At 38.9% G+C, this 104,934-nt stretch overlaps 2 protein-coding genes across 4 annotated transcripts; both read left to right on the top strand.

Moving 5' to 3' along the window:
• The first annotated feature begins 9,298 nt into the window (after positions 1-9,298).
• FNDC7 (fibronectin type III domain containing 7) lies at positions 9,299-36,476 on the top strand. The gene is made up of 12 exons (XM_032881265.1): positions 9,299-9,471; positions 9,983-10,001; positions 15,656-15,910; positions 16,648-16,908; positions 19,144-19,401; positions 21,391-21,645; positions 23,616-23,873; positions 25,029-25,283; positions 26,453-26,707; positions 28,592-28,852; positions 32,141-32,170; positions 36,445-36,476. Exons 1-12 carry the CDS (start codon positions 9,397-9,399, stop codon positions 36,474-36,476), a joined length of 2,214 nt encoding a protein of 737 aa, XP_032737156.1. The 5' UTR covers positions 9,299-9,396.
• A 6,266-nt stretch (positions 36,477-42,742) lies between these two features.
• STXBP3 (syntaxin binding protein 3) lies at positions 42,743-101,824 on the top strand. 3 transcript variants are annotated; one of them, XM_032881586.1, is made up of 19 exons: positions 42,743-42,860; positions 60,081-60,130; positions 60,741-60,822; positions 64,973-65,049; positions 67,581-67,659; positions 68,978-69,078; positions 75,213-75,367; positions 78,849-78,939; positions 81,565-81,689; positions 84,851-84,946; positions 85,082-85,139; positions 89,698-89,763; positions 90,518-90,598; positions 92,472-92,610; positions 92,899-93,005; positions 93,767-93,859; positions 95,536-95,621; positions 99,955-100,103; positions 100,889-101,824. In XM_032881586.1, the coding sequence occupies exons 1-19, from the start codon at positions 42,812-42,814 to the stop codon at positions 100,981-100,983; spliced, it is 1,779 nt and encodes a 592-aa protein (XP_032737477.1). In that variant the 5' UTR covers positions 42,743-42,811; the 3' UTR covers positions 100,984-101,824. The 3 variants fall into 3 exon arrangements, with proteins under 3 accessions (XP_032737477.1, XP_032737479.1, XP_032737478.1); XM_032881588.1 differs by lacking the exons at positions 99,955-100,103; positions 100,889-101,824 and adding an exon at positions 96,059-96,157; XM_032881587.1 differs by lacking the exons at positions 95,536-95,621; positions 99,955-100,103; positions 100,889-101,824 and adding an exon at positions 95,119-95,394.
• The last annotated feature ends 3,110 nt before the right edge of the window (positions 101,825-104,934 follow it).

The following is a 104,934-nucleotide window of genomic DNA, read 5'->3' as shown; positions in this document are numbered from 1 at the left end:
GAAAGTCTGTCTTCCTGGCATTTCCTTGATATTTAATTCTTTTCTGTGCTAAGCACCAGCAAGAAAATGTCATCTACTTAACTGGACCTGGCAAAGAAGTCAACAAAGAAGTTCTAAGTGCAACTGCTTTTCCTTGGCAGAAATGGTCTGCCCAAGGGCAGAAGGGGGATGTGCAGGTATGAAGAAAAATGGAGTATGAATTAGGGCCACTATCAATCTCACAGTGTCTAATTTTCTCCTGGACGATCAGTGTTATTCCATGTTCCTTCTATGACACTAAACAACTTTTTTATTTCCCCTGTAATGACTGTTTGAAATCCTCACTAGATTCTTAAGTCTCTTACTCCACCTCCATACTCATGCTCCCTTCATATACAGAGAATATCAGGTTAAAAAAAAAAAAAATCCCTCAAGTCGGTGTCATCTCTCCCCCAAACCACATTAGCTACATTCACGTGTATCCTGTTTTCCTCCTCACCTCTCATTTTTTATCCTTCATTAAATGTTGTAAATTCTGCCCTACACTTTTACTTGTACATTTGTGTGGCCGAGATGGCCAACGGTCCAATATCCATTCTTCCCTTCTTCCATAGCAATACAATGTTTTGACTGTGTATGCCTCTTTTTTCTTGCAGCTTGACAGCCATGAGACCAACTTCTGCCTAATGGGATATCACAGGCAGCAGGAAACTTCCTTAAGAGTTTCTTGGCATAAAGTTCATCTCCCCCTCCCCACCCCCACCCTCACCTACCTGAATTCTGCTGCTTAGAACTTTGATATAACTGGAGCTTTATTTTTGGACCTTAGAAAAGAGAGCTTCATACTCACAATGACAGACTACAAAATTGAAAGGAGCCTGGGTCTCTGCAGACTCCCATGAAATAGGACTGCCATCCTAGCCTTGGATCCTCTGCCTCCACTATTTTATATCAGAAAGAAACTTATGTTAAACCACCTTTTTTATAGGTGGGGGCTTTGTTTTGTTTTTTGGTCACTCCCAGAAAAGCATAATCCTAACATTACAGTTTTGATATCTGTATTTATATACCAGTGACAAAGCCTAAAATATTCAACATTAGCTTAGTAAAGGAGGTTGGATGTCAGGAAGCATAGACACAGGCATTGTGAGCTAGAAAGCTTATGCCCCTTGATATGCAGCAGCCTAACATTTTTCTCTCTCTCATTAAGGTTTTTGTCTTTATCATTTATTTTCAACTCTTCTCCAGGCCTTTGGATTCTTGAGGAATTTTCCTACCAGCACACTAAAACTGTTTAAACAAACTCGAACCCCTCTAAGCGCCTTAGCTCCGTACTCCTTAGGACCTAAACTCCAGTGTTTACTGCTTTGCAGAATTCTGGTCCTGAAAGAATTACAGACAGCTGGCAAATTTAGAAATGCAAAGTTTTAAAGTAAATTTATGTTAAAAAAAAAAAAACAATTGCTTTATTTGTACCATTTACCCATGGAACTGCTCAGCAGTACCACTCATAATGATTTTGACAGCCACGAAGTTGACATTAGCCAGAACCCAATTCATAGCATAAAATCATTGTACCTTCAGACACTGCTTCTCTGTCTTCTCTGAACCTCCTACCTCCTCTAAAGCTCTTGTCATCCACTCTCCCACAGCTCATGTCATCCACAGACCTTGAGAGATACTCCCTTAGAATTTTAACACTTAGTCTAACACGTCTCCAGACCTCTTTTCTCATGCCTCCTGCCATGATTCTTAGTGATTCCAATATCCACTGAACAATCTTTCCAATACTCAGAACTCTCAATTTCATGATCTCCTGACCCCCCAGTGATCTTCTTCCTCCACCTGACCTTACCTGCCAATTCTGATCGTTACATCCAAGAACTGGCCACTATCAAGAACTGAAACTTGACCGCAGTCTCCATTTCAAACATCCCATTCTCTCATCACCGACTCCCACATTTTCTGTTTGCTTTCTTCTAATACCATTTCCACCACTTCTTTAACTCTGCTGGGCCCTCCAGTGTGTTGTCCCTGCCAGCCCTTCCCCCTGCATTGCAGTCCCCTTAGCTTCACTTCCTTGTCCACCAGCCTAGTTCCCCTGTCCTATATCACACATCACTTCCTTGTAAACACCTTGTATCCCTTGCTGCAGCCTCTCTCCATTGTACTTGTCTGGCAATTCCCTAATCCTAGTTAAATCAACCCGTAGCCTTCTTTGTGTCTGAGCACAAGCAGCTGAACATGACTGGAGAACATTTACAATTGTGCTGACTTAAACTCATGACCATAAACTTCTGGGACTCTGGGCTGCTGTGAACCTGAGCAGGAGTGCCTCTCTAACCTCACCATCACACAGTGCTGGTGGGTGCCAAAGTGTTCCATTCCCCTCTCTCCTCCAGACTTGTCCTGAATTCAGGCCACAGGCACTTCTCTTCCTTCCTCTCCCCGTTCACTGGGTGTGGAAGAGGGTGCGACTTTGAGCCAGGCAGTTTTTAGCCAAGGGCAAGTCTGAGAGACTCAGGGGGAGCCGTCTAACCACCGACACTCCCTACAGCTCAGAGGATGAGTGCCACCTTTGCTCTACCAAGCCCTCCTGCTCCTCAGGCCCTTTGTCTTCCCTCTTCCCTCTGTTCGGCAAACTCTTTCCCGAGGTTTCCAAGGGCCCTTCCTCAATTCCTTGAGGCCTCTGCTCAAGCACCTCATTGCTAGAGAAAACTTCCCTGACCACAGTAAATAAACTCTGCCCCTCAATATTCTTTCCTGTTGCCCTACTTTTTCTTCAAAACATTTAACAACACCTGAAATAGTAAATACTTATGACTTTAGCTGCTTATTTTGGCCTTTTTCTACTAGAGTGTATGCTCCATGAGTGCAGGGCTTTGGTTCGGTTCTGTTTGTGTCCCCGGTACCCAGAATAGATCTGGCTCTACAGTAAGTACTCAATATATACTTGTTGAATGCACAAAAATGCCTTGAATTCATAGTAGTTCATTTCCAGAACGCAGAGTGGTCTGTTTTTTTATTATATTTTTAAAAAGATTTTATTCATTTGAGAGAGAGAACATGAGCAGGGTGAGGTAAGGGCAAAGCAAGAGGGAAAAGCAGACTCCCCACTGAGCAGGGATCCCAGCGATGACAAGGGCTCAATCCCAGGCCCCTGAGATCATGACCTGAGCCAAAGGCAGACACTTAACCTACTGAGCCACCCAGGTGCCCCCAGAGTGGTTTAGGGGAAGGATATCAGTGTTAGACTGCTTTTTTTTTTTTTTAACAACTTATTGAAAAAAAAACAACTTATTGAATGTATCTGGCATACATATGTATTTGTGGTCCCGTAAATATGTGTGTAGACTTCTATATAAAACAGCACTCCGATCTCACCAGGACATGCATAATTTTCTACATGTCTTTCCTAAGAAAGACATGTAAAAGATCATATTTAGGTTAATGGTTTTCTCTCTTCCTAATCAGAGAAGTTTCTGCTTGACTGACCCACTTCTTATGAATGATGTAAGGCAAAGTCCTCCCCTCTTCCACATTATTGAGCTTAACCCTATTTTATTGGGCAAATGGGGAAATGGACTTTGTAAATCTCTACATAGCTCAGCCCAGAATTCTGTTAGAAATATGGTAAATACCTCCATCCCTAACCAAGAAATCATTTTGTAGCTACTTTGTAGCTTACTTTTTAAAAATGTTCATGGGGCGGGCACCTGGGTGATTCAGTCAGTTAAGGGTCCAACTGTTGGTTTCGGCTCAGCTCGTGATCTCAGAGTCATGGAACTGAGCCCCAAGTCGGGCCCTGTGCTGGGCATGAAACCTGCTTGGGATTCTCTCTCTCCCTTTCCCTATGCACCAACCACCTCCATCTCCTCTCCCTCTCAAATAAATAAATAAATAAATGGTAATAGGAATTGCCATATAATTAGAGAATCTCTTGGCTTCTAATTCTAATGGTACCTTTCTTTCGGAGGCTCCTGATAACTATTCTTTTTTCTTTTTTTTTTTTTTTAAGATTTTATTTATTTATTTGAAAGCGAGACAGTGAGAGAGAGCATGAGCGAGAAGAAGGTCAGAGGGAGAAGAGACTCCCCATGGAGCTGGGAGCCTGATGTGGGACTCGATCCCGGGACCCCGGGATCATGACCTGAGCTGAAGGCAGTCGTCCAACCAACTGAGCCACCCAGGCGTCCCTCTTTTCTTTTTTCTTAACTTGCTTCTTCAGAGTATTGAGCTTACCTAGATCAGGAGTGCAGTCAAGCAATTTTCTTTCTGAAAAGTCCTCCCTCCACTGTGTAGTCTTTCTTCTTTGTCCTTCTTAGTCCACTAGGGAAAAGTTTGTTTTTCTTTTTCAAATGTTTCATTTTGAAGTAATTATAAATGCACAGGAGGTTGCAAAGAAATGTACAGAGAAGTACCATAAACTTCCTCCAGTTTCTGTCAATAGCAGTAATATCTCATGCACAATGGTACAGCCGCAAAGCCAAACAAGTGACGTGGCTACAATCCATAATTCTCATTCAGATGTCACCAGTTATTGCATCACGTGCACGCCTGCGTGTGTGAGTGGCTCTAGGCGATTTTATCACATTTATAGCCTTGTGTAACCACCACCACAATCAAGATGCTCAACAGGGGGCACCTGGGTGGCTTGGTTGGTTGAGTGCCCTCTCTTGATTTTGGCTCAGGTTGTGGTCACATGGTCCTGGGATTGGGCCCCACGTCAAGCTCCCTGCTCAGTGGAGAGTCTGCTTGTCTCTCCCTCCCTTTGTCCCTCCCCCTGCTCACTCTCTATCTCTCTCTCAAATAAATAAATCTTTAAAAAAATGATACTCAACTATATAATCACCATGAGACTCCCTTTATATCCAGACCCACCTCCTCCTCCCCCATCCCTAACTCCTGACAACTGTTAATCTGTTCCCTATCTCTATCATTACATTATTCCACAAATGTTACATCAATAGAATCACGAGGTGTGTATCTTTTTGAGATTGGCTCCTCATTCAGCATAATTTTGTTGAGGTTCATCCAAGTTGCTGTGTGTATCAATAGTTTGTTATTCCTTCTTATTGATGGGTAGTAGTCCATGTTTAACCACTCACAGGAAAAGGCTTTTTATGTTTCAATATGAGGCAATACTCATGGTCTTTTTTTTAAGACTTCATTTATTATTTGCAGAGAGATCACAAGCAGGCAGAGAGGCAGGCAGGGAGAGAGGGGGAAGCAAGCTCCTCACTGAGCAGAGAGCCTGATGTGGGGCTCGATCCCAGGACCCTGAGGCAATGACTTGAGCAGAGGGCAGAGGCTTAACCCACTGAACCATCCAGGAGCTCCAATATTCATGGTCTTAGTCATATTCAGGGAATACCTGTATCTTGGTAGCTACTCATGGTATGCATCAAATAAATACCAAGGGATATATTTTTCCTAACTTATTTCTGAACATCAGAAACTTTTTCAAACATCAAATTTTCATGGTGCAAAAACATGAGTTCAATTATACCACAGCCAGATTCATTTAAAAAAAACAACTGAAAATTTTTAAAATTAAGATTCCTATTAACCTTAAACAGTTCACTGGCCTCTTTAAGAAAGAAAAAAGTTGATGTCTGTGAAATTAAGTTTACGAAAAGAGAAGCAAAAATTTCTGGTAACTCCAGAAGAACTTATACCTGCTGGAAAATTATGAGCCATCTTGTAATAAAAGCTTTCTGCTTGATTCATAAGCTCAGTTAAATAGAAATTAGAATAATCCCATGTTTCTGGTAAAACGGGCCACATATAAAAAGATCCACTCCCAGATTAATAGAACTGGATGGCAATTTTTGCAAAAACAAAAGCAAAATGAAAACAAAAAAACACACAAGGAACCTTTGCAATAGTCATGCATCATTGTTAGAGGAGCAATCATTTCATAAATAAAAAAGAATCATGCTATATCCCCTCATGAAATTCTTTTCCTTTACTTTCAAACAAAACAAACCCCAGCTATCTCCTAGGCTTAGTTCCAGACCCTTCTCTACAATTCTTCCAAACACACAGCCCTCTTCTTCCTCCAACTCATGACTTCAGTGAGGAGGCCCTTCTCAGGTACTGCCATGTAAATATTCTGCTTGAAATTCTTATAATTGAACATCTCACTGGGTTCTGAGTTTCTCTCTGTTGTTTACTGCCATCTTGTTTTTAACAGCAAAATAACCTGGAAACATCCCAAAATACCACATCCAATGCAGTACTGATTACATAAGTTATAATTAGCCCTAAAGAATGATAAATATAGGCATATATTTAATGTTGTGGAAAGATGTTCATAGAACATACTAATGTCTATTATCGTACTATCATTGTCAAAGAGAAAACTAGCATTTCCTGTGTATGTAACTATGATAATAACAACAAATTACACATAAAGAAGGAGAGAGATTTAAAAATTAATAATGCAGGGTTATGTATTTTCCTTTTCATTTTCTGTGGTTTTTTTTCAAAAATTTAATGATAAACATGAGCAATAAAAACAGTAAAAAATTAATGTTACTATGGATACCTGTATATAAGTTTTTTGGTTTTTTATTTTTATTTAAATTCAATTAACATCTAGTTCAGTATTAGTTTCAGAGGTAGAGGCCAGTGATTCACTAGTCTTATATGTGCCCTCCTTAATGCCCATCACCCAGTTAACCCATTCCGCCCCTTCCCTTTCCAGCCACCCTCAGTTTGTTTCCTATGATTAAGAGTCTTTTAATGTTTTATCTCCCTCTCTGATTTCATCTTGTTTTATTTTTCCCTCCCTCCCCCTATGATCCTCTGTTTTGTTTCTTATGTTCTACATATGAGTTGAGATCATATGGTAATTGTCTTTCTCTGTGTACATACATTTTTGTATGGACATATGTTTTCACTTCTCTTGGGTAAATACTTAGGGGTGAAATGATTGGGTCATATACTAGGTGTATGTTGTACATACAAGTATGTCCAGGTATATATGTTATGTGAAGTGTTTATGCAAATCTTTTGCTTATTTTTAATGAGTTGTTTGTTTTCTAATTAGGTTCTGAGAGTATATACATATATATATAGTTTAAAAATTTTTAATTAAAAATTAAGGATGTGATTTGCAAATATTTCCCCCATCTGTGGTTTGTCTTTTCATTCCCTTAATAGTACAAAAATTCTTGATTTTGATGAAGTCCAATTTATTAATTTTTTAAATGGATCATGCTCTCAGTGTGGTATCTAACAAATCTGCCTAATCTAAGACACAGAGATTTTTTTTCTATTTTTTTTCTGGAAGTTTTATAGTTTTAGGTTATATTTAGGTCTATAATCCATCCTGAGTGAATTTTTTATATAGTGTAAGATATGGATCAAAGCTCATGTTCTTTGCATCTCATTATTTAATCATTCCAGTACCATTTGTTGAAAACAAATCTCTATTAGATTGCCTTTGATGAAAATCAATTGTCTGTATATGTATGAGTCTATTTCTTTACTCTCTATTCTGTTCCATTGATCTATTTAGTTCCATTGATTTATCCATCTTGATGCCAATCCTTATAATTAGTTAATCCTGTCTTAATTACTGTAGCTTTATAATAAGTTGAAGTCATGGGTGATAAATCCACTCCCTTTTACCCTATTTTGGTTGGAAACAGGTCAGACTGATGAATTTTAATCCCAGCTCCACCATGTCATACTTGTGTGATTTCATACAAACCAGTTAGTAATAATTACTCATTTACATACTTGTTTATCACTAGAATTAAATATTAGAATGTTTGGGGCACCTGGGTGGCTCAGTGGGTTAAAGCCTCTGCCTTCTGCCAGGTCATGATCCCAGGGTCCTGGGGTCTAGCTCTGCATTGGGAGCCTGCTTCCCCTCCTTCTCTCTCTGCCTGCCTCCTGGGGTCTAGCTCTGCATTGGGAGCCTGCTTCCCCTCCTTCTCTCTCTGCCTGCCTCTCTGCCTGCTTGTGATCTCTGTCTGTCAAATAAATAAATAAAATTATTTTTAAAATAATAAAAAAAATTAGAGTGTTTGGATTAAATGCTTATAAAGAGCTTGAACTAGGATGATGCCTCTGGAAATAAAAAGTACTGGAACTACAGGGTGACATGTGGGATGGACTCTGCTATCTTTCTCTGCACAGGGATAGCCTCTTGCCCTTTCATCTTTTTTTTTTTTTAAGATTTTATTTATTTATTTATTTGACAGACATAGATCACAAGTAGGCAGAGAGAGAGGGGAAGCAGGCTCCCTGCAGAGCAGAGAGCCCGATGTGGGGCTCGATCCCAGGACCCTGGGATCATGACCTGAGCCGAAGGCAGAGGCTTTAACCTACTGAGCCACCCAGGCGCCCCCCATCTTTTTTTTAATAGATATAATTGACAGATAACCTTGTGTAAGTCTGAGGTATACTAAGTGTTGGTCTGATACATGTATTGCAATATGATTACTCCAAAAGCATTAGTTAATACCTCTATCACATCACATACTCATCATTTTTTTGTGTGTTAAGAATGGTTAAGATTTAGTCACTTAGCAACTTTGAAGTTCATAATACAATACCATTGACTATAATCACTATGTTGTCCATTAGGGCCCCAGGACTTATTTATCTACTCATTATAAGTTTATATCCTTAAACAACATCTCTCCAATTCTCCTGCCCCCCGCCAGGCCCTGATCTTTCATCTTAGATATTGAAGTTTTGCACCAAATTGCCCCAACCGCAGACTGATCACATTGTACTGCAACAACAACAATGAGAATGACAAAATAAAGGTGAAAAAGAATTTTAAAAACTGGTCAGGACCTCCCAGTTTAGGATGGTCATTCCATTATATCAACAGTTTTCTATGCAGCTCTGTAAAATTTTACTTCAAAAAAATTTTTTAAAAGAAGAGAGTGAGGCACCTGTATGGCTCAGTGGGTTAAGTGTCTGCCTTTGGCTTAGGTCATGATCCCAGGGTCCTGGGATGGAGCCCCTTGTCCAGCCCCTCAGGCTGCCTGCTCAGGGAGGAGTCTGCTTGCTCTTCTTCCTCTGCCCCTCCCCTGTCTGAGCTCTCTCTCTTTCTCTCTCTCAAATAAATAAATAAATAAAACCTTTAAAAAAATGACTATAAAAAAATGAAGAGAGCATTCTACATATTACCTTGAAACCCAGGTTACAGTAGCTTTTCGCCAGTTTGGTGGTGTTTTCTTCAGCTCTTCTTTTTTTCAGTCTTTGCAATACCAGTCCCTGCCAGTCTCCAAGGCTCCCCCCCACCCCGCCCCCCGTAACGGGTCAGCAGCACACTAAAGGGGAGGAGCTACTTCCCAGGATCGCTGCCCTGGCAGCCCAGAGACCAACAGTGCTGCTCTCCTGGGGACCAGAGAGGACCCTGATCACTCTGTTGTGTGCCATGTGAGCGCTATGTCCAACAGGATGGCTGGTGGACCCAAGAAATGTTGGCCTTTGATTGGATTCAGTCTTATCTGTCTTAAAATGGTGAGTTCACATTTCAACCTACCTGCAACTATTTACGGAAAAAAAAAAAAAGACATTTATTACCTTTTTCTTTTTCTTGAGAGACTGCGAGTGGGCAGATAGAAAACAAAATACTTTTGGACCATAGGAAGATTTTACATGTTTTCATGTTTGAAATTTAATGCAGTTTACTAAAGAAAGAAAGCAAGATTATCCTTATATTTTAAGAACAAAGATTTCTGTAAAATCTGTCAGCAGCTGCTCACTCAGTTCAATAGGCAGATCCAGGGAGAAAAATGAAATAGTAATGTGATCTGCCTCCAGCTTCTAAATTCTATTTAGGATTCTTTTGTGGTAGATTTGAGTTCGGGAAATTATTTGTACAAATAAATACTCTGTATGGATTCAAATATTGCTCACATTTTGTATTAAAATGTTGTGATAAATTTATTACTGCTCTGATTTATGTTTTATGTTTCCCCAAATGGTATTTTTCTTCATGGTTCTAATTTTTATAAACTTTCCTTTTCAGGTTGCTTCAGCGAAAACAGGTAAGATTTTTTGAAACGCAAGCTTTCCCTCCCCATATTTGATGTTAATTTCCATTGTTAATTCTTGAGCTACCCTGAAATAGAAAAGCTACACCAGCAAAAATATTCAAACATCTTCGGAGCACCCACACTGTGAGTCTCGCTCATAAGACAAATACATGAATCAAACCTGCAAGTTCTCATAAGATATTCCTACTGAGTACTGAGATGGATGGAAAGTCATATAGTCATGGATTTTCTCAAATACGTGTAGCCACCAGTAAAATACTATGATGATTATCAAACTAGTCAAAGAAATAGTTTTAAGCATAAATAGTATAGAATCTAATTTATATAATTTTTCCTATTTGTCTTCTGAAAAATTAGAGGAGAAAATTAGAAATTTTTTGAGGAGAAGTTCAAGACTCTCTACTTTAAAAAGAAAGGATTTTACACTTCTAATAGTGCATCCTTAAAACACAGAAAATGATAACTCAGAGCTAGAAAAAAAGGCTTTCTTTTAAAAAGATTGTATCATTTTTCCTGAATAAAAGACTGAAGGCAAAGAAAGTATCTCTAGAGAACTTACCTAGCTCCTCCATTCTAGAAATCTAAGTCCCCTGAAAGGAAATGTATATTCAATGAGATTTTGATTATCTGGAGGTCCCATGTAATATTGATTATATCACCAAAAAAGTTTCATGGCAATTCAACTAAAATGAGAACAATTATTATTTTGTCTGTATCATAGGAAAGGAAATACAAATAAGGCAGCTTAAAATTTGGGTGTGTGTTTTTTTTTTTTTTTAAGAGAAAAAAATTTTAGGCACACCTGGGTGGCTCAGTGGGTTAGGCCTCTGCCTTTAGCTCAGTCATGATCTTGGGGTCCTGGGATCAAGACCTACATTGGGGTCTTTGCTCAGCGGAGAGCCTGCTTCCCCCTCTCTCTCTGCCTGCCTCTGCCTACTTGTGATCTTTCTCTCTGTGTCAAATAAATAAATAAATAAAATCTTAAAAAATAAAAACCCATTTATTTTGGACATCTGAGTGGCTTAGTGGGTTAAGCCTCTGCCTTCAGCTCAGGTCATGATTTCGGGGTCCTGGGATTGAGCCCCACATTAAGCTCTCTGCTTCCCCCTCTCTCTCTGCCTGCTTCTCTGCCTGCTTGTGATCTCTCTCTCTGTCAAATAAATAAAATCTTTAAAAATTTTTTTTTTAATTTTAAAGTAATCTCTACACCTAATGTGAACCTTGAACTCACAACCCCAAGGTCAGGTGCCCCCAAAAATCAGGCACATTAAAAAAAAAATATTAAAATTTGGCATAGTTATGTCTGACTGACCCATAACATCTATGCATGTGTAGTGAGTTCTCAAAATCATTTCATGCTTTATTTTTATTTACTTACCTTATACTAGAGAAACCTTCAGGAAGGACTGTGAAGAAATGAAAAGGACTGGTTGGCCAGATACAAAGTAACTTTTTTAAGAAGTGGCCTTTAGGGGGACAAAATCTAGTTCTCTGCCTCTTAGAATGTCCCAGGACACAAGGGACACACTGAGCTCTCCAAGCAGGTCCCTTTTTAGTCCCACACTCTCCGCACCATTTGAGAGAAAGAATGGGGGAGGCTGAGATGATGCTGTTAATTGATTCAACCTGGCTTTCCAATAAATGGAATGTGTTTTATTGACCTTGTAAAGGAGGTTTCCTTCTGGGTATGTGCATTATGGTTCTCTTTGGGCTCTGGAATAGGCTCTGTATCTTTGGCCGAAAGGGCTACCAAACTAATTTAGACCTCCTTGAGTTGGTAGAATGTACAGATGCTGAGAAGCAAAGGGTTTCACTCTTCACTGATCGGAGTGATTGCTTGCAAATCTGGAGAATAAAGTTATCTCTTTCATCAAAGCAGTTAAGTGGGCCAAACACAGAAGTCAGAAAGAGGGAAGAATTGCTGCTAACTTTCAGAGCCTTACCCACCCCGCTCGGGCTTCTCATCTCTTTAATGGAAACATAGTACAGAGGTCTTGACTTCTCACTGCTGCTACTGCTCAGATCCTGCCTAGAACCACAGGCAATCTGTCTCTCCTGTGCTTACCCGAGACCCTCCCCAGAATTTCACCTTCCCTGGCACTTGTCCATGGCTGTACCATGTGGTCCGCTCTTCCAAACCCAAAACTTACTTGTCTTGGTACACACACACACATGCACTAACCCTCCCCACCTTTCAAAGTGCGCTTGCACACACTATTTTACTTAATCATTACAATAATCCTAAGATGTAGATATTTCCCTTTTTTTTAATATATTTTGCATTTCAAAGTAAATCCTAAGATGTAGATAGTATTAATATTCTGCATGGTCAAGGGAGAAAACAGAGGCTAGAGGTTAAATGACTTGTACATGTTCCCATGCAAAAGTAAATGGCAGAGGGGTGCCTGGGTGGCTCAGTCCTTAAGCATCTGCCTTTGGCTTTGGCTCAGGTCCTGGGATCAAGCCCTGCATGTGACTCCCTGCTCTATGGGAAGGTTGCTTCTCCCTCTCCCTCTGCCCCTGCTTGTGTTACCTAGTTTGCTGTGTCTCTCTGTCAAATTAAAAAAGAGAGAGAGAGAAGTAAATGATAGAGCCAGGGCTCCAAGCCAGAGTTCCTGGATCCAAATCCTGGGCTGCTTCCTCTTGTGTTTCATCCTGCTGACACTGGCTTCCTGCATTACGGCTCTTGAGCAAAGGTGCCTCTCCCAGCTCACTTCAAACGGGCAAGTTTTGTGGCATCTTCAGGCCCCTTGGTGGGCCCGTGAGGAGACAATCTGTGTCGTGCTATCCTTTCAGAGGCCTCTCAAACCCTCTGTGAATCCAGTCAGGCCTTGTCTCTCCATGGCTTCTTTGGTTGTCATTTTTCCAGGAAGTTAGTCCATTCCAGCATGAAGCACTAACTAACACAGGAGATAAGATAAACCACGAGGACAAAGGAAAAAGGAGTTGAGGGATCTCACAAAGTTAGTTAAAGGAAAGAAGGCAGATAACACAGGACAAGTAAGTGGGAGCAGAAAAGGGATGAATGTGTGGGAGAGATAGAAGTGGGGGCCCTTGCTGGGGCCTTTTTTAAAATTTTAATGTATTTTTAAATATTTATTTATTTACTTTGGGGAGAGAGAGAGAGAGAGCGCACGCGGCAGGGAGGGGAAAAGGAAGAGATCATTTTAAGCAGACTCAGCGTGGAACTGGACACGCAGTTGGATCCCCTGACCCTGAGATCATGACCTGAGCTAAAACCAAGAGTCCAATGCTTAACTGACTATGCCACCCAGGCAGCCCCACCCTTGCTGGGGCTTTCTATCCTGCAGTGAGGGAGAGGGGACATGGATGCTTTCTGCAGAGTCACCTTCTGTTGGCAAATGCCTAAGATGCACAGGTCTGCAACTTTTCCCCAGCATATATAACTTTCATAGTTCTCTTTTGATGGCAAAGGAGTCCTGGGTGATGTTCAAGGAATGTCTGGCCAGTGCACAGTGGAGACTTTGTTCGATCTTGCAGCCTGGTTATTTCTGAGTTGCTGCCAAAACCAACTCTCTGGGCTATTGGTGCAAAAAGAGAAGGTTGTCTGTGTCATGCCCATAGGGATTCAGCTGGTAGGGTCTGCTGGGGGGAGGGAGTTGATACTGGTAAATCACACATGTGGTCTGTATTTACTTTTTCTTCTCTTTGCCCTATAGTTTAGTTTGGAATTTGGTATGTAGGGATTTTACCCAGCAGATGCAACATCATTGAAGAGAAAAGGCTAAGTGCCAGTTCCAGACTTAAAACCAGCTATTTTTTATATGACCTTTCCTTCTGCTTGGACCTCCTATACATGGGGCATGTTCTGTGTCTGTGGACTTTTGCAATTTAGTAAATCTTGTCACCACTCTGTATCTCCTACCCCTTCCCCAAAGTGTAGGAATGCCTTATATACACTCCTAACATAAGCATTCGTATCCTCAGACAGACCATGGCCTGGCCCTGATGAGGAGGGACAACAGCATCTCATTCTTAAGCCAGAGCAGATGTTTTGATGTAGAAGGGGAGAATAAAGTTTATTTTTATTTTGTATGGAAGAATTTAAAAATGGTTCTATTTTGATATCATGGAAGTATAATCGAGCTATCCTAAAGCAGCTCAATTCTTCCTCTTCTATTTAGTTTAAAAACCCTGTGGGAAATGTGCAAGTACATGAGATGGAGACAGAGGCCCAGCAGAGGTGGGACCCTCACCATCAGGCCAAGGCAGTGGAGCATAGGTGAGGGGAAGGGAGGGGAGACCAGTGGTGGCAGAGCAGGCCCAGGAATTCACAGAGTGCCAAACCAGAATAGAAGCCTCTAGAATAAAGCCCCTCAGTGACTCTCTCCTTCCTCTCGGAGTTCTTTCCCACAATCATGCCCCACTCTTTTTTTTTTTTTTTTCCAATAGGCTCTGTGCCCAATGTGGGGCTCGAACTCACAACCCCAAGATCAAGGGTCATGTGCTCCACCAACTGAGCCAGCCAGGAGCCCCACTCTTTTAGCCTGACTCTGATTTAACTCTTTTAGACGTACAAAAAGTACAAAATATCCTAGAGGCAACTGGGAAAAATCTGTTTGAAATCCTGTTCCTGAATGACAGGTTTGAGATTTCTGTCTCTCTTCTGGAGAACAGCTCTGCCTTTCTTTTTTTTTTTTTTTTTTTTAAGATTTTATTTATTTATTTGACAGAGAGAGATCACAAGTAGACAGAGAAGCAGGCAGAGAGAGAGAGGGAAGCAGGCTCCCTGCTGAGCAGAGAGCCCGATGCGGAACTCGATCCCAGGACCCCGAGATCATGACCTGAGCCGAAGGCAGCGGCTCAACCCACTGAGCCACCCAGGCACCCAGCTCTGCCTTTCTTTTTCTCTGTTTTGTCTTGATCCTGAAGGGCAGGGGTGTCTGGCTGACTCAGTCAGTAGACCATGGGCCTCTTGATCTCAGGGTTGTGAGTTCGAACCCCACATTGGGTGTAGAGATTATTTAAAAATAAAATCTAAAAATAAATAAAAATTTAAAAACCAATCTTTTTTTAAAAAAGGATTTATTTATTTACTCATTTAGAGGGAGAGATAGAGAGAGTGCAAGCAGAGGGAGGGGCAGAGGGAAAGAGAGAGAGAGAGAATCTCAAGCAAACTCCTGGCTGAGTGCAGAGCCTGATGTGGGGCTCAATCCCAGGACCCTGAGATCATGACCTGAGCCAGAACCAAGAGTCGGTCACTTAACTGACTGTGCCACCTAGGCGCCCCTAAAAATAATATCTTAAAAAAAAAAAAAAAAAAGGAAAATGAGGGCAAAGTTTATGTCTAAAGGATGACATGAAAATGACTTAGTCTGAGAAGTAAAATGATGAAAGAAGTCATCTTCATAGGTATCCTAGCTAATATACAACTTCAAAATCTCTTCCAACAGGAGCCTGGGTGGCTCAGTTTGTTAGGCGTCTGACTCTTGATTTCCACTCAGGTCACGATCTCAGGGTTGTGAGATGGAGCCCTGTGTAGGACTCAGCTGAGTGTGGAGTCTGCTTGAGATTCTCTCCCTCCCTCTACTTCCCACTCTCACCCACTCATGCGTGCTCTCTCTCCCCCTTTCTCTAAAATAAATAAATACATAAATACATAAAATCTTCAAAATCTTTTTCAGCTCCTGAAATACCCACTATCGATCAGGCCTATTCAAAAATCAGCAACAGTATCACTGTGGAATGGACCACAGTGCCGGGGGCCACCAGTTACCTCCTCACAGCTGAAGATGGAGACACTGTCATTGAAACCATGGTAGCCAATTCCCCAGGCACTGTGAGAGGCCTGAAGGCTGCAACCTTGTACCAAATCACCATCAGATCCATCAGTGCCACTGGGAGAAGCCAACCATCACCTCCGAAGCAGGCAAGGACAGGTAGCTGGATGCTTCTTCCCTGTTGAGCTATTGTGACCTAATCACTTATATGGAAGCTTCAAGTACATGATATAATTTTGTGTCATGTGAGTGCCTACGCTTTGGGGCCCACAGGTGAAAGCCACCAGATGGTGTTTTTGGCAATTCAGATATCTGTGGGGGAGGTGGTATTTAAATTCCAGATGCTTTGGAAAAGAAAACCCATTTCTGGGCATCTTTAAGAACATCCCTGCTTTTAAATCTCTCAAAAAGGGATTTCTGTTTTTAATCTTGGTTATCTGTAAAGACCATGCTAAATAAAGAACACATAAAAGGGATTTTGCTACATTTTGACTTACTTAAAATAAAAACACTTAAGAGTTTGTCGTCAGCATGACTTAAATTGAGTTGATAAAGTTGTACCTAGGCATATTTCTAAAAGGTTGTGTGCACATTATAATATTATAAACCATCATTTTCCCCATTGAGTTATACTGTAATTACAAGGATGTTTTCTATAATTTCTTACAAAACTCCATTTGAAACTAATGCCTAATACTAGAGTTTTTCTGTTCCCCATTCCTCTGCCAAGTCATTTATGATTAATACACATATAGATAACCATTATTGAATGGAACTGTGCTGTAAATCCTTCAAAGCAAATAATTATTTCATAATATGGAAGACCAACTTCAAATTACTTATTCCTAAATTTGAATTATCCTCCACTGCAAATGCATGTGTTTTTGTCTTTGTAGTGCTGGCTGCACCCATTCTAGAAGTAAGCTCTCCAAGTCCAGACTCCATCCTTGTGCAGTGGGAAGCTGTATATATGGCAATTGCATTCTCTGTGTCCATCATGCGAGCGAATGGTTTGGGGAGAATATGGAAAGAGAATACCACAAACACCTCCTTGACATTCACCAGTTTAGAAGCTGGGACTCTCTACACCATAAAGGCCTATGCATGGAATGCCAATGGCACCCCTGGAGATGACTCCACCTGCAATCAGAGAACAAGTAAGGACTTTCAGCTCAGCCCCCAGCAATCCGCCTTTCGGTGAATGAGAGGGGCTCTGCATTGCAGCCATCAGGAGTGGTGTTAAATGATAAATTCAGAGCAGCTGGCAGCAGATATTTAAGTTTATTATGAGTTTATTTATAGTGCCTTGCCTGTTCCTCCCTGGTAGTTTAAATGCTGACTGCGTGTATGAAGACATGCCGCTCCGAATACACAGTGTGGCTTCTCCCTCCCTGAGAGCTAGCTTACTTTCAAGCGTGCACAGTCGGTCTCCCACAGCAAGAGATGACCGTGGATAGGTTTACCAGTCTCCCATACCCTTTCTAGGTTCAGACCAACAGCATACACAAAAAGAATTGGAACAAACAGGAATTCATTTATTCAGTACACACTTAGTGAGTGTGTTGTAACTTTGAGTGGGCATTGTTCTAGGGACCCAGCAGCAACCTAAACAAAGTTCCTGTTGTTACGGTACTTAATGCTGTGCTGGGAATCAGAGTTTCAGATATATTCCCCAAAATCTCACCCTTCACAGTCAATGGCAGTCTCCCTGGAAGTGTACGCCTGTGCCCAGACGTCCTCTTTTTATTATTTTATTTTTTTAGGAAGCCCTTCATGATTTCGTGTGTCATCCTTGTGCAGGGATCATGCTAATCCACAACATGCCCGTTCTGGTATGTGTGCTGCTGAAATGAGCACGAAAGTAACCGTCTTTATAAGAACACCACTTATATTGGACGGGGCCCACCCTCCTGACCTCATCTTAACTGATTGCATCTACTATGACCCTGTTTTCAATTACGATGACAGTTGGAGGCCCTAGGGGTTAGGACTTCAACATATGAGTTTTGAGGGGACTCAAGTCAGCCCCTGACAGCTCCCCAGTACTCTACTCATTTTTCCTGGCTCTCTCATGCCCCATAAGGGAAGGGCTTGTTGTCCTAAAGCACTGTAGGCAACCCTTACTATGTTCAGGCCCAGAATTATCCCAGAGCAGATCTGTGACTTCAGCTAAGCTGACTATGAAACAGGGCAAGGGTCCTGTGAAGATGGCCTATAGGCAGAACATGGCAGGTGCCTGCCTTGCAGAGCAAGAGTTGAGTCTGTTTCCTCAAATGGGTCCTTCCCTGGGTCCAGAAGGTGCTGCATATGCTATGCAAGGAGGTCTCTGATGCCTGCCAGGTGGCCCTCATTATAGCACAGATTCTTGACAACTGAGACCAATTTCTCTCCTCCCAGCCAAAGACAATACTCCTCAAGTTTTTTCAAGAGGCTAACCCTGAAAAAAGAGAAGGCATATTTCTGAGAATGTAGAGGGAAGTGTTTTGGGAGACACTAAAATGACTGCCTTAATGTGTGACCATCACACTTGATACGTTCCTTCCTTCCCTTTGATTTAGAATGGAACGAAAGTCTTGTCTTCTAAAAACAGTTATAATCTAAAAGCTCTTACAGAAAAAGTCTTAGCAGGTGTCAAAAGTAAAGAAGGGAGGGGTTGGCTCAGTCGGTAGAGCATATGACTCTTGATCTTGAGATTATAAATTCAAACTGCAAGTTGGATGTAGAGACTAATCTATAATCAATTAACCGGCCGACTCTTGATTTCTGCTCAGGTCGTGATCTCAGGGTCATGGGATGGAACTTGCATCAGGCTCCATTCTCAGCGGGGATCTCCCTTTGCCCCTCCCTGCACTTGTGCTCTTTCTCTCTCTCTCTGGAAGAAATAAATAAACCTTTAAAAAATAAATAAATAATGACAAGTAAAGAAGGGATGTTGTTCAAGCCCAATCCGTTCACCCACATCAACCAATAATAGAATATTTGACCTACCACTTAATAATAATATGCCTACATGGCCCTTTTGGCCTTCACATTTATAATTTCATTTAATTATCCAGTCACTTATTGTGCCATGCATTCACTGATTCATTCATTCAAAATATGCTTCTTTACCACCTATTTGTGCTAGGGTCTGATCTTATTAGATCCATTTTACAGATGATAAAAAAATTAAATAACAGACTAAATACCATGGCTAAGGTCACATAGCTAGTCATGAGTTTGCACAGTCAATGCAGATGTATTACCCTAAATCCCAATGTCATGCTCTAAACATTAGCAATTCTCCTACTGTCATGGTGCCTCATCCTCCGAGCTCTGCAATGCTGTTAGGCCAAATCTTATTTGGGTTCTTGAGGCTACTGCACAATCGTAATTGTTTCTCAAACATCTAGGTCCTCGGGCTCCTGCCAACATTCAAGTCTCTTTTGACAGTGGGGCTCTGAGAGCCTCTGTTTCATGGGTCCCGACGGAAGGAGCTTTCAACTACACTGTGATGGCTTTGAGTGACTCTTCGGAGCTGAGCTGTCATACAAGTCTCAGCGCCTGTACCATCTCCTCACTCCAGTGCGGCACTGAGTACCTCATTTCAGTCTTAGCGAGTAATGATGCTGGTTCTAGCAAATCAACTTCTGCGGAGGTCCTAAAAACTGGTACGTAAACAACAGTAAGATCACTGTGGGGCTGGCAACCCAGGGTGACTGCCAGAAGGGAAACAAAGAATCACCTGATGATGTTCCAGAACACTCTGGAAGCAGTGAACATGAAAGCCTGGTCTAAATGAAAGCATTGAATTGGACATTCTAATGAGTTTTAATAATGTGATAGGGACACCAGATAGCAGGCACTGGAAACAGCACTTCTTTGAAAATTGGTAGGAGTCCTGACTCCTATTCTAGTCTATCACTAATTAATTTCCTTTATCCTTCGTAACGTTGTACAAATTCTAAGATCCAGTTGGAGTGATCCATAGCTCTAACTGTGTGGTACGGATAACAGCCTCTTCCTTACCTTATGCTTCACAGACCTAGACCTTGTGAGACCTATTTTGTGGGGGGGGAGCTATTTTTTTAAGATAAAGATGGGTGGTCTATAATTCTTAGTATGTGTTTCCCATTTTCATCTTACCAGCGAATAAAGATTTACCTATGTGGAGGTTTACTCCTCAATTTAGAAACATCTGTATGTTTTGGTGATGGGAACTAGCATTTAGTGAAGACCTATTATGTACCAGGCACTACCAATAAATTATATTATTTAATTTTCATGACATCTTGATGAGGTGGGCTCTATTAGCTCCTTTTCCAGGCAGAACAATTTTAGGTCTGAAAAATGAAGTAATTTTTCCAAAGGCATACCAGTAATAAGTGCTAGAGCTAGGGTTCAAGCCCAGGATTATGGGATGTTAGTCCTCTAAGCCAAAGAAAATGTAGATAATCACAGTAATGTTCACTTTACCCAACAGTCAGAGCTGTATCGCTCTGAGTGTAAAAGGCTTCTGAACAGAGAGGAAAAGAGCCATCCCCAAGCTGATGCAATGAATTTCGCAGGGAAAAAGTACAGCCAAGTCCTCAGATCCAGTTTCTGATGGTTCTGTTAAATTATAGTCACGGGTAGCATACCTGGTGACTTGACTTTTCTTTTGACAGCTCTAATTTACTCTGGATGGCACATTAGAAATGGTTATGAGGTCAGGAGAGCTGAGCGTGAAGGAAGTGATAAGAATATGCTTTCTTTTATTTTTTTATTTTTTTAAAGGTTTTTATTTATTTGACAGAGACACAGCGAGAAAGAGAGAACACGAGTAGCGGGGAGTGCTAGAGAAAGAAGCAGGCTTCCCGCTGAGCAGAGACCCTGATGCGGGGCTCAATTCCAGGACCCTGGGAAGACAACTGGCTTAACAACTTAACAACTGAGCCATCCCAGGCACCCCTAAGAATACACTTTCAAAAGCACAGCAGATCAAGTCAGTCATTTCATGAGGCAAAGAACCATGTAGTGTTTCCCAATCTTGGATGCACATTAAGAGAATCTGGGGAGTTTTTAAAAAAAAATCCACCCAAGACCAGTGAAATTGGAGCTGCTGGGAATGGAGTCTGGGTATGACTAGTTTGTAAATCTCCTAAGTTAATTCTAATGCACGGCTGGGGTAAAGCACCGTGGAAGGAATCCTGCACATTGACGGTGGGGAGACACCACCGCACCTTGGGTACAAAACAGTCAGTCGGGATCGTGGGAATGGCCCACACTGATCAATAGAACTATATTTAGAAAGTGCTATGTGTTTCCTGGGTTCCCGAATTATGAAGTATATTTTAGGAAGATTGCCACTAGAGATGGCCAAGATTTTAAAAGCATAGAACTCGAAAGAATAAGCTTCATTTGAATTCCTTCCTTCACGCTGTGCTGATCCTGGCATTGCCTTCACACGCCAACGGGGAAAGTATTAACCAAGGGGATCCGTGTCTGCTTCTGACATGGTCTAGCATGTACTGTGTGAGATAGGTTTTATAACATGTGAGAACGTCTCGTTGCTGTGCTCATGTTATTTGATTTATTCCTTGTATTCCAGACAGTTGCAAAGATGCAAAGAAAATCTCCTGCAGGACTCTAATAGCTGTTCATTATGTACCATTTCCTAGTTGCTTGTGCCCCCGGAAGAGTGACCATCCGAGAAGATCCTCCAGGCCACCTGTCTGTGGCTTGGTCCAATGTAGATCTGGGAGATTACTACGTGGTCTTTGTGAAGAGCGATGATGGCTTGGAAGTTCACTGCAACACCTCCCTCACCCAGTGCAATTTCTTATCTGAATGTGGCTTCACTTACTTTATCAGTGTTTTTGCCTATAACAAGGCAGGGCAGAGTCCTCTGGGCGATGTGTTCAATTACACCACAGGTAAGTTGCCCTTGATGCTTGTAAAGGGAGTGCTGAGGTCACTAAAGTCAGCAGCTGCATAGATCACCTTTTGCACTAATTGACCTACATAGACCACCCGGGAGTCATTCGAGGGCCAAGAATAGAAAGAGAATCTCTCCTCTCACATTCTTTCTAGATCAGGAAATTTTGGCTTCCGGACTCAAGCTTGACTAGAATGAAAGACTTAGAAGTGAAAAGAGGGCAAAGAAAATAGTCATTCCCAATTGCTTTGAAAAATTAAAACCTCCACCAAGATCTACTCAGTGTTCAGCACCCTGTGCAGGGTGCTGAAGGGGAGGCAGTCCTCCCATCTCAGGAGTTCATTCTTTCCCCAAGACCCAAAACCAGAGACGCAATTGCAAAGGCATGGTGTGGAAGGCTCTACAGCACGGCTCCTGTGTTTAAGGTCTAACTTGACCACTAACTCACTTGCAAAATGAAGATAATGACATATACCTTGTTAGCTTCTTAGTATCCTCCACTGCAAAATGGGACACACAGTGAGAGCATGAATATGAAAAGGTCTTTGTATATGCTGAAGCACAATGCGAAGTATTTTTATTAGCATCCTTATTACTGCTATTCTCCTCTACTAGGCTTGGATCTCCTTCCTTTATTTACCTCTTGATCCTTAATGCTTACCATAGTGTGATTAGCCTAAAGAGAGGCTTGATTTTTGAAGAATGAATGGAGTGAGTGACTTGAAATCAATTAACCATGCTGACAAATAAGAACACTATAATATAATTATGTAAATAACACTATTAGCAGGATTACAATAAATTTTACCAAGATGAAGGAATCAAATAATTGGTACTTTTGGAATATGGAGTAGTAAAGGGCTAGTCCCTAGAGCATAAGAGGGTCTTCCAGCAGGAGTGAGCTTAACCTGGATATTGAAGGGTGGATGGAATGTAGGTGTGGCAAGGTCATCCCCGAGAAAGTCCAAGCTAAATTAGACATCTGTCAGAATTCGTCCATGACATAATGTAGGGTCTCTTCTAAGATCTGCTAATACAATGGTGCTCCCCCCTCCTTCAGCCCTCAGTTTCATCTGGTTAGTGTCAGAAGACTGATAGGATCAGTCTTTAGACTAGCTGTGATTTTTCTCATGCAGAAGAGGGAAACAGCATTCCAGTATAGGGTTAGCAGTCTTTGAGGCATAGGGAAATGAGAGCATATGTGGGGTGGGGAATTGAGAAAACTGGTGTGAGGGCGCCTGGGTGGCTCAGGTCATGAACCCGGGGTCCTAGGATAGAGTCTAACATCTCACTCCCCACTCAGCAGTGAATCTGCTTCTCCTTCTCCCTCTACTCTCCTCCCTGCTCATGCTGTCTCTCTCTCTCTCTCTTAAATAAATAAAACCTTTTTTTAAAATTTTAAGGTCTTTAATTTCAACTATAATCTATAAATGGAGATTAGTTTGGATTGTATGACAGAGGAGACAAAAAAAATCAAATAAAATCATTAAAAAAAAAAAAGAAAGAAAAGGGAGAAGACTGGTGTGGCAGGTGATGGGGAGGCATAGTTCATGTGGACTGGATGCAGCTTGCAATGACCTTGGACATCACATGCATAGGGGAATTATCCTCTCTATAGTGGGTGTTAGGCCAAGATCAGAGCTGGACAGACCTGTAAGAGATTCTCTCTCTCTCCACTCTTTTTTTTTTTTTTTTGAGACAGGGAGGGGAGGGACAGAGGAGGGAGAGGGAGAGAGAGAATCTTAAGCAGGCTCCATACGCAGCCAGGACACTAGCGCCGGCTCGGCCATGACCTGAGCTGAAATCAAAAGTCAGAAGTGTAACTGACTGAGCCCCCAGGCGCCCCATGGAGATTCTTGCAGCAGTTTAGGAGAGCGGTGGCAAAGCCTCTGGGCACAGGGAGGTCAGGTCCCTTTGACATCATTGCTCCTTTACTGACCTCCATTCTCTCTCTGCTCCTACTTTCAGCTCCCTGTTGTCCTACTGACATCAACCCTGTGTTGGTGTCCAGTGACAGAGTAGAGATCGTCTGGTCTCCTGTCCGCGGTGCTGAACTTTACGAAACCAAGGCTGTAGACGGGTTCACTGTGGTTGAGTGCAATGACACTGCTCCTGCTTGCACCCTCTCAGCTCTAGAGTGTGACACCAAGTACAACATCACAGTGTACTCCTTCAGTGAAGCCCGGGGCAGCAATATGTCCTGTACTTCCCGATTTATAACCACAGGTATTGTGCAGCTATGACTTCCTTCACTGACCTTGGAACAGTTCACCCCAGCTATGCCCCTTGGGATGGGCATTCAGTAAGAACCATAAAACAACTCTGTGGGGACCAGTAGAGGCCCTGTCTGACTACAGAGAGGCTGAAGAGAAGGTAGAACAGTGGAAGTGGGAAGAAAAAGAACACAAAAAAGAAGGTCATGGGAAGAGTGAAAGGTTTCCCCAGTGATGACTTCAGCCATTCGGTTCCGCTGACTTTTGGGGGGCTTGCCTGTATTCACACCATGAAGGTTAAGCCCACAAATATTTGTCTTTCTTTCTCTATCTCTCTCTTTTGAGAAAGAGAGATAGAGAGAGAGAGAGAGTTGCAGTGAGGAGGAGCAGAAGGAAAGGGAGAGAGAGTCTTAAGTAGGCTCTGCACCTAGCTCGGAGCTTGAGGTGGGGCTGAATCTCAGAACCCTGAGATCATGACCTGAGCCGAAATCAAGAGTTGGATGCCGGGCACCTGGGTGGCTCAGTAAGTTAAGGATCTTCCTTCAGCCCAGGTTGTGATCTCAGGGTCCTGGGATCAGGAACCCCACTCATCCAGGGGTCTGCTTCTCCCTCTCCCTCTCCCTTTCTCCTTCGCCCCCCAACCTGCTTGTGCTCTCTCTCTCAAATAAATAAATAAATAAATACTTTTTTAAAAAGAGCTGGATGCTTAACCGACTGAGCCACCCAGGTGCCCCCAAGACCCCAAATGTTTGTCTTAATAGTTTTTGCTTACAGAGTTCAAAATGCCTCTTGGGCACCTGGGTGGCTCAGTCGGTTGAACATGTATCTTCCACCTAGGTCATCATCCTAGGTTCCTGGGACCAGGACCAAGTCCACTGGGCTCCCTGCTTCTTCCTCTGCCCCGCCCCCCAACTCGTGTGCTCGCACACGCTCTCTCTCTCAAAAATAAATAAAGAAAATATTTTTAAGAAATATTTTCCAGTGAACCCAACACTATAGGAACCTAAGACTATGCTTCCCTACAAAGCCTCTATGAATCTGGCCTACGTGCTTGGTCTGGTTGAAAGTACTGATGATCTCACTTGGGGGAAAGATCAGTTTTAGACCAAATGGCACACCTGCTATTTTTGACTCACACTGTTTCAGTGAATAATCTAAACTCTCTTAGCTCCTTGCAGTCCTGAGATAAAAAATGTTTCAAAGGATGCATTCTCCACAATTAACGTGCACTGGCGATCCACTAACAACGATGCCACGTACACAGTGACCGCCCAGGGGGAGACAGGGTTGTTCTGGTGCAGCAGCACAGGACAGTCCTGCGCCATGGCGGGCTTGCCCTGTGGCTCGGTGTTCTCCATCACTGCGGTGGCCGAAACCCAGGCCGGGCGGAGCCTGCCCAGCTACAGTGTGCCCCTTGAAACAGGTAGGCAGCAATCACCAGCCTGAACGCTGACTTTGGTGTGATCCTTAGATATGGTTCTGAGTTGTGAACATTCTATCACATGTGGGGTAGATCAGATGAGAAACACATTAAACTCATAACTAGCCCGAGTCTTAGAAAATAAACCTTGCAATCCTGGGATGCGGTTTCTGTAAAAATAGCATTGGAAGACTCTAATATAGTCCCACGCTAACATCCAAGGAGGAATAGACAGGCTTTGCAAAACATGGATTTGAATTTCTATTCCTCTGTGACATCATCTCCCAAAACAACTAGCAAGTGGCCAAATGAGCTGGTTTATTTTTTATTTCTTTGGCTCAGCCCTTTCAAGTTTTCCTGTATATAATACTTTTCTGAGTTTCAGTTTTCTAATTGGTAAGAGGGAGATCTTGAATTCCTTTGGAGGGGCAGCGGGGTGTGAGTGTTAATGCTGCAAGCACTTAGCATGGGGCCTGATACATAGTCAGGACTTGATAAGAGAATGCTTCATAGCACGGGGTGTGAGGCAAATTCAGCAAATTACTTAAAGCCTTTGGACATTATTTTCTCTCTTTTACAATGGATAGCACTCTAGACTGTAAAAGTTGAAATGTAAAAGGCAGCAGAACAGAGATGATGTCCAATACTCAGGAAGATTCTAGATATCTTAGATCCTGAATCATGGGCCCCTAAGAATTGAGAATTCGCTGTGCTCTTCTTCGGTGGCTAAAAATATTACAAGTTTTTATATCAATTACGCACTATGAAATGCATAAAAAAGGCAAAATACATTTAATTGTAGAGGCTATGAAATGTTATATTGAGAGAAGAGATGAATGAAGCCATTGCTTTGAAATTTGCAACCGACATTGCTAAGGTTGTGCAACAACAAAGGATTTCTTCCTTGTTCTGGAAAAAATTGGAGCTCACGTTACCTACAGCTAGTTAGTGCTCCATGTTCTTGAGGAAAACACCCCCTATGTACACTTGATGTTAAATAACATATCAGAGAAATGAGATTTTGCTTAACAAAAGAAGATTTTGATTAACAATGGAAGATTTTGATTAACAATTTGAGAAATTTAGGATATCGAATGAAATACAGACAAAATACCATTCTTGGTCATTTCCCACAATAAATACCCAATTCTTTCTCTTTTTCCCCACCTAAGTGCCGTGCTGTCCAGCTGGTCTGACAGTAACTCAGGTCACACAGTCAGTCATCAATGTGAGCTGGGCTATTGGGACGGGGGCCCAAACCTATGTGACACTCCTAGAGTCACACACCGGACAGTCGAAGTGTCTCACCCATCAAACCCAGTGCCTCCTGGGATGCATCTCCTGTGGCGTCAATTACACGGTGGCGTTACAAGCGATTAGTGCCACGGGGCTGACGGCGGACTGCACCTACCAAAGTTATTCCTCCAGTGAGTGACTTCTAAACTCCAGCTCTGTGGTGATTATGAATCCAGGCACACACCCCTCCTTCTCATCTAAAAAGATGCTGCCCCTCCATCTAGCTAGCATTATCAGTTCAGATTACTTTCTAAAATGTTTACAGTTTTCCTCTTGACTTAGAGCCTCAGTGCTTCAGAGGCTCCTGTTGGTGGCTGGTGAATTGATGCCCTTGGTAACGCCGTGCAGGTATCCTTTTCCCGAAGGGAGGACAGACAGCACAGAGAAACTCAGTCTGGCAGAGTTTTCAGAAAGCATCGAGGACACACACTCTGGCTTGAATTCTTTCTTCCCATTATATTACGCTATTAACTCTCTCTTCTAAACCATGCCAACCCCCTCTCTGGCTTCTTATTTCAACAGGCTGAAAGAACACTGTCTACTGACAGTTTTGGACCTTGTTCTTTGGTCTTCAAAGACCAAATCAGGGCGCCTGGGTGGCTCAGTGGGTTAAGCCGCTGCCTTCGGCTCAGGTCATGATCTCGGGGTCCTGGGATCGAGTCCCGCATCGGGCTCTCTGCTCATCAGGGAGCCTGCTTCCCTCTCTCTCTCTGCCTGCCTCTCTGTCTACTTGTGATCTCTGTCTGTCAAATAAATAAATAAAATCTTAAAAAAAAAAATGTTCTTACAAAGACCAAATCATTAGGGAATAGCAGGGGAAGGTAGAAGTGGTACAGGGTTGGCAAATAAAATTCTCTTGTATGATTCTAGTCCACTGAAGTGGCTGCTTGGAGCCCTGTTTTGGGAAAGGTGAGGGAGAGGGAAAGGGGAGGAAATGGAAGGAAGGGGAAGGAAAGGAAAAGGAAAAGAAAATAAAAGAGGAAAGGAAACGAAAAAGGAAAGGAAAGGAAACAAAACTCCTGAAAATACCTTTTTAGTGAGAAGAAGTACAGTGATCATTAAGTTGTATCTGCCCCCAGGGTCTGGGATGAGAGAGCTGAAATACAAATTTGCCACCCCAAGGACAGTGGTAAGATTCAACCAGGAGCCTAAAGACACGGCTTCTTATAAGCCGTGTTGCCTTATCTTCCCAGATTCTGTTTCCTCAGCGGTAAGGGAAACAGAAATAACTATAATGTGGAAGCATTTATAACATACTATATACCTGTAAACTGTTTCATACTTTCTTTGGATCCATTATTGTCCATTAGATTTTGCTGCCTAAATTCTAACCCTGATATCCAGTTCTGGGAATATGGCCCACTGCTTACATTCACGTGTAAAAAACTTCTTTAAAAAAAAAAAAAAAGAAAGAAAGACTAAATCCAACAAACCTGATTATCTGTAACTGAATTTTTTAATCATTATACAACATTTTTATCTTAATTACTGAGTAACCCTGCCTGACACAGAATGTGTGGCCTGCTCAAGACATTTAGAAAAGAAAAAAAGAAGAACCTTGTAAACTATCCCGGATGCAGTGTGGACGGGCAAAGCCTGGTCACTGCTGTGTAAGTGACCGCCCCCCAGGCATCGTGCTGCTCAGCCAGCAAAACAGGTCTTTTTAATTAAAGCGGAATGCAGTTAACTTAAATTCAATCCCATTAAAATCATATAGAACCAGGGCATTATGAAAGCTCTTGACAAAGATCCTGTACATTTGACTCACACAGTTTAAGATACAATATGTATCTGCCCAGAGAGGAGTTTGGACTCACCATTGTTCTCTATTAAAAATTCATGGCCCATGTCACCAGAACACATGGATTTCCAATCATGGAAAGAACCTGAGTACCCCTTCAAAGAATGCTCTAATCATGTATTATTTAGGTTACTTACATTGTTTCCCCAGAGTAATAAGGTCCACGTTTATCTGATGGTGGAGTAATTTGTGTCTGTTTGTTTTTATCCTTCAGGTGCCTGCTGCCCTTTGGGAGTGAAATTATACAGGCTGGGCCTGAATGGCATTCGGATCCACTGGCAAGCCCCCAGGGGCTCTGCCAATTACAGCACTGACCTCTACGGTTCCAAAGGCATTTTCACATGTGTCCCAAGCACTGGCCTCAGTTTTTGTGATGTCACCAAGATACCCTGTGGGGATGTATATACCGTGATGGTCTCCCCAATTGCTGAGACAGGACTGAAGCTTACTTTCTGCCCCAAAAAAATATATTCAGGTAGAGCAAGTTACAACCCTTTGTTTAAAAGTAACGCTGAACTCAATCTGTGAATTAAGACTCAGAGCAATCCCACTTATTTGCTATGTAGGAAGGTCAAAAAGTGTGAAATGTTTACTTCCTGTGGGTGGATTCTGGCTACGGAGACCTCAAGCTTCTTCGGAATTGTGATGCTTTCTTATCATATGATTCGGAGACACTCCTCTCTTCGCTGTGCTTTTCTTTTTCAGAAAAAGGACCAGATGCTTGCTGTTTAAATAGTAAAGCAGATTTTAAATGCTCTTCTGCTTTGAGACTTGGGAATAGAGTTTTAACATAGTCTGAGAGATAATGGAAGACACCTTGAAATGTTGGAAATTAAGAGACTTGAATCTTTGCACAAGATCAGACTTATGACTGAGGAGAGGTTGAAGGATAGGGAAGAAAATAAATTTATAAATCATAAGCTAGGTTTGGAAATACAAGTGGGCAAGCAGTCTGTGATCACAAAACAAGACTGTCAGCAGCTCCATCTCACCAGACCTAGCAGAGAAACACTAGCAATTCTCTTGCCCTGTATTCCAGCACCTTCTGCTACTTTGCCAAGGGCATAGTCCTATATTTTTCACATATTTCTAAAAAAAATTTTTAAAGAAAAGAGAGGATAAGGCCCTAGAATTTTATAGGTGATCACAGGATGAGGAATAAATACCCCCAGAAACCTTTACTGATAACCAGAATCTAGAATTCCCAGTTAGGTATAGGTAACAAGAAGACTCAAATGGACCCTGGACAGAAACAGGCCAGTTCCTCTCATCGGTGTTCTTGCTGCCCTTGTCTGTCATGCTCTGATTCCTTGTTTTTTCATTATCTTGTCCACAGGACAAGCTGGTGCAGAGTACTGCCCTATGGGAAGGCACAGGAATAGGTTCTTGGGGTGAGGATCAGCTCTTCAGGGAAAAAGAGACTCCCCGCTCAGTAACAGTGCTTCATCATATCTGCATCACGTTTTACAGTTTATCAAGTGTTTTCACATTCAGTATCTCATTGAATGCTCAAAATAACTCTGAGTTAGGTTCAACAGATTTTATTATCTTCGATTTATAAGTGAAAAAGCAGAGCTTCCAGACTCCCACATCTCTACCTATAACCCTTCTCTTCTTCTAACCCTAAAATTCATATTCATATACCTCCAGCTGGAGGTGCCCCAGGCATTTCAACTCCTCAGGGCCAAAGGGAACTCCTGATCTTCTCCTGCAATTTCTAATCTTTCTTCAGGCATCCTTTTTTCGGGTATGAGAGTTGAAACCTGGGAGTCAGCTTCCTTTTCCCTCACCCTCCCTATCTCAATGGTCTCCAAGTCCTGGACTGCTCATTCATGATAGTTTGGTTTGTTGTTTTTGTTGTTTTTAACTTTTCAAGTAATCTCTGTACCAAAATGGGGTTTGAACTCACAACCCCAAACTCAGAGGTTGCACGCTCTTCCAACTAAGCCAGCCAAGTACCCCTCATGATAGTTTTTATTTTTTTTAAATGATTTTTAAAATTTATTTGAGAAAGAGAGAGCACATGTGCAGGGGGAGGGGCAGAGGGAGAAGTAGACTCCCTGCTGGGCAGGGAGCCTGATGTGGGGCTCAATCCCGGGACCCCAAGGTCATGACCTGAGCCAAAGTCAGCCACTAGACTCACTGAGCCACTCAGGCACCCGTCATGATGGTTTTTAAATCCAACTTCTCTTTTCTCTCTTACACCTACTGCTGTATGATAGGCCCTCACCACTTTTCCCCTACAATACTGCACCAGTCTTGTTTTCCTGAGCTGATGCCAGCTTCTATACAATTACCAGAGTTGTCATTCCAGGACACTGATCCAACTGTGTTTCTTTAATGCTTCAAAGTCCTCAAAGTGTTCCATTGCCCAATAAGATAAAAGTCAGTACTTTGAGCATGACTTTCAAGGCTCTTCCTAGTTTGTCCATAGTTGGTCTTCCTACACCTGCATTGTGCAATAGTATTTAATGCAAGCCATATATGAAAAGATTTAAATTCTCTAGGAGCTACATTAAAAAATTAAAAATAGGAGTGCCTGGGTTGCTCAGCTGGTTAACCATCTGCCTTTGGCTCAGGTCATGATCATTCACACACACCTGCCCTCACCACACACTTACTCCATGCCATAATCATGCTTCTGAGCTGATACAGTACTCTTCTCTTCTGGAATTTCACCTCCACCAAGGGAACTCCACCAGCCACTGTGAAGTCTTCTCCAATTTCTAGAGGCTGATTTAGTTTTCTTGGTCCCTCTTTTATGACCCCTATATCACCCGAATCTTTACCACACCATATGACTGTGAGTTGAAAATGTGTCATATTCCCTAACAAATGGTCATCTCTGGACTCTCGACACGTAGCACATAACTATCACCCAATATATTTTAAATTTTAAAAATTACTGAGTTAGTGAATTTCTGTGTTTGCATATGATCCTACAGCCAGTATGTTAGCCACCAGAAGTCCTCGTTGGCTAGAGCTCTGATACCCTCTGGTGGGATGCCAGCTCAAGGCTACAGTCACCCTACTTTAGTAAGGATTGGGCGTCTAGACTCCAGTTAGGGAATCCACTTTTGCTCCATCTCTGTGGTAAAAACCAGGAGTCTAAGGGAAACTTTTTGGTTTTGTTTTTTGGGTTTCTTTTTTTCAATATCAGTGATATTGATCAGTGCCTTCCTTTGATAATTAGGACAATACTATAAATGATACTAATGACTAATATTTATTGAGCGTAAGTGCCCAGCACTATCCTAAGGGCTTTGCATATACTAACTCAATTGGTCCCCGTAACAACCTTATGAGGTTGGCGTTCTAATTCTTACCACTTTACAGATAAACTAAAACACAGAAAAGTGAAGTGACTTGCCCAGGGTCCTACTGCTAGTAGCTATCTCCTCTTATCACTCAAGCTGGTTCTTATTCATTCTTTGGTTGACTAGCCCATTATTCTTTCTTTCTTTTCTTTTCTTTTATTTATTTATTTGACAGACAGAGATCACAAGTAGGCAGAGAGGCTGGCAGAAAGAGAGGGGGAAGCAGGCTCCCTGCTGAGCAGAGAGCCGGATGTGGGGCCCGATCCCAAGACCCTGAGATCATGACCTGAGCCGAAGGCAGAGGCTTTAACCCACTGAGCCACCCAGGTGCCCCTAGCCCATTATTCTCTAAGTTATATCTTCACTATCTTTTTTTTTTTAATGTCTTCACTATTTGAATATATCAGTTAATATATTTTAAATGCTTTTGTTGTTATTCATTACAGTAACCTGCTCCGGAAGTACACTTGGAATGGGTAAGTCATTTTTCTCATGGATAAAACAATTTTTTTTGTTGCTCTTTTGGGTGTCATAATGAAGTAGGGATCAAAGCAGACTCTTTCTGTGATGTGAGAGGTCCTTGGCTTCCCCTCCCACAACATTTTCTGCCTTGTTAGAATGCCTCCCCTCAGATTCCACCAGTTGAGACAAATTCCTTTGCATTCAGAAATCTTTTCATCCTCCTAGGGTCCCACAGGAAAATGGAAATAGGGTTCAGTAGAGGTAGCAGCTTCATCCTTCACTTCTGAGACTGGTTCCCAGCCCTGCTGGACAGTGAGTCACCTCGAGACCTTAAAAGTAACTGATGCCTGGGCTTTATCCCCACAAAAGCTGATTTAATTGGTCTGGGATAAGTCTGGGCATTGGTATTTTTCAAAGCTCCTTAGGTGATTCTAAAGCAGAGCCAAGCCCAAGAACTACAGCTTTCAAGCAGACCTTCTCAAACTTTATGTTGCATACAAATCCCCTGGGGCCTTGTTAAAACCAGGTTCTGATTTGGTGTGTGTGGGAGGATCTGAGACTTTGTATTTTAATAAGGTCCAGGTGATGCCAGTGACATCAACACTGCATGTCTGACCATGCCTGTAGCAGCCAGGTGTTAGAGGGAATCTGCTAACTGCCCAGAAAAGGCCAATACATCTGTTTCCAGTTTGCAAGGGTGGATATGCCCAGTGGAGGAAACGTGGGGTGCTAAAGGGAAGTTGGACAAAGGATAACCCTCACCACCTCCTTGGCTGTGCTCAGGACTGATCTTGGCTAGGAGACTACTAGCTGCACATGGAGGCTACTCTTGGAAAGGCTGCAGGGATGACCACAGAGCTGTGAGTGCTGACCCAGTGAGTAGCACGGGCCGCTTCACAAGGAATCGTTGCCATGCCTTCTAGGCACCTGCTTGGTTCGGGGCTTTGGGAAAACTCCCAGGAAATACTATCAACCCCAAACTACAGACGGGGTAGACACACACACACAGCCACTTGCCCAGTCAGACATAGCTGACCTCAGAGGGTAGGAGTGGAAATGAAGTCTTCCTATCAGCAAAGTCCCCAGAAGAGCCTCCCAGTTTGGACCAGCTCCCCATCCAACATTTCCTTTCACTGGCAGGAACTGGGTGTGGAGTTTCTTTCCACTGCCTGTTCTGTTTCCTCTCCTGATCCGTTGCTTCTCAGAGGACAGCAGGACACATGCTTTCCATTTCTTGTCCACCACAGGTCTGAAATAAGCAGAAGCCCCATTCATTTTTAAAAGGTTTTTGTTTCCAGCAACTATTGGGAAGCCAGCCTAACTGATTAAAAACAAACTAAGGAAACTTCTAAATTATAAAACATTACTTTAAAAAACTCCCAGAGGACTCATGACCACAGCCCTGGTCTTCAGTGAAAAAATGTACACAGGCTTGGAAACTATGTCCAGTATTAGAACAGTATTCAACCAGGTTTTTTTTGGAAACTATGTCCAGTATTAGAACAGTATTCAACCAGGTTTCCCCTGAGCCCCAGAGGGGTAAGAGAAGTGACTTGGGGGTCCCTGGCAGGAGGCGAGTGGTGTGTTATGGAGGCCATCCCTAAGATTTTGTTAAAGACAGAGTTGAAAGTCTTAAAAAAAAAAATGCTTGAAAACCATCACTCATAGACTTTGCTACTCATCAGCATCACCAGGAAGCTTGCTCAAAATGTATAGTCTCAGGGAGCATCTGGCTGGCTCAGTCAGTAGAGCATGTGACTCTTGACCTCAGGGGTTGTGAGTTCAAGCCCCACCTTGGGTGTAGAGATTAGTTTTAAAAAAAAATCTTCTGAAAGAATGCTTTATAAATGAACAATCCTAGGCCCCACTCTGATTTATTAAATCCTCGGGTGATTCATATGCATTTTCAAATTTTAGAAACACTGCTTAGGTATTAATTCTCAAACTTTGATGTATATCAGAATCTCCTGCAGAGCTAATAATGAATGTAGAGGGGTGCCTGGCTGGCTCAGTTGTTAGAGCATGTGACTCTCAATCTTGGGGTCCTAATTTTGAGCCCCATGCTGGGTGTAGAGATTACTTTTTAAAATGTAGATGCCCAGGCCTGTAGAGGTGGGATAGGGTCTGGGTCTCTGTATCTCTTTCAGGTTCCCAGTGATATTGATACTTTGAGGTTTGAACAGTACCACTCTAGGTCACTACTCTTCCCTTCCTCTGTCCCTCTGGGCTGCCCCTAACCCTCACTTCTCCGTTCTTTATCAAGGTTGACCCTCTCTTTATTTTTATTTATTTATTTTTAAAGATTTTATTTATTTATTTGACAGAGAGAGATCACAAGTAGGCAGAGAGGCAGGCAGAGGGAGAGAAAGGAAACAGGCTTCCTGCTCAGCAGAGAGCCCGATGCGGGACTCGATCCCAAGACCCTGAGATCATGACCTGAGCCGAAGGCAGCGGCTTAACCCACTGAGCCACCCAGGCACCCGACCCTCTCTTTAAGTACATCCTGCGAGACTCTCAGAAATAAGAGTAAGCCAGATCATTTGAGAGTTTCCACATCATATGGAATTCATTATATCTAGGGAAGAATTCAAAACTGTTGTCTCCAGCTTTAGCATTTCTCCTCCATATACATGGGATTGATCCAGTTAGGTCTCTGGGTGACATGGGGCCCCCAGATACAGCAAGGAAAGTCTTGGGAATCTCATTGGTCTAAGACTTTTTTTTTTTGAAAGATTTTATTTATTTATTTGACAGAGAGAGAGAGAGAGCCATGGAGGGAACACAAGCAGGGGGAGAGGCAGAGGGAGAAGCAAACTCTCCACTGAGCAGGGATCCCCATGTGGGGCTCGATCCCAGGACCCTGGGATCATGACCTGAGCCGAAGGCAGATGCTTAATGACTGAGCCACCCAGGCACCCCTGGTCTAAGACTTTTGATTTTCCTTGGCTCCTGGACTATCCTAAAGCTTTTCAACAGCATGAATGGATTAAGAGAGATCTGGGTTCAAATCTCTCTGCTATCACTTATGCTTACACAAGGTGCTTCAACCCTCCCCCAGCCTAGGTTTCCTGAAAATTGGAATAATTAACTCATCAAATATTATGAGGATTAAATGAGAGGTAAGCTGTGGGGCACAATGACAGGCCCATAGAAAGCACTTAATAAATGGTAGTTATTATTAATTCAGATCCATTTAAGCTCATCTCATGCTCTACTATGTGCCAGTTATTAACCTTTTAGTTTGCTACTTCTTTTTTTTTTTTTGAAAGATTTTATTTATTTATTTGACAGAGAGAATGATCACAAGTAGGCAGAGAGACAGGCAGAGAGAGAGGAGAAGCAGGCTCCCTGCCGAGCAGAGAGCCCGATGTGGGGCTCTATCCCAGGTCCCTGGGATCATGACCTGAGCTGGAGGCAGAGGCTTTAACCCACTGAGCCACCCAGGAACCCCCATAGTTTGCTACTTCTAACTAAGATACTTGCATTGTAACTTCAGTCCTCATAATACCCTAACTCAGTGGTTCTCAAAGCCTGGTCCCAGGGCCAACAGCATGAATGACATCTGGGAACCTCTTAGAAATGCAGTTTGTGGGGCTCCACCATAGACCTGATGAGTGGTGAGTCAGAAATTCCAGGCCTAGGGCCCAGCAACCTTTGTTTTAACAAGCCCTCTGAGTGATGCTGAGGCACGTTAAAGTTTGAGAACCACAGCCCTAAATCAAAGATGCTACTGTGATGCTGGAAATTTGATTCAGGTTGGAAGAGAAGGGGAAAACCATCTATCTGAGGCAAGCATGCTCTAACAGGAGGTAGCCTGACATCACTCCATAGAGACATTCTTTGTCCTCAACATCCAGCCTCACCTGTACTTTCAGGGGAATTTTCCTGCCCAAAACTCCCTCAGCAGTTAAATGGATTTATTATATTGTACTGTCACAGCCCCCTGGTTCAGTAAAACATGGGAGCTGTCTGAGAAATAGCAACTTGGCCTGTGGTAGAGAAGAAAGTTCTTTGTCCTGAGTGGGCAGTCTGAGCTCTGAGAGCCTGTGGGTGGGGTAATTTCCCAAAGCAACCTGGTGAGTCGGAACCTACTCCTCAGTTTCTTCTAGCCATTTGAACAGTTCAGATTGTCTTAATTTCCTGTTTTCTTGCCACGAAGTGCTACAAAAATAGCAATTCAAATCAAAACACTAAGCTAACTCTCAGAGATATTTGGGAGCTTTTTAGTTTAAGAAAATGTCTGTGTATTTAATGTATCTGTGGCTTCTTCCCTTCCTTGCCCTTTCAGTGATTTACAGAGGGAAAAGAAATGCAGAATGATACAGTGAGCCACGGATAAAAACAGAAGCTTAACCTAGTGAGTAACTTAAATTGAAATAGTATGAGTTGAAGGCAAAGTTTTTTTTGGCTTTGTTTAAAAAAAATTCTTCCCATATTTTTTGCAGGGTTGACTCCCTTGTTAGTGTGATAGAGGTGGAAAAGCTCTGCTAGAATATGAAAATGCCTCTAGGGTAGGATAAGCTCTCTCGGCCTCTGGAAAGACAACTCTGACTCCACCACCTGAAGGCAAGCAAGGTCAGGTGAGTCCTCACCTGCACAGGAGTTCAAGATCTGCTGTGAGGAGGACTCAGTAGAGAAAAAAATCCAGAAAGTGCTCTGAAAGACTGCCACAGTGAGTTCACACACTGGGAAAGTTCTGGAAACGTAAAAGGTCTGCTTCACAGAAACGGCCTCTGAGATTGTAGCCAAACACTACATAGACTTCAACACATCCACTTCATAGCTATTTCATGGACACCAGCGCTTGCCACGCAGCACTCTTGCCATTCAAGGGCTGCAAACGTTCACTCCCCGAGAGCTTGAAATCCACCATGCAGAGACACTGCTCATCTCAAGACAGACCTCCAGCAGGACCTTGCCATAGGTTGGAGAGCTGCATCTTCCAGGGCAGCCTGTAGTAATGAACACCCTCATCTCAAGTTAGGAGGAAGCCAAGCTGCTTGTAGTGTTGGCCATCCCAGAGCATCCTGTGATGTTACCTCTGCGTGAGCATCTGCACAGGCAGAGCTGCTGGCCTGTTGCTGGAAGGATTGTAGGCAAGGTTGTGACTGAACAAAGACTTCGATGGAGGGACAGTCAAGGCAAAGCCTTCCTCAGTTGCAGACTGACATGCACACACGTTTTGTGGGGAGGACCGTCAATCTTGTTGGTCACATCCCCCACTCACACTGCAGTATATTCATCTTTGGAGAGGAAAGACAATGATATATAAACCTATCGTACCTAGAAAAATGTGTGTCATTTGAGGGCTTATTAAAAAATAGTATGATGATGCTATTTTACATCTTTATGAGATTTAAAGCAAAACATCCATGACCTACATTCTCCTACTGATAAAAATTACTTCATTTATTACTTTTATAAAAATAAACTTCCTAGGGATGCCTGGGTGGCTCAGTTGGTTGGACAACTGCCTTCGGCCCAGGTCATGATCCCGGAGTCCCAGGATCGAGTCCCGCATCGGGGTCCCAGCTCCACGGGGAGTCTGCTTCTCTCTCTGCCCTTCTCACTCATGCTCTCTCTCACTGTCTCTCTCTCAAATAAATAAATAAAATCTTTAAAAAAAATAAATAAACTTCCTAGATTTCTACTCTACTGAAAAATTACTTCAGATTTCATTCACCAGTATAGGGGTGTATTTACAAGGACAGTAGTAGAATATTTATGAGAACGCTTTCCATTGTAGCTTTTTTTTCTATATTGCCCTTTTACCACAGAGGATCTAGGCGACAAGACACTGAGAACCCAGAGTGATTCTAATCGGTTCTCAGATGTTAGTCAAAATGAAATCTTATATATCCTCTTTCAGAGCATAGAGAAGTCACTGACCTCATAAAACATACCTGAATAATATAACTTTAAAATATTTCTTAAGGACACCTGAGTGGCTCAGTCATTAAGTGTCTGCCTTTGGCTCAGGTCGTGATCCCAGGGTCCTGGGAGCCCACATCGGGCTCCCTGTTCAGTGGAAAGCTTGCTTCTCCCTCTCCCACTCCTGCTTGTATTCCCTCTACTGTTATCTCCCTCTGCCAAATAAATAAATTATGCATATATCTATATAGATATACATAAATATACATTTCTTTTTACAACTTGACACTGTTCCAAAAAATTTTCAGGGATAAGTCAAATTTAAAACAATGTCAAATAGAGCTTCCCTATGACCCTGCAATTGCACTATCGGGTATTTATGCCAAATATACAGAGGTAGTGAAAAGAAGAGCCATCTATACCCCAATGTTCATAGCAACAATGGCCATAGTCACCAAACTGTGGAAAGAGCCAAGATGCCCTTCAGTGGATGAATGGATAAGGAAGATGTGGTCCATATACACTATGGAGTATTATGCCTCCATCAGAAAGGATGAATACCCAACCAACATGGACAGGACTGATAAAGATTATGCTGACTGAAATAAATCAAGCAGAGAGAGTCAATTAAAAAAAAAATAGTATGAGTAGGGGCACCTGGGTGGTTCAGCCAGTTAAGCATCTACCTTTAGCTCAGGTCATGATCCCAGGGTCCTGGGATTGAGCCCCACATTGGGCTCCCTGCTCAGCGGGGAGCGTGCTTCTCCCTCTCCCTCTGCTGCTCTCCCTGTTTGTATGCCTACACTCTCTCCATCCAATAAATAAAGAAAATCTTAAAAAAAACAACAACAGTGTGAGTAGGAAAAGCAGAGTTTGTTGCATCAGAGAGTACCACAGAGGAGGGCTGAGTTTAATGCACTTTTGTTCTTAAACACTAGTATATGGACAGGAGATGGACTAGGTGCATCTACATCACTTGGAGAACTCATTGCTTAGTAAGGATTTCCAGACATCACCTCTGGAGATTCTAATTCAGTACATCTGGGACCAGGCTTGGGAATCTATAGTTTTAACAAACTCACCAAGTGACATATAGCCAGGTTTGAGAAACTTAGAAGGTTTGCCTTGGTGAGCTCTTCCCAAAATTCAGTGATAGGAGGCTAAGAAGTGTTAAAAGATAAACTGAAGCATATTAAACATTTTAAGAGTTTGAGCCAAACCCGATTCTAATTCAGTAGCACCAAGCCAGAAGTGGTTAGGAGCACTCCACTGACAGAATCTCAAGGAAAGACTTTCATAGAGAAGAGATAGAAGCAAAGCAAGAATATTATTCGATTGGCTATAGCTTAAGTGGTTTCCATATTTGGGAAAGCCTAATTGGCTGTTTGATTGATTGTCTTTAGATTTTGATGTCTTTTTTTAAAGATTTTATTTATTTATTCGAAAGAGAGAGATCAGAAGTAGGCAGAGAGGCAGAGGGAGGGAGGGGAAACAGGCACCCCACTGAGCAGAGAGCCTGATGTGGGGCTTGATTCCAGGACCCTGAGATCATGATCCGAGCCGAAGGCAGATGCCCAACCAACTGAACCACCCAGGCACCCCTGATTTCTTTTTTTCTTGAGATTTTATATATTTATTTGATAGAAAGAGAGCACATAGGCAAACACAAGGAGGGAGAGAGGGAGAAACACAAGGAGGGAGAGTCTCCCTGTTGTGCAGGGAGCCCGACACGGGGCTTGATCCCAGGATCCTCATGACCTGAACTCAGAGCAGATGCTTAACCGACTGAGACACTCAGGTGTCCCAGATTTTGATTTCTTAACCTGGAGACATGTATAGGCTTATGTTTGGTTTGCTTACACAGGCTGCTAAGGCATTAGTACCACCTCAGTTTAATAGCCTCCTTGTTTAACAGAAGGCAGAGGGGGTTGGCATGTGAGGAACGATTGGTGAGACGATCTGGAGGGGTCTGTGAGATTCAGAGTGGGTCCATGCTGTGTGAGGGCAACCATGAACTGGGGCAGTGTTCTGGGCCGTGGTGGAAGGCCCATGTGAGACTGTGTGCTGAGCCCACTTGCCAGCAGGGTGTTCTCTCCATATAGAGCTGTGTCCATGGCTGACTGGAATGGCCACAGAGCCAAGGGCTAAGGCCAAATGAAGGTAAGAATCCCTGGTTCTAGGACATTAGGGATCTGGGACCAGTACACCTAGATCTCATGAATACCAGGACACAGAAAAGGAAATGGCCATCTACTTTACTGAGGCATCTGAGGCTGGGCTGTTTTGGTCAGAATTATAGAGAAGACAAGATGGTCCACATTGGGTGAACTTATATAAAAGCAAAACATGGGTGTAGCACATACCATGTGCTTCTAGGTGCTTTCCACATACTCAGTTCATTCTCAGAACAACCTTATGAGCTAGATAACATTAGTCTTTTATACAGACAAGGAATATAAGACTCAGAAAGGTCAAGTAACTCACAGCTAACCAGTTGAAACACAAATTATCACGGGGCCACATAAATATGTAGCATTGATGAGACCTACTAATCCATGATATTTTTTGGAGACTATTTCTCTGGATTATCATGATTAAGTGACCAGTTATTAAGGAAGAAGACCTGGAAATAAGATGGTGAGTTAGTGAGTTGCCCTAACTCAAGAGCTTTTATGTTCAGCCCTTGTTATTTTGACTATTTTTCTTCTTTCAAATTCTTTCAAAACATCATACACAGATGTTTCACCTCTGACCAGTGTTGTTGGATTTTACCCTGCATTCTGCCTTGTCATGTTCAGGAGACTCAAATTCCTTGTTCAATTTGCCTAGGCAAACAAACTAGGAAAGACAGATAGCTCAGGGAGCTTATATAAAATTGGGGGAGCGAGGGAGGTTATACAATACAGTACAACAGAAAAAGGCAATCATCTTGGAGCCATTCTGAGGACTTACATGATTTATTTAACTTCTGAATCTCAGTTTTCACATCTGTAAAATGCCAATAAGTACTTTCATCTTGTTGGGCTGTGTGAGGTTTTATCATATTTGTAACGCATAAATGCAATGAAACTGAGGTGTTTGAAGTCACACTGCTACTAAGAGGCAGAGCCAGGATTTTCGGCTAAGGCACACATTTGTTCCACTGTAACACTCTGCCACCTTGGAATGTAGCCTTCAGGGGCATGAGCTACAGCTGTACCCCATGTGATCCAAGTCAAACTTCCAACCCCAGAGGGCCTTTCTGTGTCATTCCCTGGCACCTGGAGACACTTTACCCACCTCACTTCTCTGTTTTGGTTTGACTCTCCAGGGCAAAAAGCTCCATTTCAAAAGGGTGAGTCTGCACTGTCACGTCTTTCTCTCATGGCTTGAAGCTCCACCTCCTATACTCAGCAGAATCTGATTTTCAATTGAAAAGGGAGAGGGAAATGATGTGTTCATTTATTTAAGATCCTGAGCAACTGAGTCCATTTAAAGTAGGTTTAAAAGAGGCCAGGGTTCCAGCTTCCATTCCCATATAAACCATGAACGGAAAAACCATTAACACCACAGGGTGTGCTTGAACCCATTTTATGGCGGCTTTTATTCTTCATTCTCCTTTTCTCTCCTACAGAGCATATATTGCAAATTATCCCATAGACTACTCTCCTGCTTTCTGTGTAACTTATGCCTTATCCTAGTCCCCACTCTACCACAAGCAGAGTATGTTTCCTTGTCTTTAAGGGTTGCTTTGAGGATCAATGAGATAATCCACTTACCATGATCCCTTGCATATAATAGCACTCAGTAAATATTAGCCATTATTATTACGAGTATAGTAACTAACCATTTCCACTTTCCTATTAAGACTATCGGTTCTTTGCAAATCTGCAGGGAAGTTTACTTCCTGACAATGTTTATGATTGTTATGTCACAGATGGGGCTCTCAGCAACTAAACTGACTTATTTTGTGATTGATTACTTTGATTTCACCTCCAAAGCACCCTCTCAGGAAATAGCTCTCTGCCAAAAATTTCTTTAAGAGAAATTTCGTAACTGTCGAGAGAGCACACACCTACGCGCAAAAGCAGGGGCAGCAGGACTCTATCCCAGAACCCTAAGATCATGACCTGAGCCTAAGGCAGAGGCTTAATCCACTGAGCCACCCAGCATCCCAAGACATTCATTTTTTCAATCAACTTTTGACTACCTTCAACATGCCAATAATGGAGGTCTCAAAGGAGATTTAAAATTCTTTGCAAGTGGGTTTTTCATTTATTTGAGTGCCCTGGAAGTCTTGCATAGTTAGGGACACACTGGAGGGGACCTCAGAGTTCTACACAATTATTACGTCCTTGAAAAATGAATAAAATAAGTAAGGGATAAATTTTCTATTCGGTAGTTGAGCTGTCTATTGAATGAAGTGTATTATGAATTGCTTCGCGAAGTGGAGACTTCTTTTGCAAAGAGAGGAAGTACTTCTTCAACTACTGTATGCGTGAATTCGGAATTTCTTACATCGCCTTAGCTCTCAACCCACAGGAACGATTTTGCTTTTTGACCTCACAGGTCGACGAATTTCTGCTAATGGAGCCTCCCGTTAGGGGGCGCCTGACTGCCCCAGCCGATTCCACCCTCACTGCGCAGCCTCGGTCCAGGAGTGGGAGGGAATCCCCTTGCAGTCGCGCGTGTCGTCACCGGAGGGCGCGGCCAGTCAGTGGGGGCAGGGCCACAGAACTGCTTTCGCCCTGGTAAAGTAGGTTGCGAGCGGCAGGCGGCCGCCGCTCTTCTACAGTGTTGGGAAGATGGCGCCGCCGCTGACGGAACGGGGGCTGAAGAGCGTCGTGTGGCAGAGTGAGTGCTGTGGGGCAGGGGCTGAGCGTGGGAAGGCCAGGAGGCCGCCACACTGGGCCTTGCTTTCCTGCCCCGGCCAGCAGTCTCTTAGGGAGGCGCCGCGGGCACTTGTTGCTTTGGGACCAGCGTCCCTGCTAGGACTTTTTCCTGCTTTCCTTCCTACCCCTATTTCTTGCCAGCACCAGAATGGGCGGGGTGCGGGAGCGAGTGGCCTTCTCCCTCTCATGGGGCACCGCCTCGCCTCGGCCTCGCTTTGGCCCCGAAGCCTTGCCCTGGGTGAGCGGCCCCCAGCCTGGCTTTTTCTCGCGCGGCCCTTGTGCCTGTCCTCGGCGGGGCTCCCAGCGCTCCTCTGCTCCCCCCGGAGCCCCACCAGTCGGTGATGTCTCTCCACCCGGGACAATCTGCACTGTGTTTCTGTAACCCGCCCTTCCCCTTCTCCCCACACTTGTTTCCAAAGACTGCTTATTCGGCATCTTCGTTTTAGTACCAAGCAGGGTTTTAGAACTACACTTTTCGGTCCTCTAAAAGAAAAACAAAACCTTTCTGTAAATAGACCCTTCTTCCGTGTTCCTAGAGGAGCCCACTCTAAAGAGTTCTGGAGAAGGAACAATTTGAATGATTAAATCTCGGAGCAAAAGCTGCACCTTCTCTCTCTACACTCTCTGGGCCACTCCCTGCTGTTCAGACTGTACTACAGCTTGTTAGGTACTGATCTGCTCTTCTGCCTTGTTATCTACGATTTCATAAAAATCACTCCAAAGCTAGGTCTGACAGGTTAGAGAAGGAGTAAAACCAGAAAACAGGAAGAACCATCATTGTTTGGCTTGTGAGTTCAAATTAATTATGGCCTAGTAGTGGTAAAGTAGTAACATCTAATTAGTTTTTCTGACTCTAGTTTGTTAAGCAAAGGATAGAAATGACTTAACAAAATTCTGGGAGTTACAGAGTTCCTTGTATAAAATTAAAACTCCAAATCAGTAACTGGCATATTGCTGAACATACTAGATACTTAAAACGACTGTATAAATAGAAGGGGGAAACTAAGTTATGATAACATGTTTTTTAAAATTTGATAATTATAAGGTTGGCATTCTGTTTTTTAAGATTTGCATGGGTGACTTAAGATTTGATACTATTTTTCAATCACAGTGGTATGTAAGTGCATATACATGAAAGTGGTAGTGAATTGCATTATAAAAATAATTGCCAAGCTATATATGATCTTTAACATCAGCATTTATAAGAAAAAACAGTTAATGACAGTAACATCCGTTTTGATAGTGTGGAAACTGGGCAAGAGGTACAGTTTAGAGATAACAAAATTTCCGTCTAGTGCTGTTAACTTGAGGTTGCACCAGGATGTAAGATGGAGTGCAAGATAAGATGGGAGACTGAAAGGAAGGAAAGAAATGTCAGGGTTAAAAAACAATTATTTGAATCTTTGTGTAAATAGAAACATAACTAAAAAACAAGATGACATTCATTCAACATATAGAGAGTAAAGTAGAAAGAGAGAGAGCGAAGAGGGACTCTGAGTTCTGTTAGCAAAAGAGAATAGAGTCTGTAAGAAACGATGAAGGAATCTCCTAAGAGGTAGGAGAATCCTACTCTTTTGGTTTTGCTAGATTGATCTAGCTAGATTTGCTAGTTGCGTCATGGTAGAAAGCTAAATAACCTTCAAATTACCCAAAATGTAGGGAGAAGGAAACTAATATTTCTTGAAGAAATTTATTCTGTGCCAGGCATTATTTTTTACATCTATTAAAATTTGGTAAGAATGATTATCTTTATTTCATAGATGTTAAAATACATACATATCTTTATTTCATAGATACTAAAATATTATCATAGCTGTATCATATTATCATAGCGGTATTATTCATAATAGCCAAAATAATCAACCCAAATACCTATGGATTGATGAATAGATAAATAATAAGTGGTATGTCCCTACAACGAACTTTTAATAAAAAGAAATGAACTACTGATAGATGCTACAGTATTGATGAATCTTGAAAAACTTGTGCCAGATGAAAGAAGCCATTCACAAATAATCACATGTTGTATGACTCTGTTTACGTTAAATGTCCAAAATTGGAGACAGAAAGTAGATTAGCAGTTGTGTACATCTGGGGGGAGGAGAAGATGGTGTGATTCAGGGATTTTGGCTAAGGGAGGGTTTCCTTTTGGAGTAATGAAAAGGTTATAAAATTGATTATGGTGGTGGATGCCCAACTCTGAATATACTGAAAGCTGTTTAATTGTACACCTTGGGTGACTTGTATGGTATGCAAATTATATCTCAATAAAGCTCTTTTTTAGATACCTGATAGAGCTATTAAATATAGACTTAGTATTCACACCCAGATCCTTCTGGCTGCAGAGTTAACATGTCATGTGTCTGTGAATTTCTTTTTTTTTTTTTTTAAGATTTTATTTATTTATTTATCAGAGAGAGAGCTCACAAGTAGACAGAGAGGCAGGCAGAGAGAGAGGAGGGGAAGCAGGCTCCCTGCTGAGCAGAGAGCCCGATGCAGGGCTCGATCCCAGGACCCTGGGATCATGACCTGAGCTGAAGGCAGAGGCTTTAACCCACTGAGCCACCCAGGCGCCCCTGTCTGTGAATTTCTATAGTGTTTAATTTAAACCTTAGTTCAGAGTCTTATCTCATGCCCAGTTTATTGCTGTAGCCTCCGCCTCCTTACTAACCCTCCAAGCCCTTGCTCGTAGCCTAACTGGCCAATAGCTGCCAGAATAATTTTCTTGTTACAGTGCAGTGCTGTGATCATGCTGATCTCCTGTTCGAAGACCTGCGGAGAGAGCCCCTCCAGTAGTCTAGAAATGATTTCAAATGCTTAGTCTGCTTTTGAAGACTTACAACCTGACCTTAACCTACCTTATTTTCTACCTTTTCTTTGTATGATCTTGATGTTCAACTAGTCTATACTGTTGAGTCTTCTTGAAATCTTCTCCATCTTTATGCCAATTTCTGTTCAGAATGCTTCCCTTATGCCTGTTCTTCACCTGTCCAAATTTTAGCTAGCCTTTAAATCTTGGCTCAAATGGGGCTACTATCTCCATAGTGGCTTCTTATTTTAACCCAGCCTCTTACATTTCTGTAGCATTTGAAGTATCCTTCTCAAATGGCACTTTTCACTACTGCCTAATGTGTCTTGATAAGCTTTTTATTTTTTTTTTTAATTTATTTCCAGCGTAACAGTATTCATTGTTTTTGCACCACACCCAGTGCTCCATGCAATCTGTGCCCTCTCCAATACCCACCACCTGGTTCTCCCAACCTCCCACCCCCTACCCCTTCAAAACCCTCAGATTGTTTTTCAGAGTCCATAAGTCTCTCATGGTTCACCTCCCCTTCCAATTTCTCTCAACTCCCTTCTCCTCTCCATCTCCCCTTGTCCTCCATGCTATTTGTTATGCTCCACAAATAAGTGAAACCATATGATAATTGACTCTCTCTGCTTGACTTATTTCACTCAGCATAATCTCTTCCAGTCCCGTCCATGTTGCTACAAAAGTTGGGTATTCATCCTTTCTGATGGAATTCTTCTTCTTTTTTTTTTTTTTTTTAGATTTTATTTATTTATTTGACACGAGAGAGAGATCACAAGTAGGCAGAGAGAGAGAAGGGGAATCGGGCTCTCTGCTCTGCAGATGTAGCGCTTGACTCAGGGCTCGATCCTAGGACCCTGAGATAATGACCTGAGCTGAAGGCAGAGGCTTAATCCACTGAGCCACCCAGGTGCCCCTTAAGAACACTTTTTTAAAAAAAGCTTTACTATTTTGAGTGCAAAGGCTATATTTATTTGCAAAACTAATTTCCATACCTAAAATCAGCGTAAGTTTCTAGTGGTTGGTATTGCTCAATTGCCACTTTTTGCTATAGGAAAGCACTAGCAAAAAAAAAAAAAATCACTGATGAAAGGTTTTAAATAAAAATTTGATGAATCAATTTAAAAAATAAAGCAACAAAACAAAGCAAGCTCAAGCCACCTGTGGCTTTTTTTTTTCCTCATTGCAGTCTTTTTTTCTTGTCTGTAAGTAGTAGTCTGATGTCTGTGATTCTTAGCACATGTTTTATAGGAAATGTTAAGAGAAAGTTGCTCTAGAAAAATTACAGATAAAAGTAATCAGAATGTATTTAAGGCAGTCTTTTATATGTTTAATCATAAGCTTTTCCCCTTTTTCACATTTTCCTTTTTTTAGTCCTTATATTAAAAAATGTGACTCATTTTTTTTAATTTTTAATTTTTTTTATTAACATATAATGTATTATTAGCCCCAGGGGTACAGGTCTGTGAATCACCAGGTGTGATTCATTTTTTTAAGTACCTAACATCAACATGGCATTTTCCATGCTCTTTCATAATCTTTGCTATTAACATTTTTAAGTGTCTAAATACCTTGATGTGGCAAAACAATTTTGGTAGCAGAAGATTGTCCCAGCCTCCCTCTCCAGATACAACCACTCTTACGTTTCTTACAAATTCTTCTACAAAGTTTCCATTCAAATATAATCACATATAAAATATATTTTTGCTTTAATCAATTATTTTTGTTTTATGTATTTTTTCATTCTGGTCATTTTAACTTGTCGAGCAAAATTTTATTTTAATTTTTGGATATTTGCACAGTCATGTATTTTTTAAAATCAGTATTGAGTATCTATGCTGCACACTATCTTAAGTGCATATATATCTTGGCTTCCTGGAATTCACAGTTCAATGGGAGGTGATGATACAAGTAGCATGTGCTGTATTAGCAATGCAAAATGTTTCATGAACAGAAAAAAAAGGAATCATTGCCCTTCTGGAAGTGGATCAAGGAGGACTCCAGAGAGGAAGGGCAATTGAAATGTGGTAGGATTTTGCCAGACAGAGGGAAATCTGAGCCAGGGCCCAATACGAAAAGTATAGTTTTTATGGGAGAGGCAACAATTCCTTTTGAATATGGAGTATTTATTGCAAGTAATAGGGTGATGAAGACCAAAAGGTAGGTTGGAGCTAAATAGTTTAGACATTAGGCAGTGAGGAATCATTAAAAAGGAAGGTTTTTTTTTTCCTCTTTCAGATATCAGTCATTAGCAAAAAAAAAAAAAAAAAAAATCAGTGTCTAGCATTTTTGAGATTCTGTTGGAACAATGCTGAAAGGAAGTTTTCTTGTTTCTGTTTTGAAGGGAAATAACTAAGATTTCATTAAGCATATAGTTAAGCGTGCTAATGCTAAATTGACAGCTGAATGGATTTTTATCCATGTAACTGCCACCCAGATCAAGATACAAAATGCTTCCAAGTACCCCATAACTCTTCCCAGTCCAAATCCTACCCTCTTCTCCAGAATAACTACTTTACTATTCTGACTTGTATTATCATTAAATAATTTTCTAACAGTAGCTTTTTATCTTCACACCTTTATGTTTAAGAGAGAAACCCTCTAGACCTTACATTGTTAAGTATTTTCTTTACAGAAATACAGAATTTACTAAGTCCCTGCCTAGAAATATTAGTGCTTTAATAGTTGCCTTTGTATACATTTAGTTGGTCTTAAAGTAGTCCTCAGTTTTCATATATTCTACTTTCATACAATTTTTTTTTTCCATAGGACAACTTTTATTTTTAATTTGTTCCCACTATTCTGGCTCATTTTTTTATATAGATAATTTTTTTTATTTCAATATATTTTTTTCATTTTATTTCTTTTTTTTTTTAATTTTATTTTTTATAAACATATATTTTTTTTTTCCCCCAGGGGTACAGGTCTGTGAATCTCCAGGTTTACACACTTCACAGCACTCACCATAGCACATACCCTACCCAATGTCCATAACCCCACCCCCCCAACCCCCCTCCCCCCAGCAACCCTCAGTTTGTTTTGTGAGATTAAGAGTCACTTATGGTTTGTCTCCCTCCCAATCCCAACTTGTTTCATTTACTCTTCTACCCTATTAACCCCCCATGTTGCATCTCCTCTCCCTCATATCAGGGAGATCATATGATAGTTGTCTTTCTCCAATTGACTTATTTCGCTAAGCATGATACCCTCTAGTTCCATCCACGTTGTCGCAAATGGCAAGATTTCATTTCTTTTGATGGCTGCATAGTATTCCATTGTATATATATACCACATCTTCTGTATCCATTCGTCTGTTGATGGACATCTAGGTTCTTTCCATAGTTTGGCTATTGTAGACATTGCTGCTATAAACATTCAGGTGCACGTGCCCCTTCGGATCACTCCGTTTGTATCTTTAGGGTAAATACCCAGCAGTGCAATTGCTGGGTCATAGGGTAGTTCTATTTTCAACATTTTGAGGAACCTCCATGCTGTTTTCCAGAGTGGTTGAACCAGCTTGCATTCCCACCAACAGTGTAGGAGGGTTCCCCTTTCTCCGCATCCTCACCAGCATTTGTCATTTCCGGACTTGTTAATTTTAGCCATTCTGACTGGTGTGAGGTGGTATCTCATTGTGGTTTTGATTTGTATTTCCTTGATGCCGAGTGATATGGAGCACTTTTTCATGTGTCTGTTGGCCATCTGGATGTCTTCTTTGCAGAAATGTCTGTTCATGTCTTCTGCCCATTTCTTGATTGGATTATTTGTTCTTTGGGTGTTGAGCTTGCTAAGTTCTTTATAGATTCTGGACACTAGCCCTTTATCTGATATGTCGTTTGCAAATATCTTCTCCCATTCTGTCAGTTGTCTTTTGGTTTTGTGAACTGTTTCCTTTGCTGTGCAAAAGCTTTTGATCTTGATAAAATCCCAATAGTTCATTTTTGCCCTTGCTTCCCTTGCCTTTGGCGATGTTCCTAGGAAGATGTTGCTGCGGCTGAGGTCAAAGAGGTTGCTGCCTGTGTTCTCCTCAAGGATTTCGATGGATTCCTTTCTCACATTGAGGTCCTTCATCCATTTTGAGTCTATTTTCGTGTGTGGTGTAAGGAAATGATCCAATTTCATTTTTCTGCATGTGGCTGTCCAATTTTCCCAACACCATTTATTGAAGAGGCTGTCTTTTTTCCATTGGACATTCTTTCCTGCTTTGTCGAAGATTAGTTGACCATAGAGTTGAGGGTCTATTTCTGGGCTCTCTATTCTGTTCCATTGATCTATGTGTCTGTGTTTGTGCCAGTACCATGCTGTCTTGATGATGACAGCTTTGTAATAGAGCTTGAAGTCCGGAATTGTGATGCCACCAACTTTGGCTTTCTTTTTCAATATTCCTTTGGCTATTCGAGGTCTTTTCTGGTTCCATATAAATTTTAGGATTATTTGTTCCATTTCTTTGAAAAAAATGGATGGTACTTTGATAGGAATTGCATTAAATGTGTAGATTGCTTTAGGTAGCATAGACATTTTCACAATATTTATTCTTCCAATCCAGGAGCATGGAACATTTTTCCATTTCTTTGTGTCTTCCTCAATTTCTTTCATGAGTACTTTATAGTTTTCTGTGTATAGATTCTTAGTCTCTTTGGTTAGGTTTATTCCTAGGTATCTTATAGTTTTGGGTGCAATTGTAAATGGGATGGACTCCTTAATTTCTCTTTCTTCTGTCTTGTTGTTGGTGTAGAGAAATGCAACTGATTTCTGTGCATTGATTTTATATCCTGACACTTTACTGAATTCCTGTACAAGTTCTAGCAGTTTTGGAGTGGAGTCTTTTGGGTTTTCCACATATAGTATCATATCATCTGCGAAGAGTGATAGTTTGACTTCTTCTTTGCCGATTTGGATGCCTTTAATTTCTTTTTGTTGTCTGATTGCTGAGGCTAGGACTTCTAGGACTATGTTGAATAGCAGTGGTGATAACGGACATCCCTGCCGTGTTCCTGACCTTAGCGGAAAAGCTTTCAGTTTTTCTCCATTGAGAATGATATTTGCGATGGGTTTTTCATAGATGGCTTTGATAATATTGAGGTATGTGCCCTCTATCCCTACACTTTGAAGAGTTTTGATCAGGAAGGGATGCTGTACTTTGTCAAATGCTTTTTCAGCATCTATTGAGAGTATCATATGGTTCCTGTTCTTTCTTTTATTAATGTGTTTTATCACATTGATTGATTTGCGGATGTTGAACCAACCTTGCAGCCCTGGAGTAAATCCTACTTGGTCGTGGTGAATAATCCTTTTTTTTTTTTTTTTAAGATTTTATTTATTTATTTGACAGAGAGAGATCACAGTAGACAGAGAGGCAGGCAGAGAGAGAGAGAGGGAAGCAGGCTCCCTGCTGAGCAGAGAGCCCGATGCGGGACTCGATCCCAGGACCCCGAGATCATGACCTGAGCCGAAGGCAGCGGCTTAACCCACTGAGCCACCCAGGCGCCCCGTGAATAATCCTTTTAATGTACTGTTGAATCCTATTGGCTAGTATTTTGGTGAGAATTTTTGCATCTGTGTTCATCAAGTATATTGGTCTGTAGTTCTCTTTTTTGATGGGATCCTTGTCTGGTTTGGGGATCAAGGTGATGCTGGCCTCATAAAATGAGTTTGGAAGTTTTCCTTCCATTTCTATTTTTTGGAACAGTCTCAGGAGAATAGGAATTAGTTCTTCTTTAAATGTTTGGTAGAATTCCCCCGGGAAGCCATCTGGCCCTGGGCTTTTGTTTGTTTGGAGATTTTTGATGACTGTTTCAATCTCCTTACTGGTTATGGGACTGTTCAGGCTTTCTATTTCTTCCTGGTTGAGTTGTGGTAGTTTATATGTCTCTAGGAATGCATCCATTTCTTCCAGATTGTCAAATTTGTTGGCATAGAGTTGCTCATAATATGTTCTTATAATTGTCTGTATTTCTTTGGTGTTAGTTGTGATCTCTCCTCTTTCATTCATGATTTTATTTATTTGGGTCCTTTCTCTTTTCTTTTTGATAAGTCTGGCCAGGGGCTTATCAATCTTATTAATTCTTTCAAAGAACCAGCTCCTAGTTTCGTTGATTTGTTCTATTGTTTTTTCATTGATTTCTGCTCTGATCTTAATGATTTCTCTTCTCCTGCTGGGTTTAGGGTTTCTTTCTTGTTCTTTCTCCAGCTTCTTTAGGTGTAGGGTTAGGTTGTGTACCTGAGACCTTTCTTGTTTCTTGAGAAAGGCTTGTACCACTATATATTTTCCTCTCAGGACTGCCTTTGTTGTGTCCCACAGATTTTGAACTGTTGTATTTTCATTATCATTTCTTTCCATGAATTTTTTCAATTCTTCTTTAATTTCCTGGTTGACCCATTCATTCTTTAGAAGGATGCTGTTTAGTCGCCATATATTTGGGTTCTTTCCAAATTTCCTCTTGCGATTGAGTTCTAGCTTCAGAGCATTGTGGTCTGAAAATATGCAGGGAATGATCCGAATCTTTTGATACCGGTTGAGACCTGATTTAGAACCAAGGATGTGATCTATTCTGGAGAATGTTCCATGTGCACTAGAGAAGAATGTGTATTCTGTTGCTTTGGGATGAAATGTTCTGAATATATCTGTGATGTCCATCTGGTCCAGTGTGTCATTTAAGGCCTTTATTTCCTTGTTGATCTTTTGCTTGGATGATCTGTCCATTTCAGTGAGGGGAGTGTTAAAGTCCCCTACTATTATTGTATTATTGTCGATGTGTTTCTTTGATTTTGTTATTAATTGGTTTATATAGTTGGCTGCTCCCACGTTAGGGGCATAGATATTTACAATTGTTAGATCTTCTTGTTGGACAGATCCTTTGAGTATTACTTTCATACAATTTTTAAACAGTGTGCCTTAAGCCCTAATTGGTTTTTCCCATGTGCAGTTTAGTCTGTTCATTCAACTGACTAATAATGAGTATTGCATTTGTTCCTGCCCCGGGCTTCTGGATTTACCTTTATAAAGATTCTTACCTGAGATGCCCAGGTGGCTCAGTCAGTTAAGCATCTGACTCTTGAACTCAGCTCACTCAGGTCTTCATCTGAGGGACTTGAGTTTAAGCCCTGTGTTCGGCTCCATACTGGGCCTGGAGCCTACTTTAAAAAAAAAAAAAAAAAGATTCTTACCTATTCACTAAATAACTTGGGCCACAGTTCAGCAGAATCTGTTGGAATCCTAATTGGGAATTAGTAACATGTATAAAAGTTTTTGAGAATGTGCATTTCTTTATGGTCCCACAAGTTTGTTTTTGACTCTTTGATTTTTCAAACACATTGTCATTATGCATTACTTATAAAAGACTGGTTTATTATTTCTTCTCATTGGACGAAGAGTTGGGAAACTTGATTTTCATTCCAGATTATATTTAACTTTCAGAGCTTAAAGAATGAAGAGTTTGGACTACATGTTCTTTAAGATTTTTCAGCTTAAATTCTTTATGATTTCATTTTTTAGATCTTCACTTTGTTATATTTTCTTTATTTCCGTTTGCATTCCTTTTTTTTGGTTTGTTTTTAAGATTTATTTTTTTGGGGTGCCTGGGTGGCTCAGTCATTAAGCATCTGCCTTTGGCTCAGGTCATGATCTGGGATCGAGCTCTGTATCGGGCTCCCTGCCTGGTGGGAAACCTGCTTCTCCCTCTCCACTCCCCCTGCTTGTGTTCCCTCTCTTGCTGTGTCTTACTCCCTGTCCAAAAAATAAAAAAATAAATAAAAAGATTTATTTATTTATTTGTCAGAGAGAGATAGAGAAAGAGAATGTGCACACAAGCAGGGGGAGCAATAGGTAGAGGGAGAAGCAGGCTTCCCACTGAGCAGGGAGCCCCATGTGGACTCTATCCTGGACCCAGGATCATGACCTGAGCCAAAGGCAGACAGACATTTTTTTTTTTTATGATTTTATTTATTTATTTGACAGAGAGAGAAATCACAAGTAGGCAGAGGGGAGGCAGGCAGAGAGAGGGGGGAAGCAGGCTCCCTGCTGAGCAGAGAGCCCGACGCGGGGCTCGATCCCAGGACCCCGAGACCACGACCTGAGCCGAAGGCAGAGACCTAACCCACTGAGCCACCCAGGCGCCCCGGCAGACAGACATTTAACTAACTGAGCCACCCAACCGTCCTGTCCACTTGGATTCCTCATAGTTTTCTCTTATCCCATAGTTTTTCTTTTATATTGTTTTGTTTAGGTCATAAATATTTAATATTAGGTTTTCATTATTTAATGACATTTTACAAATCATTTGTGTCTTAAGGCATTTTTCTCTGACATCTGCTTACCATGATTCTTTGCTCCTTGTTTATTTACTTAGGCATGATTTTAGTCCAACGTTAGCAAGTTAAAATGAATATGTATTAAAGATCTAAAGTATAAAATGTAAAACAGCAAAATGTGGAGAAAATATAGGCTATCATGAGTTAGATTAAAAAAAAAAACAACAACAAACTATCGGGGCACCTGAGTGGCTCAGTGGGTTAAAGCTTCTGCCTTCAGCTCAGGTCATGATCCGGGGTCCTGGGATAGAGCCCTGCATCAGGCTCTCTGCTCAGCAGGAGCCTGCTTCCTCCTTTCTCTCTGCCTGCCTCTCTGCCTACTTGTGATCTCTGTCAAATAATAAATAAAATCTTAAAAAAAAAAACTTATCTGGTAACCCACATCCCATTAAAAAAAAAAAACTTAAGGAAAAATTGTAAATCCCTATATGGTAGAAGACACCAGCTAAACTATAGATTAGAAGAAAATACCATGCGTAGGAAGAAAGGGTTAATATATAGAGTATCTGCAAATTGATAAGGAAAAGATAATGACTCAATAGAGCAATAAAGGATGTAAACAGGTGATTTGAAGTTTGGGACATTGAATTGATTGTTTTTAGTGGAAATGCAAATCAAGACCAGTTTCTTTCTTTGACCCATCAGACTGATAATCATGCTGTAATTGGGAAGCTTGCTGGTGGGAATGTGAATGGTTAAAAACTTTTGAGAAAGCATATGGCAACATATAGTAAAATAAGAGACGTATCTTTTGATGCCAACAGTCCCTTCAGAAATAAAAATAATGGTAAATAAAGATGTATGTATGGGGTACCTGGGTGGTTCCTTTGGTTAAGCATCTGACTTTGGCTCGGGTCATAATCTCAGAGTTGTGGGAGATGGACTCTGTGCTCACTGGGGAGTGTCCTTGTCCCTGTGCCCCTCCCCCCTCTAGTACATGTACTCTCTCTGCCTTCTCTCTCTCTCCCAAATAAAGTCTTTTTTTTTTTTTTTAAGATTTTATTTATTTGAGAGAGAACATGAGAGAAGAGAGAGAAGGAGTACATAGCAGGGGTAGGGATAGAGGGAGAAGCAGACTCCCTACCAAGCAGGGAGCCCAATGTGGGAGTCAGTCCCAGGACCCTAAAATCATGACCTGAGCTAAAGGCAGATGCTTAATCAACTGACATGCCCTCAAATAAATAAAGTCTTAAAAAAAAAAAAGATATATGTATAAAGATCTTCATTGCAACATTATAGTGGCAAAAATGAACCAGGATGACTACCTGTCATATAGGAGAATAGTTGAATAAATTATGGTGTGCCTGTAGTAAGGAATGTAATGTAGCTATCAAAAAGAAGTATTTGTATCTGTGTGTTTATATTCTGTATAAAGGGTATCTATAACGTATATTTAATGAAAGCAAGTGACAGAGTAATGGATATATGTTGATTCCATTTTTGTAATAATCTGATTATTAGAGAAAAACCCTCATAGATGTTAGAGCAGGATGATAAATTGGAGTGGGAGGCAAAGAGACTGGCACTGTTACAGTGTTGGTCCAAGAAAGAAGGCCAAATGTGGCAAAGGAGATAGAAAACAGATGGAGAGTATGAGAGAGATTCTGGAGATAGAATAAATAGGATTTAAGCTGGGGGAGAGTCATCTTAGACTAGGATTCAGGTCTGGGAGACTAGGCCGCAGATGATGCTGTTTATTGGTAATGGGAAAGAGAAGGAACAGTTTTGGAGGGAAAAAGCAGTTTAGGTTCAGAACACAGTGTTAAGTGAAAAGTTGCGGTATCTAGTGAGCAGGTGGAGATATACAGGTATAAATCACAGAAAAAGGAGCTGAATTTGAGATCTGGATTTAGATAAGAACAGATAAAGAGGGAAGGGTGCCTTTTCCAGGTCCATGTTGAGATTGTCTTTAGTACTGGTATTTTTCCCCTCTTACTTCCTGTATGAATTATACATTGCTAGGCTTTTTGGTTTCCTTAAAAACTGTTATTCATAGATGATTTCCTATTTTCTGGACAAACCAGTTTCTTTTGTGTTGTCACCAGGTTTATTAATAGTTTCTCTGTGATTTAAGATAGCTGTACAATATCCACATTGCTGATGCACACTAAATTAGCTCTAGTCTCATTTTTCCCTTCAAAGTTTTCATTTCCTCTTTGGTATTATATTTAAATATATCTCCTTTTACGTTTAGGAGAAAGAATGAGCAAAGCAGGGTGGTTGGCATTAATAAGTTGTTACTCAGGTAGCATTTGGACTGGTGGAAAATCAACTTAGAGAGTAGTCAGAGGCCACTTGCTAGAGGATGTTGAATAGTAAAATCTAAATTTTATTCTGTAGGCAGGAGTGAGCGCTTGAGAGAATTTCGAGGGGGGCTTTGATGTAAACAGAAAACTGTGCTTCAAGAAGATAACTGACAGCAGTGTGGAAAAAATGGATTGAACTGGCAAAGGGGTTGGAGGTAGAAAGCAGGAAATCCAAGTAGGAGACTATTGCAGTAGTTCAGTGAGAGATGATGAGAATCAAGGCAATGTTGGGATAGTGGCAGTTGCCAGAAAAAACAATCAGCACTGCCTTTTTATTGGACATGGGGGAATGGAGGAAATATCCAAAGACTATGACTAAGAAAATGCCAATGAAACCTCTTAGAAATGGAGAAGTCTTAGCAATAGAGAAGTTTTTAGGGAACTATAATTTCAGTTTGAGGCATATAGGAGCTTAAACCTACACTGCATAATTGAAGGATAAGATATAAGATATGAAGGGTAAGATATAAGATTTGTAGAAAATAGAAGGACTGCTGGGGTTACGGGATATGGGGAGAACTTGGTCAAAGAGTACAAACTTACAGTGAGAAGATGAGTAAGTTCTGGGGATGTAATGCACAGTAGTATGATTATAGAGAACAACATTGTACTATATACTTGAAAGTTGCTAAGGTAGATAGATCTTAAATGTTCTCACCTCCCAAAATAACTAAAAGGATGGTAATTATGTGAGGTGTTGGAGATGTTATGTAACATTACAGTTGTAATTATATTACAGTATATATGTATCAAGTCAACACATTGTGTATCTTAAAGTTGTGTTTTATGTCAGTTACATCTCAATAATGTTGGGAAAAAAGTGAAGGGTGGGTGTGATAGATGAAACTTTTAAGAATTAATAAGGTTTCTGAGGAAGAGAGTAGAGTAAGCCGACTGAAGGAATTGAATCTTTGCAATATATCCATATTTGGGGTGCTAGAGGAACGTATGTAAGGTCATATAATTTTCATTAGTATTTAGAGGAAATACCTTCTTAGTTCTGTAAATGTTAGTTGATATGATTTCCTTTGATGTCCTTCCAAACATACCTTACCTGTGATCCTATCACTTTTCATGGATGACCCTAATTTCTAGTCCACAAAGCTAGTTATTTCTTTATTGTTTATTTTTAAGATGCTGACACTATCTAGGTATCTTTGGATTCCAAGGCAGCACTATCCAGTAGAAATAGAAGGCAAGCCACATAAATAATTTAAAGTTTCTAATAACCACATTAAAGAAAAGTAGAGAAATTGATAAAGAGTATTTTAATAATAAATTTCTAAAATATTATCATTTAAACATGTAAAAATTTAAAAATTAATGATATTTTCCATTTTTTTTAAATTATTATTTATTTATTTGACAGAGATCACAGGCAGGCAGAGAGAGAAGGAGAAGCAGGCTCCCCGCCGAGCAGAGAGCCCGACGCAGGGCTCGATCCCAGGACCCTGAGACCATGAGACCATGACCTGAGCCGAAGGCAGAGGCCCAACCCACCGAGCCACCCAGGCGCCCCCCATTTCTTTTTTTGTACTACGTCTTTGAAATCTGTTGTGTGTTTTATACTTCTAGGACATCCCAGTTCAGGGGCTAGCCAAATTTTAAGTACTCAATAGTGATATGTAACTAGTTGCAGTATAGAAACAGTGTGGTTTCTAAGGTTCTAAAGATTATAATGAGATGAGTTCTTCCAAGGGAACTCTTCAATCTGCTCTATCATAAATTCCATGAGCATTTGTTTCTTTGATTTTCAACTTAAGGTATATAGAAATAAAGCAAGCTTATAAAGAAAGGGAAGTAGCATAATATTTTAGTGTCTGAACTCTGCCTGAGAAAATCCTCATCTCTGCCTATAGAGTAGAGGAAATCAGTGCTTTAGGCTTAAACTAGCATTCAACATTCTAGGCTTTTGCCATTATTCTCACTTATTATTATAATCTTCCTAGCAAACATATCTAAGCACCTTAACTAGTATTTCTTAACACTTTCAAGCCTTCCCAATTACAGTAAAACCTTCCAGATCACACTTCTTATGATGAGCATTAGTAAATCCTTATTAAATACACCCTGCTTGAATATTTCATTTTTTAATGTGATGCCAAAAATTGATGGTATATTTCTACAAGCATTAACTTAAATAGAAATTAGAAAAGTTCAAATGAATTATATAAACATCTCATACCAGGAATTAGTGAAATTAGAAGTTACTATAATTTATATTTTAATTCTATTTTATTTATTACATACCACTTATTATTTTCAGAATTGAAAATTGGCACCTGGGTGACTCAGTTGGTTAAGGAACTGCCTTTGGCTAAGGTCATGATCCGGGAGTCCCGGGATTGAGTCCCGCATTGAGCTCTCAACTCCACAAGTTTCTCCCTCTGACCTCCCCTCTCATGCTATCTCTCATTCACTGTCTCTCAAATAAATAAATAAAATCTTTAAAAAAAAAATTGAAAATTAACGAAACATTAAATGTGGGGAATTGCTTATTATGAAGTGAACAATAGATATTTGTATGAATTGCCTATGTATTATTTAATATATAAGAAAAAAATTTTTGTAAATCAGTGAACTAATTTAAAAAATATACTTAGATTTTGAATATCATTGAAAGGAACATGTAAATATTTATTGATTATAAATGAAGACTGAATATTTGTATCTAGTGCTATAATATAAATTGTTGAAAATTGTAATGCAGTAAACCAGGAAGAAAAGTAACTAGTTTCAATTGTCAGATATAATTTAGCAATGGGATTTTCCTATGAGTTTTGTTTTCATCTTATTTACTTGGGATTTAAGTAGAATAGGAGAAAGCAAATCAGTTAATAGTTTCAGAAATATTTTCGAGATATATTTACATACTGAAATATATTCTTAAGTATATTAACCTTTCATAATACTATTCTTTTTTTTTTTAAAGATTTTATTTATTTATTTGACAGATAGAGATCACAAGTAGGCAGAGAGGAAGGCAGAGAGAGAGGAAGGGAAGCAGGCTCCCTGCTGAGCAGAGAGCCCGATGCGGGACTCGATCCCAGGACCCCGGGATCATGACCTGAGCCAAAGGCAGAGGCTTTAACCCGCTGAGCCACCCAGGCGCCCCCATAATACTATTCTTTTAAGATTTTATTTATTTATTTGAGAGAGAGAGTGAGAGGAGGGAGGTCAGCAGGAGAAGCAGACTCCCTGCCGAGCAGGGAGCCCAATGTGGGACACGGTCCTGGGACTCAAGGATTGTGACTTGAGCTGAAGGCAGTCGCTTAACCAACTAAGCGACCCAGACACCCTTTCATAATACTTTTATTCTCAAAAGTTTAAAAACATGTTACAGTTTAAATATAAGTAGGGGGCACCGGGGTGGCTCAGTCAGTGAGTGTCCCAATCTTTATTTTGGCTTAGGTCTGATCTGAATGTCATGGGATGGAGTCCCCAGTTGGGTTCCCCCACTCAGGCATGGGGGAGTGAGGAGGGAGTCTGCTTGAGGTTCTCTTTTCCTCTGCCCCTCCCCCAGTTGGGTATGAATGCGTGCTGTCTCTCTAAAAATAAATTTATAAATGTTAGGTATTAATAATAACTGAATTTTTACTTAGAATTTAACAAGTATCTATACTTTTTATGTAGGTTAACAGATTTTCAATTGGATACTTTCCCAATGATTTTGATATAGTTGTTTTTGAGTAGTTACTCTATTACTATTTTTCTAGCCGTTGATTAAGATTCATAAATTTTTTTTTTTTGGCAGAGATAAAAGCAACAGTGTTTGATGACTGCAAGAAAGAAGGCGAATGGAAGGTAAATTTGCATATTTTGCCCTTTAATTGAGGACATCAATATACTGTCCTTATTATACTTCTGTAACAGTGTAGTCTGGAACTGTACTGATTGCGTTCAGATCCCAGCTTCACCACTTGATAGCTGTGACTTCTTGGATAAATTACTTGATCTCTCTGTTCCATGTTTATAAAATAGGGATAGTATTACCTCATGGTGTGGTTGTAAAGATTAATGAATTAATCCATGGCAAATGATTAGAATAGCACCTGGAACATTTATTATTCCAGAAGTGGAATTTTATAATTTGAAGAAAATTTGATGTTAAACACAAGATAAATTTAAAATGAACAAGTTATCAAAAATAAATAAAACAAGTTCTCTTCTTCAAAATGGAAATGTTTCTATTTGCTTACTTATTATGATATTATATGTATGTATATTGAGAAAATAAATCTCCAGGTCATACAAGTTAAAAGGTGAGTTGAGATAATTTTGCCTACTGTCCTAATATTTTCATTTTATGTAATATAAGGTCTATATTTGAGTGGGTTTAATGTATTAAATTCTTTGTTTTGTGAATTCTTGGCAATCAAGTCCTTATACTTTCTTAATTTATATTCATTTTAAGATCATGCTTTTAGATGACTTTACCACTAAGCTTTTGGCATCATGTTGCAAAATGACAGATCTTCTAGCAGAGGGTATAACTGGTAAGTGTTACCAATACTCATCATCAAAACTTTTTTTATTGTGATTGGGGAAGTTTGAAGTATTAATAAATTTTATTTAGTCATTGTGTTTCTGAGGGGGTTATGTTTTATTCACTGGACATTCTTTTCTCTGTGGATCTTCAGAATAACCCTTGGAAGTTTTCTTCAGCTGAGATTATAATTCAGTGCCCCTGACCAAAACTAAGTCAGTTGACTTGTTGAGTTTGTTACTGAAATTTTTAACTCTTATATATTTGATAATGGTTTTGTATGATCCATGACAACCCTTTAAAGAGATTTTAAATACCCTCACTGGTAATGAAGAAACTGAGGCTCAAAGTTTAATATAGGGGTGCCTGGGTGGCTCAGTTCATTAAGTATTTGCCTTTAGCTCAGGTCATGATCCCAGGGTTCTGGGATCGAGCCCTGTGTCGGGTTCCCTGCCCAGCAGGAAGTCTGTTTCTCCCTCTCCCCTCTGTATGTGCTCGCTCTCTCTAGCTCTCACTCTCAAATAAAATTTTTTAAAAAGTCAAATATAATTATTTTATATTTTGGAATTTAATGTAGAATGTGTACCCTCTGTCACTGCTACTTGTGAGGTTCAAATGTATACCAGTATTTTCTTTCTTTCTTTTTTTTTTATTTTAAATTTTATTTATTTATTTGACAGAGAGAGATCACAGGTAGGCAGAGAGGCAGGCAAAGAGAGGGGAAGCAGGCTCCCCACTGAGCAGAGAGCCCGATACGGGGCTGGATCCCAGGACCCTGAGATCATGACCTGAGCTGAAGGCTGAGGCTTAACCCACTGAGCCACCCACGTGCCCCTACACCAGTATTTTCAAGAAAACCTGAGCATTGTGTACAACAGGAGGATTATCTCAAAGTTTTTATGTTTATTTTGATATTTATATGTCATCTTTAACATATAATATTTTATTAGTAATTATATATTTGTAATATATAATTTGTAATATATATTTGTCTTTATGGTATTTATGGTCTTCTCAGTGGAAAAAGCTCTCAACTAGAAATTAGAAGATAAAAGCCTTGATTTTTCTACTGTTGGACAAATGTATTATTGATTAAGCCATGAAGTTTTTTAAGTTTCCAGAGGTCATTCTGATTTGCAACTAGAGTGAGAAGCATTTGTTAATGTGAATAAAAGCTGTGAAGCTACAGAACAGTTTTGCACTGTAAGGTTTTATTGAATTTTTCTAGACCATTGTTCTTACTGTATGTTCAGTGTTCATAGATACTCTTCAAGGAAAAGATTCTGTTGCCAAGTAAGTTTGGGACTTTCCAGAGGTTTTTTTAATATGCTGTCAGGTATGTGGATTCCCCTGGGTTTAGGTGTAGTACTCAGTTTTCTAATAATTTGACTACAGAAAGCTTTTTTTTTTTTTTTTTTTTTTTTGAGAAGCATTTCATAAGGACTGTTTATCATGGAGCACATTGCTTCCTTATATCCTCTGCTGTCATTTCAGTTTGCTCTGGTTTAATCATCATAATATCTACCAACTTGAACTTGCACAGTCCTTTTGAGTCCCACATGGGCTCTCAAATTGAGATTCCCTCAGTTAGACTTCGCATTGCAGGTTCAGTGATCATACTTTCTGTCATCATTCAGGTCATTTTGTTAAAATATTCAGTAGTGTCTTAGAAGTTTTAAAAAATTGATGAGAAAAAAATGAATGTAGGATGCTACGTCAATGAAGAGTAAAGCTAAGTAGAATCCTTTTAAAAAATAGACTGGGAGTTAGATTATTCCTTTGTTACTATTATAGGAATAATTCTAAAAATCTTTTTAAAAAATCTCTTAATAGATATCCATTTTCCAGGAATTAAAGAAGTGGCACTTTGTGCTATTAATAACCAGATATTTAAGAGTATTTTCAAAGTCTTTTCTAAATCATATCGTAGTATTTTCACATTTTAACATGTACATTACTCACCAAACATAATATATGTAGCATAAGGTGACTGTAAGACACTTCATTTTGAGGGTTAAGCAATAAAAAGTTTGTAAGATTTAACCTTGATCTCTTTTTTTCTTTTAAAATTTATTTATTTGAGAGAGAGAAAGAGCACAAGCAGGAGGGACAGAGGGAAAGAGAGGGAGAATCTGAAGCAGACTCAATGTGAAACCAGTTTCAGGGCCTGATCTCACGACCCCAAGTTCACTACCTGAGCTGAAACCAAGAGTTGGTTGCTTAACTGACTGTGCCACCCAGGCACCCCAACCTTAATCTTTTTTTTTTTCTTTTTAAGATTTTTAATTTATTTATTTAACAGAGAGACCGATCACAAGTAGAGAGGCAGGCAGAGGGAGAGGGGGAAGCAGGCTCCCTGCTGAGCAGAGAGCCCGATTCGGGGCTTGATCCCAGGACCCTGGCCTGAGCCAAAGGCAGAGGCTTAACCCACTGAGCTACCCAGGTGCCCAGCTAACCTTAATCTTTTAAAGTTGAAATTACAATTGTTGGGATTGGAGGTAAAACTAAATATACCCTTGGAAACCTTATTTGACATCCTAATAGAAGCTATGATAAACCTATACTTTACTAGTATAAATGTAGGGAGGAAAAAGATGAATCATCAAATTTACCAGAGAAGTCCCAACAGTAGCCTCCCTATCAGAGTAATCTCCCTGTCAGAGTAATCTATCTATCTATCTTCCTTCCTTCCTTCCTTCCTTCCTTCCTTCCTTCCTTTCTTTCTTTCTTTCTTTCTTCGTCAGAGAGAGAGCACAAGCAGGGTGAGCAGCAGGCAGAGGGAGAAGCAGACTTCCCGCTGAGCAGGGAACCTATTTCGGGACTCCATCCCAAGACCGTGGGATCATGACCTGAGCCAAAGGCAGACGTTTAACAGACTAAGGCACCCAGGCGTACCTATTTATTTATTTTATTTAGAGAAAGTGTGCTTGCATACAAGTTGGAGGTGGCAGAGGGAGAGAGAGTCTCAAGCATACCCCCCACTGAGCACGGAGCACCACACAGGGCTTGATCCCATAACCCTGAGATCATGACCTAAGGCAAAATCAAGAGTTGGATGCTCAACTGGCTTAGCCACCCAGGTGCCCCAAGTTTAATCTTTTTAATTCTTTCCGGGACTCTTGACAGCTTTAGTCTTAAAAGATGGTTCTCTTGATTTGTGGAATGATACTTCAGTTTTTTGTTTGTTATTTTTTTAATATAGCTTTAACAGTTAATTTGACAATTTTGAGTTTACTAGTTTTAAATTTTCTTCGTTTCACATAAGTTAATTTTATGAACCTCTTAATTTCAATAATAAAACTATAATTGAGTAAATTTTGATATTTCATTATTAAAAATACTTTATCAGTATTGCATAGTTTTAAAAGAATAAGTTAATTAGGAGTTTATTTGAAGAATATTAGTAGTTAAAACTTGGATTCTGGAGTCAAACAGATCTGGGTTGGAATCTTACCTGTTCTACTTTCTAGCTGTGTAACTTCGACAAGTTATTTAACAATTCAAGCCTCAGTTTCCTCGTTTGTAAAATACTTAACTTATAGGTTTGTTATATAAAACTTACTATAAGGTTTAACAGATAATTCATGTTAAGTGCTTAACCTAATATCTGGTATCATATTGCTATTATAGTAAAATATTTTTAAAAAAGAATACATATTTTAATTTTTACTGTATTTTTCTTGCTTGCTTCATGGCATGTTGCTTGCTTATGCTGGTAGACCTAACTATGAAATAGCTGCTTTATCTTTTTTTTCTCATGATGAGCACTTAGACCAGAGTTTCGTTTTAGGGAAGGTACATTTTGGTACTTTTTTTTAAGATTTTGTTTCTTTTTTTATTTTAGAGAGAGAGAAGGTACAAGTGGCAGAGCGGAAGGGAGAGGGACAAGTAGACTCTGTGCTGAGCATGGAGCCTTATGTGGGGCTCAATCCCCAGACCCTGAGATCATGACCTGAGCCAAAATCAAAAGTTGGACGCCTAACTGACTGAGTCACTCAGGCATCCCTACATTTTGGGGATTTTTTGATTTATCAGATGGAGGCAAAGAAAATGTTAAACCCAGTATATGTAAATGTGTTTCCCTATTATAAATAAGAAGTAAAGCTTATTTTAAAATTATTTCCAGTGTTTGGTTTTATAAAATTGCTTTTTTTTATTAGTTGTAGAGAATATTTATAAGAATCGAGAACCTGTCAGACAAATGAAAGCTCTTTATTTTATCTCTCCAACATCAAAGGTGAGTATTTTGAATCTTTAAAAGTTATGTTCATCATTTACCATTGACCTCATTTTCTCATAGAAAATTCAAATGAAACATTCTTTATTAGAAAAATAGTGCCATAAACTAGTTTGCTTAGGAAAAGTTTTTCTGTGTTAGAAAATTGTTTCATTTGCACTCTTCTCAATGATAATATATATATAAGTGAAAGAATTCTCTCCCCTCCCCCCATATATGAAAGCAGAATTTAATTGTATAAAACAGTAGAGTTTCTTTGAGTAATTTGTTACTCAGCGATGTTCCTGTGCAGTCATATTTTTTGGGATGACAGAAATGTACATAAAAGAAATAATCTTGGATTACTCCTTTATCTTCGTGACCTCTCTATGGCATACATTTATTTATACATATGCACACATGTATGTATGCATATAATCGTGTATGTAAATAAATTTTTTATGTCAAAGGAATATCTCAGTTTATGATCAGTGATTGAGCTCATACCTAAAGCCAAACTTTTAGATCTAAGTAAATACCAGATTCCTTTTTCTCTGCAGCATCTGAGAATGACTTTTCCAGTACATCCTTTGGCTTATTCCAACTCAGAATGTTAGATTAGCAATTCCAGTTTCATTTCTTCTGATTCTGTTAGCCAGCAGGAAGGAAAACCAGATATTCACTGTTTAGTCTCTGCATATTGGTTACTGGTGTTTTTTCTTTTTTTAAAGATTCATTTATTTATTTTAGAGAGAGAGTGGGAAGGAGGGGCAGAGGGAGAGGGAGAGAGAAACTCAAGCAGATTCTGCACTGAACAGGGAGCCTGATGTGAGGCTTGACTTTAGGACCCTGAGATCACAACCTGAGCCAAAACCAAGAGTCATGCTTAACTGACTGAGCCACCCAGGTGCCCCTGGCTGCTAGTAGGTTTTAGTGACATTTTATATCTTAACGCTAATTCTTAGCATTAACAGATAATTGTATGGAAGACTATGTGGCCATTGGAAATGAGATTTCTAGGAAATTTTAGTGCTTTAGGTAATTGTTCATTTTTATTGTTAAGTGACAGAAAGGGGATACAAAATTGTGTATTTAGTAAAGGAGCAAAAGACTCAGAGAAAATGATACCTGAATGTGGCTCCTTTTTCTACGATAACCAACTCCAGTTTCTGTTTCAGTTCTTAGTCAGTTACTGTGTCCTATAGCCATATGGGTTCCAGTGAGGGCTTAGGCTCATTGGGCACTAGTGGAGAAACCTAGTGAGAGACTTCCTTCCTCAGTGGCTAGGTGAGCCCCTGGAGACCAGCATCAGAGTATTCCCAACCAGGGGTCATAAAATAACAGATTTCAGAAGAGTTTGGCTCTTAAGAGATTTTCTGGACCCCAGGGGAAAGGTTGGTTGGTGAAAAAGAGAAGCCCTGGTGGTTTGTTTGCTTATATACCTATAGCCCTCAAGAGGGGAAATCTTTTTGCCTTCCTCCTTTTGTGGAACTGCCTTTATTTAGGATTCTCCAACAATAAATCTAAGCCTCCAGTGAACTGACAAAGGAAAGCCCTGACACATCTAAGTGGGTCAAGCTGTCAGAGAGAAGAAGTTCAGTAAGAATGAAGAGAATACACACCTTACAAAATATAGCTGCTTGGAGAGAAGAATGATGACCTGAACAGAAAAATAATACACATAAGGAGAGTTTAGTATAGCACATAAAAAACTTCCTCAAGTTCAAAAATGTAATTTCTCAGTTAAACAGTTAATTGCAGGAAAGAATAATTATCATTGAAATTTGAATTAGTAGCCTAGAAGATCAAAATGGAACATCTCAAAGCAGAAAAAAAAAGTCATGGAAATTATGGGGGAAAGATAAGAGACTTGCAGGATAGAGCCATGAGATCTAACAGAAATAGTTCTAGGACTTCCAGAAGGAGATAACGGAACAGATGGAGGAGAGGGTATTAAATTCTAAATTCTTCATTTTTGCTGCCAAACCATTGTATCTTTAAAACTACCAACACTAAAAAAAATTAAATAAATTAAGTAAAATTATCAGCACTGAGACATGTAAGAACTATCAGATTGTATTACCTGCCATTCCTTCTCCTTGCAGTCATTTCCCAACCTCTGGGTCTTTCATTATCCCTTGACAATTTTACTCCTAGCTCACTGTTAACTCTCTTCAGCTCCTCTTCAATCATAGCCAGTGGCTTCATTATCCAGGTAGATAACCTTTCTAGTATGTTCATTGGCTTCTCAACTCCTTGATTTGTTACCTTCTAATCTTATGTGTGGGTTTAGCTTCCCTGTCACTGAATTGTTCCCAGATCTTCTCATTGCCGAAACAGTACTCTGTTCATAACATATTACCTTACTACTTAGGTTTTTCATTATTACTGGCTAGACAAAATAGAATTTAAAAAAAATCATTTTATAAAGTAAGCTTTTGGAAAGTTAAGATTTTGTTTTATTATAAAAAAGAATCTTGGTTATTTCAAACACCTAGCATATTTAAATTAGTATTTGATTATATGTATATTAACATCTAACCTTTTTTAAGTCTGTAGACTGTTTTTTACGTGATTTTGCAAGTAAATCTGAGAACAAATACAAAGCAGCATATATATACTTCACTGACTGTAAGTAGCTTTGTAGAAGTATTATTTCATTGTTTAAAGTCTATCAAGTATTAGTTATTTCTTATAATACTATTATAATACTATGATTTTCTATTTGTTGGCTTATTCTAATTAGGTTAGAAAGAATCTAAAGATATTAGATCATATTCTAATTCATTTAAGGTGATAGAAAATTAAATTCTGAATTAGCCATGTTTTGCTGGTATACAGTGGTAGGGGGTTGGTGGTGAAGGCTGTCCCCCAAATTTTATGCTGGTGATAGGATGAAATTTTTTTAACTAAAGTTTTAATTGGGTATTTGATTATATAATCAAAAATAAGACCCTTTGGGAGAGTACTGAAGAAATTGCCATCTGTTTGGCAAATATTAATGGAGAGAATCTGTCACATTTCTCTTACCATGCCATATGTTCAAATAGAAAGCAGCTTAAGTAAAGAATCACAGAGAAGTCTAGAAACACATATAATTCTGCTTTATGTTATACCTTACATAATAAAACTGCAAATGAAAGTGCCATTCATCTAAGTACAGCCTTGGTCTGTGCTATTAGAGTTCATCATTTTAAATAGTATATTGTTTTTCCTGTAAGTAATTATTCATTTCATGCCTGTAGTAGTTTTCATTTTAAAAGTATCATGCCATCCTATTTATCTTTTAAATAATTTTATTATACAGAAATTCGTGTTTATGGAATTGATAAAATTTAATGAATGTGAAGCCTCTTAACTTAAGGAAACTTAAGGCTAAAGAATATAATGTTGAAAGACTCTAGAACCCAGTGGTTATGTTCCAACCTAGATTAAAGGTGGGTTTGGGAGGAATAGACTCTAAGGTCCAGAATTTATTATTATTAGTCTCAGGATTTCCTGACATTAGAGAAGTTCTTGTATAAGGAAAAAAACTAACAATTTGTGTGGTATGGTTGCACTTAGTAGCATATTTAGAAAAGTAGTATAAATTCCTAAGAAGTTCTGAAAGTCCTGTAAAAGTTTATTAAGTTGTGGGTTTGGACCTGATTTTCTGTCCTGATAATTTTAGTTTACTGTGTAAACAGCAGTTTAAGGAAATAATCTTAGCTTATGGTGCCTATGAATGGAGAAAATGGAATTTCTGTTACTGCCCTCTTGGCTAGAATATCTGCTCTGTAAAGGGAAGAAGAATATTTACATATTATCTCATCCTCATAGTAAATTACTTTGTAAAAGTCACTAATTTATATGTAAAAAATAAATATTCTTGGATGTTGAAATGATTTATTCAAAAGAATAAAAATTTAGATGGAGTTACATGTTTTGATTTTTTTTTTCTCTCTCTCAGTTTGCCCTGATAGTCTCTTTAACAAAATTAAAGCTTCTTGTTCCAAGTCAATAAGGAGATGTAAAGAAATAAGTATTTCCTTCATTCCACTTGAGTCTCAGGTACTTTTCTCTTTTTATTTTTAATTTTAGTTCATAATAGACTTTATTATGTGTATTTGGTGATTTTGAACAATCCACAAATAATCATTTCTCATGATAAGGGAAAGGAGATGAGCATAAATTGGAAGAGAACATGAAAGTGGAGCTTAAATTTCATGGCTGTTGCTAAGTGCTGTGTATGTCAAGTTTTACGGCACTGTTAGATTATGATATCAAAAGATTTTGAGCAGTCTATGTTAGATGACTCAAAATCATTTTAGCTTCTGTGACTGTGATATTAAAACAAATGTTCTTCAATAAATATTTTCTATAGCATTATAGAGATTATCTTAATTTATGAAATTTTTAATTTTTTTAAATTTTTAATTTTTAAAATTCATTTTGACTTTGGAATAGTTATAAGCCTTCAATTAATAATAATAATGGTGATAGGAAATACCTATATCATATTCTCCATGTGCCAGACTCTTTCCTAAATGTTTTCCATAAATATATTCATATAAATTCTTATAATAGTTCTATGAATTGATAGTAATCCTATCTTCATTTTAAAGATGGGGAAATCAAAAAAGTTAAGTAACTTGCCCCAAATCAAACAGCTAGTACATTGCTCAGCTCTGATGTGCTCTGTTCTCTGTATTTGGATTCTAGCATTTCATAGAATTGTAATAGCTCACTGTTGTTTGGAACTATAAGGTCAATATATTAAGAGACAGGAAGGTCCTAGAAAAGGGTTTTTTCCTTTAAGCTGTTGCTGTTTTGGGCAAAGAAAAATTAAAATCCAAATCATAAAATGTTAAGATACCTGTTTAGCATTAGACTGTTTCCAAAGGTTACCTTAGACCTGTTCCTTTGAATGTGATATGTAAGGTTAATGTAGGGTGAAATAGGCTTCCTAAATGATGTGGGATATAAACGGTAGTATGAGAAATATTACAAGCATATCCAGAGCATCTGCTGTACAGATGGTAAATATAGTTTTAGTCTCAGAATTCATTAAAATTCTGTAGTTGCTGTATTTGAAGGAGAGATTTGTGTAGCTTTCTGACCAATTTGATTGTTGATGGAAATAACTTGTCTTTGTCTATATAGAGAAATCTCATGAAAATCTTCTTACTGGTCTTTGCAGTGTTGTGATTATTTAAGGTCCTGTCTGCTTTTTTTCCCCTTATCAAGTTTTGCCTTTATTTCCTTGATAAATATCTTCAGAGGGTTTACTTAGTAAATTTAACTGCTATGGAGAAATTATAGTGAAAATATTTTGAACTCTTGTTCATTTATGAGTGAAGATATAAATGAAATACAACTCAGTGGTTTGAGCTATGAGTGTAGGCATATATGAACATTTATCAAGATCATGTGCAGTGGACATCATCTGCTAGATGCCATGTGGTTTGCTCTACTGGGCATGGTATATGTCCTACATGCACCCGAGTGCTATAAAAGAAATCCAAAGAATTTATACATCTTCAAAATGATACCAATTAAGATCAGGTTTAACTGCATATAATAGAAAAATTTATTTTCAGTAGCTTAAACAAGATAGAAATTTATTTTTTCCTAATGTAAAATAAGTCAGGAAATGGGTTATGTGTGGCTGGTATGCTGGCTCTACAGAATTGTCAAGGGCCTACGCTAGGCATGACACTCATGATCCAAGGTAACTGTAGAATCATTTCATCTTTATTTGAGGAAGCAAGGTGAAAGAGAGAAAGAAGGAAATATATAGATTTCATTTATGTCTTGTTGGCTAAAATTTAGTAATGTGGGTATACTTAAGTGTATAAATGTAGTCTTTTATGTAGGCATATGTAGGTGCTTCCTCCAAAGAATTGGTATGGTTACTGAAAATTAAGGGAAGAGTGGTTTTGGGGGAGGCAGCTCACAGTCTACCACAAGAGAAGAGAGATTAATTCATATTAGGAGAATGAGAAAATATTTAATGAATGAATAGAATTTCATAAGGTAGTAATGAAGAAGGAAAGAAGAGGAAAGTGAAAATAGCCTGAATGCAAAGTTATAGAAGCAGAAAAGTGCAGGGAAACAGCAGAAGTACAGATTATAAGGAGTGAAGATACGATAGATAAGTCTATCTCTATAGGTAGGTTGGGACTGTGTTGTAGGAGGCTCCAGGTCACACCGAGAATAGTGGTGGAAAATGCACTGATACAGAAGACCATGGAACTGGTCCTAATGTCTTTAAGGAAAAGTACAAGTCAGGAAATCACTGGGGAGAGATAGTCAAAATCACATACACTAGTGCTCCAAAGAAAAGCTGGACATTAAGCACATTTAGAGGTTGCATGGAGAGGAAGGAGGTTGATTCACTCTTGAATTTGAGTTAGAGATTAAAGAAACCTCTCTATTTCCCTCTCAGAGGGTTTAAGATAATTAGTGCTATCACATACACATTAAAGCAATTAGATGGAAAGCATTCAATAATATAGGGGAGTTTGATTACAGTGGACCTTAGGGAGCACAAAGAGTCTGGTGTAGTTAGTATAGAGGGTACTAGATGGTGTCTACGTAGAAATAGAGCTAAGCCAGTTATAGATTAGCAAGAAAAATAGAGATGGAGAGAGTCTTTATTTAAGGAGCTGATTATGGGTCATAAAGTTGAAGAAAGTATTTGATAATAGTGTAAAGGAACATGTAATGGTGGTGATGGAAAGTGGAGAAGAGGAAGAGGAAGAAAATGGAAAAAATGTGAGGGTAGAATGAAAACCAACTCCAAATTTCTCTTGGGTTCATTGGAATATTAGGTAGCTTAGATTAATTTAAACTGTGGTAACAGCTCCTTAAATCTCAGTATATTAACAACAACCAAGTTTATTTCTCATTCATGTTATTGTCCATTGTGGTTTGCCTGGGGCTTTGCTCTGTATATCTTCATTCCAGCACTGAGGCTGAAGGAACAGCACTTGTCTGGGATGTGGCAGAGGGAAAAGAGAAATGGTGGAGTCACACAGTGGCTTCCCTCACCCATGTATGCAGAATGACTTTTAAAGCTTTTGAGGGGGAGTAGCACATGTCACTTCTATTCATACTACAATGACCATAGCCAAGGCTGACATCAGTGAGTGAGAGGCCCTTTAGGAAAGGGCAGTATTTTTTGTTTGTTAAGAGAGAGAGATAGAGAGCAGGGGTGTTGGGGTGGAAGAGGGAGAGAATCTGAAGGAGCCTCTACACCCAGTGCAGAGCCCAACCCAGGGCTTGATCTCACAACCCTGAGATCGTGACCTGAGCCAAATCAAGTTGGACTCTTAATTGATTGAGCTACCCAGGTAATCCAGGCCAGTAAGGGTTTTTTTTTTAATTACTATATAATGTATTACTTGTTTTAGGGGCACAGGTCTGTCATTCATCAGTCTTACACAATTCACAGTGCTCACCATAGCACATACCCTCCCCAATGTCCATCATCTAGCCACCCCACCCCCCCACCCCCCTCCACTCTAGCAACCCTCAGTTTGTTTCCAGAGATTGGAGAGTCTGGGTTGTTGGGGGGAGGGGGTTAGGGAGAGGGTGGTTGGCTTATGGACACTGGGGAAGGTGTGTGCTGTGCTGAGTGCTGTGCAGTGTGTAAACCTGGCAATTCACAGACCTGTACCCCTGGGGCTAATAATACATTATATGTTAATAAAAAATTTAAAATTTTTTTTTTAAAAAGAGCCTCTTACGGTTTGTCTCCCTCTCTGGTTTCATCTTGTTTCACTTTTTACTCTCTTCCCCTATGATCCTCTGCCTCGTTTCTCAAACTCCACATATCAGGGGGATGGTATATAATTATCTTTCTCTGACTGACTTATTTCACTTAGCTTAATCCCCTCTAGTTCCATCCACATCATTGCAAATGGCAAGATTTCATTTTTGATGGCTGCATAATATTCCACTGTATCTATATACATGTCTTCTTCTTCTTCTTCTTCTTCTTTTTTTTTTTTTTTTTAATAAACATATATTTTTATCCCCAGGGGTACAGGTCTGTGAATCACCAGGTTTACACACTTCACAGCACTCACCGTAGCACATACCCTCCCCAATGTCCATATCCCCACCCCCCTCTCCCAACCCCCCTCCCCCCATCAACCCTCAGTTTGTTTTGTGAGATTAAGAGTCACTTATGGTTTGTCTCCCTCCCAATCCCATCTTGTTTCATTTACTCTTCTCCTACCCCCTTAACCCCCCATGTTGCATCTCCTCTCCCTCATATCAGGGAGATCATATGATAGTTGTCTTTCTCCGATTGACTTATTTCGCTAAGCATGATACCCTCTAGTTCCATCCACGTTGTCGCAAATGGCAAGATTTCATTTCTTTTGATGGCTGCATAGTATTCCATCGTGTATATATACCACATCTTCTTTATCCATTCATCTGCTGATGGACATTTAGGTTCTTTCCATAGTTTGGCTATTGTAGACATTGCTTTATAAACATTCGGGTGCACATGCCCCTTCGGATCACTACGTTTGTATCTTTAGGGTAAATACCCAGTAGTGCAATTGCTGGGTCATAGGGTAGTTCTATTTTCAACATTTTGAGGAACCTCCATGCTGTTTTCCAGAGTGGTTGCACCAGCTTGCATTCCCACCAACAGTGTAGGAGGGTTCCCCTTTCTCCGCATACGATGTCTTCTTTATCCATTCATCTGTCTATGGACATCTGGGCTCTCTCCATAATTCGGCTATTGTGGACATTGCTGCTGTAAACACTGGGTTGCACATGCCCCTTCGGATCACTACATTTGTGTCTTTGTGGTAAATACCCAGTAGTGCAATTGCTGGGGCATAGAATAGCTCTATTTTCAACTTTTTAAGTTGTCCGGAATGGCTGCACCATCTTGCATTCCCACGAACAGTGTAGGACGGTTCGCCTTTCTCCATATCCTCCCCAACATCTGTTGTTTCCTGACTTGTTAATTTTAGCCATTCTGACTGGTGTGAGGTGGTATCTCATTGTGGTTTTGATTTGTATTTCCCTGATGCCAAGTGATGTTGAGCACTTTTTCATGTGTCTGTTGGCCATTAGATGTCTTCTTTACAGAAATGTCTGTTCATGTCTTCCCAGGGCAGTAAGTATTTTTGAACAGGTATTATCTCCCATTGTGTGATAGTGTACTCTAAGAAGTGCTTTTTGGAGGTTAATACAACAAGCCAAGACTTTGAGCAACACAGACAGAAGTGGATTAGCTATGGCTAAATCTCAGTCTACGTTCAGCCTGTTGCTGTTGGTTATGTGTTATGTTCAGAGAGATGAATGTACAGTGAAAAGAAACTTTCACAAGGAGGGTTATTCATAATTCAGTAGTTAACCTATAATATTTATTACATACCTATTTTTACACTCAATACGTTATCCTAGGCTAAGAGGAATTGCTATAAAATATGCTAATATATTTTGTTTATATAAAGAAAAATAAAAATAAGTTTAATAGAGAACTCCCAACCCCAATTAGAGAACTTCTTCTTTTGTACTCTTCAAATAACACAATAATAGTAAATCTCTAATCCAGTTCTTTATACATAAGTAAATGCTTTTGTTAGTTGAATGACTGTGTCTTTGAGGTTTCATTGTATCTGTGATTAGACCAGTTACTATGTCTGGCACAATACTGTGTTTTTGGAAAATATGTTTCTATTTTAAAGACATGAAGAGTATAAGCTAAAGAATTGAAGAAACATCTCAATTATGGAAAGGTTCTAGGTTATTCTCTAATAGATTAAGATTTTTAATGTATGTCAAATATATAGACCAGTTTTGTCTTTGTTGTATTTGTGCCAGGTATTAGATTTTTATTTTAGTTTGACTACCTCAGATTCCTTCATCTGTTGCACAGGTAGTGAAAAAACAAACAGTACAATCTATATATGAAACAAGAACTGAAGGAGAGAGGTAGACTAAGGAGAAAATGAGAGAGTGAGAAAAGAAATAAGGATGAAATCAAGAGGACAGAGAGAAAATGAGAGTTGTTTAAGGTAAAGACACAGTGATCTCAGGAAACAGCATGGTTAGTGCAAGTTATTTCTTTTGATGTCCAAATAATATCTGCATTTTTCTTGACTGATTTTTTTTTCATTACATCACCAAATTAACAACAGTTCGACCTTTTTTTTTTTCTCGGCCTAACTTAGGTTTATACTCTTGATGTACCAGATGCATTCTATTACTGTTACAGTCCAGACCCTAGTAATGCAAATGGAAAAGATGCCATTATGGAAGCAATGGCTGAGCAGATAGTTACAGTGTGTGCTACTCTGGATGAAAATCCTGGAGTAAGATATAAAAGGTAAGACACTCATTAGTGTCTGTTTATGTTATGCTTTCTACTTGGTCTCCAGTGTAGAGGTAGGTAATGTCTCTGTGCTTATGTTTATTGGTTTGCAGTTTATTGTCCATGGAAAATTATGCTGTATATATAGAAGATTTAAAGTTTAAGGTTGAGGGGTGCCTGGGTGGCTCAGTTGGTTAAGTGTCTACCTTTGGCTCAGGTCATGATCTCCAGGTCCTAGGATCGAGCCCCACATCAGGCTCTCTGCTCAGTGGGGAGCCTGCTTCTCCTCTCCCTCTATCTCCTGATCTGCCTACCTGTGCTTGCTCGCTCTTCCAAATAAAGAAAGAAAATCTTTTTTAAAATTTTTAAAAATAAAGTTTAAGATTGAAATTTCAGAGCAACTTATAGCCTCTGTTACTAAATTTCAGTGCTTAAATTTAGTATGGGGACACCTGGATGGCTCAGTGGATTAAGCCTCTGCCTTTGGCTCAGGTCATGATCTCATTGTCCTGGGATCAAGCCCTGCACTGGGCTCTCTGCTCAGCAGGGAGCCTGCTTCCCCCTCTTTCTCTGCCTGCCTCTCTGCGTACTTGTGATTTCTCTTTCTGTCAAATAAATAAATAAAATCTTTTAAAAAATTATTTTGATATGATTTGCAAATAGTTTTTCATGAGTTTAAGGAATGTTTAGAGGAAATGTCTCTATTGCCATATAGAGAATACAGTCCTAAAATTAATGTTCTATTAAATTTTCACTGAATTTGAATGGCCATATTATCTGAATAGTGGTTTTAGTGTTGAAGTATGTATGTATTTATTTGTCAGGGAGAGGGAGAGCACAAGCAGGGGGAGTGGCAGGCAGAAGGAGAAGCAAGCTCCCCCCTGAGCAAGGAGCCTGAATGTGGGTCTTCATCCCAGGACCCTGGGATCATGACCAAGCTGAAGGCAGACACGCCAAACCAACTGAATCACCCAAGTGTCCCTCAAAGTATTTATAGTATCTAATTCCAGTGGCCATTTTAAATAGATTACTGTTTGTTTTTTTTTTAAGAGATGAAGTTTGACTTAAATCTATGTACCTCTATTTATTTGCTTTTTAAAAATAAAATTTAGTGTAAATTGCATAAATTATATATGTATGGCTTGATAAATCATTCCAAAGTGAACATATCCCACTAACCCCACCAAGGTCAAGAAATAGAACATACATGGCATCTCAGAGGTTCTACTCATGATCCCCCTTGATGACCACCCCCTTCCTCCTCCCCAAAGGTCACTGCTATCCTGACTTCTAACACATATTTTAGGTTTCCATGATGTCGAACTTGATGAAAATGGAATCATATGATATTTTTTTGTTTCTGGCCTCTTCGTTCAACATTATGTTCTGAGAGTCATCTGTTTTGTATGTAACCAGCTTGGATTTTAATCTCTGCTAATTGCTAGCTGTGTAGCCCTTTTGCCCTCAGCTTCCTTATCTATGAACTCTGTAAAGCATTCAGAATAGTGAATAGCACCAATAAAATGATAGTAGTAAATATACAATGATACAACTAATAAGCATTGTCACTCATTTCTCTTTTAGAAGTTTCTTTAATTTAAACATTGACATTGGTCAGGTTAGTTGGCTGAACTGTTCAATTTCAATTTCATGTGATACTTTAAGTTATATTACTCTTAAAAAAATCTGTTAATTACTTAGAAAAATATAACAAATCTCCTTAATTCAGATGCTACCTAATAAGCTCTACTCATACATACATTCAGATATTGAAAACATTGTTTTTCATTTTATTTTATTTTATTTTATTTTATTTTATTTTATTTTATTTATTTGACACAGAGAAATCACAGGTAGGCAGAGAGGCAGGCAGAGAGAGAGAGGGGGAAGCAGGCTCCCCAACAAGCAGAGAGCCCGAGAGTCTCAGGACCCTGAGACCATGACCTGAGCCGAAGGCAGAGGCTTAACCCACTGAGCCACCCAGGTGCCCCGAAAACATTCTTTATCTTATAGGTGATATACTAATTACATTCTGAACTCAGGGAATAGAGCTAAGTGGTTTATCTTCATCTAGAGTTCAGTTGCTGTTAAGTTTCTGCTCTTGGTGTTGGCTCTGTTCAGGATGAGTAAATCCTGAGTAAATATAACCAATTAATAATTTAAAAGCTCACCAATGGACCTGTCTTGAATTACTGCAATAGTTAAAGAATAATCCAGTTATATTTTATGGATTGTTAAAGTATAATTCAAACATAAAATTACTTCCCCTTGAAAACATTTTAAAGCAAAATGTGTAATAAATTATTATATGTAGTTGCTCCTTTATTTATTTTTAAGGTAGTAAACCTAAAAGAGTCTTTTAACTCTTTGAATCCCTCACAGTGAGACCTTCCGTTTTTGAGGTTGGTGTGCTAGTTGAGGAGCCTTTTCCAGCATTTTTCTTGTAGACTCAAAAGCAACACAAATGTAACTGGTCATGAAGATGTAATTTAGACTATGATTTTATCATTTTAGTAGAGAGTGATATAAAAATTTTATGCAAAAGATTATATTTGAAATCTGATTAGATGTTAGAGAACACATTGGGAAATCTCACTGCTAGGAGGAAGGATAATAGGTCAACTAATTTGGAGAGTAATATGCTACTATTTAAAAATGTAAAAAATATATACTTTATGACTCAGCAGTTATACTTTTAGATGTAGAGAAACGTACGTGGAGATTTACTTACAAAGATAATTGTTTCAGTGTTGTTTGAAATAGTATGAAATTGAGAATGACTTAAATGTCTATCTTTAGAGGCACCTGGGTGGCTCAGTGGGTTAAGCCTCTGCCTTCGGCTCAGGTCAAGATCCCAGGGTCCTGGGATCGAGCCCCGCATCAGGCTCTCTGCTTAGCAGGGAGCTGCTTCCCCCCTTTCCCTCTCTCTGCCTGCTTGTCTGCCTACTTGTGATCTCTGTCAAATAAATAAAATCTTTTTTTTTTAAATGTCTATCTTTAAGGGAATGAATGCATGAAATCCAGTATAATTATATGATGGAATAAAATGAATTAATCTGATATATATATGTCAATGTAGATAGCTCTCAAACATATATAGAACATATACTATTAAACATTTATAAAATAGTAAATATATATAACAGCATTGACAGGAAGAATACATACCAAATTCATGATAGTGGTTGCCATTGGGGGTTGGATAGAGGTAGAGGAGAAGCCTAGGAATTGGGAAGGAAATAAAGGGAACTACAATTTTATTTATATTATTTTTTTTACATTAAGAAAATCTTAAGTACATATGATAAGGTCTACATTTGTAAAATCCAGACAGATTGGTATAACATTATATTTGATATATTATTATCTGAACTTCTCTGTTTATAAACTCTTTTAAATTAATAAATTGTGTGGTTTAATTTTAGAATTCAGCTTTATGATATTATAACATATTTTGAAAGAAAGATAATTGTTTGAACATTTTTTCCACTTTCAGTAAACCTCTAGATAACGCCAGTAAGCTTGCCCAGCTTGTTGAAAAAAAACTTGAAAACTACTACAAGATTGATGAAAAGAGCCTAATAAAGGTAGGGTATAAAAGGCAATAGTGATTATGCACAAAATCTGTCTTGTTTCTTCATAAACAAAAAAAATTTGTGTTCATTTTCCAGTACTGATTTGGGAATCATTAACGTAGATGATAGCTGAAAGCTTAATAGTGTGGTTTTGTGGGGAAGATACGGGTTTTGAAGTAAGCACTGTGTCCAAATCCTGGCTTTGCCATTTAATTCATAGATATGTCACTTTGGTTAAATTATGTAACTTCTTATGTAATTTCCTAAGTTTTTTTATCTGTAAAATGGGGATAATAAGAATACCTTTTTTAAAGTAGAGAGAGGGTTAAATGAGTTATTACTGTTAAAGTTCTCATAATGATTCTTACTACTGAATAAACAATAAACACAGTTATTACTAGGTCTGACTGCACAAATTATCTACTTTCAGTTGTATTTTCATCTATAAAATGGATGAAATAAATGTATAGCTTTCTTGGTTGGTGTGAAGATTAGGTGAAGTAATGTGTCTGGCACATATAGGAATTTAATAAATGGCAGCAGTTGTTATGAAGATAATATAATCAGAGACTAAGATTGGGATTTGGAGAATACTGCATTTAGGCTTGGGTTAGAGAATGAAGAGTCTGAGGAGACAGAAGGAGGTGGGGCTAGGGGGCTAGGGACCCATATGAAATGAATGGAAGAAATTGTTGCTAAGTTAGAACTAAGAAGAGATGGGCAAGGGAACCACTGATACAGTGTTATTTAATAAGTGGAATGAAAAGAATAATACATAGTATGTAATGGGTATGTAGGCAGGGGCTTAAATTTTTTCTAACTGGAATCTTGGAATGTACCCCAGAGGAATAGGCTTTTTAGCTTAAAGCGTAAGTACAGTATTATAGAAGAGGGACGTTATTGCTTAGATAACCAAATTCTTTGGTAGAGGCATAATGAAAAAGGGAAATTCACAGACAACTGCACTGGAATGAGAGGGTGTAAGCTTAGATGTAATGTTAGTTTAGAACTTTAAAAGTTACTAGAGGTCTGGTGAAAGCCATTCTGGTTGGAGTTAAGAAGACAGTGGCTCGGTGTATAGCATAGTAATAGTCAGTAAATGTATGTTGAATGAGGGAAGAGATATATGATCAGCATGTTAGTAAATATCCTTTTGTCCTTCATAATTTCAGTGGAAAAAAAAAAGACAAAATGCACACACAAAAAAATTGTCCTTTCCATTTTTCCTTCAAACACTTGATACTTTTCCTTCACTTAAAGATGTGATGAAGTGTCACCTCCTTTCAGAAGCATTTCCTGAATGCTCCTCAGGTCAAATGATACTTCCTTCCACATATTGTCATAACCCCAAGCCTTAATATAATACTTATATTGCACTATCTTTTTCCTGTTTGTGTTTTTGAGGACTTATAACTTAGATATATTGAAGGCTTACTAAGTGCTAGTTACTAAGTGTATTATGGCGTTATTACATTAAATTTACAATAATCTTACACAGCAGAGGTTCTGGTTTTATTTTGTTTTACAAATGAGAATACTGAGATACTAACAGGTTAAACAGTTTGTCCAAAGTCTTACAGCAAGATAATGGTCAAGACTGGACTCCTACTTGGATCTGTGTGATTCCAGAGTATGTGCTTTTAACCGCTGTACCATACTGGCTCAAGGTTTAAATGAGTAAACAGTTAATTAAACATTTTTTAAAGGTCTATTTCATGTAATTTACCTGTGTCTCATATATGTAAATAAGTAGGAAATGTTTGTCTAATGAGTTGTAGTTATTTATTTTTTTTCTTCTAAGATTTTAATTAAATTCAAGTTAACCTATAGTGTAGTATTAGTCTCAGGAGCAGAACTTAGTGATTTATCACTTGCATGGAGTTGTAGTTACTTCTTACTGCTTTAAATAATAACCCAAAGAATTTATTACTTTCTGAAATAAAGTATCAAAGATACTGATATTAACAATACCTTTCCCAGAACTATTATTCACTATTTAATGATTAGTGATGTTTGTAAATTAATAATAAGACTTTCATTTTGATTTGCCATCTTAGTTGGCATCATTATAATCTTTTTAAATAGCATAACAGTTAAGAGCACAGGCATGGAGTGAAACTGACCTGGATTGGAATCTCCATTCTGCCGCTTACTAGCTGTGTGATTTGGGCAAGTTACTGAATTTTAAGCTTAATACCCTCATCAAATGCAGATAATAATACCTGCCTCACAGGGTTGCTATGAGAATTTAATTACTTATTTTTTGCTTAGCACATGTGCTTAGAGTCTTAGTAGTAACAACTGTTCATAATTTCTATCGGTTTTAGTATTTATGGAGCTGAATTCCTAAGAAAATGAATTTTAGTGCAGGACAAATGTTACTTTTTTTAAAATGAATTTTCACAATATTGTTTTATTGTCTATAGCCCCTTAATCTAATTATGAAAGCTTTTGTTTTTGTAGTCTTGTTTTTTTCCCTTACTGTGCCACTCCGATTTTTCTATTTTAATAGAACTTCATATTCTTAAGAATGAGACAGAACTTAGGAAAAGTCTGCTTTTGTTTTCTGAGATATTAACAAGGTGTTCACACAAAGAAATTGAAGTTTCTGAAGATAATTTTATCTTGTTATTCCAGGGTAAAACTCATTCCCAGCTCATAATAATTGATCGTGGCTTTGATCCTGTGTCCACTGTCCTGCATGAACTGACCTTTCAGGCAATGGCATATGATCTACTGCCAATTGAGAATGATACATACAAGCAAGTATAACTTGAAGGGCATATAAAGGGCATATACAAACAGGATATATAGGATTTGAGCATTTAATGATTCGTGTAGGCACCAGAAATCTAAAGCCCCTGTAACTTTGATATTCAGAAACTTTATCATTCTCTTACCCTGTAATCAGAACGTATTAAAAATATCTGGACCTTGTAAGTTAATGGGGAATTTGACTGCTTTGAAGCTTTTTTGGTGTAGTTGCTTCCTTAACTATGTGTATAACAAAGCTACATTTAAACAAGTAGAATTTGGACTTTTTGCTTATGTTAAAAGTAAATACCAGGCCAACTACTATATATTTATTGAAGTGGAAACCATATTCAAACTTTTTAGGCCATAATTATTCCAGATCACACACAAAAAAATATCTGTGTGTGTGTCTTGTCAATATAATGTATTTAAGAAGATCAGAAGACTAGAAAACTGAATAGGTTTACTATTGAGAGTAGGCATAATGTTACTAATTTGGTACCTGTTAACTCTGGTATAAGCATATTTACTTTAAAAATAATGCCAAATAGAAAGCTAAATGAAAAGTGATATAGCTTTTCTATCAGGGAACCATTTTACTGTATTATTGTGAATCATTATGAGGGTATACAGGTGTACATATATGTTTATATTTACAGGTTGATATCGTAATCTCTAAGTCCAAATTGGCATTTTTCATCTACGATTTACTGTTTAAGCAGAGTGGTAAAAAGGAAACTTAGTTTTCTGAAATTTTATGTTCAAATTAATTTAGTAATTTTAATAAAAAAATCTTTTTTCTACTGTATGTATTGTATTTATGTATTTTCTATTTTATGTTTATTTGCATTCTGGTCAAATCCTGGCTTCTGAATTTTTCTCTGTAATTTATATTAATGACTGGTGACCTGGAGAAATCAGTATTACAATTTTTCTAATACAAAAATAGTTTCAAGCAGTTTATTCAGAATTTTCAAAAGAGATACTGTTTGCCTCTCTTGTCCTTTAGGTTTCTAAACCTGCATTGCTCAAGAGATTTAGAAAAGTATTGAACTAGAAAAGGAAAAAAAGAATTAAACTGATGGACACTTAATAAGTCTCTCCCTTACTCTTAAAAAAATTAAACCTTGCTTTCCTTGCCAGCAAACCTAGGGAATTTTTTTTTTTTTTCTTTTTAAGTAGACTCCATGCCCAGCACAGAGCCATTGCAATGAGGGGCTTAAAGGGAGATTAATATTTTATTTGATTACTTATTTTAGGGAGGGAGGGGCAAAAAGAGGGAGAGAATCTTAAACAGCTTCCACACCCAGCACAGCCCCCAACATGGGACTTGATCTGACCTGAACCAAAATCAAGAATTTTGGACATTTTAATGGACTGAGCCATCCAGGTGCCCTGAGATAGATATATATATATATATATCTATATATATAGATATATATATTTTAAGATTTTATTTATTTATTTGACAGAGATCACAAGTAGGCAGAGAGAGAGGAGGAAGCAGGCTCCCTGCTGAGCAGAGAGCCCGATGCCGATGCGGGGATGCCGATGCGGGGCTCGATCCCAGGACCTTGGGATCTTGACCTGAACCTTTAACCCACTGAGCCACCCAGGTGCCCCTGTATTTATTTATTTGACAGAGAGAGCGAGACACAGTGAGACGGGGAACACAAGCAGGGGACTGGGAGAGGGAGAAGCAGGCTTCCCGCTAAGCAAGGATCCGGATGCGGGGCTTGATGCCGGGCCCTGGGATCATGACCTGAGCTGAAGGCAGATACTTTACTTTAATGACTAAGCCACCCAGGCACAGCCGGAGAGAGAAATATTTTGTCCACACTGGGTGTGGAGCCTGCTTAAGGGAAAGACTTTAAAAAAACAAAAATAAAAACCAGCAATAATCCCTATTATGAATCAGAGAAATCCAGAGATAAGACTAAGATGGAAGATTGAACTCCTTATGGTTTGTGCTCTATTACAGTTGTTAATGGAAACAATACAATGCAGGAAATTCTAAGTATCCATATTCCATTTTTTATCTTGATGATTTCTTTAAATGTAGTCTTAAAATGGGGTTGTCTTTTTTAAGTATTGTTAGGCTTGCTGCCCTAATCTTCGTTTATAAATCAAAGGTTAAAGATGTTATGTAAGTATGGAGTGGCATTTTAAATGGCAAATGGGCTGCTTCTGTCCTTAGTTTGTTCTTTTTAAGCACAATCATTGTACCTATGGGTATCTGCACTTAAGACTGCATATGTAAATAGTTTTATAGGTGGGGCCTGTAATTTGGAGAGTTACAGAAGTGATTGTATTCATACAGTAGAAATCTACATTTAGAGCTAATCTAATCTAGAGCTGGGAAAGTTTAAAGCTGTCCTTTCTAATCTTGGCTCAGGAGATTGACAGTTCCAAGGGTGATTAAATCTCCCTAGCTCTACAGATGAAAGGAGGCTATCTGCATAAAAAGGGAAGAGAGAAATTACATATGGGGAGGCAGGAAGCCCATTTTGAGTAATTTCATGAACCCCTTGAATTGCTTACTTCAGTAGTACTCATTAAAGCAATCACAATTTTTTATCACTACATTAGTTTTCTCTCATTTCCTTTCCCATTCTTCAAAGGAGGTGTGGTTATAGGATTAGGGAAGAATATAGAAACAGATGATACATGTTTATGAATTTAATTACTTGGATACATGTTTATGAAAATGTTAACTTTGCAACACCTTCAGTATTTAAGAGGCTACATTTGGAGGTGACATCTCTGTTCTTTTCTTAATGGGTGTTTGATAGTTGCACTGATGGTTATGAACACATTGAAATAGTATTTTAAGCAATTAGAAGATGTTAATACAAATTTAGTCTTGTTCCTAGAGTTGGTTGTAGAATGTTGGATTTTTGTTCCATAAAACAACATTTTGCTGAGCTAGACCCTAACATTTGAAAGCAAAAATGTCTCGGTAGACATAGCACTTTGATTTCTAATGTAAGGATAGCAAGCAATATGCCTTAGTTTTGAGTAGGTATTCACTGTCATCCTAAAATACTGGATTGAATGTGTCTATTGTTCAATTTCTTGAGCTCTGTCTTAAAATGATTGTTTGTAAAAATGTTTCTTCCACTTTTGGTGGGGGATAATCCAAAAGATTTATATTTCTGTCTACTTGTAGATACAAAACAGATGGGAAAGAAAAGGAGGCAGTCCTTGAAGAAGATGATGACCTCTGGGTCAGAATTCGACATCGGCATATTGCAGTTGTGTTAGAGTATGTGAACCCATTTTAATTTTTTATTCCATATTTTTTAGGCACTAAGTTCATGAAAGTGTATTTTATAATCTTAGAATATTTCTGTAAAGAGTAATGCCTTAGAAATCTAAAGAATTTTCTCAAATTTGACAGGGAAATTCCCAAACTAATGAAGGAAATTTCATCAACAAAAAAAGCAACAGAAGGAAAGGTAAGACTTTTATTTAACATTCAAAATAATGATGGTGAATTTTAAAATGTGTTTAAAGTTTTTATTTTATCTTTTTAATTTTCCATTTTGGAAAATTTCTAGTATATACAAAAGTAGAGAAAACAAACTCCCATGTACCCATTATCTAGTCTCAAGCAACATTTTGTCTGTCTTGCTTCATTGAGTTTATTTTTATTTTATTTTATTTTATTTTAAAGATTTTATTTATTTGACAGACCGAGATCATAAGTAGGCAGAGAGGCAGGCAGAGAGAAGAGGAAGCAGACCCCCCACTGAGCAGAGAGCCCATGTGGGACTCGATCCCAGGACCTCAGGATCATGACCTGAGCCGAAAGCAGAGGCTTTAACCCACTGAGCCACTCAGGTGCCCTGAGTTTATTTTTAAAAAGCCATTTAGCCAATTTCATCAGTGCATTTTTGCTAGATTTTTAAATTTTGAGGTGTAATTTACCTGAGTGCATAAATCTTAAGTGTATACTGAGTAACTTTTTACATATATATATCTATATATATAGATATAGATATAGATATAGATATAGATATTTGGAACCACCACCTTAATCAAGATAGAGAACATTTCCATCATTCCAAAAGATTATGCAATAATACCATCTATGAATAAAAATATTTAGCCTGATCCTTTCCAATCTTTATACATTTTAAAACAGTTTACTTAGTGATTAATATCTCCTGGCTCTGTAATGTACAATAGAATTGATTATAGAGGATATCCTTGTCTGATTATAGAGGATATCTTTGTCTTATTCCCAGCCTTAGAAGAAACATGTTTGATATTTTACCATTGAGTGTTGTGTTAGTTTTAGGTTATTTTAGATACATCCTTTTTTTTTTCTTTTTTCTTTTTTTTTTTTTTTTAAGAGAGAGAACACAGTTGGGTGCGGCAGGCAGAGGGCAACAGAGAGAGAGAATCCCAAGTAGGCTCCACACCCAGAGTGGAGACTCCATCACACCACCCTGAGATCATGATACAAGCCAAAATCAAGAGTTGGGCACTCAATTGACTGAGCCACCCAGGCACCCCTTGATAAATCCTTTATCAGGTTTATCCCTTCTGTTCTTAATTGGCAAAACAGGTTGTTATTGTGGTTTTTCTTTTTTCTTTTTTTTTTTTAAGATTTTATTTATTTATTTGACAGAGAGAGATCACAAGTAGAGAGGCAGGCAGAGAGAGAGGGAAGCAGGGTCCCTGCTGAGCAGAGAGCCCGATGCGGGACACGATCCCAGGACCCTGAGATCATGACCTGAGCCGAAGGCAGCGGCTTAACCCACTGAGCCACCCAGGCGCCCCTGTTGAGGTTTTTCTAATTAAAATGGGTGTTGGATTTCATCAAATGCATCTGTTGTAATTATTTTTTTTTTCTCCTTTTTTTCTGTAAATGTGATAAACCAATCGTTCATTCCTGGAATAAGTTGCACTGGTCTTGATGCATTATCCTTTTCCTTTGTCACTGAATCTGTTTGCTAATATTTTGCTTAGGATATTTGATTCCAGGTTTATGAGAACTATTTCTCTGTAACATTCCTTTTTTTTTCTTTTTTAAGATTTTATTTGTTTGTTTGTTTGTTTGTTTAGAGGCCTGTGCAAGCAGGAGAGGGGCAGAAGGAGAGGACGAGAGAATCTCAAGCAGACTCTGTGCTGAGCTCAAGGAGCCCAACTTGGGGCTTGATCTCATGACCTTGAGATCATGAGCTGAGCCAAAATCAAGAGTCAGACATTCAACCAACTGAGCCACCCAAGCGCCTCAAAATGTATCATTATTGTAGTCTACCTTAAAGTATACTTTTGCATCTCCTGAATTATTTAAGAACCTTGTAACAGTTTAGCTGCATTTACCCCCTTCCTCTTTTGTGCTAATGTTACATATTTTACTCAACATGTGTTTATAAACTTAAGATGCTATTTTTGGGGACGCCTGGATGGCTCAGTTGCTGAACTTTTTTTTTTTCAGGTTGTTGGCAATTATGAATAAATCCACAATAAAACATTCAGGTTTTGTGTAAACAGATGTTTTCATTCACTTGGGTAAATAATTAAGAGTGGGATTGCTGAGGGGCACTTCGGTGGCTCAGTGCATTAAGCGTCTGCTTTCAGCTCAGGTCATAATCATGGGACCCTGGGATCGAGCCTTACATTGGGCTCCCTGCTTGGCAAGGAGCCTGCTTCTCTCTCTACCTCTTCCCTTTGCTTATGCTCTCTCTCTTGCTCAAATAAATAGATAAAATCTTTGGGGCAAAAAAGTGGGATTGCTGGGTCATATAGTAAATATATGGTTAACTTTATAAGAAAATTCCATACTGTTGTGGCTATGCCATTTTACAGTCCCACTGGCAATGTAGAAGAGTCACTGTATTTTTAATTTCTAATATTGCATTTAGTTCTAAGACATTCATTGCATTTTTAAAATCTAGTTTTCTGTTGAAATACTGTATCTTTTCATCTGTTTAGTCCATCTTTTCATGTTTTCTTTAACATAAATATGTTATTTTTGAATTTCTTTTCTGTTAACTCCCAATATCTGGATGGTCTTGGGTCAACCTCTTTTTTTTTTTAACTCCAGTATAGTTGACATACAGTGTTATGTTTCAGGTATACAGTATAGTGATTCAGTAATTCCATACATTACTCAGTGTTCATCATGATAAGTACACTCTTAATCTCTCTTACCTATTTTACCCATCCCCCTACCTACCTTCCCATGGTAACTATCAGTGTGTTCTCTCTAGTTAAGAGTCTGCTTTTTGGTTCATCTCTTTTATTCTTTGTTCATCTGTTTTATTTCTTAGATTCCATGTGAATTAAATCATATGGTATTTGTCTTTTTCTGACTGACTTATCTCACTAGCATAATACACTCCAGCTCCATCCATGTTATTTCAAATGGCAAGATGGTTTTTTTAATGTCCAAATAATATTCTGTTGTGTATGTATACCATATCTTGTCTTGGGTCTGCGTTTATTGGCTATTTTATCACTTTGGTATTGATCACTTTTTTTTTTAAGATTTTATTTATTTGTTTGACACAAAAATTTGTTTGAGAGAGACACAGTGAGGGAGGGAATACAAGTAGGGGGAGTGGAAGAGGGAGAATCAGGCTTCCCGCTGAGCAAGGAGCCCGATGCAGGGCTTGATCCCAGGACCCTGGGATCATGACCTGAGCTGAAGGCAGACGTTTAATGACTGAGCCACCTAGGTGCCCCTCACTTTTTTCTGTCTTACATGATCAGTAATATTTTAGCATATGTTAGACATCACAGATGTCTAACATCTTGCAGAGACACTAGATGATGTTCTCTCTGCAAAGACTATTGATTTCTATTCTGGCAGGCATTTAATTTGCTCATAAATAACCTTAATTCTGTTGAGACATCATGCCAGGTGCTGTTATGGTGAGTGTATTTCCTTTTGTACTTAGTTGAAAGACAGTCCTAGTACTGAACATCTGGGATGTTCACTTGGCACTCTTCTTTGAATCAGAGAATACCAGTATTTTCTTGGCATTAAGACCCCTCTGAAATCCCTGTCTAGCATTTAGCTTCCCAGCAGTTGTTCTGTGCTAGGACTTTAAGAGTTTTGCCTTTTACACACGCAGCTTAGCATTTGGCTAGGGCTCCAAAGGCAATGCCTCTTTGAGTTACATCTTCGAGTTACGTTGTGACTGACTCTTTCCCTCTAGCACCATGCCTCCCAGACCCTACCTCACCAGCCCCAAACTCTTATCTCTTTTTCCTCTGTCTAGAGAGACTAGTGTTTTTTACTTGATCTCTACATCCTTTTACCACTTTTGGAAAGTGTCCCAGGGAAAAGCCAGGATGAGTGCTAGGATCACCTGGGCTTTCTTTTGCTTAAGTATCTTAACTGTGAGCTCTTTTTCTTACCCATTGCCTGAGAGTTGTTGTCTTATTTATTTTGTCCAATTCTATTTTTATTTATGGGGAGAGAATAATTTTGATAACAGCTACTTTATTGTGACTGAAACTGAAAGTCTCTTGAATGTGTTTTTTTTTAACTTGCCAAATATTTAGAAAATTAGCAATAAAACTGCAAGATTTAAAAATTGTTATATGGAGGGGTACCTGGGTGACACAGTCAGTTAAGCGTGTGATTCTTTGTTTCAGCTCAGGTCGAGATCTCAGGCTCATGAGATTGAGCTCCACTTTGGACTCCACACTCATCATGGAATCTACTTAAGACCCTCCCTCTCCCTCTGCCCCTCCTCTCCGGGCATGCACTTGCATTCTCTCTCTAAGATAAATAAATTAATTAAATCTTAAAAAAAAAAAAAGAAACCTGAGGGTTTTGAAGGGGCGGGGGGGTGGGAGGTTGGGGGAACCAGGTGGTGGGTATTAGGGAGGGCACGTATTGCATGGAGCACTGGGTGTGGTGCAAAAACAATGAATACTGTTACGCTGAAAAGAAATAATAAAAATAAATAAATAAATAAATAAACTATAGAAATTGTTACAGAATACCTGAATTATAAGTTTGCTTTAAAAATGTTTGACTTTTTTTTCTAGACATCGCTTAGTGCTCTTACCCAACTGATGAAAAAGATGCCCCATTTCCGTAAACAGATTACTAAGGTAAGCAATATTGTGTATGAGATACTTACCATTTTTAGTTTATTAGTCTGTCCGCTTCTATAGTCAGATTTAGTAGTGGGTGTCATGGAATACTTGGTGTTAGTTATACTCGAAAATTTTACTCTAGGTCTGAGAAATATTCCAAATATTTAAGCTTCTCAGTAGTGTTCTTTGTGTGTAATCTATATTCATCCAAATCCAGCTTCAGATTTTTGTGTCTTTGTCTTCAATAGCCAGACAGAGAATTTTGTATTTATCAACTTAAGAAAATGCAACATTATATTAACCAGCAGTTGTTGTTCTACTTGGTTCTTTCAGAGTTAAGTATTAGTAGTTAAGAGCAGTTAAGCCATGTTGGCAGGTAAACTATTCTTTTTGCTGTATCAGTCTTTCCTGTGAGTCATTATAAGTCATTTTTTATCATACAGCACCCTAATCAAGGACCAACAATATAATTTCAAAAACATTTTTCTGCTGGGCTTTCAAGACTTAGCTTTTTTTTCCCTCATTTTTCCTTCATTTTCAACACTCTTAAACACATATTCATATTTTTGCTCTCTGTTGATTAGCCCCTGTGGACCATATTAATTCTCACTTTTTCTTCTTTCTTGGGCTATTTTACTTGTTTTACATGGTACCTCCTTTTTTCCTCAGCCCATAATTTATTTCAGGCCTATCTCAAAAAGTTTAATATTACTTGCACAAAAAGAAATTAAAGTACTTTAAGCAATTGAATTCTTTTGTTTTTTTTCAGCAAGTTGTCCATCTTAACTTAGCAGAAGATTGCATGAATAAATTCAAACCTAATATAGAAAAGCTCTGCAAAAGTGAACAGGTACGTACAGAGTAAGAAATACCTATGTCATCATAAATTTCCGGATTGAACTTTGTAAGGTGTACTAAATTGCAGAATCTCTCTTAGAAGGGGGATCAATTAGGCAGTATTTAAATACATAATTTCCAGAGCACCTGGGTGGCTCAGTCAGTTAAGCATCTGACTCCTGATCTTAGTCAGGTCTTGATCTCTACAGGGTTGAGTTCAAGCCCTATGTAGGGCTCCACACTGAGCATGGAGCCTACTTAAGAAATAAAAATAAAGGGGTGCTTGGGTGGCTCAGTCGGTTAAGCATCTGCCTTCGGCTCAGGTCAGGTTCCCAGGGTCATGGGATCAAGTCTCACGTGCAGCTTCCTGCTCAGCGGTGAACCTGCTTTTCTCTTTCCCTCTGCTATTACCCGTGCTGGTACTCTCTTGCCTCCTCTCTCTCTGTCAAATAAATAAACAAAATCTTTAAAAACAAACAAAAAAATAAATAAAAAGAAATACATCACTCCCCACCAACATTTTCAGGTAGCTATAAGTATCACAGTAAGTAGTACCTCCTAATCTGTGATTGTGCATTTCTGGTTAAATATGATAATTTTAGGGTTTGGGACATTATTTCAGAATACCTCTAATTGTCAGGCCTTTCTGAGTAGGGGCAACATTTAATGCAGCACCTTGCAGTGTACTGCATTGGCGCATTTAACTTGTTTTAGAGCCCCCCCCCATAATGTCAAAAATGTTTAGACCAGTGCTAAGAGAACTAGAATGCAAGCCCTATGTAATTTTATTTATTTATTTATTTATTTTGAGACAGAGCATGAGCAGGGGAAGGGCAGAGGGGGAGGGAGAGAGAATCTTAAGCTACAGGGGCTCAGTCCCATGACCCTGAGACTATGACCTGAGCCTAAATCAAGAGTCTGAAGCTTAACCAACTGAGCCACCTGGGCACCCCAAGCCATATGTAATTTTAAATATTGTAGTATAGCTGACTCTTGAACGCAGATCAGGGGTACTGACCCCCCACAGTAAAATATCCATGTATAACTTTTGTCCCCCCAAACCTTGACTCCCCCCACACTAATAATCTTCTGTTGACCAGAAGCCCTCCTGATAAGCAGTTGATTAACAAATATTTTATATGTTATATGTATTATATACTATATTCTTATAGTAATGTAAGCTAGAGAGAATGAAATGTTTCTTAAAAAATCATAAGGAAGAAAAAATACATTTAAACTGCTGTGCTTTATTTATTGAAAAAACCCATGTATAAATGGATCCACACACTTCAAACCTTTGCTATTCAAGGGTCAATTATAGTCACATAAAAAGGTAAAAGGAAACAAAGGTAGTTAATTTTAATAATCTATTTGACTTAACCTAGTGCTTTTGAAATCTTATTTCAACATGTAATCAATATAAAAATTATTAGCGAAATAATTTACATTCCTTTTTTACACATCAGGTCTTTAAGAAACTTGGTGTTTTCACTTATAAGCACATCTTAATTCAGGCTAGCCACGTTTCAGGTGCTCATTAACCATATGTAGCTCAGGGCTACCATATTAGCATAGGTTTAGATTAATGATTTTCTCTCTGAATTATTTTTTTACTTTTTATATTTTGTACAATTTGTAGTTTACCAGTGATGCCTACATTGGAAGTATCATCAATGTTACTTTAAGATGTGGCAAGATTTAAGATATCTTTTTAAAGATTTTATTTTTAAGTAATCTCTACACCCAATGTGGGGCTTGAACTTACAACCCTGAGATCAAGAGATCGTGCTGCACTGACTGAGCCAGGAGCCCCTGGATTTAAGATATTTTTAACTGAAAAGTGAATTTGGATTATAGGCCACTGACTGTATTTAATTGTCATTAAGGACCTGGCACTTGGAACTGATGCAGAAGGACAGAAGGTGAAAGATTCTATGCGAGTACTTCTTCCAGTTCTACTCAACAAAAATCATGATAATTATGATAAAATAAGAGCGATTCTACTTTACATCTTCAGTATTAATGGTAATAGAGACTTTATTTCATCAATATACTAAAATACTCAGCTCTAAAATCCCTTTATAATAAGTAATTTACTACTGATCATAAGAGAGTCTTAGAAAATTCAAAGGTAGTAGCTGACATTGGGTAAGATAAATACAAGGAAAAATAGGAAATTGGGAGAAGACCAAAGGGTGTATAATTAAATGTTTGCTTTTTCTTTAATAAGCTTTATATTCATGGGTACCACCTGAAACCTAGACATGATTGTGGTAGCAGTTATGTGACTGTACACTCGTATTTTTATCTAAGGAACCACGGAAGAAAATTTGGACAGGTTGATCCAGAATGTAAAAATAGAAAATGAGAGCGACATGATCCGTAACTGGAGTTACCTTGGTGTTCCCATTGTCCCCCCAGTAAGAAATCTCAATTTCAGTATATATTCATATCGGTACATATGTGGTTGTTTGCATTAAAAATGTTTTCTTATATGGGAATCCACTAGTCTTCTTAATTTCACTCTATAGATTCGGTAAGTAAAAAATTTTTAATTTTGTTTTCTTTTCCATATATGAGTATTTGGAAAAATACATTTTTCTAGTGAATTTATATCTTATGTCTTCTGTTACAATTTGCTCTTTTGCTTTTTTCTATGATTCCCTTTATAGCAAATTTTGAAAGAACTGTGTTTAGAATCTCTCTTTCCCATCAAGTTTTATAGAACTTTTGAGTAAATATATTTTGAGTAAATATATACTGTTACACATTTTTATCTTTAGAGCACAAAATATTGTGAATTTATGTGATTCCATCTATTCAGATTTTTTGAGCAAGCATTTCTACTCTTAGTTGTTTTTTTTCTTTTTAAGATTTTGTTTATTTATTTGAGATAGAGAGTGGGTGAGAGAGAGAGAGCATGAGCCAGGGGGCGGAGGGAGAGGAAGAAGCAGACTCCCCACTGAACAGGGAGTCCAACATGGTGCTCAGTCCCAGGACCCTGAGATCATGATCTGAGCCAAAGGTAGACGCTTAACTGACTAAGCCATGCAAGTGCCCCTCCACTCTTAGTTTTTACTTGTATTTACTTTAATTTAAATACCTTTTTAAGAAAATGTAGTGAGAGAATATTACTAAATAAAATTGAAGGTTTTTAATTTTTTTCCTCTATTTGTATTAGTCTCAACAAAGCAAACCATTAAGAAAGGATAGGTCTACAGAAGAAACTTTTCAACTCTCTCGATGGACACCTTTTATCAAAGATATTTTGGAGGTACAGTTCATTAAATTTTACTTATACCCTAAGTGGGTATTCTTTACTCTTTGTATGTTTATCACTCTGAGATATCTGTTGGTCAGGAATTTCTGCAGTACTGGGAGGGTTCACAAAAGAAGGCTGTATCTGGGGTCAAGAGAGGAAAGGAAATTTGAAAATTCTTTCCTTGAAGATCTCAAATAAACTTACACACTGACTGACTCAAAATAAATAAAAGTAAGCATATATAACTATCTTATGAAAAAAAAAAAAACCTGTTTTAAAAAACTATATGTAGCAGAAGTGTAAATAATTTGAGTGAAAGTTCAACAAAATAATACTTGCATATGACCACTCTTAGAAAGTGTTAGACTCCAGTATTCTTGGAAAAAGTGTGTTATTAAACTGTAAATTGTAAACTGTAGTTTGCTATTCTACCCAACAGATGGGTTATGCCTTTAGTACTGTTTGCTTTTAGAAATATTCAATTATGGGAAATTAGAAAATGATTAGTAAAAATGGTATTATGAGCAATAAAATTATGACATTGGTTCTTCAATTATAATAATACAGTTTCATTTGTTCCAGTTTTCCTTTGACTTAAACCTGTCTACTTTGCTCTGGGAACTAAATGTGTGTAATTTAGGACTATGATTTTCCTGTTTTGCTTGGCTAATTTTATGTCACCCACACATTCTTAATCATAGATGAAAAGTTTAAAGAATCTAGGCTTTGTTTTCTACAACATAAGATTTTTTTTCTCTTCCCATAACAAGGATGTAGCTAAGTAGTCTTCCTTGGATAGTACTTTTGAAATAAGAATTGACTTCCTGAACCCTGTACCGAAGATTTGCATGTTAATTTAAAAAAAAGAAAATCCAGTTTTGGCCCCAGTGGAATTCTCAGCCTTCAGGATTTCTCCTGAAACTTGATTTCTTTGCTTCTTACAGTTTTAATGAAATATTCCTGGACTACTGAGTACCTCGTGCTCATTCCTTATGCCCACTTACTAATAATACCTTTTACAGTGCTGTGCTATAAAGCAGTGGTGGCCAAACTGTTTTAATCCTGCAGACTTAACCATAAAAATTGTGAACATGAGCTTGTACTGTGATTATTTACAAACTATGTATTACTGTACTGGTGAAGCAAAATCTTTATATATAGCATGTCTTACACATATAGTATATCATAAAATGTAACTCTAAAGCAGAACATTTTTTTTAAATGGAAAGGAAAACTCTCTCATCCCATTGGATTGTTTTGATTACACCTAGGTCAGGGATGCACAGCCTATTTTAGAGCCACTGCAAAGAAGGGCAAGGCCTAGACTCTCCAGTAGCCTAAGAGGTATGTCAGGACTAGGATGGTATTTAGAAACCCCTAGCACTCTAGAGATAAAGGTTTTGATAAGGTCTCTGCAGTCCTTAACACCAGTATGGAGACCCTGCAAATGAAGAAATGTAGACATTCACTTAATACTGGTTCAATAAATAAGTAAAGGATTGCATTAATTTTTGAAGCAAGTAAAGTTTAATAAGTTTCAGAGAGAGAGCTAACCTTATTTATTGAATATTTACATATCTTTAGGTTCCTTAATTGTAAACACAAGTTTTGAGTCTTACACAAAATATACAAATTTTGAAAATCCTAGAATGTACATTTTTTAAATGGTGTTAATTCTTCTTCTCTAGGATGCCATTGATAATAGATTAGATTCAAAAGAATGGCCATATTGTTCCCAGTGTCCAGCAGTATGGAATGGCTCAGGAGCTGTAAGGTAAACCTATCGATGAAAGCCAGTGAAATTTTCAGTATGATATTGTAGACTAACAACTGGAATGGTACCAAAGTAACTCTTACATTGGCAACTTTCCTGGACGCATAGTCACTAAAGAGGCAGTTTTTCTTCAACGGTAGCCTATTTTAAATGAGTCCAGGTAAGCAGTATGAAAATGTACTTTATCATTAAAAAAAAAAAAAATGAGTGCCCTACCTTATGCAGGAGTGTCAACTCCCAGCCCCTCCCTACTTTGCACAATACCAAGGCTTTGTCTCTTTTGTTCATTAAATAGGTAAACACCCAAGTCCCTTGTTTGCTAAGATTAGACTAACACTCCATAAGGCAGGCCAAGACTCAACTCAGTTTACCACTCTAGTTTTAGATTCCTCTTTTTTGCTAGCCTTTGGAGATTTCTCTTATTTGTTTACTTTCAGCTGTGCTTTTAAGAAGAAGTTCACTCTTAAAAAAAATGAAACAAGATGGTACCAGAGAGGGAGACAAACCATAAGAGACTCTTAAGCATAGGAAACAAACTGAGGGTTGCTGGAGGGGAGAGGGGTGGAGGGATGGGGTAACTGGATGATGGATATTGGGGAGGGTATGTATTGTAATGAGCACTGGGTATTATATAAGACTGATGAATCACAGACCTGTACCCCTGAAACAAAGAATATATGTTAATTAATTGAATTTAAATTTTAAAAAATTTAAAAAATAAAAAGTTCACTCTTACTTAACCAAAACTTCTGTGTGCTTTCTGGAGTAAGATTTTCAGGATCTAGGGCTTTAATTGTTATTTTTATATCTATCAAAATGTAAAACACTGGCACAACATATTATACATGTATATGAAACTAATTAAATATAATCCCATTGTCCTAAAATTGCTGTTCAGAAATTTAATTCAGAAATTTAAAAATTGTTAGTCACATAATTGTTTTGAGCAGTATTATCTCTTTTTTGTTGTTGTTTTTACTCTATTTCTCTTTGGAAAATTTTTTAAAATTTATTTATATTAGAGAAAGAGTGTGTGTGTGTGCAAGAGTTGGGGTAGGGACAGAGGGAAAGAATCTCAAGCAGACTCCCCACCGAGCACAGAGCTGACCCAGGGCTTGATCTCACAATCCTGAGATCATGACCTGAGTCAAAATCAAAATTTGGATGCTCAACCAACTGAGCCACCCAGATACCCTTGAAATAGTTTTTAAACCAAAATTGCACTTTTAATGTCTCCTTGAGTTGCTTTATATGGGAATCATGAGTCTATCTTATTCCTGTTTCATCTTTCAACACCAGTTACTGATTCTCTTTACTTTCTTCCTGTTGTTTACTCCCTCATCATTCCTTAAGATGGCAGATGGAAATTATCTAGACAAGAGCATAATTTAAAGTTTACCATGGGATCCTACATTTCAAGGTCTTAGAGGTCCTCTAGAACATGGTTTCCAAAATGGGTAGCAAGATGATTTTGGGGGGATATTTATTTTTACCTAAAAAGGGGAGAAATTAAGTTTTATTAATATATACCAGTATACATACATAATTTATAAACTGATATATACTTTTAATAGAAGTACATAAATTTTTATTTTGAAATACTTTTCACATAAAAGCTCAAAATTTTTACCAGTGGAGTGTAAGAACAAAAAAAGTGATTCCTGTGATCTCAAGCAGTGCTACCCTGTAGAACTTTCTTGCAGTAATGGAAATGTCATATGAGTAGCCACATGGAGCTGTCAACCACTTCATATGTGGCTAGTGTGACTGTGTTTTTAATTTCATTTAATTTTAATTAATTTAACTTTAGTCTCATGTAGCTAGTGGCTACTGTATTAGTGCTAATGTAGAGCATCTGGGGGAGGAAATGATAGAAATATTAGCTCTTACTTATTGAGTGCTTCTCTTGTACCAGATTCCATGGTTCATGTATCCTCTGCATTATTTTATTTAATCCTAAAAACAACCCTTGAATATTAGAGAGAGGTTTAGTAACTTACCAAAAGTCTTACTGAATTAGAAAGAAGCAGAATCAGAGTTGTAACCAGGCCTTTTTTTAACAGCTTTATTGAGGTGTGATTGACTTAATAGCAGTATATGTTTAAGATCTACAACTTGGTGTTTTAATACATGTATGTTGTAAAATGACTACCACAAGCTAATTAATAATCCATCACCTCCATAGACTTACTATTTTCTTACGTGTGTGTGTGTGTGTGAGATGAGAAGCCTTAATTAATAATTTAAGATTTACCCTTTTAGCTGATTTCAAGCATACAATATAATTTTTGTTAACTATAAGTCAACATGCAATACATTAGATCTCCAAAATTTATTCATCATGCATAAGTGAAATTTTGCGTCCTTTGGCCGACACTACCTCATCCCCACCCCCTCAGTCCCTCGCAACCAACATTCTGTTCTCTGCCTTGTGAATTTGACTGTTTCAAATTTCACATAGAAGTAAGATCATGCAGTGTTTATCTTTCTGAGTCCAACATAATTTCACTTAGCATAATGTCCTTCAGGTTCATCCAGGTTGTTGCATTTGGCAGAATTTCCTTCTTTTCTTAATTTTTTTTTTTTTTAAGATTTTATTTATTTGAGAGAGCATTCGAGCATGAGCACAGGCTTGGGAAGGTGTAGAGGGAGAGGGAGAAGCAGATTCCCCACTGAGCAGGAAGCCTACCTCAGGGCTCAGTTACAGGACCCAGAGATCATGACCTGAGCCGAAAGCAGACGCTTAATTGAGCCACCTAGGCACCCCTTTCCTCCTTTTTTTTTTTAAAGGCTGAATAATATGGGGTGCCTGGGTGGCTCAGTGGGTTAAAGCCTCTGCCTTCAGCTCAGGTCATGATCCCAGGGTGCTGGGATCGAGCTCCATGTTGTACTCTCTGCTCAGCAGGGAGCATGCTTCCCCCGCTTCTCTCTCTGCCTGCCTCTCTGCCTACTACTTGTGGTCTCTGTCTGTCAAATAAATAAAAAGAAAAAAATCTTAAAAAAAAAAAAAAGGCTGAATAATATTCCACTCCATATGTACATTACATTTTCTTTATTCCTCTCTCCACCAATGGGTGTTTAATTGTTTAATTAATGACTACTGTGAATAATGCTGCAGTGAACACAGGAGTGCAGACATGTCTTCAGTACCTCCTATCGTCCTACCTCACTAAGTTCCAGCATCAGGTGTCCCAATACCACATTGGCTCCAAATCTGTACCCGTGCTTCCCTCCCTGTACCTCTCTAAAACAGAACTGACACTCTTATTTCATATGAAGAAGTAAGAGAACTTGAGAAGTCTATGACTTTCAGAAGTTAAAAAAAAAAATGGGAGTAGCACTGAAACAGAAGGGTTTTTAAGACTTCAGAAAGTCAGACTTTTGGGGCACCTGGATGGCTCAGTCAGTTAAGCATCTGACTCTTGGTTTAGGCTCAGTTCATGGTCTCAGAGTCCTGGGATCAAGCCCCACGTTGGGCTCTGTGCTCAGCGGGGAGTCTGCTTGAGTTTTCTTTCTCCTCCTCCCTCTGCTCCTCCCCCACTACACTTGTTCTCTCTTTCTCTCTCTCTCTCTCTAAAAATTAAATCTTTTTTTTTTTAAAGGTAAGTCCTAGGGGCACCTGGGTGGCTCAATGGGTTGAGCCTCTGCCTTCAGCTCAGGTCGTGGTCTCGGGGTCCTGGGATCGGGACCCGCATCGGGCTCTCTGCTCGGCAGGGAGCTTGCTTCCCTTTCTCTCTGCCTGCCTCTCTGCCTACTTGTGATCTCTCTCTCTCTCTCTGTCGAATGAATAAATAAAATCTTAAAAAAAAAAAAAAAGTTAAGTCCTAGACGTTTCAGGTATATAGAGTATCAGCTCTGTTTTGTGGGTAAAAATACTGAACTAAGTTATAGATATGTCCAAACTCTCTATTAGGTCAGAATTAAACTTGAAGTGGGGCTGTCCTGCCTAACCTGTCTTGGTTCTCCAGTCATACCATAGTTAATTCATTTCCATAAAATCAGGGTAATTGGTGCCAAATTTGAGTTTGCTTGAGTTGGGCTTTTTAAAAACTCTACAAGTGGGTGCCTGGGTGGCTCAGTGGGTTAAAGCCTCTGCCTTCGGCTCGGGTCATGATCTCAGGGTCCTGAGATCGAGCCCCACATCGGGCTCTCCGCTCAGCGGGGAGCCTGCTTCCCCCTCTCTCTCTGCCTGCCTCTCTGTCTACTTGTGATCTCTCTCTGTCAAATAAATAAATAAAAATCTTTTTAAAAAATAAAAATAAATTTTAAAAACTCTACAAGCACTATGGCTTTGGAAATGTTTTTAACATGTTTGTGTGTGTTCATTTTTTAGTGCTCGCCAGAAACCCAGAACTAATTATTTAGAGGACCGAAAAAATGGGTCAAAGCTGATCATTTTTGTAATTGGAGGAATTACGTACTCTGAAATGCGTTGTGCTTATGAAGTTTCTCAGGCACATAAATCCTGTGAAGTTATTATTGGTAAGACATTTTTTCCTCTTTTCAGTTTTTTTTAAACAAACTAAATGGAGAACTTTATGTTGTAAGTTACACGTAGGTCTAAATTGTTGAATGCAAAAAAACTTATTAATCGTAGTGTGTTTTATTTGATGTACTAGAGTTTTTCATGGTTGACTTTTTTGATAATTTGATTTTTAAATATTCTGATTTTGAGGGAATGGCTTCAAAATGCTGTATTATTTAGATATTATTAGATATGTCCTTTAAAATATTATGTTCTAGTCTTGCCCTTATTATTAAATAATTTTTGAGACATAAGTACATTTCTGCTACAGAAATACTTTGAATGTTTTTGTGGATGTGGGCCTGACATTGGCAAGTCCTATGTGGAATTTAGTTTTAAGAACTTCAATCAAAGCCAGTGATGTAGAAACTCTTCTCGTCTATAGATTGCAACATTTGTACTCCGGGTCTAAATCTGCAGCACTGCTTTATGAGCCTGTGATTGAGCAGTGACTCTTCTGTTCTGCCACAGGGATCCAAACCTCCAGTTTTGATTGTCAGCATTTCCATGCATCGCACAAAGTAGACAAAGTACTAGAAGTGATTTACTGAGCGTGCTGTGCAATGGTGGAAGGAATGAGATATTGTGGTGTAGGCAGATTTCAGGAATGTGTCTTACAGAAATTTTGTTAAATTGTCCCAAGCTATGACACTTGGCAAATTTGAGAGACAGGGCAATATAATTAGCCAAGGAGAATCTACTTAACTACTGGCCTCTGAAAATTTATCTTTTCTCCTACCAGGTTCTACACATATTTTAACACCCAGAAAGCTTTTGGATGATATAAAGATGCTGAATAAACCCAAGGATAAAGTTTCCTTTATTAAGGATGAATAATGATTTTTTTGGGAGATTCTTACTAATAGGTTCAACTAAAATAAATCAAGACAAGTTTGCTATCATGTAATTTAAACAATGTAAATCTTTTACGGAATACTGATTTTTCAAATATATTTCTTAAGGGACTTTATGGTTACATATCATTGGATTTGCCATTTTTAATAATTTAAATAGTGTCACTGCTTTGTAGATGATGAGAGGAAATGTTAAAATGCTTTCTCAAAGGAAATTTTTCACCTTTGGAACTGAATATATTAGAATTGTGGGTGATTCTTCACAACTACCTATGTACATACTAATTACTTACCAGATACTTATCTGTCTTATGCTCAAGTTTAGTTTTTTGGGAAAGAATGATTTTAAATGAAAAGTCTGTAAAAGTAAAAACCTGTAAGTATGTGTGTCATAGAATGATTTTCTCTAAGTGCAGTTTTTTTTTCAATTTAAATTGATAATTTCTTTTATGTGTAAAATAATTCTGTCATTAATAGAAATAGAATAATTTCACAGTGTTTACTGTCTTCCCAGATACTTCTAAAGAACACAGTTTTATATAATTTCAAACTCATGTATGTTTAAAGCAGAAAACCAAAAATAAGTATGAATATTCTAAGAGAAAATAAATGTATAGTTACAAAAGTTACCTTTTGGGGGGCAGGGGAGGAAGGGGAAGTTGGGAAGTTTAAAAGTTCTAAATCAGAGAGTTACAAAAAAGGAAAAGAATGCACCATAATCTTCCTACCAAGATAGCACCTATTGACTTCTTATAAAAACAATATAATATTTGTGTGAGGTTGGATAATAAAAGGATATTTCTGCACATGTGTTATGCAAAGGGAACATCTTCATTTCAAATCTCTCCTTTTACCTGGCCTCATAGTAGCCTCACAATTTTATATATTACTCATCTTCAGAGTTTTGCTCTTACATATAATGCTGCCTTGTTTGGATACATACCTTTGCAAACACTCACAAATACTTCTATAATATAAATTTCTAGCAATGGCATAGCTGGTCAAAGTATTTGTGCATTTAATATAGTTGACTTTTTAAAGCCGAGTTTGGGGGTGTTGACCCCTGCCCCCACACCTCTACCGTGCAGTTGAAAATCTGTTGAAATACTGTTTACCCCTCAAAAACTTTACTACTAATAACCTGCTGTTGGCGAGAAGCCTTACTGAAAACAAAGTAGGTTAGCACAAATTTTGTGTTGTATATATTATATATTGTATTCTTACAATAAAGTAAGAGAAAAAAAACATTAAGAAAATCATAATACATTTACAGGGGCGCCTGGGTGTCCCAGTTGGTTAAGCGACTGCCTTTGGCTCAGATCATGATCCTGGAGTCCTGGGATTGGTCCCAAATCAGGCTCCCTGCTCAGTGGGGAGTCTGCTTCTCCCTCTCTCTCTCCCCCCTGTTCATGCTCTTTCTCTCCCTTGCTCTCTCAAAATATAAATAAAATCATTTGCCTTCAGGCCAGGTCTTGATCCCAGGGTCCCGGGATTGAGCCTCAGCTCAGTGGGACTACTCCTCCCCCTCCCTCTGCATGCCACTTCCCCTGCTTGCGTTCTCTGTCAGATAGGTAAATAAAATCTTTTTTAAAAATTTTAAGTAAGCTCCATGCCATCATACCACACGTGGGGCTAGAATTAATGACCCCGAGATCAAGAGTGGCATGCTTCACCAACTGAGTCAGCCAAATACTCCTAATTCATGGTATATTTTAATGGGTGACAGATATAATCTCTACTCCACCCACACTAAATCACTGTTATTTTTCAGAGATTTTCTAGCTTGTACATTTTTCTAAATGAACTGTAGCGTCATTTTGTTAATCCCAAAGGTTATTTTAGTATTTTCATTAGATTTACAATAAATTTATAGGTTAATTTAAGAATTGACAGTTTAGGATGCCTGGGTGGTTCAGTCGGTGAAGCATCTGCTATTGGCTCAGGTCATGATCCCAGCGTCCTAGGACTGAGTCCCACATTGGGCTCCTTGCTCAGTGGGGAGTCTGCTTCTCCCTCTGCCCCTCACCCTGCTCTTACTCTCTCTGAAATAAAATCTCTAAAAAAAAAAAAAAAAAAAAAAAAAAAGAATTGACAGCTCTATAATATTGAAACTTAAAATTCAGGAATATAGAATGTCTTTGTATTTACACAAATCTTTATGACCTTGAAAACCTTTCTTTTTCTTCATATAGGTACCACAGTTGCTATAGTATTTTTCTTTTGTGCTTCCATGTGAATTGGATCTTTTACATTATTTTCAAAACATTTTTTTATATAGGAATGTTATTGATTTGATATATTCATTTCATAACTTGCTAGTTTACTAGATGGTGGTAACAAAATAATAACATGCAAGTGCTTCCTTAGAGCTTTATATGTGCCAGGCACTATTTCAAAGTGCTGATACTACCTCATTTAATCTTCTCATTTAATCCTGTGAGGCTAGGCACTGTTACCGTCTCCATTTGAAAGCTGAGAAAACTAGGACACAAAAAAGGTTATGTAATTTAATCTGGGTGTGCATGTGGGGAGGAAAGGCTTGTTCGTACATGGCTGGGAACAGTTCATTGCCGGTGAAAGGGATGGTGTTTGGGGCCTGTGTTTTATATGAGGCCCTTGTGTATCTTGGTTACTTGCTTTCTGCCCAGAGTTACGTGGAACAGAGATTTACACTGATCCAATGCCTTGTGGCAAATAGAGCCAAGAGTGTGATGGCAGCACACACTGGCCCATTCATTTAGTTAACACCTCAGTGATAGTATACTTTGTCTTATGACAGTGATGTGAGATCCTTTGAGGCCTCCACTTTACATATACTTCAAGCTTAGAATTAGAGAGATCATGTTTCCTAAATCTCTTACTGAATTTGAAGACATGAGTTGTCATCTTACATAAATTCCTGGTATAAACTGTTCCCACCTCCAGAATTAGAAATTACAGATTCTGATAAGACCCTCTGAAAGATACTTTGCTGTTACAAGTAGCTGAAACCATTTATTTACTATCTTGGAAGCCCACTTTTGCTTCCTGTTGAAATGTGCTTGATTTATAAATGGGTTCACATTGCTCAGCCATAGTCACAAAAAAATATCAACTGTTCACAAAGACACAAAAATTCTTGGATTTGAGCCCCAACGGCCCAGACCCTGACAGTTCATTTTGTAAGATGTGATGCCCCTATAACTTAGTTCTACTGTAGGTTGTTTGTAACCCTTTGTGCATTCTGTAAGGTTGCACGCAGGTTTCTTTTAAAATCAAAGGAACAACAAAGTCTTCATCCCACAGCAAAATTTCTACTACCAAAACAACATTTTGTGTATTAAGCGTACTCAAATTCAGTATGAATTAGGTCTATCTTAAATCCTTAACCATAAGATGACAGTTGAAAGGAGTGTTAAAAGATGAGTTGCATTTGTTTGACTTAATAAACTGAATGGCTAGAATTTTTTTTATTAAAGAATTAAAAGCATTCCCCCTCATCCTGCTTCTTGCTCCTGGCAGCGTCAAGCCACCAGAGCACAGCTACACATTGGAAGAACACAGAGGCCTCTGGACAGTGGAGCTGCCACCCGCTGCTCTCAGCAACAGTGAACCCCTTGACTCCATGTTAGAGATGCAATGACTTTTAGCTAATGAGCTGGTTTTTCTGGTCTCTTACTGCAGTTAAAATTTACACAAAGAAGGGAGGAGACAGCGAAGCCTACATGGTCAGTAAATATAAAGTCATCTTTGTAAATTCGAGCCTAGCACTTTTCCAGAAATTCTTAAGGACATTGCCCTGTTTCTGTTTCTTGGGTTAAGCACATTGCAGTGATAATCCTCAATCATAGTTTAATAAAGCAGAGATGCGCCATATTTTTAAATAAGTGATTACGGTAGTTAAGTTACTTTAAAGGTTAGTTGAGGGTTTAGGAACATTCATTTGTGGTGGTCC

This window comes from Lontra canadensis, unplaced genomic scaffold, assembly GCF_010015895.1.
Source record: "Lontra canadensis isolate GAN:19392208 unplaced genomic scaffold, GSC_riverotter_1.0 scaffold75, whole genome shotgun sequence".
In the NCBI taxonomy this organism is placed as follows: Eukaryota; Metazoa; Chordata; class Mammalia; order Carnivora; family Mustelidae; genus Lontra; species Lontra canadensis.
This window is presented reverse-complemented; position numbering and strand designations above follow the sequence as displayed.

Coding starts and splice junctions, on each gene's coding strand:
- FNDC7 (XM_032881265.1), top strand. CDS start 9,397: ATGTCCAACAGGATGGCTGGTGGACCCAAGAAATGTTGGCCTTTGATT. Junction 19,402..21,390: donor TGCGGAGGTCCTAAAAACTG/GTACGTAAACAA, acceptor ACCATTTCCTAG/TTGCTTGTGCCCCCGGAAGA. Junction 32,171..36,444: donor CGGAAGTACACTTGGAATGG/GTAAGTCATTTT, acceptor TTGCCCTTTCAG/TGATTTACAGAGGGAAAAGA.
- STXBP3 (XM_032881586.1), top strand. CDS start 42,812: ATGGCGCCGCCGCTGACGGAACGGGGGCTGAAGAGCGTCGTGTGGCAG. Junction 89,764..90,517: donor TCCGTAAACAGATTACTAAG/GTAAGCAATATT, acceptor GTTTTTTTTCAG/CAAGTTGTCCATCTTAACTT. Junction 90,599..92,471: donor AGCTCTGCAAAAGTGAACAG/GTACGTACAGAG, acceptor ATTGTCATTAAG/GACCTGGCACTTGGAACTGA.